General features: G+C 31.6%; 11 protein-coding genes, 1 long non-coding RNA gene and 2 pseudogenes across 16 annotated transcripts; 5 read left to right on the top strand and 9 right to left on the bottom strand.

Annotated features, from left to right (window-relative positions):
• Nucleotides 1-147: 147 nt before the first annotated feature.
• Nucleotides 148-5131, bottom strand: LOC148202090 (cyclic phosphodiesterase-like). 4 transcript variants are annotated; one of them, XM_088109960.1, is made up of 5 exons: nt 4989-5131; nt 4458-4577; nt 3654-3872; nt 717-1041; nt 148-636 (listed from the first exon to the last, which is right to left on the bottom strand). In XM_088109960.1, exons 3-5 carry the CDS (start codon nt 3765-3767, stop codon nt 431-433), a joined length of 645 nt encoding a protein of 214 aa, XP_087966086.1. In that variant the 5' UTR covers nt 3768-3872; nt 4458-4577; nt 4989-5131; the 3' UTR covers nt 148-430. The 4 variants fall into 4 exon arrangements, with proteins under 4 accessions (XP_087966086.1, XP_087966088.1, XP_087966087.1 ...); XM_088109962.1 differs by lacking the exon at nt 3654-3872 and having other exon boundaries at nt 717-1162; XM_088109961.1 differs by lacking the exon at nt 4458-4577 and having other exon boundaries at nt 4989-5113.
• Nucleotides 5132-10358: 5227 nt separating this feature from the next.
• LOC124835423 (protein NRT1/ PTR FAMILY 4.5-like) lies at nt 10359-13585 on the bottom strand. Its single transcript, XM_047310352.2, has 5 exons — nt 13453-13585; nt 12886-13103; nt 11779-12222; nt 11537-11664; nt 10359-11298 (listed from the first exon to the last, which is right to left on the bottom strand). Exons 1-5 carry the CDS (start codon nt 13556-13558, stop codon nt 10422-10424), a joined length of 1773 nt encoding a protein of 590 aa, XP_047166308.2. The 5' UTR covers nt 13559-13585; the 3' UTR covers nt 10359-10421.
• Nucleotides 13586-24100: 10515 nt separating this feature from the next.
• On the bottom strand, nt 24101-26074 carry LOC124835417 (protein NRT1/ PTR FAMILY 4.5-like). The gene is made up of 3 exons (XM_088108393.1): nt 25718-26074; nt 25072-25643; nt 24101-24968 (listed from the first exon to the last, which is right to left on the bottom strand). Exons 1-3 carry the CDS (start codon nt 26045-26047, stop codon nt 24101-24103), a joined length of 1770 nt encoding a protein of 589 aa, XP_087964519.1. The 5' UTR covers nt 26048-26074.
• A 3736-nt stretch (nt 26075-29810) lies between these two features.
• On the bottom strand, nt 29811-35637 carry LOC124835433 (MACPF domain-containing protein CAD1). The gene is made up of 6 exons (XM_047310363.2): nt 35149-35637; nt 33734-33972; nt 32937-33132; nt 32563-32746; nt 31147-31301; nt 29811-30645 (listed from the first exon to the last, which is right to left on the bottom strand). The coding sequence occupies exons 1-6, from the start codon at nt 35635-35637 to the stop codon at nt 30004-30006; spliced, it is 1905 nt and encodes a 634-aa protein (XP_047166319.1). The 3' UTR covers nt 29811-30003.
• Nucleotides 35638-38867: 3230 nt separating this feature from the next.
• LOC124835408 (dynamin-related protein 4C pseudogene) lies at nt 38868-40904 on the top strand (annotated as a pseudogene).
• Nucleotides 40905-51319: 10415 nt separating this feature from the next.
• On the top strand, nt 51320-53347 carry LOC148202089 (dynamin-related protein 4C pseudogene; annotated as a pseudogene).
• Nucleotides 53348-54171: 824 nt separating this feature from the next.
• LOC148202087 (putative LRR receptor-like serine/threonine-protein kinase RFK1) lies at nt 54172-67589 on the bottom strand. Of its 2 annotated transcripts, none has more exons than XM_088109274.1 (24): nt 67324-67589; nt 64906-65098; nt 64637-64708; nt 64413-64481; nt 64267-64338; nt 63854-63925; nt 63667-63738; nt 63518-63592; nt 63366-63437; nt 63196-63267; nt 63037-63108; nt 60984-61052; nt 60624-60689; nt 60133-60195; nt 59852-59896; nt 59732-59775; nt 58636-59027; nt 58370-58565; nt 57863-58012; nt 55977-56095; nt 55670-55880; nt 55146-55380; nt 54913-55063; nt 54172-54782 (listed from the first exon to the last, which is right to left on the bottom strand). In XM_088109274.1, the coding sequence occupies exons 1-24, from the start codon at nt 67415-67417 to the stop codon at nt 54453-54455; spliced, it is 3006 nt and encodes a 1001-aa protein (XP_087965400.1). In that variant the 5' UTR covers nt 67418-67589; the 3' UTR covers nt 54172-54452. The 2 variants fall into 2 exon arrangements, with proteins under 2 accessions (XP_087965400.1, XP_087965401.1); XM_088109275.1 differs by having other exon boundaries at nt 64906-65077.
• Nucleotides 65883-67316, bottom strand: LOC148202088 (uncharacterized). The gene is made up of 2 exons (XR_015784938.1): nt 66617-67316; nt 65883-66495 (listed from the first exon to the last, which is right to left on the bottom strand). It is a non-coding gene; the product is annotated as an uncharacterized LOC148202088 (long non-coding RNA).
• Nucleotides 67590-79244: 11655 nt separating the features above from the next.
• Nucleotides 79245-81555, top strand: LOC124827731 (ankyrin repeat-containing protein ITN1-like). Its single transcript, XM_047300879.2, has 3 exons — nt 79245-79781; nt 80120-80529; nt 80737-81555. Exons 1-3 carry the CDS (start codon nt 79286-79288, stop codon nt 81553-81555), a joined length of 1725 nt encoding a protein of 574 aa, XP_047156835.1. The 5' UTR covers nt 79245-79285.
• Nucleotides 81556-83005: 1450 nt separating this feature from the next.
• LOC148202086 (seipin-2-like) lies at nt 83006-85733 on the top strand. Its single transcript, XM_088108564.1, has 2 exons — nt 83006-84150; nt 85044-85733. The coding sequence occupies exons 1-2, from the start codon at nt 83071-83073 to the stop codon at nt 85503-85505; spliced, it is 1542 nt and encodes a 513-aa protein (XP_087964690.1). The 5' UTR covers nt 83006-83070; the 3' UTR covers nt 85506-85733.
• A 2110-nt stretch (nt 85734-87843) lies between these two features.
• Nucleotides 87844-90170, bottom strand: LOC148202085 (nodulin-26-like). The gene is made up of 5 exons (XM_088109277.1): nt 89908-90170; nt 89505-89729; nt 88939-89136; nt 88557-88618; nt 87844-88348 (listed from the first exon to the last, which is right to left on the bottom strand). Exons 1-5 carry the CDS (start codon nt 90016-90018, stop codon nt 88126-88128), a joined length of 819 nt encoding a protein of 272 aa, XP_087965403.1. The 5' UTR covers nt 90019-90170; the 3' UTR covers nt 87844-88125.
• A 10147-nt stretch (nt 90171-100317) lies between these two features.
• Nucleotides 100318-102410, bottom strand: LOC124827502 (nodulin-26-like). Its single transcript, XM_047300608.2, has 5 exons — nt 102275-102410; nt 101881-102105; nt 101558-101755; nt 100828-100889; nt 100318-100744 (listed from the first exon to the last, which is right to left on the bottom strand). Exons 1-5 carry the CDS (start codon nt 102389-102391, stop codon nt 100528-100530), a joined length of 819 nt encoding a protein of 272 aa, XP_047156564.2. The 5' UTR covers nt 102392-102410; the 3' UTR covers nt 100318-100527.
• Nucleotides 102411-127788: 25378 nt separating this feature from the next.
• LOC148202084 (heat stress transcription factor A-4c-like) lies at nt 127789-130018 on the top strand. Its single transcript, XM_088108182.1, has 2 exons — nt 127789-128756; nt 128883-130018. The coding sequence occupies exons 1-2, from the start codon at nt 128541-128543 to the stop codon at nt 129873-129875; spliced, it is 1209 nt and encodes a 402-aa protein (XP_087964308.1). The 5' UTR covers nt 127789-128540; the 3' UTR covers nt 129876-130018.
• Nucleotides 130019-138781: 8763 nt separating this feature from the next.
• LOC124821277 (uncharacterized) lies at nt 138782-140348 on the bottom strand. Its single transcript, XM_047293142.2, has one exon. It carries the CDS (start codon nt 140203-140205, stop codon nt 138982-138984), a length of 1224 nt encoding a protein of 407 aa, XP_047149098.1. The 5' UTR covers nt 140206-140348; the 3' UTR covers nt 138782-138981.
• Nucleotides 140349-144179: the final 3831 nt, after the last annotated feature.

Here is a 144179-nt window from a genome sequence, read left to right as displayed (position 1 = left end):
ATGTATATACTTGAGGAGACTTACACGAATGTCCCCAACAAAAGACTAGATTGAAATAGAACATGAAAGATTGTGTTCCAAACATTTTCTCATGTTACAACATAACTTAAAACTTAATGTAATAGTTATCAAGCTAGTTCAGAGGAATCATGTGAAAATACAATCTTTGAAGAAGGGTGAATAATGTTGCCACTACAAAACTTATACAGATTAATGGCTTCACAATCATGGGACAAAAACTAGACAGTAAACACATTTATAGTTTTATTATTTTACACTTGTGAATGGCTGAATACGATAAATATTTGAAGTATCAGTGCCTTCATTATTCTGCATTGAATATGGAAATTGCAAAGCAAGCAGCATAAGAACGAGGGAATAAAACGGAAATGAAGAAACAAGAAGAAGCACAGCCATTGAAGTTGAGAAGCTAATTTGGAGTGAGAGTGCATTCAGCAATTTTCTCCCAAGATTTGAGCGTTTTGTCTTCAGTGTCGGTTTTGTACAAGGCAACACGAGTTATCTCAAAGGTCAACCCAGCGAGTGCGTTATCAATGGCATTTACCCTCTCTTGAGCCTTTTGCTTCTCCTCATCGCTCAAATCTCCGTAGAGAAGACTCAAGTGCGGCATGTAAGCTGCAGAAACAGGAATCGAATCATCAACGTTTCAAACTAAGAAATTTCTTTCTCTTGTGGGAGAGTGAAAGGAAAGTTACGGGTGGAGCTGGCGTAGCCGAAGTGCGTGCAGTAGTGGGCGCTGGTTTCGAGGAGGTGAAGATCGGGGCGAAGGAGGAGATAGACGCACTGGTAGAAGAAGGTGCCGGTGGCGACGCGGTCGACGGTGACGTTGAAGGGCCTGAGGGCTTGGGAGGCTGATCGTAGCTTGGCGAGGGCGTCATCGGCGGTGAGTTTGATGGCTCCAACGAGGGTGATGTGGGGTTGGAAGTGGGGCCCGCCGAAGTCAGATCGGAGAGCGGTCATGACGTTGGCGCATCTGACGTCGACGTCTTCCGGTGGAATCGCCCACACTGAATACACGGCCTCGTTTGCCATAATCGAAATTAAATTGAATGAAATTGGGTGGAAATTGATTGGGATTTAGATTTAGGGTTGCTTGATTCAGATTTGCAAGTTGTGCTAAAAATTAGAAAACAGTTCCCAGCTTCCAAGGCAATGTATTAAAAAACAAAAGTCAATTTGTGTAGAAAAAAAAAATCATTTTTGAAAGAAAAAACATATAATATATAATTCCATTCCAAACATTTTGTCAGTATTTGTATCTGAATTAATAAACCAAACAAACCAAAGTATCTTCATTAACATATCAATAGATAACAGAGACATATTACGCTCAAGAACTACAAAAATTCCTTTGAGAGGGAATATAAACACTATAATTATGAGGTTATGGAGGGTCAAAGTTTTAATTCTTATACGAAGATATACGAAGATATGTTGTAAAGCTTGCTGCTCTTGTATGCAGAATGTAATATTTTGGGTCTGTTGATGTACCCTTATACATGTAAGAACTCAATGATGCTATTAGGTGCATCATTCGATAAGGGACAATGCAAATGGGAAATATTAGGATTGTTACTCGAATAATATTGAGTGTAGATTTACTGTGACAAAAATTTTGACAATCGCTTTTGAGAGTTTCATTTGTTTAGAAAGAGACTCATGAGTCTACCTGTAAAATATTTTCTGACATTCAAATCAATAAAAAGATTAAATTTTTTATAAATATGGTGAGTATGAGTATTTATTTAGTGAATATGTTTTGAAGAATATTAATTATATTTATAGAATCAACGTAAATAGTTGATCTATGTTTCTATTGAGATAATACTTAAATATATAATAATAGTGTAATAAATAATAAAGAAATGATAAATAATAACTATAATACAAAACTATCGATATAATATGTGATCATGTAAGATCTTTGGTCAGACTTAGATTGACTTGTGTAATTTGTAGATGGTTTGTCTATTTAACCGAGCACATGATATGGTTGGACCATTTAGTCGTGTTTGTAAAAGGATTGGTCATTCCTTCGAACTCGTAAAAGGTTTGGCCATTCGGTTGAGTTATGTAGGAGTATTGACCATTCGATCGACAAATCTTAAGTAGATTGGTCATTTCGTCAAGCTTTAAAGTAGATTGGCCATTCGACCAAGCTCTTAAGTACATTGGCCATTCGGTCGACCTCTTAAGTAGTTTGGTCATTCTGTCGAGCTCTTAAGTATATTGGTCATTTGAATGAGCTCTTAGACAGATTGGCCACTCGGATGAGCTCCTTGAGTGGCCATTCGACCAAGCTCACTAGGTATGAATGTTTATGAAGTGAATATTCATTGAAAAATATTAATTGTATTTATAGGATAAAGATGGATCGTAGGCCTATGTTCCTGTTGAGATAATACTTACTTAAAACATATAATAACAGTGTAGTAAATAATAACCATAATATCAAACTACCGATACATGGATATGACCCAAATAGACGTAGATTTGAGTTGTTCCATAATAAAGAGACTTAAAGAACATTATTGGATCGTACTCTTTAATATGTCTATTAGGTCGGATATGAACTATTAAAGTCTTTTTTTTTCTTCTAGAAGACATCTTTTCCATGAAACTAATCAAACTAGAAATTTCATATTTTCAATCTAAAATTATAATATTTTTTATTTATGGATCTTTGTGACTTATAACACTTAACTCTCATTGCGATACAATGTACATTTTTACTCACTTCAACTTCAAAACTCACACATCCACTCTCACACAACCAACGCAAAAGACTCAGGATAATTGAAAGGGAAATTATATCTTAACACCATCTTTTCTTACTTCTACTTTACAACCTCTTTTAATAAAAAAAAAATATTACGTTTTACTAATAAAAGTAATATTAACAAAATTTTAAGGTTGTTAAATGGAAGTATTAAATAGAGTGTTAAAATAATATGGTTTGAATAACATCCTACACTACTTATGTACTTGAAACAATAAAACTATTGATTGTGTGACAATTCTTTGAACGTGGGAGATCAACTTAAACAAGGCATATATCTAAGTCAATAACAAAAATAAAAAACAACATAGATATTGATTGACACTGTCTTCCTTGCAAGCCATTTCATATTGTTACATAAACCATCCACAATGACAGTCTAAGTTTGGTTCCATTTAACAATCATCAAACATGTATCAAAAGCACATGTTTTTTAGTCTATTTGGTTCATTTTCTCTATCAACACTTTCAGGAAAAGAATTATAAGAAGGAAAAATCAATGATTTTCACCATGTTAGTTTGCATAAACTAATCTAATTTCAACCTATAAAAAACTTGTTTTTTTCCTCTCCACAAGTGCATAAAGTAAAGTTTATTCAAACAAACCATTCATCAGACCTTGCAAACATAAGGAAAATCAATAGGCAAAGCCAACTCCAAACCAATTAACGTAATTCAAAATTGCAAGAGATACTAAAAACAAAGAAAAACAAGTTGAAAATGGTGCATCAAGAGATAGAAAACCAACGTAGGAATTTAAAAATATAATGGAAAAACCATGTTGGGCATGGAAGAAATCATAGAAATAAGTTACCCATGTTTATATATATGAGAGAAAAAGGAAGAAACTTACAAGGTCAACAACATTGGATTTAGGACCATAGTTAGCAATTAGGAGAAAATAGGAAGTAGTAACAGTGGCTACAATCATGAGCCTTTTCACCAGTTTCTCTGTTCTTGGATTCATTAGACTCAACACTAATGATCTTCACTTCAAATCAAACACTACAATTAGGTTCAAGCTTGAGATTTCCCAAAACCTATTTTTACTTTGTTCACTGTCAAACTTTCTCTGCAGAAAAAACATAATATTTTAATTCCTCCAAAATCAAATTTTACTTATAACCCCATGTTGTTATTAAAGAATCAAGTACATATCAATGTTGAATGATGTAATCAAAGTACTTCAATCAAGTTCTTATTCAAATACATCAGCAAAGGATATGACAGAATAATTGTTGCTATTCTTCCTAATAACACTCAAGCCTACTCATTATCTCAGTCATTATATGAGATCAAACAAAATTTCGAGGTAGATACATCTCTCCATGTGAAGCATGTTGGCGAATATTTTCTTTTCCTGTTCTAGCAGTGGAAAGATTTTGTTTTTTCCATCTTCAAGGTGAACATGGTGTATATTTTAAAGATGAAGACGACATGATGACATAATTTCTAAACCAAGCATTACATAATCCATGTTTACAGCTTGGATGGAGTGCAACAAAAAATTCCAAGAGGCTATAACTATAACATACAATTTGTTTCCCAATTTGTTTATGTCAAGAATGATAGATGTTGGATACCTAGAGAAAGAGGAAATACCATACGAAGAATTATTCACAGTATTCATTGAAGAAGAGTTTTTCGAAGATTTTACCGAAAAACTTTGTTGAGGCTGCAAATCACTACCGAGTGTAAGAGCTAAGCCCCTTTTTGTGAAATTCCAGTTTCAACCAAAATGCATTCATTCAGACGAATCACAAAATTCTCAACTCAACTGTAATTTCAATCCAGATTTAGTAACAAATCCAATGAAATCGTGTAACAAAAATAAATATATCTATTAAATATTTATTTTTTTCTTCTCATTACTTTAAGCAAGTATTCATCGTTATCAATACTCTTAAAAAATATATAAAGTATAAAAGAGGTCAAAATTCAAATCTGTGTAATAATGTTAAATAAAAACCAATACAATTATTTTTAATAAAATGACAGTAGTATAATAATAATAAATAATAATAAATAATAATAATAATAATAAATAAAAGATATTAATTAGTGAAAATTATGCTCAATCCAAACATTTTTCGAAAAATTGGAAAAAGTAGATTAATCGAAGCGATGTTAAGAAAAAATAAAAAGAACATTACGGAAAGAAAATTTAGAGAAGTGCATTGAGCGAAACCTGAAATCGCAATTTGCTAGATTTGCTGCCATTTTAAATGAGCAAGGAAGAGGCGCTTGCGGCTGCTGGAATCCCAAATTGTTTGTTTTGTTTTCTCCTTTTTGAAAGGAGAACAGAGGCTGTTACGTAGTTGGTCAAGTGAATGGTCATAAGATGATACACGTGTTCATATGTTTGAAAGTTATTATTTTCCCTTTTTGTACTCCCAACATAATTATTATATCCTATAATAATTTCTTTAATTTTATATTAATTACTACTCTTTATATACTTACATTACAATTAATTATTCTAAATATTGTTAACGAAATTTAATATAATATAATACAGATGTTAATATATAAAATAATTATTTCTAAAATTACTACAACATTAGTTATTCAGTTAAGTTATTCTAAATAATATTAAAATATTAATATAAAATTAATATTATTAATAATAACAATTTTTTAAATTTATTATTAATATCAACTAAATTATACTTAATGAAAATATTCCAAAAGAAAGAATATTTATATAAAAAAATATTAACTAATAGTTATAAATATATTTACTTTATACATAACTTATTTGTTTTATTTTTAAAATTATTTATTATATTTTATACCTTTCAGATTCAACTAAAACCTTATTTAATAAAATATATATTTTCTAATATCAAATTATTCCATAATCTTTTGTGTTTTTACTTTTGTTTTTTGCTATATATAATTTTATTAATCAAGTTGAGTCTAATTTAAGACAAATTAAATAAGATTAACATAACTTATGTTGAATTAAGTTAAGTTGAATCTATGTTGATCAAGTTTAGTCACATACATTCGAGGTCAAGTAGGATAGATACTAGACATGTTTGATGTAGTCTTAGATCAAGATGAATAGAATTGACTTAAGTCAAAGTCAAGAAAATTAATCAAGTTGACCATAAGTAAAATTAGGAAATAACGAATTGAATTATGTTGGTGTGAGAATCTAGGAAATTAGTTTTAGAGTAGTATGAAAGTTTAAGAAGGAATAAATAATTATGTTTAAAAAGTTATAAAAAGATTATAAAAACTTAAGTTTTCATTTCTTAAAACAACAACCATGTTTGAAACTCTTTCCCTATTTTCTCTCTATTTTCTCTTTAATTCCTTGATCACCTTTCATCCTTTTAAAGATTGGAAATCGTAGAAGTGTTCCTCTTGGTGAGTACTACAAAAGCTCCCCATCAATTTATTTGTTTGAGTAAGTCAATTTTTTTCTTCCTTTGAGCTTTAATTTGATTTGAGTGCATGCAACTTATCTTGGTTGCATGTAGTGTTTTTATGCCCAAATTGAGTTTATGTTGACCTATAAGTTGAGTGATATAATTCAATTGTCAAATTAATGTTTTTTGGTGTAGACAGAGGATGCTTTGAGTTATGGATTGTGTGGGAGCATACTAGAGCCATTATAGGAGGTCATCAAATAGTTGAGAAAAACTAATCATTTAAATTGATTTAAATTGAGAGTTTATAATCTAAATAACAATTAAATTGTTTGGGAATCTAATTGAATGTAACTTTGTGGTTTTTATTTTTATGCTCTATGTTGTTCTTGGTAAGGACATGCTTTAGTTTATGATGTATTGCATGATAATGAAACATTTGAGTTGTTAGCCTGTAAGAACCCTGAATAAAATTTATATGGTATGTTTTGAGAACATGTTAAGGCATAATTGTAATGGTATTGAGAGGGTTGGGGCTTTAGGCTAGAATTGAATATAAAAAGAGTTGTATAGAACAATTCTTGATAGAAGCTAATTTGCTTGTAAATTTAATGTTTTGTTGTTGAAAGATAAAAATGGTGGAATAATTATAGTGAAAGAATGTTGCTAAAGCATGACAATTCCTTACGACAAATATGTAAGTTTAATAAATAATGTCAGTAGTTGTGATATTTTATTTTGTACGGAGAAAGTTAAGAAATTTGAGAGGAAGAAAATTTGTTATGTATTGTGAAATTATCAAGTGTAGGTGAAATGGTTGGATTAGACTGGTTGAATTATGGTTAATATTGATAATGTTATGAAATTGGTATGAAAGTGGTGATTAAAGAGTTAACTTAGTAAACACTTTGATGAATGAGTGTGATTTATGCGATTGTGTGACTAAGTGATTTCTTGGGATAATGTTAGTGTTTCTGATGTACTAAGGTGATTTTATTTATGACCCTTATATTATATTAAAGTTAAAGCTTAAACATATTTGACTCATGAAAAATGTGTTTTATGACTTAGGAAAATTGTGATTGATGGTTAGATGGGGATGAAAATTATTTAAAATTAAATAAAAATGTCTTACATTGTACTAAAACCAGTTTTTGTTGCATCATCGTTGGCAGCGATTACCTAGCATCGGGTAGTAACTTTGTGTAACTTCTTCTAAAAAAAAGTAATTGATATTTTACTAAATAGTTTTTCTTTGCATGCCATAAAATTATATTTAGGATTATATTGGGTTATGTTATAATGTATGATTATTTATGAAAATTTCGTGTCATATAGTTGTCTAATTAGTTATTTTCAAGGGGAAAGCTAACCTAGGTTGACTTCAAGTGTATTGGAGGGGCCTTTGAGGGGTGAGACTATTGATAACATTATTTTGACCTATTTTGTGTGTATGTTTCAAATAGTAAAATCAACTTCTTTATAGTTTTTATCTTGTTTAATCCTCAAGTTTATCTTGTTTTGCATTGTTTTTGTATTTTAGTTGTTTTATATTTGTTTACCTCTAATACCTATTTTGGGTGTGTAAAATAAGTTAATAGGAAGCAATTCTAGTGGAGAAAAACAAGTTGAAACTCAAGGAAACATGATTGGATAAGAAAGAGTGATTTTTAGACAAATACCCACTCCAAAAAATTGCACCCAATGTTGTAAATGTGAAGAAAAAACTCACCTGTAGGGTTATATTACTATAAACCGCCCCTGGAGGAACAAAATATAACAATTGGGTGCCAGAAGGACTCTCTAGGCGAGCTAGCTCCTCGGTGGACAAAAATGCCAACTCAAACCTCTAGTATTCAAGTTGCTAGGCAAAAATATGACTTGCCCAACAAGTTACAAGTCAGAGAGCATCGATTTTTAGGCCTCACTAGGTGAGAATGAAGTTGTTGGGCGAGTTTGTCAGCCCTGATACGCGAAAGTGGGTATTTAATCATGTTTTTCAAGGGTTTTTGGAATTCTTTCTTCCCACACTTCATCCTTCTCCAAGAGCGACTCAGAGAGACCTTTAGACGCTATTTGGGGTGTTGGGAAGCTCTCCCTTCTTCTCCTTGAGCTTCAATCTTTATCAATTGTCATTTTTCTCCTTTTGGGTTGAAGAGGAAGATGGGTTAAGAATTGGAGATGGAAGTGCGAAGAGAAAGTGCGATTGAAGCATGGAGTAGAATCAAAGAACTTTGTGGAAGGGCATGCATCTCTCTTTGGTTTCAATTTCTTCCTTATCTCTTCAATTTGTAAACCTTAGGTTCTCCACCGTGCAGAGCTAACCCTATTTGTTGAGATTAGATGTAATAAACTGAATCTTATGTATTTTTTTTATGTTAATACATATGTTTTTTCATTTCAAAGTTAATATTTGATTTCTATGCTTAATGCTTCTTGTGACTTGATCATTCATGGCTTGAGGTGTTTGAAAATGCCTTTTGAACCTAGAATTGAAATTGAATACCTAATGAAGCTTGTATCTAGGGATAGAACATGATTTAGTAGTAATCTTAAATACTCTTGAACTTAATGCATAATTGCTTATGGAGGATTCCAAGAATTGGAACTTGATGAGTTCTCATAGGTTCAAAGTCACTAATAATAGGATTTGAGTAATCTTGTGAGTTGATTTAGACATGAATTTAGAATTGAGATGATTGTGTATGAATAATGGGTATGAAGTTGATGAAATCTAATCTTAACAATTGTAAATACTTTAAGTTAAATTTCTTGGTGCACACCTATTGTTTGATAAAAATACAAAAAGAGTTGCTTTATATTTTTATAATATTTATGGTCTAATTGAGTTGTGAATTGTGAGAGTTGTTATGTGTTATACAAGTTCTTGTGGAAAGAACGATATTTATTACTTGCTACGTGCGACTAATACACTTGTTGTTTTTTCCTAACAATTATCTTAACTCAACTAGTATCTCACTCGCATAGAGTCAAATATCTAGGTGGTGTGAGTCGAGGGAGGTTTCACATGATACACAATATGATATAAAAGAGAATCATACTTACGAAGCTAGTGGGGTTAATCCTAGCATGACTTGGTTGGAGACATTGGTCCTGAATGTTGGAATATCACTAAAGGATTTGAAAGCAAGCATGACAAATGTAGAATTTCACAAGTCCATTTAATACACTAATCTTTCCGAAACAACATCTAGATATATTCCTTTGTTTAAGTTATGTTATAAAAATGTGATTGAGGTTTTGGAGCATAATTGTGTGGACTAATGTTGGATTGTTGATTTTAATAAATATGAACAATTATAGGTTTTGGTTGGATTTTATAGAAATTGTTGAATGATTGAGTAATTAAGGAATGATTGATGGGATAAAAACGAAGACAATATACACGTATAACAAAATAAATTTCATACAAAATTTAATCATACAATTTTTAATTGAGCAAAATTTCTTGATCTTCCCGTTAGTATAGTTAGTATATGAAAGCTATTTGTTTAAATAACTTATTTATTACATATTTAAAATTTTCTCATACTTGTTTTTTTTTTCTTACTCTGTTTTTTTAAATGTGTTAGTTTACTATGGTGTTTTGTTGGTATGTTGTTTTAGATTTTTTTTCCTCCAATGTTCATATATTAAATACACGAGTATTAGAGATTTTTCAAACACCAATAAAATGAAACTTAATTTAAAAGGAGTTTAAAATTAACGCATGAGTTATAAATCAAATTAAGATTGAAACATCTTATGAGGTACAATGTATCTTTAATTGTGAACCGATAACTATTATAAGAGTGATGATATTTTGATATTATAAAAGAAAAAAAAAATACTCATTTCACAAATATATATATATATATATATATATATAATTTTGTTTTCGTTTTTAACATTAGTGTATTGAAAAACAAATTTAAATCAAATACTTCTCCTATTAAGTAAAGTTGAAAATTTATTAAACTTATTTTTTCCTTTTTTAATTTTATTATATTCAAAATTTCTCAAACAAAATATTAACTTAGATACTTCAATCATAATATCTTAACTTAAAATATTAAATCACAAAAACACCACTTTCATACCAAAATGAAATAGAAATATAAAATCCTACACTATGATTTTATCATTTTAAATTTAAAAATGAAAAACTATTGACCCCACAATTTAACTCATCTCAATAAGCCTTAACATTATTTCAAAGGTTAAACCAGAAGAACTGTTAGTATTCAGTCCTCTGAATTGCCACTGATAACTACAGGGTGTTGAGATCTGTACTTGTACCTCTTTGAAACGAACAAATAGACAGAGAAGTTGATGAAGCTGAGTATGGAAAGGAACAAAAAGAACAAGTTAAGATGGTTTCTGTTAATATTGTTCCCTGCTAACCAACCTCCACTTGCAGTAATATTCTTGGTGGCAGTGTTCACGATTTTCACCAACATGGAACTTATAAAATAGCCAATGGCCATAGAGCACCAGAGGAAGCAGGTCGATGTGGATTTAAGCCCTTTTGGTGCCTCTGAATAGAAAAACTCAAGTAGCCCCACGTAGGTAAACATGTCAGCTATGCCAAATACAAAATACTGAAAAGAAAGCCAGAATATGGTCAGTGGCAATGGCTGTTTTACTGGCAATGCATCAAGCATGTTGTTGTCTCTAGCAACTCCTTTTCTTTTCACCTCTATGATTGCTGCAATGGCCATGGAGATGGAGGAAAGGATTAGGCCAACTCCTATGCGCTGCAAGTGAGTAATGCCGGTGGGAATACCAGTGAGTTTACGTAGAAAAGGAACACAAATGCGATCATAGAAAGGGATTATAATGATCAAGAAGGCAACTGGGATGATTGGTAGGGATGCAGGTGGGATGTTAAAATGCTTGGTGATGCTTGTGTCCATGGTGGAGCCTTGTTGGACAGAGAAGGTTTGGAGTTGTGCTAAGCAAAGGGTCATTATGATTGAGCAGCAGAATATAGGGAGCATGCTCAGAATGATTTTGGCATTTTCCACTTGTGTCACTCTGCATAGTTTCCATGGGTTTGATGCCTCTTGTTTCTCATCTTGCACATCAGATTTTCTTTGAATAGCTGCTTTGTCCAAGAACCTATGCAGAAGAATATTAAAACTAAATGCAGTGGAATTGGAGTGATATATATATATATATATATATATATATATATATATATATATATATATATATATAGCTGGCAGAAGAAGCTTTTATTTTTATAAAAGATGAAATCTAAGGCCTTTTACTCTAACCATGTATCATGTTAGTGCTTTGGCTTTCATCAAGTAAAATATGCACATATCACTAATTTTAGTCACAAGTGAGATTAAACCTGAAAGTATCTGTATGAGGTTGATACTCTACTTCCACTGCAGCTTCTTTGTCCTGTTCAATCTCATACAATTCCATAGGATCTTCAGGAAGGGGAAGGTTTCTGTTGCGAATGGCTGCTATGTAGACCTGTAAAAAAATAGAAGCCAACAATTTAAAACAAACAGTTTGATCAATGCAACAATGATCAAAGTTTGAAGTACTTAGACAGAGATATCAAGAATTTGTGTAGTCTATCTAAACCTGTATGATCTGGATAATGCCGTTTTTGGTATTGGGAAGATGAATTCGGTAGAGTGGCAATCCAAAGGCAAAGATTATGGTGGCGAGAAGAATAGCAACAGTGGAGATTCCAAAACCCCAGTCCCAACCATTGTGGTCTTGAATATAGACATTAAACGTTAAGCTCACTGCTCCACCAATGCAAACTGCTAACAAGAGACTGTTGAAGAAGCTTGACATTTGCATTGCTTCTTTGGGGTCTCTCTCATCAAATTGATCTGCACCATGTGATGGCAGAGAAGCCTTCAAACCTGAACTGCCAAATGCCAACAGGTAGAGGCTAATCAAGAGGAATGCTTCTTGCTTCCCACTCAGCTTTTCACAATCTGCATTTTTCACATACACGTTGCAAATATCGGGCTTCAGGCTTCTTATGTGTGCCTCAACTGTAAGCAATGATAGTCCCTACATTATAATTCACAACATTACTCATCTGTTTAAGATTTTAATGAGCCAGAATAAAAGAGCTTTTGAGCTCATCCACAAAATTCATTTGGGAACTATACTTTTATATAAAAGGACAAAAATGAGAATTTATATACTCATAAGATAGTGGACGAAAAAATTTGAAGGTGGAAGAAGAATTTGCTGAACAATTAACGTGTATAGAAATAGTGAGTCACAAATTACAGTAAAATGAGCACCTGGAACAGCGAAATAAATATATAAAACTATTTGTAAACCAGAAGAATCGGTTATTCCACACTAAAATCAAGTTTACTATGCAATTCGATTCAATACGCAATTCCTTAGTTACGCTTCTTACTTAGCAGTGGCTACATATCTTTTCACACACTCAGGTTTTCATATTTATAGTACACTATTATTATCTTTCTTTTCGTTTCCAATCATTTCGTCTTTTACTTCTCGTATTTTTCTCTTTTCCTTTTATCTATCTCTTCCCACTCTACTCTTAGAGTCAAAGGGCCATTATTCCTTATCAAACCTTGTAATTTCAGTCATATTTGAAAAAAATGTGTTTTTTTAACATCCCAATTGTAATATATATATAATGAATGATTAATAAGTTGTACTACTATGCAAAGGAAAGGTAATTTTGGATCTTACCAATGACTCAAAAAATCCAGAAATAACAACGCATTTGTATCTGCCAATCCAAGTATCAGCAATAACAGCAACCACAATGGAGAGTATGTAACTAACACCCATGTAATTGGTCACCATGTTAGCTGCATCTGCTAGTTCATAATGCATAATTCCATTGAAGTACGACACAAAGTTCACTGCTAGTGATAGAGTTGCCATGTTCTCCATAGCAATTGCGGCTGCATCCAAACCCAAATACACTATGTACAATTAATTAATCTATTTAAGCATCAAACATATCACAGTATATATGTAATGAAAGTTACATGGTTAGTGATCATTCAATTAAGGATTTCTCTTTTTTCTGTTAGTTTTTTCTTAGTGGTATAAGTAACCATGGTATCACTTCAGCAATTATTAGCTCCCACGTTGCAGCTAACTAGACTTTGACTCCAAGAGAAAAAGTGAAGATGGAATTCATATTCCTTGCTCTTGGTTAATCCACAAACCTTAATTTGTATTGTTTCATTTTCATGTTACTCTTTTGGAAAATGTTCATGAACTCATACTGCACCAGTTCTAGCTTACCAAGTACGAGCAATGAAACTTTCATCCCTCCATGTTTGTGCTTCAAAGCTTTTCTTCCTTTCCAATCAACCTTTCCATCAACCACCTCTGCTTTCTCCTCCTGCATCCACTTCACATTCCCATCAACAACACGATTTTCCTGCATGCAAATGATGATCAGAATAAGTGGCATGCTATGCATATAACTAACAAAGGAAAATAAAAATGAAATACCATGGTTATGCAGAAAGGTTTTGAATATAGCCAATTCAAAAAGAAAGAGAAGTATGGTATAACACTATAAACCATTATCTTCCTTATATAAGCTTCATCCTTAGCGATTTACATGTATAAAAGATAACTATGCACTCACCAAATGAGCGATGGTGACTCATAATAGGGTCACCATCATATGTTGGCCGATGACCAGTTCTACGGAAGGAGAATGTGCACTGTTCTTGGTTGATAGCGAATTGAGTTACATGAAATTTGCCGACTCTCCCACTGTAAGATTCTAATAACAGCACCAACACAAGAAGCATAATGAAGAGTACAAAATTTTTCTTATTTAATTATCTACGTCACAAGGTATTTTATCATCTCAGGATATCAGCATTCGTCACAACATATGACTAAGTTCAAGTTTTTCTTCCACTTGTTTTAAGTTTTAGAAAAATATCTCAATTATTAGTATACATTTTTAAAATGCTAAAAGTCCCCAACATATACAGTTTATACTACACTTGTCTATGTAGCGATATTTTTCAAATGTTGCTAAAAGGACCTTTATTGTCGACGCGCAGATATTTTAAGTTAAAGTTCTTCTCGAGTTTTTTTTTTTTCTTTTTATAAGCAAAATATGTGATAAAATTAAAGTAGAACATTTGAAGTGTTCTAATCCTTTTACAGGTAAATACACGATATCATCTTACAATATACACTTTTTACATGCATAAACAAATACCATATAGTAACTTTGATACAATCACAAAAGATGTTTTCCAAAACAATCTATTTACATATTATTTCATCAATCATCTACTCACAAGAATTTTGTTATAATGATAGTGAAGGAATGCAGACATAGAATTCTTGCGTTAAGAAACATTGTAAGAAATAAACGTCCTTATGGTGTTTCTGCAATCTGTACTTAGTTGTCAGTCTTGTAGATGTGAATGGTTCGTTAACATCTTCTTATACTCTCAGCCTTTGCAAAAAAATAAAATCTCCTAAGTTCTACAGAGACTGTAACAACAACCCCTCCCCCAATAATTTGTACATATTTGTATGCCCAGAAACATTCCTTAGTTTGTTTCATGGACCAAAATTCACTTTCAACAAAAGGATTGAGCATTGATATAAATCACTAAATGAAAACTTAGTATAAAATCGATTTATAAGATAAAGTTTACATTTATTTATATACTATAAAATCATCTTATCTCTAATCGAATGGGTTGTGTTAGATATATATCCATTAGAGACGACCTTTTAATATATAGAATGGGATGTGTTAGATATCTATTCATTAGAGATAAAACGACTTTTTAATATATAATTAAGTGCAAATTTTATCTTATAAATTAGTTTTTGTAGAATTAACTTAAATTTAAAATTCATTATATAATATGAGGATGTCTTTAATCACACTTTGACACTTAATTTAACAAAATATATAACATACATAATAAATATAGTAATCAATGAAAAATGTGTATCTCGTAAATGATATCATATTTACAATATTATAATGAATCATGATCACTAAGACATCTTGTTTTATGTTAATATGATAATTATATTTAAAAAATTATTCCGTTATGATATCGTCCAACGGGAATGAACTCTTTCACCCTTAATATACACAAATTATACAAGGTTTATCCAAAATTTAATTACTTTTACAATTTTTCAATCATTTATAGAAATCGAAGATCAACTAAAAGTGAGTAATATAGACGCATCAAAAACAAAACAAAGATGAATAATCAATTTAAAAGAACTACACTTCAATTATAGAAAAATTTTGTATTTATCTAGCTGGGGTTTGGGGTTTTTCATCCCTTAACTGCAACAAATTAGTTACACATGAAAACGGAAAACCAAAAATAGAAAAATTGAACTAAGAAAAAGTTGCACTTTGACTTCTTGCACCAACCATTTGAAGGATTGCAAGTGAGACCTTCGAGAGTATTTCCCATAAAATGGTATTTTAAAAGTGGTAGTAGTTTAAAAATAGTGAAACTCACTTATTTTAATATTAAATGGTTTAATTATAAATAATTTTGTTATAAACGAATTTCATTATTTTAAAACGTATCATCTATCTAGAAACCACTTTTCTAGAGTTCTCTACCTTTTCTCTAAGAGTTCTAATTCCTGAGTTATCTCTTTGACGATCAGGAGGTACTTAATCAACCATGACAACGATGTCTATGTTTCTACCCGATCAATCTCTTTAATAGAGCAAGTAAGTTTCGACTCCTTTTTCTCTTTTCGTTCTTAATTGAGATCATGCTTAATGATCTATTGTCGCATGTGAGTTGTAATATCCTTTCCTAGTTTCCTATTGACCAAAGGTCATAAGGGCTCTCTCTGATATTTGTTCAACGTTTTGTATGTGTTTCTAGAGTTCCTTGAGCTCTAAGCAAGAGTTCGATGTTTATAGAGTTTCGTTACTTCAGTGTAAGGTAAGGGAAGCTAGACCAAGTTTAGTTGTGTTGGTATTATAAATTTAGTGTTTCTTTGAGTTATAGATGATTTTGATAAATAAGTATGTATGTTAATTTGTGATCTTGATAGTATGATGTGTGTATGATTGGAATGGTGTGAAATTGATGTTCTATGTTGTCATGATTGTGTATGATAATGTTGATTTGATATTTGAAAACTAAACTTAAGTGCTTGGAGTGAGAGCTGATCAAATTATTGAGTTTTAAGCCTAAAAGGGGAGGAAGGGGGACGGGGGGGGGGGGGGGGGGGGGGTCATATGTGAGTTTGAGAATTTGGGGCTAATGTGGGAAAAATTGTTATTGAGGTGTTGTCATGAGGTAAATTAAGAGTTGTTGGAGGTATAATGTGATTGAAATTTGATCTGTAATGAAAAGGTAGTGTATAGTTGAAGTTTATAGTGTTTTTAGTGTAAAAATGGGGTTTTGAGTAGTGAGATTTTGAAGTAAGGGGTTTAATCTGTTTTGGATAGTTTGAAACAGGTTATGAGACTAATTAGGACTTGGATAGAGGTTCAAACTAGTGAAAATCTGTCATGAAGGTGAGAATTGCATCTTAGGTTGGTTTTTAGTCCATTTTGGGGGTTTTGAGTTGTTGAGTTGGTTTGGCACATCTAATTCCTATCCAAATGACCAATGTAATACTCTACTTTCATCTATAAACATGTTTTCATATCAATATTAGTGTTAAAGATTCTAAATTGATCATTTGGATATATCCAAGATTCGCCAATACCACAAAAATCAAGTTGCTATAAAATACTGATAAGAATAATCGATTATCTCACTTGATAATCGATTATTCTAGTCATAGGGTCATATTTTCTTCAAAGCTCTCGACAATGATAATCGATTATTGTTGTTCAGAAATCACCTCTAAACCTGTTTGAAGAGTTTTCAGGATTCTATATGTCTGTTTTCGACGTTCTTTAGATCGTTTTGGGAGTTTTGGACCCTTCTGGAGTTGTTGGTGAGGGTTCCAAAGATGTTTTCCTTGCCTAAGTGTAAGTACCAAGTTTCTATAAAGAAAAATTGTGTTATTATGTGACTCATAATGACTTGTAATGGTGTTTCTAGTTATTTAATGTATGATCACTATTTTCATGTATTATTATGCAATGTAAAATTGAAGAGATGTATGTGGGCTCAAAGTGTTTCAAAGTTGTGAAAGTGAGTTCCAAGGTGGAATTCTTGGTGTAGTTTCAAGTATCTTTAGTCTGAATGCAGGGAGTTCAGTCTTGAGGGTTATCCTGCCACTCTAATGGTCATTCATTCTCACATATAGAAGATTGACACATGTGGTGAGAGTAGTAGGAGGTCTTAGTCTTGAGTGCTTCCAGTATGATCTAAGGCGTGGAACAAACTAACCTTGTGAGTGTGGTAGGGTAAAACACATTGGCAATGACTTTGTAAAGCAGTAGAAGTCACCACAAGTGCATAACCCGCCATAGCTTGACATTCGTTCTAAGTCCGGACATTTTAGTCAAAGTATAGTCATGCATAAAGTGTTTAGTTGGTTGGTGTGATATGTGTATCATGTGTATAATGTTTAAATGTTTATATATATATATATATATATATATATATATATATATATATATATATATCATTAATTGTTTGTATTCTAACTTACCCTTGTTTTTTTTTTATTGTTTATCTTTGTGTATGTTTCTCTTTTGTGATGCTTACAGAGGACATATCTCCAATTATCTCAGCATGGGAGTGAGGGAGAAGCATCAGTATAAATAGCTCTTGAAATTCTTTAAGTGTAGATATTTCTTCTATAAAAAAATCTCAAGTTCCTTTTATAAGTTATCATCTTTGTAGCTCTTATTTTAGTGGTTTTATACTACTAAATTTAGGATGTTACATCTATCACTCAAACTATTTGCATATAATTAGAAATGATATTTATATATAGCAATGCACGTTGTATTAGATTTAATAATATTACGTGTCATGGTTTTGTATCTTTTATGTTATTTTAGAAATAATTGGCAATCATATTGTATGACTGTCTGGTCAACTACGGATTTGACGATTAGCCTTTACTTGATTCATGCGAGCCATAATCAAGATTGGATAGTCATGGAAATGAATCGGTCGGTCATGAATAAGGAGAATTAATATTAATGTTGACTAACTTAGAAGTAAAGTGTGATTACTCACAATTGGTTGTAATTAGGCCGATGTTAATCAAAAGCCCACTAAAAAATCTATAAATATATGTTTGAGGTAAGAAAGTAGGAGATTTGCGTTTACTACACTATTAATATTTGAATTATCAATATTAAGCTGACTTTGGTATCGAAGTGCCTTCTATAGATACCCTCCGAGTGGAAGCACTAGTACTTGGACTTCAAGACAACTTTTGGACCCCAAACGACTCACCAGACTTTGGACCGTTGACCTCAACCTTACACCCAAAAACATTTTGGCACCCATCTTGAAGTCGAGTATTCAATGAACAAAACCCCTATGATGACTACCAGGAATATGATGAGCAACGTCGCGATAGAAGAGTTAAAGAACCAACTGAACCAGCTAGAGATTATGAGGAACATACAAAACCATATGGAGGAAATGCAAAGGAGTTATGATGACAAGTTAATATCCCTCGAGGCTGAGAATGCGGTCATGCGTCAAGAGCAAAGCACTCGACATTCAGTGTCCCATGCACCAACCCAACCTCACTAAGTCTGCCACAACTAAACCTAGAGAAGACTCATGCAAGACTGACCACGAGGACAACACGGGGCCTAGCAAGGAAAACCCATTCGTGCAAATAATCAACATGGATGACCTGCTGCCTTTTACACCAGCTATCATGGAGACTCTCATACCTCTGATCTCCCAATCTTCGAAAAGTATGACAGATAAACTAATCCTTGAGGAAGCATATGAGGATGTCCTATCTATATTTAGGAACCACACAAAAACGATTAGGACATATCATTAGAATCATTCATTAGTAGAGACACGTATAGAAGACTCAAACACATGCGAACCAAGATGATTTACAAGCTCAAAAAGAACATACAAACCAAGAAAATGGACAAAAAACCAACTTACTCTATTAAAAAAATTGATTGGACATAAATGAAAAAGTCGCCACAAGAATCACTCTAGTCGTCTCCGATCTTCAAACAAATGAACAAAAGGTGAAAAAACCTCTAAAAGAAGAAAGAAAGATCTAGAAGAATTTTTTTAAAAGAATATGTATTTTTAAATAATAAAACTGTATTATAAAAACATTATTTATATTTTAAACTTCTAATATTAAAATACTCAAGTCTCAACATTTTAAACACATTATTAATTTTAAAACACAATTTTTTACACTCTTACAAAGAAAAATACACTTTAAACACATTATTAATTCTAAAACACAATTTTTTTAAACTCTTACTAATAACAATACACATATGTATGTAATCTTCCTTTATTTACAAATAACAATACACATATGTATGTAATCTTCCTTTATTTACATAATTGATATAAATACATTGAATATTGTAAAAATATATAATTTTTAAATAATTTATTAAATATAATAAATTTTATTTAAAGTTAATAAAAAAATACTTACCACTGCTATAATTCATGTAACATATCAATACTAATAAAAATATAAAAAAACATCCATAGAAAAAATAAAAGCAGAAGATTAACCGCCCTTAAGACATATCTAGTTGAACATGTTATCTCCCAATTTATTTATATTTTCACAAAGTCCCAATTATATGTTGTCTCCCAATAATTAGTTACATTGCATCATAACTTCCTTTTGTTTTTTAAAATCATCCTTATGAGTTTACTTGAGTTATTAATTAAAACTAAGACAATAAATACTTAATATAATGATTAAAAATTGACCTTTCTAAAAATATTCACGTAAATTTAATAATTAACAAAGCATGTAAATATACTAGTTTAATTGTTCTATTTTTAATTATGTCACTATTTTATATACTAGTGAATTGGAACTCCCTCGCTAAAAGAAAAAAAAAAAGAAAGTGAATTTCACATCAAAGATTGTGAAATTTGTTAATCCCATGATGAAACTTATAAAGCTTTTTTTTTTTATTAAAATTTTTTGTAAAATTATTTATTTAAAGACTATTTAGCTATGTAATGATGAAGTAAACCTGTTGTGGTCCCATAAAAAGACATCTTATGACCTGGATCACACTTTAAATAACTTTCAATTCTTCACTCAAAATTTTTCCAAAATTCATTATTACGCACCAATCACAATGGAAACACTAAATATACCTAATGGATATGTATGAAATACACGTGTTAGATTTTTCTTTTCAATCTTTTATTAAAATATATTAAAAAATTAATATACTTCAAAATATTAAAATTAGTACATATAAAAAATATAATACTATAATAATGATATTATTTTAAATATAATTCATCTTTTTATAAATTAGTTTATAAGATGATTTTAATACTCGCTTATATATCATAGCTTATATATTATAAATTTTCCGTATCTCAATTCTAACAACTATCCAAACATTAAATCTCAATCATACTACTATATGAAAGTCATGAGATAGGGACTATTTTTTAAAACTATAAATCATATAAAAATCAAATTTAACAACAACAAAAATATAGTTAATTTTAATAGTTAGTGCTTCTGTTTAATTCGTTTGCCCCTTTCTTGTAATAAATCCTGGGCACTCTAACTGAGCAATAAATTAACATAAAAAGTGTATCATGAATATCATTACAAGAAAATAAGTTTTGTTGTTACATTTTAAATAAAATCTAAATAAAAGAGTAAATGGTCAAGTGTTCACATAAATATATATATTTTGATGATGACGATTAAAATTAGAATAATTTAAATTTGCTTTACTGATTATATTTTGTGGTGGGGTAGCAGATCCATTTGTTGGTTTTTTGGAGCCACTGTTGATGTCTCAATCTGATACAAATTCAACATAGCTAGCCGGCTAAGGTTGCTAAAGACCAGCGCACTATAATGAGTTGACTCTCAACACTTAATTGGATAAATTACCTTATTATATAGTGTAATTTTAATTTATTTTTCGGTCTTTTTATAATTAATAATAAATATTTTATTATATTAAAATTGCATGTATAAAACTCTTAACAATGCAACAATCTTTATTATTACAATAGCATGCTAAAATTTTAAATTAAGATGAACTAAAATTACAACAATATTAGAATTCAAGTTTACTATAAAAGAACGACATCTTTAATTTGAAATATTGCATCGAGATTTAGATTTAAAAATTTAAATCAAATCATTATAAAAATAATAAATACTATTTAAGAGATTAAAAAATTGAGAGTAAAACGCCTTTTGATTTTAAATTAAAATAACTAATTTATAAATCTTTTTGTTTTTAACAGCGACCATATTTTGTAGTTGTCCATTGCAAAGAAATACAATATCCTTCTATCAAACTTTCATGACTTTTACTATTTTTCATAAACTAATAAAAGCATAGACGCTATAAAATTTATATATATATACGTTTTATGATAACAAAAGAATAATAAATATAATTACAAATTTAATATAACTATTATGATAATAAAACACAATTACTAAAACATAAAAGGAGAAATTATAATAAAAAATATTTATAAAAATAATTTGCTGGTATATGAGTCCCTCATTATTTTCTTATTTATTCCAGTGCATACGGATTCTCATGTTGGATACAAATAAATATTGTGAAATATTTCCAACAAATTCTTTATATTTGGGAACACTTTATTCAAATTTACGCGTTCATCGATCGACATACTTAAAAAAATATCAATATTAATAAAAATAAAAATAATTAAGATTATTTCTAATTAATTTCTCTTTTATATTTCTATGCTAAAACTAAATTATAAGAAGAAATATTTATAGACTAAAGAATGATAAATAATATAATTAATTATGCTAAAAGTGTACATGTTCCTCATATATAGTATAATATAAAAGAGACTAAGTCGTTGAAGTCTAAATCTGAGTAAAATGTCTCCTATTAAATAGTGAACATCTTAAATAACATTGCAAAGACTTAACTTATAATTTAAGATTTTGAGTTGATATATAACGCAATGTTAAATATATTTTTATAAAAAAAATTCTTTTTTATTCAATTTTAGAATAAAAACTTTTTCATTTTATTAGAATATAGAATATGAAAATATAAAGAATACTTTTTTTTAATATTACGAAAGCGAATTAGCTAAATTAAAGCTATTAAATCTAATTTATCTAAAGAATATTGATAAAATGTGGAAGCACTCATCAATTTTCAATTCAATTAGTCTGTATAGCAGATTTTTCTCTCCCTATAAATGGAATTTTCTATCCAATTTATTCTTAATCCAATCTAATAAAAGACCTAGTCAGGAGACAGACACTACAATAGTTGTGTAGTGAAAGAACTCTCATTTCTAAAATTATTGAGTCCTTTTCACTCCTAGAATCTTTCCTTGAATCCGAGACGAAAATATTTACAACATTTTTTAGAACAAACAAAGCTATGATGCTTAAAATTTAGAATCAAACGCAAAAATTGAAATTAGTTTTTTTTTTGAAATTTTGGATCATTTAATCATCCATCTTTTTAACTATGTGAGTTTAATTTTTTAATCAAATTTTGTCAAGTTTATTTAAAATTTCAAACATGTTTTTGAGTTAAATTTGATTAAAATAACTAAATTTTACATATTTTTAAAATTGGAAGACTAAATTGAATCAAAGTTTGGATGTGAGACTAATTCCAATTTTAACTAAGTTACAATAGCTTGTTTTTTAATGGACCCAAAAAACTTTTTCTTTCATAATGTTTAACTATGACTAACATTATTCACATATTTTTAGTAGAGAAAAATTTAAATTTAGAATTTTCATTAGAGGCTTTTAGTATTGGGATGATCAAATGCAACATTGATGGAGTAGGCCTAGTTCTACAGCCTCTGTTGGGATCTTTTGTGGAACGGGTGAATTATAGGTTTCACTACTTTTATTGACAATGTGTGTGTCATTGAAGTTGAGCTTATTGGAACCACTTTTGCAATAAAACTTGTATTGGAAAAAGGGTGGCCATTCTATTTTGTTAACAGAAATCACAAAATTGTACCTTAGTACATAAGAAACAAATGGAGAAGGTGTTCTACAAATTAGATGCATAAACTTTAGGATTACTACCTTTAAAGAAGCATACAAGTGTACAAACAAACTTCTCAATATAGGTATTGATTCATATATCTTAATGAGTTCAGCGACTCAGAAGAGTCCTTGACATATCTATAAGATTAATATAAAAAATTCATTGAGTAATCAAATGTATAAAAAGTGAAAATTATATATAATAACAAAGATATACTGCCTAGCTGAAAAGAAAAAGAAATTAATCATATGCAATATTTGAAACCTAAATAATTAATAATATATAATATTTATAATAATTATTTATATTTTATTATAATATTGATAGTAAAAGAAACCAACTAACGTTTCTAAGGAGCATTCATACATTTTTTTTCATGCAAGTTAATTTTATTTATATATTATTTTGTGTCTTTTAATGAAAAAATACATCATTAACACATACTTTTTTAATGAAAACAAATACTTTTAACACACATTTTTCATATATAACTTTTTATACTTACACAATTTTGTTAAGTGATACCTTTCATCGTGATTGTTTTGTTTTTTTCCATTAATTTTTAGAACATCTCATAAAAGTAAAGATATATAGAAATGATATGACTGAGGTAAATTAAAAACTTCACTCGAATTTCTTGGAAACTAGGGCTCTAAATGAAGACAGTACAAGGAAGAGAAATGTGCAGCTCTATACATTTGACAAAAGAAAGAAAAGTAGAAGCCACAGTAATTTTCACTCTTACACATTAATCATATTTCAGTTAAACCTTTATCTGCCACCAGTAACTGCAGAGTGTTGAGGCCTGTACTTGTACCTCTTTGAAACGACCAAATAGACGAAGAAGTTGATCAAGCTCAATATGGAAAGTAACCAGTAGAATAAGTTAAGATGGTTTCTGTTAATATTGTTCCCTGCTAACCAGCCTCCACTTGCAGTAATATTCTTGGTTGCTCTATTCACGATTTTCACCAATATGGAGCTCAGAAAATAGCCAACGGCCATGGCGCACCACAGAAAGCATGTAGACGTGGATTTAAGGCTTTTTGGTGCCTCTGAATAGAAAAACTCAAGAAGTCCCACGTAGGTAAACATGTCAGCTATGCCAAATAAAAAATACTGAAAAGAAAGCCAGAATATGCTCAATGGCAATGGCTGCAGTACTGGAAATGCATCAAGCATGTTGTTGTCTCTCGCAACTCCTTTCCTCTTCACCTCTATGATTGCTGCCACTGCCATGGAGAGGGATGAGAGTATTAGGCCAACTCCTATGCGCTGCAAGTGCGTGATCCCAGTGGAGATACCAGTGAATCTGCTTAGAAAGGGCACACAGATGCGATCATAGAAAGGGACAAAAATGATTAAGAAGACAACTGGGAAGATTGGTATGGATGCAGGTGGGATGTGAAAATGCTTGGCGATCCTGGTGTTCATGGTGGAGCCCTGTTGAATAGAGAAGGTTTGGAGTTGTGCTAAGCAAAGGGTCATTATGATTGAGCAGCAGAATATAGGGAGCATGCTCAGAATGATTTTGGCATTTTCCACTTGTGTCACTCTGCATAGTTTCCATGGGTTTGGAGTCTTTTGATTCTCGGCTTCAACATCAGAATTCCTTTGGATGGCTGCTTTGTCCAAGAACCTGTGCAAAGGAAATTTCATGCGTTTAAAACTAGCTATATACAATATAGCAGCCAGAAGAAGCATCAAGTATTACTAATTTTAGACATGAAGTGGGATTGAACCTGTAAATATCTGTATGAGGTTGATACTCTATTTCTACTGCAGCTTCTTTGTCCTTATCAATCTCATATAGTTGGCTAGGATTTGCAGGAAAGGGAAGGTTTCTGTTGCGAATTGCAGCAACGTAGACCTGTAATATCTCCATGATTCCGTTTGTTATGCGTGCAACATGAATTCGGTATAGTGGTAACCCTAAGGCAAAGATTACGGTGCCGAAAACAATAGCAGCTGTGGAGATTCCGAAGCCCCAGACCCAGCCATTATTGTTTTCTATATAGACATTAAACGTTAAGCTGACTGCACCACCAATGCAGAGTCCTAAGAAGAGACAGTTGAAGAAGTTGGACATTTGCATTGCTTCTTTAGGGTCTCTCTCATCAAACTGATCAGCACCATGTGAGGGCAAGCAAGCTTTCACACCTGCACTGCCAAAGGCCAACAAGTAGAGCCCTATGAAGAGAAAAGCTTCCAGCTTCCCACTGACCTTTTCACAACCTCCACCTTTCACATACACGTTGCAAACCGGTGACTCTATGCTAGCCTTGTGTGCCTGTATTGTAAGCAATGCTAGTCCCTACAACAGAATTCACTTGATAAATATTACTACGTTGTGTTGAATCACTGAAAAAGAGTGTTGAGATAGTTTACCAAAGACTCGAAGAATCCAGAAATGACAACGGCTTTGTATCTGCCAATCCAAGTGTCAGCAAGAAGGGCCACCACAATGGAGAGCATGTAACTAACACCCATGTAATTGGTCACCATGTTAGCTGCATCTGCTAGTTCATAATGCATGTTTTGATTGAAGTATGATACCAAGTTCACTGCCAGTGACAGAGTTCCCATGTTCTCCATACCAAATGCTGCAACTATCAGCAATGAAACCTTCATCCCTCCATGTTTGTATTTCAAAGCTTTTCTTCCTTTCCAATCAACCTTTCCCTCAACCACCAGCTGATCTTCTCCCTCCCACTGCATCCTCTCTACATTCCCATCAGCAACTCGATTTTCCTGCTTGCAAATGAAGACATGAGATGAATATGCAAGGGGCATGCAAGAAACTAAAAATCGGTGCATGCATGTAGTAGTAAACAAAGCAAATATAGTACCATGATTCTGATGAAAATTTTTGAATAGCCAATTCAAAAGAAATGGAAGTAGTGTATACTAAAATGCAGCATGGAAAGACCATTCTCATCGCTTATATATATACATTCATGATCCAACTAATTAAGCAATGTATGAGTAAAAGATAATTATGTACACTCCAAATGCCTCATAATTAATAAGGTCACTGTCATTCATTTGATAATGACCAGTTCTGAAGAATGCACTGTTTTTGGTCGATTGCGAAATTGAGCTGCATGGAATTCGCCGTCTCGAGAACAGGAAGATTCGAAGGTAGTTTTCAATTGCCATCAGCAAGATGCAAAATGACGAGTACAAAATGGCTATCCTAAGAAAAAATATATATATTATTGGTGTGGAACCACCTCTTACAAATTCACTCAAAACTATTATGATCGTAGCAAAGTGAATCTCAACAATGAAATCAGAAAAAATTAAGAATAATACTACTGTTAATTGCTTTTACTTCTAAGCATGTTTAGTAGGATTTCAAACTATTATGATAAGTCTTTACATTTATTTTCAAAATAATAAATATGTTGAGAGATATATAAAAATTCTTAAAAGCATAATAAACATATTATTATTGTGTGAATCTAAATTAATGAGTGATATATTTAAGAACAATCACAGTATTAAGTGAAGATATATCACGGTTTTATCTTTAAAAAACATATCAATGAAAGAAAGAAAAATAGTTAAATCATCTTAGATTTCACCTTTTTAGAGACATTCGAATTATTGGATGTGATAAGAAAATATCCTAAAGGATATGTTGAAGATAGATACACATAAACTAAAGTATCTTTGCATCATAGATTTTTGCATCATAGATTTCAACAGTACAACTGTTTAGCTAATACTTTGAATCACTCAAGATGATGGATGCATGTCGCAAAGCAAGTCTCGGCAAGAAAAAGACTTGGAAACCATCCAAGAGTTTCCCAACGTTTGAGTGTTTCTATTTAACTCTTTTCCCACCTTTCTTGAACAACTCCAAGGCACTGTCTTAATAGTTGGCACACACTCAAGGTTAAAATATAGAACACTCAAACTTCTTCTTTTGGAGAGTGTTTATTAAAAAATAAACATTTGGCTGAAGACAAATTGTTTAGTAACACTGACTGAGCAATAAACACATTAACTTAGAAACCGAGTGTACCATGTTGTCAAAAGTTTGTTCTTGCATTTTACATAAAATGTAAAAGAGTGCCAACAGATATTGTACATATCATACTATATATAAAGTTCAATGATGGTGATGAAAATTAAATTCCAATAATTTCATTTGTTGATTATTTTTTGAGGTAGGGTATAGCAGAACCCCACTTGTTACTTGAAGCCATGGTGTTTGAAACAATTACAAATAGAATTAGCTAGCCAGCCGGCAAATTACTTGTATTACTCTCAAGATGAATAATTAGATATAATTACGGAACACATTTTTTTCATGATATAAGAAAAATAAGAAAATAAATAAATAAAAACATTTGTTTATAAGTTAAAAGGTTGTTTATGTATGAGTTAAAAACAAAAAGAATAAGAACTTATAATTTCTATAAGTTAACCAATTTTAATTTTATAGAAAATTTATTTATTCTTCTATCCTAGAAATTTTATGATTTTACTTTTAATTTTTATAGAAAATTACTCCCTGTAATTTTGAGTGTGTTTTTCTTTCATGTTATCAATGTAAAAAAGTATTACAAAAGTTAAAAACTTTATTGCAAGAAAATAATTTATAATTAAATGGGAGTATATTTAAATTATTCTTCTGTACCGACGGATGAAATATTACTATTTTCTTTAGCAGTGTATTATTACTCGTAAATTTAAATAAATTTATCGCTGAAAACAAATTAAGGAGAATAATAGATGGTTTTATCATTAATATATAGTTTTATATTAAATAAGATCAAATTAAAATTATATTTACTTCAAAATTAAAGTTATCTATAAGACCATTTTTAGTTTGGAATAGTGAATTAAGATTTAGAGCTTGAAATTTAAATAAAATCAAATCTAAAACCAAGTGATAATATTTAACAGAAAAAAAAATATTATAAATAGAAATAAAAATAAAAATTAACAAATAAAAAAGAAGTAAATTATTAAATGATAAATATAGTAACTCTTAAAACAGCTCTTTTTCAAGCATGAAAAACCTTAGAGATTATAACAAAGGAATAAATAAAACTTCAACTAATGATATAACCTTTCATCATTTCTTAATACTACCGAGTTTAAAAAAAAAAAAGTTTTCTGTATTTATATTTTATTTTCAGTATGTAAAAACATAACTATATTATTCATACGAAGGAATTATATATCAGCTTAGTCGAATTTATACACTTGACATTTGGTTAATCCTATAATTAATAAGCTATAATTTTTTTACTGATGATTAAGTTGATTATGAGATTGTATTAATTAAAATGAAGTTATGGAAACTTGATAATGGATGGGTAAAGCGCCATGTTATAGCATACTGCATATATATGATTAATTCAGAAAATAGCAATTTTGTATATTTGTGCATACTGCACATCATAGCTGTAATTGGATTCGAATGCATCTAATAATTGTAATTAGATAACTAAAACAAGGATGCGTAGCTAAAGAAAAACATGCGTTTATTTTGGATTGAATTAAAAAAAATGGAACTCAAATGATAATCAGAAAAAAATATATGTATAATTTTTTTATAAGAAGAAAGGGACAAAGAAATTCTAGCTATATAAGTTGCTTAAAAGTTCAAGTATCATTGTTCAAATAAAAAGTTGTTCAAAATGAATACCCAAAAGTTTGTAGGAGTGAAAAAGAAAAAGAAACTATAAAAGGCTAAATTCTATAGGCCTCACGAGTTTACCATTTTTTAATGGATCCACATTTCAGAAAAATAACAATTAGTATCACCTTTTAGATTTTTATCAAAAACTAAAATTTATAAATAAAAAATCTTCTTTTCACCTTATTCGTAATTCCATAATCAAAGAAAATAAAATTACCTAAACCTCTACAATTTATGTCAACAGAATTTGTTTGCAAATGTTTTAATTCTTCCAAATAAAGAATATAAATATCCTTTCTATCTTAAGTCTATAACATTTTAAATAACATATATGATAATAAAAATTGTATTTACTATATAAAATAAATATAATTTGGATTTGAAGTATTTTAGAGTGACGATGTTTTTAAATGAATAAAATAAAAGATGATAATTTAAAGTATTTCTGAAAAAAAAATATTTTGTAAATTTATTAATAAATATATTATTGATAGAATCAACTTGTGTTGTAGAAATAATTATCTTTGACATAATTTGGTAATAGTTTTATTAACCCATTTGATATTTTCATTGAAAACAATATCAAATAAAAAAAATTATATTTATGGTGGAATCGAATCGATCTCTCTTTCTAACCTTACCCTGATCTTCCATTGAACTTCCTCTTAGTTCACACCCAGAGAGACTTTTATCCAATCAAAATTCATAAGATTTTTCACTGATGCAAAGCTTTTTCCTTTTTCTTTCTTCATGTCTGCTAGTCAACAAAATAATCCAAATCCTCCGGCGGAAAAAGGTATATTATATAAGAAAATGTGAACATCAGTCAACAATATCACTATGTACAATAAATAAACAAAACTGAGTTCAAAGTATATCAACTAAGCTGCTGAGTGACAAATAAATCTACTTAAAAAGCAATTCAAAAGATTTTCTGTGCAAAAGAATGCTAGACTACAGTTTCTGCTGGAAAGGAGGGGAAAAATAACAAAACAATAAAAGAAGAAAAAACCAATCAGTAGTTAAGTAAAGAGTACTTTATCCTCAGTACAATTTTCCCTTTTTCCACTCCAAGCTTAGCCCCTGTGACTAACCAATGGCCAGGAATATCTTGAGGCCCCTTAAACATTTCTGTCGTGTCCACAATTTTTGCCAGTTTTCCTATGTGAGTTGAAGTATCCTCCTTTTTGTCATCGGAGCCTTTCTTTGTCAATGATGATGAAGAATCAGGCCTCTGTGCAGCAGAAGGAGTGGAGGGGTTATGATCCCAAACAGACCGTCTTATCGTACAACCTGGTACTTTGGAGAAGAGGAGCTTGAGGTGTAACACATTTTTGGCTCCAAAGTCCCACACACCAAGCTGAGCTCCAGTGACAATGTGAACACCAGAGAGGTCTCCAATACTAGTTTCAGTATACTCAATTGGTGCAGTACTTACATGGGAGAAATTCTTCCATTTGATCGGTTCAAACCAACGGCTGTCTTGTTCTTCTGGACCTTGCCACTTGGGAGCACCTATGGCCACGTGTGTGTCCCAGTGAGGTAGAAGATTTTTTGGGAGGGAGACAAAATGTTGCAGATGAATTGCAAGTCGATTTTGTTTGTTGCCTTCTAGACCAAGTCTCAGTCCAGTCACAGGCTTGCGTCCAACTGTTACCTGCATATCAAATCATATCATAAATATTTAGAACTGTTGAATTATTAAATGACATTAATTGTGGAAAACTATTGCTACTGATAAAGATAGCAATACTATCAGTAGATCGCAGGGGAATCTGAGCCATCTTGATATATAGCTTTAATTCTCTCCATTATGAATAGAAAGTCAGTTTTAAGACTTCCACGAATATTTTGCATAAGAAACTTGTGAATAAGCATCTTTCGGAAAATAACTTATTTTAGTACTTATACAAAAGGAACTTACTACATGAGAATTTATTCATATGCTTGTGACTGTGAAACTTAACTGAAATGCGCTTTCAAAAAAAAAAGTTATTTTGACAAGGTTCTCTACGAAGCTTCTTCAAATAAGTCAAATAGAACATATAGGAAGGTCATAACTTATAAGGCACTTTCGTAAGCTAAAATAAGCTCCACAGAAGCTCCTTCCACACGCCCTCTAATTTGGATGAGTTCAATCAAGCTTAGTTAAAATTACCTGATCTGAACTAACAAAAAGTTTTGGTCCCATCAAACTGAACTGGAGGGATGGACAGACAGGTTCCTTTCTTTGTAGATTACTCTGCTCAGGCGCCCAAACTCGAGCTATCTGGAAATCCAAGAAATACTGTAGATCTTCGATGGGTGGTTTGTCTGGTGGATATAGCAGACATGTGAATTATATACACTATATCAAACAGCCCAAAACATACAGCTATATTTTTTCAGTATTATTTGTCAAACTTGTCTTGAAATCATGTTAGACGTGAATGTCCTTAGATTTCAAGTCTATTTTTAGCCAGTCTGTGTATTTATAGCTAGTCTTGTGATTCACTGAATCGAAAAACAATTACTACAAAATTCTAACAATGCAGGTAGAAATCCTGTATACCACAATATAATATAGTAAAAATTATGTATGGAATTAATCTCCTTTGTGTTGAATATATACATAAGTCCTCTATTTATAATAGAAGAAATATAAGAAATATGGACTAAGTCCAAAATACAAATAAGAAATAATAACAAAATAAGTAAAGATAAATATAAAATAAAGATAATATATCTAACATGCAAGTCCAAGATAACAAATATAGGAAAATGACAATTTTCAAATTTCCACAAACATAATGGGGACTACATCATATACACAGGCAAGAGAGAAAGTCTTCAAAATGTTGTCTTCATGAAAGCTATATCCATCATCTTAATATTATTAAATCTCCACCGTGATCTGGTACTCACTTTAAGTAATGAATAGTTTAAAAAAGACTAATTTGAATGAATTTAATAAATATCCATCCCTGACAGGCCAACAGGGGGCAGCATATCTAAAATGTAAAAGTCATCAAATTATACACAAGTTGTTTCTTTTATAAATTTACTTATGTATTATTTTAAACTTTTCTGTTTTGGTTGAGGTTAAGAAATCTCTCCAATGAACAAAGTGGATCAAACTGAAGATAGCTTATCAAAAGTAGCAGAGGTTGAATGAAGAAAACATTGGGAGAGACCAATAAACCAATAAAAATACCTTGTTTAAATAGCTTTACTGAAATATTGGATTTTTATGCCCAAAGGCATTAATTGATTCTAATAACCTCACTTGGTGGCATAAGATTTAGTTATTATTTGGTGAGTTTTCTACAATATTTATTTTACTCATTGGACAATAAACTTTATTGGAAAAATATAGTTACTAATTGAGGCATTGATGTATATTTAGACAAACTAACATGCCCCTGAGAGTTTACCAATTTAAGGCATTTAAGTAAATCTAGATGTGTTTTGACAAAGTTTATGGATTTAACAGCTTGTATGTAAGTCACAGAGTGCATTACCTTTGAATAATTATTATAACCAACAAATAAAGTTAACACCATTCTTAATATTTAATATTTGGATTAGAACTTACATTCAAGATATAAATCAATGGCACGGGTCAAATGGTTAACCCCAGGTACTCCTTCAAGAAGAGAAACAATGGGAGTAAATGTCATGTTAATGATATCTGGTGCCAGTTTTACAGTCTCCACCCATTTAGAGTGATTTTGCTCAAGATCATTCCCGCCTCTCCTCCTAAAAATGACAGTAACATCCTGCAGCAAGAAATTAGTGCTTAAAAGGTAGCCAATGAGATAGAGAGTGCAGTAGTGAGAAAAAAAAAATTATGCAACCAATATGCCAGAACCTAATTTGCATAAAGAGAAATTGAACACCTAATTACAGGTAGAAAAATATTGTGTGCTTGGTGGGTAATAATGGGAAAAAGGCACTTCTTATACAAACCTTCTCCTTGTATTTTAAAGGACCAGGACCAGATATATTCTTTCCATCATGAAACCTATCATCTCCAATGTCCTTTACATAGTTCTCAATGTCTGAGGCAGACAAACTAGATGATTGGTGCTGCCTAACATATATGACATCCCTCCCGCCAATTGTTGCTGATGTAACAATATGGGTACCATAATTCTCAATAAAACTGAGACGAAAGGAAAGAAAATTTGTATTAGTACTTGTCCCTGCACATCAAATCTAACAAAAAAATATACAAGTCAAATTACAAAACTGGCTTGTACAAATATTTACTGTTATTGTACCACAACTAGGTAAATTTCTGTGTCCAGTACATAAAATATTGGGAGGCAGCGGCAAATGCATTTAACAGTTGAAATGGTAATCACAACTTCAGTAATGAATTAGTATTGATTTCCAAATAAAGGTTTAGGATTTAGGATTTAGAATTACTAAAGTAAGTTGGAAAGAAAATCTAATCAAAATAGGGCCTAAAAGGCCAGGACTGGAAAGAGCTAACCCAAGATAACAGCACTATTGTCCACTACCAATAACTATGTCAAAAAAACATTTTTCCTTCGCTTTAATGCAAGAAGTGAAACCTGACACAAGTGCATATTTGGTAGTATGCGTGTATGCATAAAATCTACTTAGAAAAATTCTCAGTATTCAAAAATACAGAACAAACATAATTTTAAATACCCAAAAATACCAAATCAAAACCATTTTCTATAATAAAGTACCAACTGAATAAAACTTATTTACAGCAAACAATAAAACATGATTACCTAGCCAAGGATGCTGGATCCCAAGAATGAGGAACAGAACGCCTAATTTCTTCATTCAAGACTAAAGTTGGATTGGTGAGTTTAACTTCAAACAGTCGAATGAAATACCCGACCATGGCAAGGGATTTCGTGGCTGGTGCATCGACAATGCAGGAGCCAGTAAAGTTGAACATTGAATTGAAGCTTCCTAGTGGAAATTTTTCTGCCAGGCCTGACTTCTCATTGAAACATTTTGCCATCTGGAAAACCAATTATCAAATACAGTAAAGAAAAAGATGGTCAGATTTTGTTGAAACATGGCACAAAGTTTATAATATGCAAGTATAACATAGTCTGTGAAAAGTACAGGCTCCTACACCAACTACATAGCTATAGTTCATCTATCTTATCTCGGATGAGATCTTTGACAAGTTACAAACAAAAGAAAATTGAAAAGAAGGAATTCCTTATATTTCATGTTTGAAGACAACTCAAATAAAGCAGATTGCACTTGTACAGTGATTCTTCCCATCCAAAATGTTTTACGACAGTCCAAACTACAGTTAACGACAGTCCAAACTTCATTTGATTTTGTAAGTGACCCACAATTTTTAGAAAAGCTAAATCTGCAATATGTTTTAAAGAAGCTGTCTTGAAACAGTTTCTACTAGTAGAGTACAAAAATCCCAATTCCCAACTTGTCAACTATACAATATGATTCCCATATTTTGGAATAATTTGCTACATCATTCTTCAGCTAATTGAGCATTTAAAAATGCATTCAATTTTTTTATCCACCAAAAAGAATTGTATTCTATCCTTTGAATAATCTTTAGAAGTATCTCAACAGCATCTAGAGCTGAGATGCTAGTTCCAAAATTTAGTGTCACTAAGAGGACCATATGGAAAAATTAGTGCCACTAAGAGGACCATAGTAGAAATATGACAAGGTTGTAAGATAAAATGTGGCGTGCTGATGATGGGAAAGCATACAACTGAATATAAAATGCATCCAAAGCTAGAACTAAATGGTCCATTTTTTTCAAGTAACGAAATAGGCCTTATCCTTTTAAAGTGCACGTTTTGGCCAACTCGCTGACAAGATTTTCATAACGTTACCCTAGATCACAAATTAATCCCTGGCACCACTTAATATAAGCAGTTTACATAACTACTGGCCCAAGATTTGCCAAAAAGAAAATACAATTCAGAAAATATTCACCATAATCTCTATCTCATGAAACTAGGAACGGTGTAACAGCACTGTCATTGCAAGTTTCCCCCATCTAACATACTCTCCCAAAAGCAAAAAATAAAATTAACAAAATAGCAAAGAAAAAAGGAGCTACATAGAGAGATGAAAGGGAAACCCTGCATTAACTACTACACCCCATCAAAATCTAGCAAACGCGACAACTTGCAAAAACACAAATCACCTCATGGAAGGTGCAGACAGGGATCTTCTCCATAGAACTCTGCCCCGGGAAGCAACAAATGTCAGAAGGGACATTTGGAAGAACTAGAGTACGAGAGAGAACAAGATCGGTGGCATGTTCCTCATCAAGATAGACAAGTCTGGAGCCAGGTGCCCCTTTGCAGTATAGAAGGCGGAAATCAGATGTGACATCAAAGCCACGCCCCAGTGCTTGGATTGAGTTGCAAAGGGTAGAAGTGAGAGAATCTGAGGGTGTTGGTGTTGGGTTTTCCATTGAAATGTGTGGGTGGGATGAACAGAAGAAAGAACAGGAAATGGGTTGTGTTGATTGGTTCTGAGTAACAGTTTTATGTGTCCAACAACAACATGGAACCTGAAGTTCTTGGCTTGTTGGGTAGAGTAGATTAAGATTAGATTGTGTTGCTTTTGTTCTGCCTGTTCTTCTCCTTTTCTTCAAAAGAGACGTGCGTTTGACTTTAATAACAATCATCTCTCAAAACGCGTCTTTTTTATTATGACCTCTTTCGGAGTTGACTGCAATTTTCTTAACTTTTGAATTTTTTGCCTGGCCCATCAACTATCAATTAAGTCACTCCAAATGCTTTTGCCACCGTCCACAATTGCTTCGTATACCTCCCCCATTACACCATAATAATAAAAATTCTTTTTTAACTTTTTGTACTTTCTAAAAATGTGTTGCTAAGAATGTAATAAAATATTTACAGGTTAAATATTTTGAAAACGTTATAAAAAATATTTTATGTTATATAAGTATTTAACTATTTTTATATGATAATTACTTTTCTTACAATATGTTTAAGTTACCGTAAACATGTAATAATTTTTTCTTTTAGATTAATATTCTTATATCAATTGTTAGATTGAGTATTTATCATTAAGTCAAGAACCAAATCATGATCAGGAAAGCTTGAAACACCCCGGCTTTCGCCACCAAATTAACATAGTCTCTGAAATCCTTCAAGGACGAACCAATGTTGAAGTAGGAAATATAGTTCCCTACCTTATGAGGAGCCTTATCATACCCTAGAATGTGCGGTAACAGGGAACACGACCTTGTCCATTCACTGACGACATCTATCTCTATGGCGGCCGCCACACCCTTCTCGATCGGAGTAGCCTTATTATTTATGTGCATGGGCTCTCCTCTGTCAACGGAGGATGACGACTTTGATAATCAACATACCATCGACCTCCCTTCCCAACGACTCCTCAGACAAACAAAGTTCTATGGTCAACGTTATTACCTTAAGAATTAAGAAGTGAATGAAACGCTCGGTCGCAAAGATGGGAAAATGACACCACTCTTTATTTATAGTTGAAAAAGTGGTTTTCACTAGTGATTCTCAATCGTTGAAACCAGCTATATCTGACAATCTACAACATATGACCTTTTGTTTCAAGAAAGCGCACAAGTCCTAAAGAACCATGTGTCCCACTTGCACTAGTTAAATTTTCTTGCAACCGCCACGATAATTGCCTACGCGACCAACTATTCCCGAATGAGCGACACAACGAAATCCATCTCACAACAACATGCATGGTCATATCTTCGTCAACAACAAACCCCTTTGTACCTCTTCAACAAAAGACGTACTCGGGCTTGGGGGCCCGTGCACATTATGACCATCCAATTAGTCACGGACCGAGCGGTCAACGTACCCCTTAATCTATCGAGAAACATTCGGTCTATCGGTCGATCGACCCACAAGAAAGATTAGTAATAAGAATAATCATGTTAACCCTAATCTTGGTCATTATTGAATTAAGCCATAATTAGGTCAACACTAATCATAATTAGGTCAACACTAATCAGAAACCTGTCCCAAAATCAGTAAACATAGGTTTGATGTTCAAGTAATTGATTACTTTACTACGCATTTATTACTAAAATACTCAAACAAACACTAACTTTACTATCAAAATGTTTTTCTATAGATAGTACCTAATTTGATCGAACGGTGAAGAGGTGACCTAAGTAGAGAATTTGGAGACTAGTTATGTAAGAAAACTTAATCTCAACCTCATAAACCGAAACACTAACTTAATAATATGAATATAATTTATACACAAACTTCACGTAATAGTAAACACCGATTTTTGTCATCTAAATTTCCATTTTACCATTATAATATATATAACATTTTAAAAACAAGTGACAAAGATATCTCTTTAAAAAAAATCTAATTCAATCCAAACATTTGCCTCTAACAAATGACTTCAAAAAACCAAAATAAAATCCAATTAAATCTTATTGAAATCATAACCTATCAATTCTAACATTGGTTGTGATAGAGTTGATGAACAAATTTTAAATGTTGCTTCTCCTTTTCCAATTTTCCAATTGTGTAATCTTTGAATTCTAAAATTAATAAAAACCAAATATTAATAATAAATACACCAACATTGCTACCTAATAAATTGAAAGAATAATAGACTAATTTCATACTTCTAAGAATCTACTTAATCATATAGGTAGAGTTTTATCTTGTGATAACATTAAAATTCTATGCACTCTTACTATTTTTACAGTGAACATCTTACAAATCTAATAATATTTTTAATACTAATTATTGTGAAACTCTTTTAAACTATCATCTACAATTAAGCTAATATATGAATACCTAACATTGAATTTTTTTTTAATACATCCTCAATTATGAATGTGGACACATTTCAAAGTTCTCAATATATACCTCAATATTCTTTTACCTCTTTTTTATATATTGTTTCTCATTTTTGTTAGATATGAGTGATAAAACTTATCATCCTTCCTTTAATATCTCCAATCATTATTTTCGAAATATCATTGGTGTTCAAGTAATTTAAGTTATGAAATTATATTAATAGTCAATAGTAAATGTTGAATATTACTCTAACAAAGTTAGACTTAAAAAATTCTTTAACCTAATTTTTTATTCATGTATAATTAAAAGCATTATCCATTTTCATTTATTATAAATCTTGTATGACTTTGTACACAAATTCTAAAATTTTCAGCCTAAACCACCCTGAATCATAAAATAATCTTTTTAACTGGACATTGTACTTTTAACTTATTGTAAGAAGGTTATCATTATTTTCATTCTTAAAAATAAAAAATTATTTGATTGAGGTAATTATGGATATTCAGAAATATAACTTTTATAATGTAATTAATTATTTTAGTTGTGACATGTGTCTTAGAATGACACCTAAATCATTTACCACAATTACACATTGCAATGAGATCAACAAATTCAAATTCAGGAAAATATGTAAAGGGTTAATATATAGAGGATATTTCTTCAATCAACCATCTTATAGGTTTAATGTATGATAGTTTTAGTTATTTTTTATTTATCATTTGTTCAATGGAAATATATTGCTTTTAATAACATCTCAGAAGACGTACAGTGTTAAGTAAATTAAAGTCCTTATAATGATTATTATTATCCAATTAAGAAACACAACTCTTCAAAATTAAAGAAAAAAAGTAACTTTTTATATTCCTTAATATTTAATTAGAGAATGCAATTAGCAGGAACCTTTTGATTACCTAAACTTAGAAGACCCAAGAGCCGATTCCTACGAAAAGCTAAATAAATTCAGACGTGCTTTTAAGATACCAAACTGTCCTTTCATGTCATTTTCCCCCAAGTTTCCTATTTATATGAACTTGAGCTTACGCTTTCCTCATCAATCGCAACCATAAGCTCACATATGGCTGGAGGAAGAAAGGCGATCACTAAGGCTGCTGCTTCTTCTCAACGTGGTAATAATGAGTCAGTTGCCTTAGTCCATGAAGAACGATCACTGGCTCTTGTTGTTGCACCAATTGTGTCTTCGTACAATGAGAGGATACGTCCAGTTCTGGATGCTATGGAAAATCTAAGGCGTCTTAACATTGCAAAGGAGGGAATTCAGCTTCCTTCCATTGTAGTTGTTGGTGATCAATCATCTGGGAAGTCCAGTGTTCTTGAATCCTTGGCTGGTATTAGCTTGCCACGTGGCCAAGGTATTTGTACTAGGGTACCCTTGATCATGAGGCTCCAAAACCACCCTCTCCCAAGTCCAGAGCTTGTGTTGGAGTACAATGGAAAAAACATCATGACCGATGAAGCAAACGTCTCTCATGCCATCAATGGTGCAACAGAAGAGCTTGCTGGCCATGGCAAAGGGATTTCAAATAACCCCTTGACTTTAGTGGTGAAGAAGAATGGTGTTCCGGATCTCACAATGGTTGATCTTCCTGGTATAACCCGGGTTCCTGTTCACGGGCAACCTGAGAATATTTATGACCAGATCAAGGACATTATCATGGAGTACATAAAGCCAGAAGAAAGTATCATCTTGAATGTTCTTTCTGCCAGTGTTGATTTCACTACTTGTGAGTCCATTAGGATGTCTCAGAGCGTTGACAAAACTGGGTTGAGAACATTGGCTGTGGTGACAAAGGCTGATAAGTCTCCAGAGGGATTGCTAGAGAAAGTGACTGCTGATGACGTCAACATCGGTTTGGGTTATGTTTGCGTCAGAAACAGAATCGGTGATGAGTCTTATGAGGAGGCTCGAATTCAAGAAGAGAGACTTTTCGATTCCCATAAATTGCTGTCAAAAATTGACAAGTCTATTGTTGGAATTCCGGTTTTGGCAAAGAAACTGGTTCAAGTCCAGGCCATGAGCATTTCAAAAACTCTGCCCGAGATCGTGAAAAAGATCAATGAGAAACTGGCAAATAATTTGTCGGAGTTGGAAAATTTGCCAGCAAACTTGACTTCGGTGGCTGATGCCATGACTGCATTTATACAAATTATTGGACTGACGAGGGAAACACTCATAAAAGTTCTCATTAGAGGAGAATTTGATGAATATCCTGAGGAATACAACATGCATTGCACTGCTAGATTGGTGGAGATGTTAGATTCTTACTCACGTGATCTTTATGGCTGTCCTGAAAGTGATACCACCATGCAATTTCTTAAGGACGAGATAAAGGTATTGGAAGAAGCAAAGTGGATTGGACTACCAAATTTTATGCCTCGCATTGCATTCCTCAGTATTCTGCAGAAGAAAGTCCGTGGTATTAGAAATATGCCTATAGGCTTTGTAGAAAATGTATGGAATTACCTCGAAAATGTATTGATTACCGTTATCACTCGTCATTGTGACAACTACTATCAGCTTTTGGTATCTGCAAAGCGTGCAGCCCAGGTTTTAATATCCAAGAAGAAGCAAAATTCCACGAATCATGTTAAAGAAGCAATTGAAATGGAAATGTACACGGATTACACGTGTAATCCTGAGTTTTCACAAGAATACAATAGGCTAATATCTCAGAAAGAAGCATTTGTGAAGGAAGTTTTGAGTGATAAACAGCCATTGCATGTGAATCTGAAAGGTGTGGGAAAAATTGATGCTGCTCATTTGAGAGAATACCCATCCTCTGTTCTTAATCAAGCATTTGACCTTAAAGTGAGGATGATTTCGTATTGGAAAATAGTTCAGAAAAGGCTGATTGATATCATAGCCTTGCATCTGATGCTAAGTATCCATCGTCTTGTTAACTGTGATTTGCAGACAGAAATTGTGCAAAATCTGTTATCACCAAGTGGTGGTGGGATTGAGAGGCTGCTGGAGGAGTCGCCTTCCATCGCTGGTAAGCGTGAAAAACTTAGCAGGAGTGTGAGAGTGCTCAGAGAGAGCAAGGAAACTGTCGGAAATATAATCGACAGGATTGGAAACTACGGTGATTTTTAATAGTGTCTTATGTTCCTTAGTTTTCAGTCCGAACCTTTAGCAGTTTTTTATTTGGTTTTGTTGAAGTATCTTGAGTTTTATAGTTTCTGTTTTTAGTAACATCAATGAAATAATGCTCTTGATTTTCAGTGTTTTTTGTGTCTAATCTTATACTTACATTATTACTAGTACATAATATTTATCCCAAAACTAAAAAATACTTACCGATTTTATGTTGAGAATTTTTCTTGACAATTATTGGTTTTACATGGAGCAAAATCTTTAAATTTTCTTACTATTAATACATCACCGCAAGTAATTCATTACTCATTCTCTCACCCTTTCTCCTCTTTTCTTTGTAACAACACTAAATAAATTTTATGTATCTCATTTTAGTTACTGATAATTTTTTCACAAACAGCAAGAGTAAGGCACTCGGTAGTAATTAAATTAAGTTTTGACTTACTTTCTTAGCCAGCCATTATTTCAGTTTTTTAGTTCCATGTCGATTTGGAGTTTAAGCAGTGAAGGATCCTAAAAAAGAAAAACATTGTGCGCGAGTAAAAATGCATGCAAGAACATCAAGCCAAATCCAAAATTAACACTTGCGTGAAAAACAAATTAGAGTTTACCAACGCTTACGATATTTCAAGAACCCCTCAATATTATGTAACTTGAAAATTACTTGAAATCATTTAATAATTGATAAAAATAGTGGAATGTAGATTAAGTTGTCCTTTAATTGTTTGAGAATTTTTTTAGGAAGTCCATGAATTAAAACAAAATTTAGTGAGGTCTAAGTAAGCAAAAGATTTCTTTGGATTAGAGACTAAGCTAAGAAGTCAATGAAAATAAAATTCATTACCAAAGACCCATTTTTTTATTTATTTAGAGACTTACCTGAAAACCTCTAAACAGTTGAAGGACTAAGCTAGTAATTTAATTATCTCCATGAGCAGGTAGAGTTTTAGAGGGTTCCTAAAATTTCTATGTCCTAAAATAGTGATCATTAAGGTTGGTTTCCCTAAAAGATTAAGCGTCTATGCTCTAAGGATATCTCATGTTGTTGCATTACTCTCAGCAACAAAGAAGTTAAGAACCAACACCAAATCATTTGCCAAATGTTTAGGGCGAGGTAAGTGTGAGAACTCCTGTTGAATTGTCTAACTGGCTTGAACTTAAACTGTGGTTTTCCCTTCTGATAGATATCCCTCATGGATTTAAACCTTATATCTTCACTAAAGTCACTTGACAATTTTCCTTTCAGATTCTTTAGGTGGATCTGGTGTTGATCTCAGCATTTTAACAGAACAATAATCACTGTCAAACTCCCAATAGGTGGCCCCCATCGTGCTAGTGATTTCCTTAAGAGCATCAACTGTAATTTTTTTGACAGTCACCATAACATAACAAATCAAAATGCATGGAAGAAAAGGAAACAACATCAATCAATGTTTGAACTAGGAGTTCAATAAAGCTAGACCTTAGGTATCTCCATATATATAATCAGGTGAACTGACACCAGAGATTCACTGTCTAACTGATACCAACTAGAAAAAGCGGCAAAGTCTTCAAATCAAAGAGGTTTACATGTTTGAACTGCACATAATGTCATTGACAATTGTACGCAAGAAATTATTGGTTTAAAAGTTTAATAGCAAAATCCAAGAAACTTTTAAAGAGAGAAGAGAGATATTCATACTCCAAAAGGTAAATCTTACTATAAATTCTTATAGAGAAAGTGATATCGTTTAGAATTGTCATGGTATCATATTCATATCAACTAGTTGGTTGCTGGAGCTGAAAAGGTAAATAGGAAAAAGGATATCTTTAACAAGAACAAGCAATCCCAGGATTAAAACCATCAAAACTGATTTATTGAATGAATTATTTCTGTGAAAAGTTTAGTTACTCATTATATCTTTGAACGTTAACTTTTTATTTATATCACCATTGCTTCTTACTCTATGTGTATGGATCTTTGAACTCCAAGTGTAAGTCTAAATTCTACATTACGATAAAATTAAATGTGCATTTAAAAAGATTCAAAAATTCATTACTTTAAAGTTTTGACTTAAAAGTGATGTTAATTTTTTATATATGTTGGACTCATATATGTTAATGTATTTGATTATGTCTTTATTAGATTATTATTTTCTACCTTTAATAGATTGTTGTTAAAATTTATTTGTATTTACTCTCTGTAAATAGGAAATATCCTGTAATCCTTTTTTTTATTGTATATATCTTGCAATCTCCAATATTAATGTAAAAATATTCTATGATGCCTCTTTAAGAAAGGAGCATTGCAGAATACAAACAAACAATTTTAAGGAAATAAATCTCTCATATACTCTTTCTTGTCTTGATAATTTGACATGGAATCAGAGTTTGGTCTCTGAACTGTGGTCTTTTCTTAGGTTCTACTGTTGTTTCTTGTGACTATCTTGGGGTTGGAGTAAACACTTCTTGTGGATGATCAAATATTTTGCCGTCATCTTCTTTTTGTCTTGATTCGAAAAGTTTCATGAGTTCGCTTCATCGTCTTCGTAAACACCACACAGGTTCGTGAGGTTGGTACTGTCTACTCGGTCGTCGTCTTCTTTTTGTATTGATCCAAAAGTTTTTTGAGTTTGTTGTGTTGTCTTCATACACAACACACAGGTTCGTGAGGTTGGTGTTGTCTACCCGACTGTCATCTTCTTTTTGTCTTGATCCAAAAGTTTCGTGAGTTCGTTGCATCGTCTTCATACGCAGCATGCAGGTTCGTGAGGTTGGTGTTGTCTACCCGACTAGCCGAACTCCTTCAAAGAAAATCGAGTTCCTAACCTGGATTGCCGAGCTCTCTTGTCTTGATATGTTTACAATATCTCATTTATACCGTCTCTCTCTAATGAATCCTCTATCGAAAAAGAAAGACAAACATCAAGGAGAATCAAATTTGTCTTGTTGATCAATTTAGACGGTTGTAATAAGAACACCAAGGTTTTGAGGTTGATGAACCCTATCACTTTATGTTAAAATCTCAAGTCACACACACTCCAATATTCTCCTAAAATTGAGTTTGATCTTTTTATTCAGTATTGATGGCTTTAATAGCCACGTAAATGCCAAAGATCGTTTATACAAAACGTAATAATAATTAGGAGAATAAAACTATTTATCTAGTCATATTCTATAAGTAGAATAACAACAGCTGCACCTAACAAATACAACAACTAGACAAATATATCAATAAAAAAGAAAATATAACTGACATTTAACCAAAATCGACACAACATTAAAATTCTCTCAAAATTTCAAAATAAGCCCCTTTCTTAATTTAATTTTATTTAACAAAACTCCCCCATAAACTTAAATTCTTTCTTTCTTTATTTCAATCAACTTATATTTCTGGATTAACAGCTTTAAATTCTTCATAGTTTATATTTTCTACTCCAACCAAGAGACATACTACATGTACTTCATCAGTGGTTATAACTATGTATGGAAATGCTTTGAAAACATAGTGTGGGTAGAACAATAAATTTCATGAAGTGTGATCTTAAGTGAGTGAGTGTAGTTGTTTTTGCTAAATAAAATTGTTCATCTTTTGTATGATTCAAAGGATGTGTTCATTCCTTATGGATTCAAAGAAGGTGTTTCTTTATCTCTTGTATGACTCAAGAAAGGTGTTTTCATCCTTTGTGAGACTAAAGGAGTTGTTGTTCCCTTATGGATTTCAATGGAGGTGTGTTTCATCTTTTGTGGCTTCAAGAGTTGTGTTTTCTTTCCTAAATTATTCTTACTCTTTTGATCTAAACCAGTATAAAATAACTTGTGCATTTTTTTCTATTCCCTACTCTCTTGATTTAACTATTGTTGTTATAAAGGATTTTTTTTATTGTAACTTTGATTTTGAAAGGGAAAATTTTAAAGTATAATTTTTATTAAGAAACCAAATCACCCTCCTTCTTGGTTTTGTCAATGTAAATATTTTGTAACAACAATCCTAATACGACTCAACTTAACTTAGGCTAGGACTAACTTAGTGCAACTCAAGTCTGGGTTAACTGGACTTGAGTTGAGCACATATCAATTTCATTCATCCTAGCCTAAGTTAATTTAACTTGAATCTTATTGGACATGTGTTAGCCAGGTTGGCTTTAAATTATAATTTAGTTTAACTTGTTTGTTTTTGGTTCAATTTTTTCTTCCTTATAAGGAGTGGTTCCTTTTTCCAGTAATATGACAAATTACTTTTGTACTTTTATTCATAAAAAAACTTTATCACATTTCTCACGTTTATGTGATGTAACATCTTGTCAAGATACTACTAAACCACTTGATTTTTTTTATTTGTAATTAAAAAACATTTATTTTGCACCATTAAAATTTTTTATAGTGAAGTACACAAGTGTCACTTCCCATCATTTTCCTCATAAGTTTCGTCGACAAAATTCACCTTCGGTACAACTTTGTTGAGTCTACCACTTCTTGTTGCTCTGCCACATACCACACTAGCAATCCTCAAGGTTAGCTCCTAAGGCCCCCTAGGGTCAACTCTCAAAAATTTGTCATCTTTTTGTTGATACCCATACATTTCTCAACCAAACAAAACCAAACACATGCATGTATTCCATTCAAAATCGTCATCATGATTTCAAACCATCCAAATAAAGTTAAAACTTAATAAAAGCACAAACAATGCCTAAAACACAAAATTCAAAAGAGCTAGAGTCATCCAACAACTTCTTGGCTGCAAAACCAACGGTAAGTACACATGTCGCAGCATAGCAAGTGATAAATATCATTCTGTCGCAAGAGAGTTGTGCAACACTTGACAACTCTAGCAATTCACAACTTAATTAGACAAAAAGATAACAAAAAAACAAGAAACTCATTCTTCTATTTTTTATCAAATAATTTGGTATGCAAGGAAATGTATCATAGAATATTTATAATTTGTTGAGACTAGAGTTCAAACACTTGATTCTCATGTATTGACAAATATCTCAATTTCATATTCATGTCAAAATAAACTCACAAGCATACTCAAATTCTATCCCTAGTAACTTTGAGCCTATGATAACTTATTATGTTTCAATCCCTTGAATCTTCAACAAACAACCATGCATTAAGTTGAAGATTCTAAAATTACTAATGAATCAAGCTTTATACATAGACACAAACATCCATTAAAAATTCAATTTAAAGTCTAGAGTCTAAAGATATTTCCCATCACCTCAAGAATCATAAATAAAGCATGGAAACAATCCACATATAGCATTAAGCATGGAAATTGAATACTAACATGAATTGGAAAAACATATATCATTAATAGTACAAAGTTACACAAGAGTTCCATGTTTTACAACTAATTTAACAAAAATGATTAGCCCTTTTATGGTGGAGAACTTAGGGTTCTACAAATTGAAGAGATAGAGAAGAAATTGAAACAAAAAAGAAGATGAAGGCCCTTCCCCAAGACACGTAGCACCTATTCCAAGCTTCAATCGTGTCTCTCCTTTGCATTTTCACCTTCAATCTACAACCCATCTTTTTCTTCAACCCTAAAAGGGGAAAACCACCATAAATGAAGAAGGAAACCTAAAGAGGGGAAAAAAAAATCCAACTTTTATATACCTTATATATTTTAACGGTCAAAACATGATTACACATAATATAACCTTATTGTTGTAATTTTGGAAACATAATTTAATCCTAATAAATATAATAACCACAGATAGCAAACTAATGAGCCAATACTTTCCCTTTTATTTGCGATATACCTTATAAATTTACCAAAAAGGCAATTGCCATATATTATATCATATACCTTATATGGTATAAAAATACCATAAACATTTTTATGTATAACAAGAACAAAACTTGTTCATATTTTCAGTTTTAAAATACTTTTTAGAAACTATATACTGCAATATTTTTAGTCTTAAAATAACATGGATAATCATTCATCTCTAAAAAAAAAATAACATGCACCTCTAATCATTACAAAACAATAAAATCAAATATTATATTGTCACACCATAGTTTAAATTATACGAGAATAATAATTAGAGTTAACTCTCCTTACCTCTATTTAAAGACCTAAATATAAATGATATACATTGGACTAGACAAGATTGAAACCCATCACCTTTATATGTATTTAGAACAAACACTATAATAAACTAAACTACGAAATCAATTGGTCATAAACCTGACTTAATAATATGAATATAATTATACACTTTAACCTCATTTCATGCTTATTAAAAATAATTCTAATAGGTGTACTTTTGATGGGGATTGAACTCATGATTTACAATGCCAACAAGCTCTAGCCAATTGGACTACCTCATCTTAACTTTTGTGCTTGTGTTATTCTATATGGTATCAAAAGAACATATTTATTCCGCTTGATTTATTTCCCTTTTTTTCTTTTTTTCTAATGGCCACTCCTTACACTGCCAACACCAACACCAACACCCAAAGACATTTCCTAAGATACTCTCTTCTTGCATCACTTTGATGGCCCTGGCCTCATTCTACTAGTGATGTGACTTGGAATCGTGTGTCATGCACGTGGCCATTTATGTCAAAAACAAAGTTGTCGTTAGTTGATGGGAGTGTTCCACTTCCCCTTCGACTGATCATTCTTTGCAGCTTGGTCGCACACCAACAACATCGTCATCTCTTAGTTGTATAATTGTTTCCAAGGATATCGTCACCAACATCCTGTTTGCCTCCACTGCTCACGAGATTTGGGAAGATCTGAAAACTAAGTTTTCCAAAAAGAATGGCCCTCGCAAAGCAATCTTGTTTGCCTCCACCGCCATGTTCTCTGTTTATTCAATCTCCACTCACAAATGCACAACCCCATCATAATCCATCCATTTACATAAGACTCACGAGGCACTCTCAAAGGCACATCCCACGCTCGAGCTCCATTTCAAAGTTAATTAAAAAAAAAATCCTTTGAGACTTGGTGAATAAGGCTAAAGGTGACTGTTACGTCTTGTTTATGTGCTTACTAAAATATTGAAAAATGATATATTGGGGATCTGAGGAAGAAGATTAACATTGTAGCTCTTAAGTACTTGATTTAAGGGTAAGTGTTGACATAGATGAATAATTAACGTCTTAAGTAGAATATGTAGTTAAAATTCTTACTATAGTCAGAAGCTACATGACAAAAATATCCGCAGCTAAAAGTATCTATACATAAAATTTGCGACAAATATTTAGTATCCGTAAATATTTATTACTGACGGATAATGGGTATTTTAATACCAACTTATAAACGGATGAGTATTATACTACTTGTAATTAATGTGAGTACCTGCTACTCGCAAAAGTTAAAATAAATATTTAATTTATGTTTTATTAAATTAAATTTCATTAAAATTAATTTATATTTTAACAAGTTAAATTTAATTAAAATTAAATTTTAATTTATATTATATTTTTCGTAATTTTATTTTAAAAAGAGTTAAATATATTTTTAGTCTCTTACTTATCAAACGATTTTAGATTTAGTCTCTCTTTCAACTTTGATATACTTTAATCTTTATCTTTAAAAAAACTATAAATTTTTGTCCACCAAAATTAACATCATTAAATTTAGTCTGAGGTGGCTATGTCCACGTGTATCACATCTTTTATTTTAGTTGGGTGCCACGTTTCTATTATTTTGTTTCCAACATTACATAAACCTTCTTCATCCATTCCTCACCGTTTCAAAACCCTAAAACATACCGATACCCATGACCGATACCAAGCGCTCTCTCTTCTCACTACGACCAACAACCATGACGACCTTGCCATTAATCACTAACCCAAAGGCCTTCATTTTAACGTCACCGGTCACAAGCAATCTAAAGGCATTCGCCTCGCAAACAACGACCCACTGGCAAGCAACCAAATCGAAACAAATGCCAGAGGCGAAAGAAAGAATCTCACATCACCAATCTATCTTCTGAAAGAGATGGAAGAATACGTTTAACAGCAACTGGTGTTCCACGCCAATGGGCTTTTAAAATCTCACCAAAAGACCCCTTCATGAAACATAAAGACATACACAAAAACAAATTAAACCATTGGAAAAAGAGGTCTTTGCTATTTTTGGCATATAGATCATATATTTTTACCTGAATGGTTTTCTGCTGCATATTGACCATCTCACGCAAGGCCACACATTCATTCTCAATTTTCACCTTTGCAAACGCTGGCATGGCCAGTTGACCATCCATTTTGAACTCATCATGCTTACGTTTAACAGATGGAATCCAAACCCCTGCAGATTGAGCCAACATGGAGCAACCACATCCACAATTGCAACATTTCTACAGATCCCTGGAAGATGGACCTACTTCCGAAGCCATAGATAAAAAATGCATAAAATCCCTTGAACCACTTACAATTACCAACAACGTTTCACCAAATTCAAAAGCAAATCACCTTACGAAAATACCCATCAACCAAAAGAAATTGGTATTTACTTCGAAATCCTCTCGGTCTTCGTCTCCCTCTCTTCAGTCACCTTCCCATCGGATCAACAAATAAAACAAAAAACTTGTAAAAAAAACATAGAGCCACCGAGATTGGAATCGTGAACAACTCGGTGATTCTGTTCAGAACTTGGTTTCAAGGTTAGTATTTTTCTCAGGTGATAAGGGTCTGCCTCACAGATATCACCGATCTCGGTGAGTGCGGTGAGGTCCTCACCGGCAATGGAGACAGAGTGAGAAATGTTGGTGTTAATTAGTCTGGTCAGTGTAAAGAGAGACAGTTTGCCACCCGAAGACGGAAGGAGAGAAACTCGGCATGAAGATGCAGGGAAGAATTAACACGTTTGAGAAAAAGAAAAAATGATGTGGCATAAGTTAGTCACCTAAGAAAAAAATTAAGACTTGTAAGGGAAAACTAAAAATTATAATTTCCTTAATTAAAGTGTATCAAAATTTGAAAGAGGGACAAAAACTAAAATTGCTTGAAAGTAAAAGGGCTAAAAACATATTTTTAAAAACTTATAAAATATTTTTTTAAATGGACGTCCGCACGAATAATAGAGAGATAATGAATAAGTTGCAGAACGAGTAGTGGATAAAGATTAGTGTCCGTTGTCATCCTAAAGAGTTAGCTTAAATTTCTATTAATAGTTAGTTGAGAATCAATATAAATGGCATGTAATCTTTCATAAAGCTCACTACTTTCATAATCAGATTTCTCTAATTTCAACATAGGAAAGGTAATTCTAACAATTACAAATTAATTATTACTTGATAAATCATTTAAAAAAAGAAAGAGTGGTTAATCAAAGATGCAAGATTAATATATATCATTCTTATATCGAAGGAATTAAAGATGTGTTATAAGTCATACAACAACAACTCAATATTTGATCATTATATAAAACCTACACTCCAATTCACCAACTCCACACAACAACAACTCAATATTTGATTGCTGTATAAAAGCTACACTCCAATTCACAAACTCCACACAATAGTAAGCACCGATTTTATCTTCTAGTTTTCCTTTTAACCATTATAATAGATATAACATTTTAAAAACAAAATATCGTTAAAAAAAATCTAATTCAATCCAAACATTTGCCTCTAACAAAATCTAGCAACTTATAATCATAATAATAACAAAATATTTAATAAAACTATTAATTAAAATATAAATTAAATTATCAAATAAAAAATTGATAAAATAGTTATACGATGGTAATATAAATTTCGAAGGATGTGAACAGTCACACCATATTTTTTCGACTATCTTACTTCCAAAACATTGAAAAGTGATTGCATATTCATCATTTTCCGTATTTAAATAAATTGTTTTTCTTCCCAACGACAGAAGTAAAAACTTTCTCCATAGAAACTTTACATTTTATAGGGAATGATTATTACAACTTTACAGCCTCCTCAGATAAATTAGAAGAGCACGAAAAGAGATTTTAATCAGTATGCTATAGAACATCTCTAATATAATTTCTTTCAACCTTTTGATTATATGAATTCAATACGAATTGCATAGTGATATGTAAATTAAAGATTTTTTTTATATAAACCAGTTCTTCAATTTTTTTAAGAAAATTCATATGTAAGATGTCAATAATATATTGTTTTGACGAGTAGTTCTTTTAAGAAGCTCCCTTTTCGCGTATAGATTTCACTATTTTCCATATATTTAATTAGAGCATGCATATTAGCAGGAAACTTTCGATTACCTAAACTTGGAAGACCCCAGTGACTGAACTTAACTCCGATCCCCAAGAAAAGCTAAATAAATTCAGACGTGGTTTTAAGATTCCAAACTCTCCTTTCATTACATTTCCCCCCAAGTTTCCTATTTATATGCGCTTGAGCTTAGGCTTTCCTCATTAGCCCATAAAACTATCACATTTCCCATATTTTGAAATCTCGAGTTTGTTGCACTAAAATATGGGTGGAGGAAAAAAGCGTAACGATAATGCTGCTGTTTTTTCTCAACGTGGTAATAATGAGTCAGTTGCCTTAGTCCATGTAGAACAACCAGATGCTCTTGCCATGGTTCCACCAATTGTGTCTTCGTACAATGAGAGGATACGTCCAGTTCTGGATGCTATGGAAAATCTAAGGCGTCTTAACATTGCAAAGGAGGGAATTCAGCTTCCTTCCATTGTAGTTGTTGGTGATCAATCATCTGGGAAGTCCAGTGTTCTTGAATCCTTGGCTGGTATTAGCTTGCCACGTGGCCAAGGTATTTGTACTAGGGTACCCTTGATCATGAGGCTCCAAAACCACCCTCTCCCAAGTCCAGAGCTTGTGTTGGAGTACAATGGCAAAAGCATCATGACCGATGAAGCAAACGTCTCTCATGCCATCAATTGTGCGACAGATGAGCTTGCTGGCCATGGCAAAGGGATTTCAAATAACCCCTTGACTTTAGTGGTGAAGAAGAATGGTGTTCCGGATCTCACAATGGTTGATCTTCCTGGTATAACCCGGGTTCCTGTTCACGGGCAACCTGAGAATGTTTATGATCAGATCAAGGACATTATCATGGAGTACATAAATCCAGAAGAAAGTATCATCTTGAATGTTCTTTCTGCCAGTGTTGATTTCACTACCTGTGAGTCCATTAGGATGTCTCAGAGTGTTGACAAAACTGGGTTGAGAACATTGGCTGTGGTGACAAAGGCTGATAAGTCTCCAGAGGGATTGCTAGAGAAAGTGACTGCTGACGACGTCAACATTGGTTTGGGTTATGTTTGTGTCAGAAACAGAATCGGTGATGAGTCTTATGAGGAGGCTCGAATTCAAGAAGCGATGCTTTTTGATTCTCATAAATTGCTCTCGAAAATCAGTAAGTCTATTGTTGGAATTCCAGTTTTGGCTCAGAAACTGGTTCAAGTCCAAGCCATGAGCATTTCAAAAACTCTTCCTGAGATCGTGAGAAAGATCAATGAGAAACTCGCAAATAATTTGTCAGAGTTAGAAAATTTGCCAGCAAACTTGACTTCGGTGGCTGACGCCATGACTGCATTTATGCAAATTGTTGGACTGACGAGGGAAACACTCATAAAAATTCTTCTCAGAGGAGAATTTGATGAGTATCCTGAGGAAAAAAACATGCATTGCACTGCTAGATTGGTGGAGATGTTAGATTCTTACTCGCATGATCTTTACGGTGATGAGACCATGCAATTTCTTATGGACGAGATACAGGTGTTAGAAGAAGCAAAGTGGATTGGACTTCCGAATTTTATGCCTCGCATTGCGTTTCTCACTATTCTGCAGAAGAAAGTCCGTGGTATTAGAAATATGCCTATAGGCTTTGTTGAAAATGTGTGGGACTATCTGGAGGATGTGTTGATTACCGTTATCACTCGTCATTGTCATAACTACTATCAGCTTTTGGTATCAGCAAAGCGTGCTGCCCAAGTTCTAATATCCAAGAAGAAGCAAAATTCAAGTAATCATGTTAAAGAAGCAATTGAAATGGAAATGTACACGGATTACACGTGTAATTCTGAGTTTTCACAAGAATACAATAGGCTAATGTCTAAGCAAGAAGCATTTGTGAATGAAGTTCTGGGTCAGCAACAGCCATTGCATGTGAATCTGGAAGGTGTGGGAAGAATTGATGTTGCTCATCTGAGACAATACCCACTTTCTGTTCTTAATCAAGCATTCGACCTTAAAGTGAGGATGATTTCATACTGGAAAATAGTTCAGAAAAGGCTAATAGATACAATAGCGTTGCATCTGATGCTAAGTATCCATCGTCTTGTTAACTGTGATTTGCAGAAAGAGATTGTGAAAGATCTGTTATCACCAAGTGGTGGTGGGATTGAGAGGCTGTTGGAGGAGTCGCCTTCCATCGCTGGTAAGCGGGAAAGGCTGTCTAGAAGTGTGAGAGTGCTCAGAGAGAGCAAGGAAACCGTTGGAAATATAATAGACAGCATCGGAAACTACGCTGATTTTTAAAAGTGTTTTATGTTGGTTAGCTTTCAGTCCGAAGCTTTAATAGTCTAAGTTGTTTTTTATTTCCTTTTGTTGAACTATGCATATTATAAAACTCAATAATACATGAGTTTATAATTTATGTTTTATTAAAATCAATGAACGTATGCTGTTTATTTTCCAGTGTTTTGTGTCTTATCTTATACTTACGCATGTCATTACTTATTCATAATATTTATCCTAAAATTAAAATACTTACAGATTTTACAGATTTTATGTTGAGAATCTTCTATTATTGGTTTTACATGGAGTAAAATCTTTAATATTTTTTTACTATTAATATACACTAAATAAATATTGCTGAATCTCGTCGTGGATACGGATCACTTTTTCACAAACAGCAAGAGAAAGCACTCAGTACTAACTAAATTAAGGTTTTACTAACTTTTTCTTAACCAGCCATTATTTCAATTTTAGTACCATGTCGATTTAGAATTTAAGCAGTGAGGGACACTAAAAAAGAAAAGCAGAGTGCGCAAGTAAAAATGCATGCAAGAACATCAAGCCAAATCCCAGAAGTAACACTTGCATGAAAAACAAATTAGAGTTTACCAATCACGCTTACTATATTTCATGAACCCCTCATTATTATGTCATTTGAAATCAAATGTTTAGAAACATTCAATAATTTCTCGAAATGAAATAGGGAAAAAGAAAAATAAAAATAGTAGAATGTAGGTTAGATTGTCCTTAAATTATTTGCGAACTTCTTAATTAAAACAAAATTTAGTGAGGTCTAAGTAAGCAAAATATTTCTTTCTTTGGATTAATTTATAAAAATTTAAGCATCAAAGAAAATAAAATTCATTACCAATGATCCACTTATTTATTTATTTAGAGACTTACCTGAAAACTTCTAAACAGTTGAAGGACTAAGCTAGTAATTTAAATATCTCCATGAACAGTTAGAGTTTTAGAGGGGTCCTAAAATTACTGTCCTAAAATAGTGATCATTAAGGTTGGTTTCCCTAAAAGATTAAGCGTCTATGCTCTAAGGATATCTCATGTTGTTGCATTACTCTCAGCAACAAAGAAGTTAAGAACCAACACCAAATCATTTGCCAAATGTTTAGGGCGAGGTAAGTGTGAGAACTCCTGTTGAATTGTCTAACAGGCTTGAACTTAAACTGTGGTTTTCCCTTTGCTGATAGATATCCCTCATGGGTTTAAACCTTATATCTTCACTAAAGTCACTTGACTGTGGGATTTTATCTGGAATGCTTGCTCTTCCTTCGAGCATGTTTACAACCTCAGACATTGTAGGCCTAAGTGAAGGTGATACATCCGTGCACAGAAGAGCAACTTTCATCAAAATTATTGCTTCTGTTGGTTTTATCTCTGATCCCAACCTTTCATCCACCAGTTCTATTAACCTTTCAGTACGCTGTAGATGACATGCCTGCAATGAAAATTCTATTACCTCTCTTTTACGTGATGAAAGTACAGATATTTGCATTAGGTAACTACCAAAGAAAGGGATTCATAATAATGCAAAAAATAGATAAGGGATTGAAGCAAAAGTAGATTACCTTGTCTAAAAGGCAAACACGATTATCACTAGGCATGTACTTGTTATTGCTCTTCCCACTAACAACTTCCAAGACCACAACCCCATAACTGTAAACATCAGCCTTGTAAGACAAGCGACCCCATAATGCATATTCGGGTGCCATGTACCCTCTGCAAAACAAAGTCAGCAGAGTCCAATTCATGATCAAGAAAACTTTTTTTGAGTCTTATTATCAAAGGAGAGATAACTGACATTGTTCCAGCTATTCGGGTAGTGATATGGGTCTTCTCTTCATCATCAAGCCTAGCCAACCCAAAGTCAGATATTTTGGGGTTTAAATTCCCATCCAGTAACACATTAGTAGCCTTGATGTCTCGATGAACAATCTTGAGTCTTGATTCTTCGTGAAGAAATGCAAGACCTTTTGCTATGCCAATACAGATCCTAAGCCTTGTTGGCCAATCAAGATTAAGTTGATCTTTTGAGCCTATGCAAAATCAAGTTAAAGTTTAACAATATGAATCATAATAACTTAATTAGTTTCTCTAAACAAAAAGAGGAAGAAAAACAATTAGAAATAACATTCACTCCGTATTTTGTATCCACAAAAAGGGAAAAGGATAAATTTCCATGACGACAAACTTCCTCAAGTTAATCAGATCTCATAGAGATTTCTCATAGTGACCACTTGGGATCTTATCCCACAGAACATTTAATAAATGATAAGGCAGAAGACGAAAAGAGACATTAGTTCACACTTCTGGGTAGAAACTCACTGAACAAAGCTTGAGCCAGGCTATTATTTTCCATGTACTCATACACCAACATTAATTGATTCCCTTCAATGCAACATCCATGAAGTTTCACAAGATTAGGGTGTTGCAAACAAGATACCAAGCCTATCTCATTTAAAAATTCACGATTCCCCTGTCGTGACTTTGATGAGAGTTGTTTGACTGCTACCAGTGTACCATCAGATAATTGACCCTGCAATCCAATAGTTAATTGGAATTTTAAATGCTAGGCATGACCATAAATTTTTACTCTTAGAAGAAAGTTGGGAGTTCACTTCAAATCTAATACCTTGTATACAGGACCAAATCCACCTTCTCCAATCTTGTTAACTGGACTGAAATCCTCTGTGGCCTCTCTAATTTGTTCTAATGTAAATGTCCCCATTTTTGAATCTTGTCTTTCAGTACCTGTTGGATAAGTCAACCGTAAAATACATGTTCCAGAGAAACAACATATCTGAATTTATTTGAGGCAAGTACAAATGTTTCTAATGTACCAATATACATAGCAATGCTTGTCACCATAAATACTATAAGTGAATGCATACAGATTATCAAAAGAAACCCAGCAAACTTTTTGCTATACATAGGTCAGAAACTCAGGTTCAGCATACCATTCAATTTGATTACGACATTGATTATTGCAATTTGCAAAGGAAGTTCAAATTAATGAACACAAATTCATGATGTTGTATTAATTATATTTCCTAATTTAAGGATGCCTTAATGAGATGACAATGACAAGAATTCTGTGTTTTCTTTTCATTCCTATTTTCCACCTTTGAGTCTGTTTCTGTATTTCTGGTAAAGAAACCGACTTCTTTATATGTTCCATTGACTAAGCCATAAATTCAAATAACCCACCTGAACAAAATGTTCCTAATACATAATTTTTTCTTACTGTGTATCTCCATATTAAATAAATTATGCACAACTGGAATTCTTTTGAGATGTCTTCATATAATAAAATTAACTTGGAATTAAACACAATTAAACATAGCATCAGTAATAATTTAAAATATTTGAAATCCTTATTTCAGCTGCTACTGAGAAGGTTCGCTTTGTCCAATGAGACGAGTTGCAGCTGCAAAGGTCTTAAGTGTCAATTTTAGGTAGTATTTTTTCTTAGGATTTCATGATTTGTTTTTCATGAATAGTTCTGTTATCGGTTAAATATTAATGGACCTTTTGGTCTTGTGTTGTAGGAAAACCACTAAAAGAGGAGTGTGGCAGCGGCTAAGGTATAAAAACACTTGGAAAGAACCCTCAACTAAGAAGGAACAGCATAAACTGTTCCTACGGTTTAAGGGCAAGGATTCAAAGGGGATTTTCCTTGTGCATCTCTTCTCTAGGTTGGTACAGTAGCTAGAGCTTTAAAAATCCCTTCAATTCTAGTATTTTCCCTTTTCATGATGGATTGCTGAACTCTTTGGAGAAAGAGTTTAATGAATACATTTCGGATTGTGAAGTAATTATCTTCTTGATTATAGTTTAGGCTTTCTCTTAATGTTTGCTTCTATATTTGCTCTAAATACTTTGGTATGAATTGGCTACTCATACTCTGTTTTGATGAACCTTCTTGATGTTGGAAAGTGTAACAATCACGCTTTCTGATTTATTGGAGGTCATTCTTTGGCTGTGCATTTTGCATTTCATGTTCTCTAAAGCCACATGCTCGTATATTTTTCTTTAAGGAATTTATATTTGTAAGTTTAGAAGAACTTACAAGCCAAGAATTGGATGAGTCCATATTCTCTACTGATTTTGTTGGTACTGCTGAATCTTCAAAATACACTGGTGTTGGTATGTTAAATTTTTGTTTAATATATTTAAAACGTCAAAATCAGTGTCAATTAGTGTATTTCAAACCCGCAACAGAGGAACAACACCAAAAACTCAATAGAGAATCCAAATGGTAAGTAGAGGTGTTGTAAAGAGGGCAAGTTGTAAAAATTTCAGGCAAGTTCTGTGTTTGACCCTCCTAATGAGGTCTATCGTAATGAACACTTTTTACAATCCTACATAACCACATCTTGTAGCACCCTCCTATTAGTTAACTCGCAATTTCCTAGATGCTAAGTCAAGTGATTGACTTTTCATGATGTTTGAACTTGAAAATCATGAAGAAAGCTAAGCAAACTAATTCCAGAATGGTATGGACATGATATTACTTACCTTTTACAGCCCTAATCATTCCTTTGAAGCAGCCATTCCACCAAAAGATTCCAACAATGATGATAACAAGGCACAGAGCGGTGACACCAAACCCAACTCCAACAATTATCATACGCCTTGCACTTTTTTGTTCTGAACAAGGTTTGGAATCTGGAAATGACAAAAAGAATCATGAGATCTAATTATCTCATAAAAGAGAATGGCCGTAGCATAATTAACTTTGAACCACAACTTAAAAGATTAAGCCTTGTTTTTGTCGCAGAATAAAGGCAGAGAAACTAAGCTTAGCCATGCCGTTATTAATAATTGACTTAGAGAAGCATGTTTACTTTCGAAGTCCCATGCAATAATACATTGTAAAAATTTCCAGCATGATTCTAGAGTTCCAGTAGTTTAACATAGTGTAAAATGACCTGCAGTTGAGATGCTATCTTGTAATCAAATGTATTACAAAAAGTCACTCCACATGAAATTACCATACTGGAGTTGAATCATTATACAACTCACGAGAAACAATGGAGAGTGCTGATATGAGGGGACCATAAGCTCCACCACCAGGAACCCTTGTTGTCCCCTTTCCAGCCCAATAGAATCGAATCTCCAGAATATTCTCTGTTACACTGACATTATATGGGAAAGTAAGTGGTTTTTGAGAACCATGAATTTCATCTTCAATATTAAAATCCTTCCTAACTAATTTTTCCTGCAACAGAGAGATCTTGTCAAATTCTGATTGGCCAGCAAAATCTTAGTTTCAATATTTTGATCAATACCTGAATATAGATATCAAATAAGCGCTTCCCAAGACTACTGTATGTCTTATCGTTTGTAAATTGTATTTCTGCGAAGTGGAGTTTTACAGTATATTTCCCATTTTCCAAGCAATAGAGAAAATAAGTAAGCGAAAGTGGAGCAACACGTGCCGTTTGATATAGTTCAGGCAAATTTGAAGATGTCAAAGCCCTAATAAAATGAGCATTTAGGTAATTGCCATCATCCATGAAGTCCCCAGTGCTGCTAAATCCCCAGTGACTTTTATAATTAATATAATATTTAGCAGCTTCACTACCTAACACATCTCCATCTCCTACATAGAGAACATTTTCATCATTTTCCATCACATTTATATCCTTTCCACCACAGTTAACACGAAAACAATGTGAATCTGCAATAAGTGAAAATTCAAGTCAGAAAAAAATTATCACATAACAGTTGTGCTCAATCATAATTCAACTTTTGGATGGTCATACTCTACTATTTCTTTTTTGGCTGTTCAAATCTCAAATCAGTTGAAAGTTTTGATATGATAATAACAGTCAACACATAATATAGTATATATCATTAAAGTATAAAGCTATAACGCTTTTAGGTAAGTTGGGCTTTTCAAGCACGGATTTAAGTTGTCAAAGTTGATTCAGTGATACACTTATCCAATTCTGTATTTCCTACTGATCACATTCAGCAATATTCTTTGTCAAAATAACTATCTAGGAATTAAAAACGTATAAATCAAGTTAAAAGTAAATGAGATTAAGCAATTGACTTAAAAAGAGAAAAAAATTAAAATCAAAAGAACAAAAAGAAAAGAAAAATGATAAACACAGGCATACAAGTATCAGTATCTACCCTTATAGCCTTCTATGTGAGTTCATTTAATATGTTAAGTGAATACATGCATGCATATACACTGAAGTAGGTGTGCAAGGATGCTCTATAACTTTCTAGGCCAAAATAATCAAACCTCAAATGGATCATTCATTTTTGAAGAATAGGGAACGGATGTGAAAATGCAAATGAAAATGCCATGCAAATTCTCTCGGACATGATCAAGTAGAAAAAGGGACCAAATATAGAATAATATGTACTCACATGCAGGACAATTGGAGATCTCTAAACAGGGAAGAATCTGCTGTCTGTCAATAATCATGAACAACAACAGTGATACAAAATACTTCAATCAAATTATTAACAGAAAGGATAGGTTCTTACAATTTGGTCCCGTAGAAGCTCCGGAACAAGTTTAAGTTTAAATTTCTGCCCAAGTCAAACAAGATGAAACAATAACTAGTTTTTCAATTACATCAAACATGAAGATGTATATAAGAATAAAACAACAAAAGCACGCACTCTAACACTACTGTGCCACTGCACTCACACACATACACTATCTTAATTTCCCGAAACTAGCAAAGAGTAAGAAGTGCAAGAATTAAGGTGTATAAACAGCAAACTCAAATGAATAATTATTGCAAAAGACTTTGGATTCTAACAGGTTATCTCTACAAGCAGGTTCATCTGGTCCTTGCCACGTAAAATTGTTGTAAGAAAGATCACTGCAAACGAAACAAATATCAGAATAAAAAATTATCAATTGGCAAATTTTTTCACTATACCACCATAAACAAAATCATATTCTTCAATTAGTGCAGAATCCGTCCAAGATGCTATTTTAGGAGAGTGGAACCAGAATACTTATAGTAGATTCATAGCTAGAAAACTGTAGATACATAGAGGAATAAAGAAATATTTGTAAACAAGAATAGTTTGTAATCAAATCAAAATAATGTTCTCACAATAGAGTGAAACAAATATAGGAGTTTCTACACAGTGGAGCAGAAAGATATAGAGTCAGTGTGCTTAAAATCTAAATTGCTTTTGTCCCACGGATTGCAAGAACAACTGCTCATATTACACTTGCATTGGAGTTAAAAAGGATACTTTGCAATATTGGAGTTAAATGAGAAAGAACTAAGAAACATACACGCTGCTTCCATCCGCCAAGACTGACTTGGGAATATTACCACTTAGCATGTTGTGAGTTAGGAAGCTGGAAAAGAAAAAAGAAAAACAACAGAAATGGGTTTACTAACTCCAAGGCAATAAAAAGGGAACATGTTTTATTGTATGTCTCGTTATATGGTTCTTTCTAAACACAAACTCGGCTTGAGGAAAAATATCAAATAATACCTACTTCGTTCCACACATGATGATATTCTCGCCATAGATTTGTTTTTGAGACAAATTTCATTTCCTTTGTGATAGTTGAGAGGTATAAGGTAAATTACTTATTCTACTTTTAGTTCAAAGCACCATGTCTTAAAATTTCCAGAAGCTCACTTACAGAAATCTCAGATACCCTGCATGTCGAGCATCTGGTATTTTCCCAACCAACTTATTGAAACTCACGTCCCTAAAAAAGTTGAACAAATAGTACAAAATCCATGGTTAAAAGTTTGGATTCTGAGATAGGGTTATGTGAATGTACCAGCAAATTGTTTTCTTATGAATTATCATGATTATGCAATCAAGAATCTGTATCATGTACTTTGTTCATTGAAGCAAATTTTTTATTTATAAAAAATATGTATTGTAGCATTCTAGAAATAAGTAATAAATGCAATTTAAAATGAGAAAAGTGAAAAAAACAAGATTAGGTTAATAATAATAATAACAAAAAATAACAGCAATAAAAAAGCAGTAACAACAAATGGAGCTGGTAACTTATTGGTGGTGCAATTTGTCTCCACCATGGCATATAATGATAAAATTAGCATAGGAATTGCTCCATGAAATGCAATATACATGCAGAGTTTCCATTAGAAGTACTACTATATATTGAATCAAGGGTAGATAAATTAGAGAAGATGACTGGTTTCATTTGTATCATATAACTGATCAAATGAAAAACATCAGATGATTTAATTTTACTATAGTTTTTCCATTACAATTAAAAGTTCATGGTCTCCTTTTTACTTTTCTTGGGTTAATCTATTCTATTGCCCTAATTCCTAAGTACTTAGCAGAATGACTTTCTTCAATTGAAAAGACCTTATATCCAAGGCAACGTTTCTTAATTTCACCTAGATTTCTATTATCATTGACTAAAATGAAACTTGATACACTCTTAGGGTAAATGTGCATAGTTTTACCCTGCAAGATGTTACGGCGATTCTTGGATTTGAAACAGCACCTCCAAGTCACAAGGAAAAAACTTTATCATTGGGTCAAGGTTCACCCTCTTAACCTTCATAGACTCAAGCACTTAAATAGTTTCATTGTACACATTCATTTGCAGATACAGGTGTAAAATATGCATGAAAAACATAAAAGAGAAATAACATTGTTATTGCATTATATTTATTTCCGTGCTAAATTTTTAATTAGTTATCTTAATTTTGTACAATAAGTCCAAAATAATTTTCTTCTAGGAATAAAATCTTGGTGGGGGTGAAAACTTTGCTTTATAGATGTAATATCATAGCTTTGGTTCAATTTATTAAGAGTGTTGAATTACAAGAATGAATACGCGTGACTTCTGCATTGTATGTTCTCTCTTTAGCATAAGCTTTCTATCTAGGAGTACTTGACAGAGGACTTTAGAGCTTAGTCATGACGGCTAGATACTTGTGTACCAATTTTATGCCCTTAGGACTACAAAAATTTAAGAAAGCCCTGGTTGCAAGGTTAGGAGGGAGAAGTGATGAACTCATTTTTGAAAGATTTGAAGCAATTTAACATTGACTGTGGATGTCTATATACAAGCTTTCAAGTTCTCATCTTCTTAGGTAAAGAAATCATCGTAGGACCAATACTAGGGGTTATTTCATAGGAGGATTTCAAGCAAGTATTAAACCGAAACTACATATAAATTTCAATCTGCCTCCATATTTCGGTAGTTATGGGTGGCAGCAGTTTCAGCTGTGATGAGGTCATTGAAGAGAAACAGAGGAGGAATGATAAGTGAGGCCACTAAAACATATGTAACAATGTATTATCAGTAGTAACAGTCATGTTAGCAGTTTAGAGCAGAAAGTAGGAACAATTTCATGTTATTAAGTATGTGGGTAATAGGAGGATGGGGGCATAACAGTGTTGTTCTATGTAATTTGGACAGAAAACTCATCTATACAGGAGTCAAAGGCATTGGGATAGCAAGTTCTGTTGTATTCTGTGTATTGTGTGTGATTTAATATAGTTGTTTTTCAATCTATCCATTGGTGTTGTATTCGACATTTTTGTGTATGTGAGTTTGCCTCTGTTGGTATCTATACATGTATAAGGAAATGATAATATTTGTATTTAAGGAAAAAGAAATATTGTACTTGTATTTGCTTCAATGATAGAAGAATTGAAAAGCAAACTTTGACAAAAAAATATCCAAAATTTCTACTTACAACATCTCCAATTTCTCCATACTCCACAAGTAGTTAGGAAGAACTCCAATAATATGGCAGTTTCTCAAAATCCTACATTAGGAAGCCTGAATTACTTTACATTAAACAGTAGCAGAACAAATATTCCAAATAGTTTTTTACAAAAAAAAGTAAACATACAGTATTTTCATTCGTGTCATGTTGATTAAATTGGGAAAATTCTGACTTGGACCATTTATGTCACTAATCCTCCTGTATCAAATTTACCCCCATGAGCTAAATATAGATGTAACAAGAAAACCAGGTGCAAACATTGAACTAATAAAAAAATTAGTAGACATTTTACTTACAATTGATATAAATTACTCAAAAGAGATATATTTGATGGGATAGGTCCCTCCAGTCCACTTGCAAGCATGTCTCTTCAATGATGTACATTATAATGATAGTAAATGTGATGTATTGTTAAAACAAGAAAAAAGCAAGTGAATTGCAATCTCACAATCTTTGAAGTGATTTCCAATTCTGTATGAAGAAGCTAGGTATTTCTCCGCTAAAATTGTTGTCACTTATCCTGCTGCAGTGCACCATGAAATGACATTTTTCAGGGGAAAGTATTTACTTTCTAAGTAACAGTTAATCGGAACTTACAATTCTGTCATATTCTGCAACTTAGCAAGTGTCACCGGTAACTTCCCAGAAAAATTATTGGACGATAAAACCCTGCAAAGATAACATTGCATGTAAAAACAATCAGATACAGAGTGTAATCTTTCAAATTTATTCTGACAGTAATATAATGGAATCTTGGAAAATAAATACAAATCCATTGCCTTACAATAGTTCCAGCTTAAATAGACTTCCAAGTTCGTGGGGAACAACACCGGAAAATTGGTTTGCTTCAAGGTTCCTTTTTGAGGTCAGAGAAAAAGAAGTGAAAAAAGGAGAAAATTTAGAGATGTCCAATGAGAAAATAAGATCAAAAGCACTACCCCGTTAATGATAAAGTAATCATTCACTAATAAATTTATGTAAAGTTTGCTGATTAGAGTTACCGTAATTTTCGATGAGTTGGCCGTGTAATTTTTTACAATAAAAATTAAATTCACCATTAATATCCTTTAAGAATAGTGACTAGTAATCTGGTAAATAATCACATCACATGACTAGAATAACTAATGACACAAAAAAATGAGCCAGAAATTTAGTTTCAGAGAATAACTAGATGAGCAAGTTTATTTATAAACTTACAGGTATGTTAGAGTGGTAATTCTTCCCAACTCTATAGGAATTTCCCCTGACAAATGATTAGCAAATACAGAGCTGCACAACATACTGTATTTAATACTGAAGGCCAGTAACTAGATGAATATTTCAATTAATAGAGAAGAACTTACATTGAAGTTAAATTTGTCGAACCCCATTCCTTTGGAATCGTACCACTTAGGTAGTTGAAAGCAAAATCACTACAACGAAAGCAAATTTCATTTTAATTTGCAACATGACAAGTTAAAGTTCCACCAAAATGGTAAGAAAACTAAGTTGAGACCAAAAAACGAGACCTAAGTTTTAACTTAAAAACTGCATACGGAAGTACTTTTAAGATGTTACAAGTTCTTACACTTTGCTGAGGTAAGGAAGCTTAACCAATTGAGGTGGAAGCATGCCAGGAAGGTTGACCTTCTTGAAAAGGCTAAAACATGGAAAGTTATTTTAAACAACAATTAGGAGCAAAGAAATTTCCAAATTCAGAGTCCAGAATGATTTTTTTCTGATAGATGCTACTATAAGGAAACTATAGATTAAAGTATAAACAACTATCTGTGTCAAAAAATATAGCAAAGCATAAATTACTTCAAAACATTCAGGATAAGGTAAAGAGAATTTTACATCTCTACTACGTGACAGGTGTTGTTTTCAATAGAGCAATCACAAACAATTTTCCTTTCAGATTCTTTAGGTGGATCTGGTGTTGATCTCAGCATTTTAACAGAACAAGAATCACTGTCAAACTCCCAATAGGTGGCCCCCATCGTGCTAGTGATTTCCTTAAGAGCATCAACTGTAATTTTTTTGACAGTCACTATAACATAACAAATCAAAATGCATGGAAGAAAAGGAAACAACATCAATCAATGTTTGAACTAGGAGTTCAATAAAGCTAGACCTTAGGTATCTCCATATATATAATCAGGTGAACTGACACCAGAGATTCACTGTCTAACTGATACCAACTAGAAAAAGCGGCAAAGTCTTCAAATCAAAGAGGTTTACATGTTTGAACTGCACATAATGTCATTGACAATTGTACGCAAGAAATTATTGGTTTAAAAGTTTAATAGCAAAATCTAAGAAACTTTTAAAGAGAGAAGAGAGATATTCATACTCCAAAAGGTAAATCTTACTATAAATTCTTATAGAGAAAGTGATATCGTTTAGAATTGTCATGGTATCATATTCATATCAACTAGTTGGTTGCTGGAGCTGAAAAGGTAAATAGGAAAAAGGATATCTTTAACAAGAACAAGCAATCCCAGGATTAAAACCATCAAAACTGATTTATTGAATGAATTATTTCTGTGAAAAGTTTAGTTACTCATTATATCTTTGAACGTTAACTTTTTATTTATATCACCATTGCTTCTTACTCTGTGTGTGTATGCATGTTTGAACTCCAAGTGTAAATCTAAATTCTATATTAGGTAAAGATGAGAAAATTGAACTATATAAAAAAGAAGATTCATAGATTCATTACTTTAAAGTTTTGACTTGAGAATGATGTTAATTTTTTATGTAAGTTGGACTTATCTGTTCATGTATTTGATTATGGTTTTATTAGATTATTATTTTCTACCTTTAATATAGTGCTGTTAGACTTTATTCATATTTACTCTGTAAATATCTTTATTGCATATCTCTTACATTCTCCAATATTAATGTAAAAATATTCTATGTTGCCTGTTTAAGATAAGAGCGCTGCAGAATAAAAACAAACAATTCTAAGAAAATAAATCTCTCGTACGCTCTCTCTTATCTTGATATTTTGACATGGAATCAGAGCTTGGTCTCTGACGTGGTCTTTTCTTGGGTTTTAGTGTTATTTCTTGTGGATATCTTGGGATTGGAGTAAACACTTCTTGTGGATGATCAAATCTTCCGCCGTCATCTTCTTTTTGTCTTGATTCGAAAAGTTTCGTGAGTTCGTTGCACCGTCTTCAAGCGCAGCACACAGGTTCGTGAGGTTGGTGTTGTCTACCTGACTGGCCGAGCTCCTTCAAAGAAAACCGAGTTCCTACCAGGCTGGCCGAGCTCTCTTATCTTGATATTTTTACAATATCTCATTTATATTGTCACTTTCTAATGAATCCTCTATCGAAAGAGAAAGAAAAACATCAAGAAGATTCAGGTTTGTCTTGATGATCAATTTAGACGGTTGTTGTAATAAAAACACCAAGGTTTTGAGGTTGATGAACCCTATCACTTTAGAGATCCAAGATTTAGGAATACGGTTGCATAAACATAAAATAACAAAATATTCATTTAATTCAAAGGAATCAGAGTCTTAACCAAGTACAAGATAGAAACTATTCAAAACTCTTACCAAGTTGTTATTGAACTCAAGGAGCAAGTTCCATTTAACCCAGACTTGGTGTGCTTTAATGGTGGATACGAATTTCAAGTTCTCACCTTTAGGAATTCTCTAATTTTAAAGTAATGAAATTGTCCTCATCCAATTTTAGAATTTTAATCTTTCTTCAAATTTCTTGCTCCAAGAACATATTTTACCATAAAATATTTTTACTTCTCTGTAAAATGAATTACACTATTAAACTCTGGTATTAAAAACACACCATCACATACTTCTCTTAATGAGATTGATAGAAAAAGAAATACATTACAAAGCTGAGGAAAACTTGTCTTACTAACGGAGTAGTAACAAGACAGGGTTCCTTTATTTTCCTTTTTATTCATTTCTTTCTTTTTATTAAGATGAACAGGACGAAATTACAGAGAAGAGACTGTTCCTACTGTCAAATTAATTTTCAATTGGAACAAGTTCTGACATTTAACAGCAAAATGACACCTTTACCAATACGGGTCATACTTGTACTTTCAAAACTACAGAAGAAGTAGCAGAGATCAATTAAGATGCATGATGCAAACTTTTGCATAACATTTTCTTGGTTCAAGATGGCAGAGACAAGACAAGATGCCGTAATACTAGAATATGCGAGAGTGGTCATTTTCAGACAAATGGTTAAACAGGTAAAATAAGCTGCAAACTAAGAATGAAATACTGATTCTTACCCTCCTCTTGGGGAACTTTGCATTCTGCATATTCTAGCCATCTGAAACAACTCAGAGTATAGAGTAAGAAAGCAAACAGTATCCTAGGTAGCATCCTTAGGCACTTCGTACACAGAACGTGTCTTTGACCTGCAAAACCAATTAGTTGTCTTGTTGTGTCGATAACTTAAATTTGCATCTGAAAATGAACCGAGCAAATGGGCAGCTAGAAACATGAGGTTCATAAGAATGGAGGTTGGAAAAGAAATACTCTCTACAGGAATAAACAGTGAGAGAATACGCACGTGAAGGGTGCTTTGTTTTTTCTTAAACAGTGAGAGAACACGCACCTCCTCCATGTTGATAAGGTGATAAGATAAAGTTTGAATGCCACTTTTTGTTGAATGACACCTGAATGTCTGATCTTTAACACTATGAATAATAAAATACTTTGTAATCTATCATTTTTCTGCCGAAAGTCAGGTTTGCTAATTGTTCTTGTAGGAGGTTTAATACATATGTCTCTACAAGAATATATTATCCGTTTTGGATTAAGTTTTTATAAATTTATTTTTAGTATTATTTTAAAAAATCTTATATAAACTCGTATTTATCTGTTATTTTATCAGATTTTATAATCAATTTTATCCCATTTAAATTTATATTTTATGTTCAACGAGTAAGAAATATTAAAGAAATTAATGGATGAACAAAGAAATATCTGCTGTATTATTGTTCAGAAAAGACCACTTTAACACACGAAAGCTGCTTTTCGAATACAGCCACTCAGGCCTTGACGCCATGTTGCTGTCGCACTGCAATCAAAAAATTACCAACACATGCCATAGCAAATCGTGCTCTACCAAGAAAAACCAATATAAATTTTAATATAAATAAGTTAATTACTTTAGCATATTTGATTATACTATCTCAAAAATATCATTCAGCTAATCCACTTCTTATTTTTAATATTTTTTATTTATTGTATAATTTGTAATTAACGTGTTTAAAAAAAAGCAATTTTAAATATGATTAATGAAATAAAATTGTAATATCTTTCTTTTAACTTTACGGAATAAAAATTAATTTTTGGCTGCTAGAAAGAATTTATCTGGTCTTGGTTTAAATATCAATAAGCAATTGAGCCCATGTATGTCACAGCGTCACATAAATGTTATAAACGTGTATATGATTCCAAACATCCACGTTCAAGAATAAGGGTGTGTTTAGTTGGAGGTAATTGGGGGAGAGTGATTGGGGGAGAGTGATTGAGTGGATTTGAGGGGATTTGAGGGTGATTTTTTTGTGTGTTTATTTGAGTGGATTTGAAGGTAATTGAGAGTGAATTTTGGGTTGAAGTTTGTGAGAATTAGTGTAGGATTTGATTGATGTGACGATTTTAAAAAATTAGTTTAATTGGTAGAAATTGAAGATTACCAAAATGTCCCTAGGTATTAAAGTAATATAAAATTATATTTGTTAATGTTATATTTAATTGTAAAAATGTTTATTAAAAGTTAAAAATTTGGAATAATTATTAAAAATAATTTAAAAAATATAATTAAATTATACTTGATTGAAATGAATTTTTTTTAAAATATAGTACTTGTTTGTGATATAATTTAGTTTTAAGAAGTATAAATTTAATTGTTATGGAAGTAAAATTTATTCATTTTGTAGACCATGGCTGTAGCTTCAGGAATCTTCACTGTTCTTCTGGCATGCAGGCACTCGTGAATACACAGTATTATGGTGGTTTGATATTTTATTATTGTATGAGAATAATAACAAATCACAAAAGGGCAGATTAGGCAAATCACCCTTCTTCCTTGCAAATCATCGCAGTTAAGAGAGTGATGCTACAGTACGTGAATCTCGCTGTTACCTCCGATTCATCGCTCACAATACTACGCAAGTGAACACAAAATTTTTTTAATCCATCGCTCTCTTTCTCTCCTTAACAGTGTATCACCTCAAAGTGAACACAGTCTAAATTCTATTTCTGCAACTGTACTTACTTTTTGTCTTTTAATAATCTATTATTAAATGTCGCTATAGAGAATATTATATATATATATATATATATATTAAAAAATTATTTCATCTGATTTTCTTACTAATATTTCATTTTTAATCGTATTAATCTTACTAAAATCGTATTAATGAATTTTAAAATAGCACTCTATTATTTTATTATAAAAAGCTTATTTATAAATTATGTTAATCGATTTCATTTCAAAAAAATTATAATTTTTTAGAAATTTTTAATTTTTTTTTCTTTTATCTAATTCTTTGAGTTAGTCTCTCATATATTTTACGATTAAATATTATCAGTGAATTTATGATAAAGAGATCTACACTTCTATCAATTAGAATCTAAAACTGAGTAAGTTAACTCTTTTCTCTATTTTTTAGTTAGTTTAACATTTTTAAATACACGTGATTTTAATATTTCATGTATGTGATTCAAAATAGCTAAAAGTGAATCTTTGTTTAGGTTTGATCATTAGATTTGTGATTTGATGTCTGTGAAAGAACTAGAGCTCTAAGAGCAACTTTGAGTCAAGGATTTTTCTATACCAAGTAAGGCAAGCTAGATTAAGTTTAAATAGTACTACTAAATGATTTGATAAACTAATTGTGACGTTGTGATTGGTATAGTGAAATTTAACTATTTGGTATAGTGAAATTTAACTATTTGATTTTATGCTTGTATATATATGTGTTGATCTAATATATTTAATTGGGTATCTAGTTGCTTGAAGTGGTATGTTATAATCTTTGAGTTAGAAATGAGCAGAGATTGGCCTCACTTAGGTATATTGGATAGAAAATTTGGTATGTTAGCTTAGAAAAAAAAATATCAAATTGAATTGCTTATGTTGTGTTGATTGCTTGTTGGCAGGAATTTCTATGTGAGATATTAAATTGATCAAAGTGATGTTTCCTGAGCTAAAATATATTCATATTGCATTCAAATGAAACATAAATAACTCAAGAAGTGTCAAATTGACCAATCGATCTCTCACATAGAAACTCAACTTTTTTGGTGCAATGTCGGACACCCCTATAGTGCCACTGGGCAGCAACCAAATAGGGCCTTACTATCTCAATTATGTTGGGCATAACTTTAGTATTACGAGGCAAAATATTGACAATAAGCTCATTATTTTGTTAGCGTTTGGTGCCACCTAGTGAACGTTGGATGTAATTGGAATGTGTTGGGCACTAAAAGGGTGTTAAGAGCCACCTTGGTTGCATTGGGCATAAATCTTCCAAGGGCACCTTGTTTGGTTGTGCTGAGTGGAATTCTAGGGGCAATAGGAAGAAATTTTTGGATTCTTAGTGTAAGATCCTTGAAAATATTTGTAAGTTAGATACTAGATAAAAAAAAAATTAAAAAAAAAATAAAAAAAAAAATAGTGAATAGTAAATTGTGAATAGTAAAAAGTGAATAGTAAAAAAAAAATATATTTTTGGAAAGGATAAGTGTTACACGTAGCTTTGAGATCAGAATTCACCAATTTGCAAATAAAAAATTATTTTTGTAATAGTAAAATGAATAAAAAAATGAATAGTACAAATGAATAGTAAAAATGAATAGTAAAAATGAATAGTAAAATTTTTACTATAAATAGCCAAGGGGGGGAGGCTGAAAATTTACACCAAAGAACTTAGAAAAATGTTGAGAGAAGAGAGTTGGAAGAATTTCTAATTGCAAAGGGGATATTCTGGAAGTTTTCAGAGAGCGAGGAGATTAAGTCTGTAATAGAGGTAAGGGAAGCCACTCTTATACTTTGCTTTTCTCTAATCCTAAATCTTGAATATGTATTATTTTGTTGCTGTATGGTCTTGAATTTTGAATGAGAACATTTATTTGTTTCTTTTGTATTTTTGGAAGGACGAGAAGTTGTCTAACCGGCTCTGCCAGATTCAACTTCTTGTTTCCCCAAAGCTTTGGTTGTTTCTTATATCTTTATATGGTATTTTTGGAAGGACGAGAAGTTGTCTAACCGGCTCTGCCAGATTCAACTTCTTGTTTCCCCAAAACTTTGGTTGTTTCTTATATCTTTATATTGTATTTTTGGAAGGACGAGAAGTTGTCTAACCGGCTCTGCCAGATTCAACTTCTTGTTTCCCCAAAGCTTTTGTTGTTTTTTTTATATCTTTATATTGTATTTTTGGAAGGATGTGAAGTTGTCTAACCGGCTCTGCCAGATTCAACTTCTTGTTTCCCCAGAAATTTTATTGTTTTATCTATTCTTTTTATTGCATCTTTGTGGAAGGATGAGAAGTTGTCTAACCGGCTCTGCCAGATTCAACTTCTTGTTTCCCCTGAATTTTTATATTAATATTATTTTGATGGTAAGGGCAACTAATTATTTTTGTATGAATTTATAAATATACGAATGTTGAACTGGTGTTCTCTTGCGAAACTGTTTTATGACTTTTATTATATTGGGTGTTATAACTGAAACTGTTAAATTGTACATGTTGTGATGTGATGAATTTATTGAATGAGTTTGTTGGCTGAAATTGATCTTGTTGGAAGGTCTGGAGTAAGGGTTCTGTAATAGCTTGTATATGAGTATTAAATAGATATACAGATACTGTTTGAGGTTGTTGTGAGAGGAAGTAAAAATATTAAAATTAGGCATTTTAGATTTAGAGCATAAGACAACAAGGTAGATAAATTAAATAAATAAATTGATTAATTATTGAGGGCCTCCCTTTGTTGGTAGGATAGAGGAACCTTAAAAACCTGAGTTGGCACATCCCTGATCATAGAGCAGCCCTGGCCTGGTCCAGTCAGTTGTGACTAGTCATATGTGCTGGCGTCGAAGGTGAGTTTGATGCGTTTAGACATCTGGGTCCTCTCCGGTGACCAATTGGGGTAAAGAAAAATCTCTACTAGGATGAAAATAAAATAAAACAAGTTGATTGTAGATGCATAATATTATCATGGTAAAAATTTCATATATATTTTATTTATCATTACATTGAGCCCAGACTTTAATATGTAGTTCCTACGATATGTTGATATATTTTGGTTGATCCATGATCTTTGTTTGGTGAAAATATGTTGAGTTATACTCGTTATGGGCAAAATGAGTTTATAATATGAAGCATGATATATGGCAATATGTTTAATTTATTGATACCAAAACGGGTTATTATGAATTCATGATTAAAGAATGAACATGATTGAGTTAGGTGGATAAGAGGGTATGAATTGTTGGTTTTATGAAATGTTGGAGTGGATATGAGAAATCATTACTTATGAAATGATGTTTACTACCGGGAGTAGTATGTTCGAGTTATACCATGAGAGTTTGGTATGAGCAAAGTAACACCTGAGGTTTATGAAAGCAGGCAGAAAGTGGTCTGACCATACGGCTTTGACATAAACATATGATTAGTAAGTTATATAGAAGCAGGCAGAGAGGGGTCTGACCATAAGGCTTCAGAAAGTAAGACATAGTATATAAGTGAGGCTTAAGGAAGCAGGCAGAGAGCGGTCTGACCATAAGGCTTCATGAGTAAGCATGATACACTTGTAAGATTTATGGAAATGGGAAAGATGATTTTGATAATGATGAATTAATGACATCGGAATAATGATATTTTATCAATTGCAGAAATACATGATTATAATATTTTTATTACAAGTTTAATGATTTTATGATATGGTTGGCTTACCCTTATTTGTTTGTACTATGATCATATAACTCATGTTATATGTGATTAGATAATGTTGTGTAAAACTTATAAGTTGAAATTTCAATGGTGAAGACTATATTGTTTAAAGTTTGTAAGTTTGGTATTGTACTTTGGAGTAATTGAAATAAAGTTTGATTGTTTATATGAGATATCAAATTAATTTAGTCTCTACTATCAGTAATACCCTTTAAAATATTAGGGTGTTACACTTAGTTTTGGTTAATCTTTTAATTTCCTTATATTACTTGTATATATGTGAATGACTTATTGGGATGTATGTTAGAAAGTGGGCTTTTAAGCCTAACTCAACCCCACAAAATTGGCTTGTAAGGTGAGGTTTTCACTCCACTTATATATTATAATTTGACCTTATCTCTAGTTGATGTGGGACTTCCAACACACCCCCTTCACACCGAGGTATAAACATCTTGAGTGTGATAGTATAAATGGGTGGTCCGATAGTGGCCCGACAACGAGTGAAAATATAAATGCCCAAGAAACAAGATATATCTTTAGGATATGCTCCAACCATGGCTCTGATACCATATTAGAAAGTGGTTTTAAGCCTAACTTTACCCCACAAAACCGGCTTGTAAGGTGAGATTTGCACCTCACTTATATATTATAAATTTGTTTTATCTCTAGTCGATGTGGAACTTCCAATATTTCTTGTTTCTTGGGCATTTCTATTTCACCCGCTGTCGGGCTGTTATCGGACCATCCAATTTCTACTATCACGCACGAGATGTCTATACTTCGGTGTGAATGGGGGTGTTGGAAGTCCCACATCAACTAGAGATAAGGCCAATTTATAATATATATATATATATATATATATATATATATATATATATATATATATATATATATATATATATATATATATATATAAGTGAGGTGCAAACCTCACCTTAAAAGCCAGTTTTGTGGGGTTGAGTTAGGCTTAAAAACCACTTTCTAATAATGTATTTGAAAGTATATGAATGCTTGTTTTAAGAGTGTAGGAATTCATAAGGAATGAATCTTATTATGTGGTGACGCCATTAGATGTATTGAATTGAGATTCTAGAAGGGAACTGATCTCCTTACTTTACTAGTATGAAACTCACATAGAGAAAAATAGTTATCTATGAGAGTTGAAAATGGTATTTACATCTAGGTACATAGGAGGCAGACCCATACATAGTCGATGAAGGGATTTACCTTATCATATTTGCGAGATGAGGAACAAGTTTCATCTTTTCTTTGAGTATAATGATAACTCATGTGTATTAGAAAGGATCGAATGATAATAGGTGCATGGTCCCTTAGTCTATGCAATACACTAAACTTTCATAAATAGTCTTATGACTTATGTCAACTTGAGTCATGAGGGTTGACCCATGAGAGCTATGTGTGTGTGACGTGTTGAGCATTTGATTTCTGATGCCTAAGTTAGGTGTGATATGGTGTGGATGTTGTGATTTATATTTCTATAGAAAGTAGTATATTCTTAATTTAATCTAGCTTACAATATGTATTCTGGTTGTGGTAATAATAGTAAATTTAACCAAAGTACATTCTCAAATAAATTTTATTATGTTTAATCTTGTATATTCTTTTACCACCTTTATCAAGTAGAAAACTAATTACTCAAAGTATATTCTTGATTAATTCTTGTTAAAGTTTTCATCTTTAATCAAAGTACATTCTCGATTATGGATGAAAACGCATTTCATCACATGAAAGTTTCTAAATTTAATCAAAGTGCATTCTTAATTAAAACTAAAATCCCTTTTAACTCATATTATACATATACATGTAGATTAACATTGTGCTAAATTTTTACTATGTAAAAATAATTATTTTTACTTGATTTGGAGACAAAAGACATCAACCATAAAAATAAGCAACCACACTAATCAAAATAACAAACAAATTTATTTCATCTAACATCAAAATTCAGTTAAGAAATGATAGCAACTGCAAAGGTTTAAAACTCCATGAAACGCAATAATAACATAAAAATAGAAGAGAATAAAAGGAGGGATGTGAAAGGATAGGGAGAGGACGAAATTAGGTCCCCAAAGGGTTACTAAGCTCCTTTTCTTTAAGTAGAAATTAGGTTGGGCCTTTTCTGTTGTTGTAATTTTCTTTTTTGATAATGTAATATCCTCCAATTATTTTCTAAATAATCTAATATATTTAAGATATATTTGATTATTGTTGAGATCTAAAACGATTTAAGAAAATCTTGTCAAAATAAAAAAGATTTGACAAATATTATTTTTGTATTTACTAATATAGTTAAATATGATAATTATTTAAAAATATTAAATAAAATATCTAAAAATATATTTTCCCTAAATTATCTTTTATCATAAAAATTTATCAATTATCAAAACCTTTTTATGTGGAAAAAGGTAGAGAAAATCGCAATGTTCAATTTTTGTTGCTCGTTCCCTCTTCTTGACTTTGCCAAATTCAGTTTGGTTTAGACAAATTTATTCACTTTTTAATGCATGTCTGGTTTTCTTCATCCGATTCTTGGCTTGACCTTTTGTGATTTTGATTTTTTGTTATTCTTGACTTTATCTTTAAGATGTCATGAAGCTTCAATCTATTTATTTTCACACCTTCATAAGCTTAAATTAGTTGCAACTATATTAAAACACCTCAAAATATCTAAATAATATTTATGCAACTAAAAATTTATTTTTAACATGTTTTTGTATCTCATGCTCAATAAACCATATTATAACTATGTTTATGAGATATAAATAGATTAATGAAGCATAAGTATGACAATATCTAAAATTTTAAATACTACGATGATGAGAATGTGTATGTACATACTTGTCCTGTCATTGTCACCACAACTATCTTCGTTTCAAATTATTAAAAGACTCTTAGTTTTATTTTAAAATTTATGCTATTATAATTCTTCATTATTATTGGGCAATAAAGAGAAAATAAAATGTGTTCCTTTAACACCTAATTCTTTATAGTGTTTTGTTTTTTTTTTGGCTTTATTTTTTGTAAAATAAATTATTTAATATATATTTATGTGAGTACGGGTACAAGTACGAGTATACTCGTTACATTATGAAGTTATTGATGAGACATAAATTTTATACCTACTAAGTAATGGGGACATGGACAAGTATGAATTTCAATTCAAGGACGAGAGTGAGTGCAATTAAATTTGTACTTATCCCACCCTCTTGGCATCCCTACTTAACATTTATTTGTTTTAGCTCAAGGTTAAACTCAAAAACCATGAGCAACAACATCCTAATGGAAATGTGTTTCACCACTAAAGAGAATACATCATTATAATCAACATCTTGTTTCTAAGTGACCGCTAGCCATCAATCTTACCTTTATTGTCTAAAAATCCATTTACAACTAACCATTTTAGAACCCACAAATCCATGATGATTACATTTTTACTCAAATTATTTAGAACATATCATCTTAACTTTCTTAGAGTGCATTTGAGACTAAAGTCATTGTTTTAACTTATACTTATCTAATTCGTATTATCTAAGCTTCAGTGATAGTAAAAATCAACTTTTAGGCCTTGGTAGATTTTAGATGAGCTTAACCAGATGAGTCTCACCACAAGGTCTAATATGTTGAATTTCATTAGATGATTTGATGAATCATACATGGGCTAAGTGACTCTAAGAGTAAATTCACACATGCTTACTGAACGTTTTGATATGTGTTTTTGTGCAACTGTAAAATAAAGTTAATTTGCATATTGTCTAGCTAGACTAGTGTAATTAGATGGTTTGATTTGCTGAATTTTGATAGACAACCTCTGAATGGACCAACATTATATTTAATTTAATTTGCTAATTTGAATTGAACTATTTTATTGAAAAAGTGTGCATCCAATCTAATAGTGGAAAGAAGCTGTTATTCTCAAATAGTGATATGTTGCTTGATTTATTTCTTTAAAGAAAATAAGCAGATATAACATTTTATGCCAACAACCAATGTAATTCTTTACAAAAAGGTGTTTATTTACACAAAGTATTTATAATAAACTCTCCACAAAGACATATGACAAACATTTTCAGATTAAGACAAGTGTAAAACATATAGATGATCTACACACTAGTATTAAGCAATCCTTCATTAGATTGTTGGATCGAGTTCTTAAAAGCATAGATGCAATTATAACTTGGCTCCCCTAGCCTCCCTTATAGGATAATTGACGCTTCTTGCAACGATCTTTCCCTTAGTGGTTGACCCACTAGTAATCAAACACTTTGACGATGACTTGATCACCTTACCTATGTCATAGGATAATTGTGCAATAGTTAAGAATCTCTCCCTAAACAATTGTTCTATTGAGAATTTAACTCGTAATCATGTTTTAATACCAATTTTTAGATCAAACACTTATCACTAGACCAAAATATATATTTTATAGTCAATGTAAAACCTTTTTTACTTAAGAGTGTAGAGCATCATAATTCTATTGTGACTTGACTCACCTAACCTCCATTACAAAATAATTCATAAAATGTACAATATAAATGAATGTACAAAATGAATTTTCATCATACAAATCCACGATACTATCTTCCCTAAATAAGAGGATTAAACAATATTTACTTTATAAGTTATCATACCATTTTTCACCACACAATCATAAAGAGTAATTAACTTTATGCTAAGACAATTTTGTTCAGATTTTGAACATACTCTTACCAAATCAATCTCAATATTAAAATTTTTATGATTAATTTGACAAGTATTAAAATGCTTATCATTAAATATTGATAATGAAATTTTATTGATTGATAATGTAAATTTTTATTTATACGTATTATTTTAAAATGTAATATTATAAACTTAATTAAATTTTATAAATTGATGTGTGAGATGAAGTATTTATATATAATTTGAATATATCTCGAATTGATATTTATGAAGTTTGCATTACACTTTTCATACATTAAGTCTACATAAAAGAGGTTTGTAAGACACAAATGTTGTAAATATATAATGCCCCTATGTGATATATTAAGTTCATAACAATCCTACGAAAGAAAACTATCAATTATCACTAGTGCAAAAACAACGTATAACGTCCCGTTGAACGTCTAATCACGGAATAGCCAACATTAAAAATGACCGGTGACATTTTTGTAAATAAATGTAATTGTAGAACGTCGAAGCCTTTTAATTCGACGTTGCCAAAGAGTCATCCTTTTAAATTCTTTTTTCTTTTTTCTTTTTTCTTTTAAAGAACAAATAATATGTGGAAGTGTAAGTGTTTCGATATTATTTATCAGAAGCCAAAAAGTAACCCTTTTTAATTCTTTTTTTTTTCTTTTAAACCACATATAATACGTCCAATTTTTTGACGTATTATTTATCAGCCAAAACCCTCTTTTAATTTGAGCAGGAGATTGAAAATTCATTCACTTTATATTAACGCGCGAGACCGTCTTCTCTTCTCAAACTTTTCTCGAACGAAGTTTGACGACTATCACATTTAATCTTTCTTTCATTTGATACAAATGCATGTTATAATTAACTACTTTATGTATAATTCTCGTTTGTTTTGACCGTTGTTTTCTTGTTCTTATCCTTCATAGGCGCATTCTGTTGGTGGAAAGACTTTATTCCGACGAACCCACCTTTTGATGGTTAGTTTTCGTTTTTGTTTTCGTTTTGAAAAACTTATTTGTTGAAATTGTTTGTTGTTGTTTTTTTGTTGAACTTTTTTGTTGTTGTTATTTGGTTGAACTTGTTTATTGTTTTTGTTTGATTGAATTTGTTTATTGTTTGCTATCGTTATTTGTTGTTGATATTATACTACACGTTCATAATTCATCTGAAATGTGGTGTTTTTCTGCTTTTTCAGGTCTCATATAGTTGTAAAAAATGATTACAATTAAATAAAAATAAATAAAAAAAATTGTTTAAGGTTGAATATTAACAAAATTTGATATTAATTTCGACGATATTTTTATACTAGTGTAGTAGAGTAATATATCTTGTTTAACACTATTCTTACACAAAATAATATTTTTGTTAGAGTCTAGTTTAGTTTTTTCCACGTCTAACACGAGTGCAATTCTTAGGGAAAAGAGAAGAGCATGCTTTCTCCCTGCGTTGAGATCACATGCATTGCGTCGCTTTGCTTATAGTACGGATCTAAAGGTTAAGTTTCTTGTGTCGCCACTGACTCATGATGAAAGGAACACATGATTGTGAATGACATAGCTCCTTCGATTCATTTCATCACTGTTTATTATTCATGGATAGAACGAAGGTTGAAGATAATGTTAATCAACACGAACCCAACACTCCGAAGAAAGCCACTTTGGTCCTCTCATCTTCCGGGAACGCTCTTCTGGTTTCCAACTCCAGCAAGTCCCTTTCGTCCTCCAAGCCCGTCGCTGGCCAGAAGAGGTACGTCAGGCAGGTGACGGGGCGCCACAACGACACCGAGCTCCACCTGGCGGCACGGCGAGGCGACTCGGCGGCCGTGAGGGAGATTATAGACGTGATCGATGCCCAGATGGTAAGGACTCAGAGCAGCTGCGATTTCGATGCGGAGGTTGCGGCCATAAGGTCTGCCATTGTGAATGATGTGAATGAATTGGGAGAGACGGCGTTGTTCATTGCCGCTGATAAAGGACACCTTGATGTGGTCCGAGATATTCTGTTATATTCTTCTAACGAAGGGATTTCGTCGAAGAATGATCTAGGGTTTGATGCCTTTCACATTGCTGCTAGCCGTGGTCACTTATGTATGTAATTAACAACCTCAACCTAATCAAATATTCACCTCTATTGTTAATTTTCTATCTTCTTCCCTGCCTCTGAAAAAAGTAATATTTTTACCATGTGACCAGAAATAACTAACAGCTAGAAGAGTATGCTCTTTTAGGACAAAACATGACTGCAAATTTTAGGTTGGAATTTGTGTTTTTACCTTGAAATTTGTGTAACAAATGTTTTTAGTTGGTGCTAATCTTTGTTGATGATTAGGACTAAAAACACTGAGAAAATACAATTTTTTTCTCATTAGGTAGGCTATATCTACCAAACCTTCAATAGCTAATGAGAACTAATTCCATTTTTGCAGCTATTGTTAAGCTGCTACTAGAATATGATCCGGGGCTTATGAAGACAGTTACCCGATCAAATGCAACCCCTCTTATATCTGCAGCCACTGGGGGGCATACGAGTGTTGTTGAACTTTTGCTGTCACGTGACCCTAATCAAATAGAATTATCGAGATCAAACGGAAAGAATGCACTTCATTTGTCTGCCCGCCAGGGACATGTTGATGTTGTAAATTTGTTGCTCGCGAAGGATAAACAACTTGCTAGAAGAACTGATAAGAAAGGCCAAACTGCACTGCACATGGCTGTGAAGGGTGTGAGTTGTGAAGCAGTGAAGAGCATTCTTCGAGCTGATGCAGCAATTGTCATGCTGCCAGATAAGTTTGGCAATACTGCATTGCACATAGCCACAAGGAAAAAGAGGGTAGAGGTTTGTACAATGCCTGAATAACTCGACAAGATATTGTTATTATTCTTAAAACATGTTTGAATATAACTTTATATATCAGTTGAAAATATTATTTACGTTCATGATATGTTTATTAATTATGATCTTTGATTATGTGATGATGTAAAAATTGTTAGAATGATAATGCAGAGAGAATAAACTCCTATGATATGTCATAGTTTAACGCAGATAGTGAATGAGCTATTGCTTCTTCCAGACACGAACGTGAATGCCTTAACAAGGGACCACAAAACAGCTCTTGATATTGCTCAATCCCTTCCACCATCAGAAGAAATATTAGACATAAGAGGTTCCCTAGTTCTTAACGGGGCACTCAATGCGAACAATCTGAACCAGCCAAGGGATGAGCCCATCAGGAACACCGTGACGCAAATTAGAAATGACGTTCGCTCACAGCTCAAACAAACTCGCAAAACCAACATGAACGTTAACGGAATCGCCATGGAGCTACGGAAGTTGCAAAGAGCAGGTATCAACAATGCCACCAACACAGTAACGGTGGTTGCAGTTCTCTTTGCGGCGCTTGCATTTGCTGCCATTTTCAGTGTTCCCGGTGGAGATTTTGATACTGGGGCGGCAGTGATGGAAGGCACAATACCTTTTGAAGTCTTCTTTTTGTGCAATTCCGTTGCGCTTTTCACGTCACTGGCTGTTGTGGTAGTTCAGATCACCCTTGTGAGAGGGAGAACAAAGTCTGAGATGAGGGTCGTGAAGGTGATCAATAAGATGATGTGGCTAGCATCTATATGCACCACTGTTGCATTCATATCAGCGTCTTATATAGTACTTGGTAGGCATCACAAGTGGGCTGCAATACTTGTCACTGTTGTTGGGGGAGTTACAATGGTTGGTGTTCTTGGTGCTATGACGTACTATGTGCTCAAGAGTAAACGTTATCAAATAGGCAGGAAGAAGAACACATTCATGAGTAGATCAAACTCCGGCTCAGAAACTGAAGTAGAAGCAGCACAAATTTATGCCATTTGAAGAGAAGGTTCATGTTCTTCTATATATGCTTTACTCTCTTAATTCTTAACTTAGTCCATTTTAAGAATTTCAAAGCAGTTCTTCTGGAGAATTCTAATAGGGCTAGATTAGAAAAACGATTGTAGATCAGAAAATAAACATGTAATGCTTTTTGTTGGCAAATCTATTCCATTCCATTACCTTACTGTCTTCAATAAGGTTCTAATATATTCACCACTACTTTCTCTTGTTTTTATTAAATAGTTATTAAACATGAATATTATAATGAAAAGCAATAATAATTTTAAATAATGTCAACAAATAAATATAAACTTTCATATTAATTAAATAGCTAAATATTATTTTAAAAAATAACATTATTTCAAAAATTTGTTGGCTGAAATGAAGGTTCAGTCTCTTCATTTTGAAACAAATTACCATTTTCTATCCATTTCTTTAGTTCTTTTTATATATAAAGTACACTTTTCAATACTATAAATTGATTTTGAAAACCTCAAATAAAACAAGTACATATTAGATTAATTATATTTCTTATCCAATTTATCTGCCTTTTAATCTTTGGCAAATTTTCACAAGACACTCATTGTTTTCATCCATAACAATTGACTGTCCCAAACGAACTATCTATGTTATTGATCATTCTCGTGTCATGAAATGAAAAGATTAATAAATATACATTTCCTTGCTATAAAATATAAAGGATTTTATTTTACATAAAGGCTAAAAAAAATAAGAATGTGTTTGATTTGTGTGACTCTCATATGAACTTATTTTCATATCAATATATTTGAAAAATGAATGTTACAAAAATTTGTTGGTAACAAAAATTATGAATGAACTTACTTACGATATGGAAAATATTAATATTTAAAGTGCATCCGTGATATGGAATAGTAACTATATTTATATATCCTGAAAACTTACTAAGGTCTTAAACATTTTAATATTTTTTCAAATATAAAAAAATAACGTTATACATCCTATAACATTATAAAAATATGGAAAACAAACAATCATCATAAAAGAGAGAAAAATATTAAAGTTAGTAATTCATTCACCTAAATTATTGAAATATAAAGCGTCATTCAATGAAAATGCAAAATAGAATATCAAAAAGTAAATTACAAAAAAAATGTTAATCATCATGAAAATACTGTATTTTATTTTCATATTGAATATTAATAAGTATATGCTGCTTTCTCCTGAGAACGTGTGAGTTGTGTTATAAATTAACTACTCAAACATGAGAAATCAAAAGAGATTTAAAGTGTAAGTACACTTCTTTTTATTTTTAGAGGAAATGTTTATAAGTTTATCCTAGAAAAATTGGTGGCAAAAAACGTGTAATTTTTTTTTTAAAAAGAAAACCACTAGCTTTTTGTGTTTGTTTTGCAATATAATATTTTTGTTGTTTTCTTAGAAATATGCTTTCCTTTTTCAGAGAGCAAATTCTGAATTTGGTGGCTTCAAAATGACCCAGCCTCTCAAGTTCAATATTCCATCATTTCATCTTCAATGGACTCATCGTTTCAAGGCCCAAACAACCAAAACGACGACGTTTTCCTCGACGCTCTACCGCACTGCCCCTTCAACCATTGCCCCGCTACCGCTGATACTTCGCCGGAATCTTCCGCTGAGGCTTCCATTCTTTCCGACCTCAACCCACTCTCCCCAACTCCGGCGACCACAGTCCGCCGTCGTTCGACCCGACGTCATTCTCCGGCTAGGGAGCCCAAGAAGACCTGTTCCGACGACAGTTCGTCCACCGTTCCCGGAGAAAACCTTCGGAGCGATCGAAACCTCGAAACTCCGAAAGAAAACGAGGATTCCCCCGAGAGATGCGATTCGAATCAAAAGAAACTTCGTTCCTCTCCATCTCCAAGCGTTGCCAGCGAAGAGGGGAATGAGGAATCGACGTTAACCACCGCCGAGAATGACGACAGAACCACCGATTTCGCGGACTCGGCCGTGGTATTCGGTAATTCCCCTATTAACTTGCTCGATTATATAACTGGGTTGGTTATTAGAGCAATTGTGTTTCAAATCAATGCTTTTTTTGTGTTAGTGAAATGCCCAGTGTGGCTTACGGTACACGCTTTCATGTTTTTTATGGACCCTTTTGGAGCAATTAGAAAGGGGAAAGGATTGTTGGTGGATATTTTGGGTAGAGTGTTGTGTGGTGTTTGTGGGTGCATTGGTTCTTCAGCTCAGGACTGGTTAAAAGAGCACAAGTCTTTGTGGAATGTTGCATTTAGGTGTGGATGGGGATTGTTGTGGTCGGTCTATGTTTGTTGCATTTTGTTTGCTCTTTTCGTTTGTTCTCTAGTGGTGAGTGGGTTTTTCGTGAAGAGTTTGGTTGAGAAGCCTTTTCAGATGAGTCAGGGTTTTAACTTTGATTACACCAAGCAGAGTCCTTTTGCTTTGGTGCCTGTGATGTCTTGTGATAATGTTAGGAGCGGGCATGATTCTGGAACGAACGTTGCTGTTGTAAGTCGGATGGGTAGAAGGGTTATACCTGCTAATCAGAAGGTGCAGGTCGCTGTTTCATTAGTGGTGCCAGAGTCAGAATACAACACAAACCTTGGCATCTTTCAGGTACTTATCACTTATCTGATTCATTTTAATTAATCCAGAGAATTACATGAACTTCTTGCATGATGTTTTACTTGTTCTAGTATAAACGTGTAGTGTTAGTATGGGGATCTTTGATGGTTGTGGTTATAGTGTTTATACTTTTGAAGATAGTTCTGTAGCATTTGAGTGGCAATTGGGTGCTTGCTTTAATTCTAGATTATTTATTTATTTATTTATTTATTTATTTTTGGCTTTATACGAGTATATGGATTGGAGTTTGGACAGAATAAATTATTCCAACCGGGTGCTAGTGCTTTATGAATTAGTTTCTTTGAACAAGTTCAATAGCTTGTACTGTGGCTGTGTAGATCGGTGCTGCTCTTGGTCATCAAAAGATTTTTCAGCCATTCAACTTGCTTGGTAGGAGTTGAACTGGCTTAGAGAGTCCAATCCCTGGTGCCCTCATTGTTAAATTTTAATGGGTGACAACAGGGTAGAGAATTATCAGCACAATCCTCTTCTGCGATATATGCCAAGTGTGGTATTCACGTGAATGTCATGTACTTGTGTTAGAGATGACGACACTTCACTGCCCTTTACATAAAAGCTAATACTTATAACTCAAGTGATTCTTTTTGTCTTTCTACGTACTATATTTCCTATCATTGTGGTGTTTATGCTGTAAAATAGCAGTTACTTGCATTAATTAGGCAAAGAAGGAATCAGTTTTCTTTGATTGCGTGATCATGATTTCTTTAATAATTTCGTTTTGTTTAACATTGCCATTTCCTTTTTCTTGTATTGTTCTGGTTAAAAATCTGAACTGTGATGGTGATTGATGATAATTGCAGTTCATTCATACTTCATAGGTTCCAGTTGCTTACGAATTCTTCTTTGAATTGTCTATTTTGTAGATCAAGGTAGACTTCTTGTCCTTTGATGGCAAAACAATTTGGACTGCGACCCAACCTTGCATGTTAAAATTCATAAGCGAGCCTATCCGGCTAATGATGACATTCCTCAAGATTGTACCACTTGTCACTGGTTTTATATCAGAAACCCAGACACTGAATGTCAAGCTGAGAGGTTTCGTTGAAGGAAATGTACCTACTTCATGCTTAAAAGTAACACTAGAGCACCGAGCAGAATATCCACCTGGTGCTGGCATTCCTCAAATATATGATTCATCAGTTATTATTGAATCAGAACTTCCCTTAATCAAGAGAATCTTATGGCGTTGGAAGATGGGCATATTTGTATGGATCGCAATGATGGCTTTCATGATGGAGTTACTATTTGTTTTGGTGTGTTGCTTGCCTATAATTATTCCAAGAACCAGGCAAGGTAGTGGTTCTGCTCCTGTTACTGGTAATTAAAGTAATCTTCAGGCATCAAGTTGTGGAAACTAGTTTCTTCCAAAGGCATCGTGACCACAACAGAAGATTTTTCTTTTTCTCCAATAATATTACCTAGCTTTTCATGACATGTATATCTTGTTTAGTGAGGCATCCTAACTTCAATTCTTTTGTCCTAACCTGTACATGTTTACTTGTAATGTTACTTTGCCATATCTTTGTCCATATGAATTTTACCCATTGTCATTATCTTTTTATAGCTTATCAAGAATACTTAACTTTATTTGAAAAGAAAATCAGACAAAATGTATAGCAAAACTGAAAATAATATTTGATCATAGAATAATTGTTGGTTGTCAGATATTAAACTAAGTTAACCGTTTCTCCAATCAAAGAATATGCTTTTTTGTGGTTTGTGTGAAATGGGTACAAAAGCAGGGATAGTTTTTCAACTATGTATTGGTTCGTTTTGCCCTTGTCTCCAATTCGTTAAAAACAGGTTAGAAGAGTGGATTGCATAGTTAACTCATGGGTTATAAAAATCATGCTTCATCCTTTTTAGGGTGCACTGACTTGACCCTTAAAAATGAGAAAAAGGGAATTTTTTTTTTATTTTTATAACTAACAAAAATTAAAAAATTTAGTTAATGGATCTAAAGTATATTAATAATTTAATTTAATGTTAGATGAATTAGTGTTAGATGAATTAATTTATAAAATAAGTTAACAGTGATAATGAATAAATGTTATGCCTTTTAACACTAAAATACATAATAAAAACTTTAAGCTTAAACATTAATAATACTTATTAAATGTTTTGAAATTTTTAACAATTTTATAATAAAAATCTTTAAGATAAAAAATAATAATAAATTTATCTGTGAGAAAAAAAAATTATACAATAAAAGTATTTTTCGTATAAGTTGTAACATCTTATATTAGTGTAAAGAAACTATTAATATATAAATGAACATTTATGATATCAAGTGACGTAAGGACACGTATACAAAGTCCTTAAAATCTCCCAAAATGTAAGATGTAAAGTATCCAAATCCAAAACATACATGAAAGTTTTTCAAAAGATAAGATATAAAAGAGTTGGGAGGATATTAAGTATTTATATATAAATATATCTCAAAAAGACTTCAACTTCTTCTCTTGGAGCACCCAACACCAGAACCTGTGATGTTCTTTGACTTGGAACGCATCTAGCAGAAGGAGGAACCTAGTGGTTTTTAATGACATGTAGTGTAATAACATATATCAAATTCTATAAATATGTACTGAGTTAGATTTATTATTATAGATAAAACCCAAATTAACACATTGGTTATCATTAACACATCAAGCTATATTATTATAGACAAAACTCAAATTGACTACTAATAAAATTTTAGTTAAATATATTTTTTATCTTTTAACTTTTTATGAAAGCTAAAATTAGTCTATTTTTAAAATTTTGGATCAATTTAGTCATTCATTTTTAGAAATGCATTTTTAGAAATGCATGAATTTAATTTTTTTATCTAAATTTTAAAAAAATTATTTGATGTTTCAGACATGTTTTTTATTTAACTAAATTTTATTCAAATTCCATCATGAAGTGCAATTGAAACATCAAATAAACCTAACACAATTTGGCTGAAAGGACTAAATCCACAAATTTATAAACTTGAAAGATCAAATTAGATGAAAGTTTCAAAGAGAAACTAATTCCAATTTTCACTGTAAGTCAAAGAATAAAAAACATATTTAATCTATAAAATTTCACTATAATATAGTAAAAAATATTAAAGAAAAAAAATTAAGTAACTGGTCCTAGTTTCATATTTAATTTTACTGTTGATAAAGAAAGCATTAGTTTAGCATAATATTCATACGTGTAAAGAAAAATGATAGTCTTAATATATAAATTTTAATTTTGTCAATTTTATTTAAATTCTATGAATGGTTAAAACAATTTAAAATGTTGTTGATTTGTAGTAATTTTTATGTGTTTTTAAAAAGAAAAAGAAACTGTAATTATGTTTAGAAAACTTTTAACTCTTGTATTGTAATAAGACTGGATTTTTTTTATTGTGCTAAAAATAAAATATATCAATACTTTTGGTACTAAATTGATTTTTTATCATTTACTATATTCAAATTTGAAAACAAAATTCAAATAATGGTAATTTTATCATTTTGTAATATATATTGTCTTGAAATTGGTTTAGAAAATATTTATATATACATATTTTATTATATTTATAAAAAAATAATATATTATTAAATAAGGTTCATAGTATATAACTAGATAAACATATATCATAGGAATCCCAAGCAAGTCATAAAATCTAGCAACAGAGAGTTCATAAAATGAAAAACAAAAGGCAAACTTTTAATTTCTTTATATGAGTTTTACAACAACATAGACGTAAACCCATTAAGATTGATCTAGTAAGAAAGTTCAGTATATTCATAATAATAACCTAAACTTGATGAATTGTTACATTACATTGACACTGTAAAACGAAGAACAGAGAAAAAGGTATACAAGTATCTCCTCCCTTTACATGGTTCTGATACATGATCTTGAAGATAATTAAAATTGGTGAGAACTAAATCTGCAAAAGTTACTCCTTTAAACCACACCTGAAAATCATCTAGAGCCACCACTATGCCCTTTTCCTTTGAGGAAAGAGGCACTTTGGGTGATCTCACGCAGTGGCTTATCTGTGTAACGAATACTGTTATAAACCCATGCACCAACCACAGCCCCAGATGTTGGAGACACTAAATATATCCATATTCCTTTGAATTCGTTGTGCACTAATGCAGGGCCTAAGCTTCTTGCTGGGTTCATTGATGCTCCTGTGATTGGTCTGTCACATAACAAAATCATCAAATCATGTTATCAGTAATTACATAATAACATCATTTTCATTATGATATCACGCTAATGCACGAGATCATACTTTGACCTTTACTTTGCTTCCGAAAGGTGTAACATATTTGGCTGAATAAAGCATTTTTTTTAATGTGTGTGCATAGTAATATTCAATTAGCTTTGGATAAGATATGCAATAATACCCTGCAAACAACACATTCAACAGCACAGTGGCCCCAACGGCAATCCCAGCCAACTCACCGATCTGCAAGATTGGAAACAAATAAAATGAATAAATAAAGGCCACCGTGTCACACGGTCCAAGAGAGACAAATATTCAAATCTGGATTCTTGTTTAGTATAAGACGTATCTTATGATGCAAACTTGTAGCTTCTTCCAAATGATTCAAAACGCAACAAATATATTCAGACAACAAGTCCATTTTTTAATGGAGGTGATTAGCCAACCGTAATTGACTGCAAACTTGTTAATAAAAATGTTTTTGTTGCTGTTATCGAGAGCTAACTATAATGTATAACCAAACAAGAAGCAAAACAAAAATTAAGGAGGGAATAAAACTTCACCGCTCTGTTATCGGTGGCCACCCCAGATATGACAAACATAAGGAAAAACGTGATAATGAATTCAACCGCAAAAGCTTGGGCGTGAGTCCCAGATGGAAGTGTTCCTGAAAACTGGTTCTCATTGCCACTGAATATTAGTCTGAGAGTCCCACTTGCAAGTGTGGATCCAACAACCTGTGCTACTACATAAACTGGTACCTACAATGTTCAATCAAACATAAGTATAACCATGCCAATCATTTTAAGACGAATCGAGACAAGTAATTAACGCGTTTTTGTTTATCAATTATATATAAACTGGTGAAGGCAAATATGTATTTTAAGGTGAGATGTTATGTTTATACAACACATAGTTTTCTCAATAATTCCGTATGACACATCAACAATTTTTCTTTTACTTGTCGTCTTATCTCTCTTTTAAAATTTAAGTTGCATTGAAATATTGTATAAAATAACCAAATTTCTCTTACAATACAATTTCCAATGATACTATCGTTTGACCTATATTTTCCCACCTACTTTAACTAATCGTGAATGAAGAAGAGAAAATAATGTGTTTGGTTCACCTGCTTCCAGGGAAACCTTTTGGTTGAGGCAAAGGCAATGGTGACAGCAGGATTGAAATGGGCACCAGAGATGTGGCCAACCGAGTAAACCAGCACCATCACGACTAGTCCCCAAACAATTGATATCCCAGGAAGTGTTACCACGTTGTCGTTGTTCTTGTTTACAACCACTGCAGCACACCCTGCGAATATCAAGAAATACGTGCCCACCACCTCAGCCACCAACTGTATCCATCAAAGAAACAAACACCATGTTGGCATTTCCAATCTCAATGCTTTTAGTTCAACATGGTCAATAGATTAAGATTATGTTGATTAAAAGATATGCAGTGTATACAAAATAAAAAAACTAATTTTATCCTCTTTCTGCGGATTCAGGCAACGAAAAGAAATTAGGACACACCTTTTGCAAGAAAGAAACATTGAGACAGGAGCGTGAGTCTTCAGTTGTTCTAGAGACATCCTTGTTTACATCTAATACCACCTCGTGGTTTGTTGTTGAATCCTCGTCCATTGCAGAAAGAAAAATGAGGAAACACCAGATAATGAAATGCTTCGTACAGTGAATATGAAGATAGGAGAAAATGGAATGTGATCTCTATTTATTTATCAGATGACGCGGCTATGGTGATGAACATGATGCATAGTAATACTATTTATCTGAAAGAGCTTACCCAATAAATAGTAATACTATTTGTTTCCTTTTCTTCTTTGTTTTTGACTTATTTTGTTTCCTTTTCTTTTTGTTCTTTCTTTCTTAGTCAAAATAAAAAATTGATGCGTAATTAAGAATTATAAATGAATTTAACTAAAACGCATCCTCTTAATTAATGTTAAATTAGGTCTACCATTTTCTCACCTAAGAAACCAAATTATTAGAATTTTACATTAAACAAATGAGGAAATAAAGAATTAAATAAATCACAAATATTTTTAAGCCTGATATTGGAACAATTTTCTATATTGATCGCGGCTATATTTTTAATATGTGAACGCGAAGATTTCGAAGATTGATGTCTACCAAATTATTTAAGCACAGTAGATTCAATTATTTGATTAAAAGAATTAAAAATGGGCTAGAAGATTCAACTATTTACGCGGAGTATATATGTCAAAGTTTCACTCGGCTTCTTCTCATTGGCAAATTCAATATTTATTTTTTCACTAGTGACACTGTAAAACGAAGTAGAAAACCAATTAGAATAAATTGTTCTTCTCTAAAAGTAATTAATTTGTACTTATAACCTATAGGTAGCGTTAGACAGAAACAATTATTAAGTCTAATCTGTTTAATTATATTAAAACTTAACTTTTATTTTAGATAAATTTTAAATAAGTAAAGATTTCAATATCTTTGCAAATATATTTTTTTAGCTTTTTATTATTTAAAGAGAACAATTTTATTACTACCGTTTGCCGTCTCAGATTATATAGTAAAGAGGACCAACGGTAGATAAAGACTTCACGAGACCAATTTAATTTGAGTGTGTCAAAGTAAATTATTCTTGACCACATTTTGTTTGTGTTGTGTTGAAGACAAAATGTTCTTGGTATAGAATTTGATTTTTGAAGTTTGGGTGGATGTTTCGGAATTTTCGAAATGATAGACAGAAGTTGTGTTAGCAAAAGATAAAGTTAAAAGATAAAGGTATATGTAATTTTTTTATGATCATCATTACATATGATCACGTTTCTTCTTTTATAACGTTGAATTGTTTCCTACAATGATCTTAAGAGAGGAACAATCTTCTGCACAAATTAACTTATTGGGTTTAGGATATACTTGATTATATAAAACTAAGTCAAGGTTTTTAAAAGAAATTCTTAAAATAATTGATTATGATAAAAAATAATCTTTATCACAATTCAAGTAAAGTTTTAAAAAAATACTATTTTTGATAATAACCAATCAACTTGTGCAAACTTGTTTTTTTATATATTTTGAATATAATTAGTTGTTGTGATTTGTCTTCAATCTTATCAATATTAATAACGTTTTTAGACAAATTAGGTCATAATACATTTAAGTTATTGAGTATCAAACTCAATTATTTGTTATCTACTAGGTGTAGAGTACCAAACTCAAACACTATTTATCTGTCACCTATTGAGTATTGAGTGTCAAACTCAAATACTACTTATTTTTCATTTATCGGGTTTCAAGTATCAAAGTCAAGTACTGCTTACTTATTGTCTATCAGGTGTCAATTATTAGAATTAGATATTGTCTACCAAAACTAAGTACTACCTTTTAAGATTATGTGTTGTTTACGAGAGTTATGTGTCGTCCATTAGGGTTAATGATGAACTACCCAACCCCAAACTAGTTAGTTTGAATGACTTTACCCAACCACAAGTCAGTTTATTTGAATGACTTTACCCAGCCATAACCCGACCTGTTTGAATGTCTCTATCCGGCCACAAGTTGACCTGTCTGAATGCTTTTATCTGGCCACAAGCCAGTCAATTTTTGCTTTTACTTGGTCACAACCTGGCATTTATAGGAACAACTAATTATTTCTACTCGACCACAAATCTGCCTATGTGACTATTTCTACCCTACCACATGTTAGCCCGCCCTACTACCTTTCAAATTACCAATGCTAATAACTTATTATTTTCTAACTTAGCATAATCTAGATCAAACAATTGGCTCATTAGGTGAATTGGCCACCTATATAGGTTCACCTAGGCCTATATAGGTCCACCTAGACCTATACAGGTAAACCCACAAACATCATAATTACCCTATAAATAGTACAACAATTGTGGTAAATAATTTACGTTCATATTTACATCATTAACTATTATCTTATGCACCCAACTAACTTAGGTATTAGAGTATCTTTTGCGGGCACACCCTTCTTAGTCTTGAAGAAATGCGAACTTAGAACATATCATTTAAAGAGTAAGGAGTCTTTGTAATAAGGAGTTTGAAGAGTCTACACAGGGTGTGCTGGTGGACTCTGTAAAAACAATGGCACCCATCTTGGGATCGATAATGGAATATTTTGTCCCTTAAGCCCTCCACTTGGGATGATCAATCATTCCCCATTAGAACTCCACTAGGGGCTTATGTTCCTACTGTCGCAACCGGAATCGCGACGGGACGACGATCCAAAAAGAAACGGGTTTCGAAAAGAGATTTGGAGTCGCCACCATAGTTTATTCTGGAAAACTACGGAAAAACCATAAAATGATAAAGCATGATCTGCGAAAATGAGATTCTTGGTTCGGGAGTCGGTTACGCGTAGGGAAGGTATTAGCACCCTACAACGTCTGCCCTAAGGCAGTACCTTTAACTAAATACGCGAATATGATGTGGTTTTCAATATGTTTAACTATCCCCTAAAATAAAACTCTAAATAAACAAAATATATTTTTTAGTTTTTTGGGCCCGACAAGGATTGACCTTGCTCCTACGTATTCTCATTCAGAATGAGAAATCAGGGTTACGTAGTTCTTTTGGAGATTGGAAAGCTTGTTTGAGAAATTGTTTAGAAAATTTGTTTGGAAAATGATTACGGATAAATTTGGATTTTTGGGGAAGTGAACCTGACAAGGTCTAGCCTTGCTCCTACGTATCTCCACTTTTGATGGAGAATCAAGGATCACGTAGTTCTGGCTAGAAATTGTCTGTTGCTTCGAAATTGTTGATGTTTTTAGTTTTTGAAAATTTTATATTTTTTGATATTTTTATAAAATAAACGGAAAAGGTATTTAGCACAAGGACGATGCGTGCGATCACACGTGTGCTTAACCCTTTAAAATATTTTTTGTAATTTTATTTAAGAAAGAAGAAAAGGTTTTTAGCACAAGGACGACGGGAGCGGTCACACGTGTGCTTAACCTTCAAAACGTATTTTTTTGTAATTTGATTTAAGAAAGAAGAAAAGATCGCTAGCACAAGGACGACGCGAGCGGTCACACGTGTGCTTAACCTTTAAAATATTTTTTGTAATTTTATTTAAGAAAGAAGAAAAGGTTTTTAGCACAAGGACGACGCGAGAGGTCACACGTGTGCTTAACCTTCAAAACGTATTTTTTGTAATTTTATTTAAGAAAGAAGAAAAGATCGCTAGCACAAGGACGACGCGAGCGGTCACACGTGTGCCTTAACCTTTAAACGTAGTTTTGTAATTTTTATAAGGAAGAAGAAAAGGTTTTTAGCACAAGGACGACGCGAGCGGTCACACGTGTGCTTAAACCCTTAAAATATTTTTTGTAATTTTTTATAAGGAAGAAGAAAAGGTTTTTTAGCACAAGGACGACGCGAGCGGTCACACGTGTGCTTAAACCCTTAAAATATTTTTTGTAATTTTTTTATAAGAAAGAAGAAAAGGTTTTTAGCACAAGGACGGCGCGAGCGGTCACACGTGTGCTTAAACCCTTAAAATATTTTTATTATTTTTTTTTATAAAAAAAATGCATTTAAAAAGTAGATAAATATTTAAAATGGGAATAAAAGAGAGAGAAAAAAGAAATAATAATAATAATAAAAAATAAAAATAAAAATAAGAAATAAAAAGGAAAAAATAAAAATAAAAATAAAAATAAAAATACAAATAAGAGTAAATATAAAACTAAAATAAAAGATAAGTAAATAATTAATGAAAATAAAGTAAAAAGTAAAAGGATAAAATAAAATTAAAGTAAAATGAAAATAAGAGTGTGGAGGTGCTAAATAAGAAACAGGGGTGCTTAAACAAAACAAACTGGACCAAAGCCCAAACGGGGAGGGGTGCGAAAATGAGGATAATGGGGTGTGGGGAAGAAATTTATTCTTTTTTATTTATTTTTTTTATTTTTAGGAACAGAATGGGACTAGCCCAGACCAAGGAATGGATAGAGGGTGCGCGGGTGAGAAACGGGGGGTGCGCAGGGAAGAAATTCGTTTTATAGTTTTTGGTTTATTATAGGGAGTTGGGTCGAAAAAGAAAGCAGGCCCAAGGCCCTTCCATTCTTCAGCTCAGGGGTTTCTCCCATTCTTCTCATCACACCATTTCACCGCCACTGAGACCAAGGGTCTCTTTCTCTCTGAGCAGGAGAAGCCAAAGGCACTCACCTCCGCCGATCAACGACCACCTTCCAACCTCCGTCCAAACGGCCACAGTGGGGGGCCCTCTACCCGGACCGAAACATTGCCGGCAACGCCAAGCGCCACCAGGACCGCCGCTGGCCACGCCTCGGATTCCCTTTCTCTTCTTACCCTTCTACGCGCGCGAGAGGAGAATGCACTCGCCTTCCGCTTTGCATCCTCGCCGTCGCTGCCACCGGTGACCGTCTCCGCGCCACTGCTTTTGCGAACCAGCCACTGCGCCACTGCTTGCTCGAGCCAGCCGTCACGCCATCACCTCTTAGGGTCCCGTTGTTTAGTTATCAGAGGATACAACAATAGAGGCTTGCCAAGACAATGTCTGGGGGTTTAGGGTTTTTATTCTGTTGTTACGGTGTGCTTATGGTTTGTTATGATTTAACCTTGTTAATGGTTGGAGATGAACAGAAGCGTTGGAGGCTATGGAGGATTGGAGGGCTCGCCTTGCTCGCTGACTTCAAAGCAGAGAGACAGAAGAGGTATTTTCACAGTTTCACTATAGAGAGGGTGCATTAAAGTGTGTGAGAGTGATAATTGATTCCTTGTTTTTCTCTCAGGTAATGGGATACAAGGCCGTGTTTATGATACTGGAGTTGGGGATGATTTTGTTTTTATCTTGCAGATTAATGGAATCAGGATTGTATGAGGGATTTTCTGATTCTCTTTGAGCTTAGGCGAGTGAGAGTTGTAGTAGGGGATGGGTGATGATTGAAGATTGGATGATGGAGAATGGGTTCACACAACAATCATGCACAACATGGCAAGTAACGTGCACAACAACAAGTAAAAGCGAGAGATCAAATGCAACAAAACTCACTAAAACATGATGGTAGATTTGCGAGACAATGTTTACCTCTTGAAGCTTGGCTTGGTTTGCTCCTTGTTATCCTCGTGCCTCAGATGGATTCTTCTTCCTTCTGGCTGACCATGTTCTGTCTTTGCATTCAAATTTTTTCCTTTTCCTCGTTGACGGTGATATCTGGAGGATTTTGTTTTTTGCGGTTAATGGTGTAGGTTGAGGGAATAGTGGATTCGTGAATGAAAATCTGTCTCCCTATGTGATGTTGGTGCCTCCCCCCTTTCTTGACTCTCCAAAGCTGGATCCTCATGAAGCTAGTTCCCCCTCCCAAAAATCCTTCCCTCTATCATCAGGGGCGTATCCTTTTTTTAATTTTCTGTTTGTCTTTTTTCTCTTTTTATGTTTTAGTTGGGTCAATTGCTCAAAGCAAATCAGAGATCCTTCCCCTTATGTATGTATGATTGTAACTTTGCGTATGGACATTTGGGTTGCAGACTGTGAACATCATAATGCAGGAAAGCTTAACTTATGCAGGAAAGCTTAACTTGTGCTTCTGTAGCCCGAGAATAGGGAAAAGAAAAGTCTGCCATTCCTAAAAGGACTTAGTTGACCATTATATTTTTCTCTTTTCTTTCCTTTTTTTTTTCTTAGATTTTTGTTTCTTAACGTTTAACTAAAAACATTTATATAAAATAAAACTTAAACAGTAAAAAGAAACTAACATAACAAAGGATAAAACGAAATAACTCTAAATAATAAAATGTAAAATAAAATAAAAATAAAATTAAAATTAAAATTAAATAAAATGAAATAAAACAAAACAAAATTAAATAAAATTAGAATTAAGAATAATAATACAAAATAAAATAAAATGATGAAAATACATACAATAAAATAAAAAGTACAAGACATATTACTTAGTCACCCGGACGAAATTGGGTGTTGACACCTACCATACTATATAGTCCTATATTGCTTAAGATTCAACGTCAAGCATAATTCAAATACTCCTTCCACCCTTCGAGACGCCATTTAAGGGCAAAACCATTGATAGATGGGGCCCAAGCCCAATTATCTTAGTTTAGCATTTCTTTTATTTTTATAAAATAGGTGTAAAATGTGTTAGGCATATGGTAGGTAGGTAGGACTTTTAGTCCTATATATAGACATGCCAACACATCTTGTGATTCACTTTTGAAAATAATGAATTGATTTTTCTGTAGAGTAAACTCCAGAAATCAGTTCCACCTTGAAAGTCAAGGCTAGGAATCCCAAAGGGTTTCCTCTAATCACCTTCCATTTCACATTTTCCATTTCCTTCAAATCCCATCAGATTCTCTTTCCTCCACCTAATCACCTCTCCACCAATCCGTTTGTGGCACATCCCGCATCAACCACATGCTCTCCCGAATTTGCGTCATCCTCGCACTACGTCTGCATTTCGTTCCACTGCCTTCACGAGACATCCTCATTCTCGCAACACTATATCTCAAGAGGCTAAAACCCTATTTTCGACCTCTGCTAGGGTTCTTCATTACTCACCCAGTTTTTCCCCATTTTGGTCGTTTGAACCACTGATTATCTTCATCCCTACCGGTTAAATTTCTCCCTCCACTGATTTCCCCGATGCGTTACTTCCTTCTCCCTGTTCCACCGATTCTTCGAATCAATCTAAGGTTTTCATCGTTTGTTATCAGTTTTCCTCCAATTAACCTATTTTACTCATTGGATCTTCTTTTCCATCGTTTATCTTGTCTCCTACCACCAAATCTTCAAACTCTACCAAATAGAACTTTGAACCTAGGGTTCTTAGTGTGTTCCTCTTCCATTGTGCTATCTTGTTGATGAATGAACGTGTCGCTCCTGATACAAGTTGTTCTTTCGCTGCCTCATCTGCTTCTTTGTTTCATTTTCGCTGCGATCTTCTTCAGAGGAAGCTTCGAGGAGGTATAAATCGTGTTTGTGACGCTACAATCAACTTCTTCCTCGGACCTCCGTCTATCAACCATGACAGAGTTCTATACTCCAAAGTAAAATATACCTTGGATATACTGTGATTGACTTTAATGATGTCACTCAACGGACTCAGGATCAGAACAATGGTGCCCACCATAAGATCAAGGTATAAACTGTGAAGTACATGATGCTTAGGAGAAGTAAGATGACAAGCACAATAGAAGTTGGAAATCCCTCTCGTGAGATGATCGTGCTAATGGCAGTGCAAAAGGACTTTCTCGATGGTTCTCGACCTTGTTCGATCTCTCTAGCTTTCGATTGTGTTTGGCCTCTCTAGCTTTCAACTTTGTTCAACCTTGTTTGGCTTTCAACTTTGTTAGGCCTTGACAATCTTAGCCTTGTTCAGTCTCAACTGCTCTTCACTTTGTTCGGCCTCGACGATATTAAGGTCCTGTTCTTTTGAGTGGATTTGAGGGAGTGGATTTGAGGGGATTTGAGAGGATTTGAAGATAAATTTTTTTGTCGTTTATTTGAGTGAATTTGAAGGTAAATGAGAGTGAATTTAGAAATAAAATTTGTGAGAATTAGTATAGAATTGTATTGACGTGACAAATTAAAAAAATTTATTTCCAAATTCACTCTCATTTTCCTCCAAATTCACTCAAATAAATGACAAAAAAATTTATCTTCAAATCCCCTCAAATCCACTCAAAAGAACAAGACCTAAGCCTTGTTCGCCTTGATGGTAATAAACATGGGTTAATGATATATATGTTAAAAGATAATTTTTAATTAAAAAATATTAGTACAACATTTATACAAATATTTGGTCTTAATTTAGAGAAAGATAATATTGCTCCATTTTGAAAAAAAAATTGAAACTAAATTAAATAAAAAAGACACGGACTAAATTAAAATCATGATAATAACACTTGACACTGATATTAACATTGGTACTGGCATGTAACATTGTCTTGTCAAATGACACTAAGAGTGTCACATATCACACCAAAAGCCTCATACACAATAACAAACAATATTTACAAAAAATTAAAAAATTAAAAAATCATAGATTAACATGTGACATGTGGTTAATGTCGTTAGTAACAAACTTAATTAAGACATTTTTTCAAAAATTACAATGCAATTAAAACTTTTTAAAAAATAAAAATCAATTTGAAACTTTCAAACCAAAATAGAGATCAAAAGAGTAATTAATTCACACACTAATTTATTATCACGGTTGATAATACTTGATTAATTTATGCCACACATTAATTTAGTTGTTTAATTTATGGTTGTTAATAATATTTTATTGATTTAGGTCAACTAGATGTTGAACTCTTTATTTCTAGTTGTTAATTATGATTAATTAATTTATGTCAAGGATTAGTTGTTAATCTTTTTTGTTTAATTTATAATTTAAAAGGTAATTGGATGAAACTTAAGCATTGAAACACTTCACAACAAACGAAATTACCAGCGCAAATGTTTGCTTAAATTTTCTTTTGTTGATATTGTCACTTAATGGAAACATTTCATTTAAATATATGTGACGCTTACTAGTAAAATTTTGTCAGAAATAGTATACACATAACATAACATAACGAATGGGTTAATGTTCATCCGTAATCTTGCTGGAATTTTTTGTGGTAATTTTCGATAAATAAATGTATATTCATAATTACTAACCATGATTTCTTTTTGAAATATTGTTGAAAATTTTTAATGAAAAATATTTGTTTGTAAGTTTTACTTTACAAACAAATTTTTTTTAGTCTAAATTCTATCATAAAAAATATTACTACAAGAAATTTATATTTAGGACAAAAAATAAATTTGTTGATAAAAAAAAATTATAGTTAGATTTTAAAATTTTAATTATGAATAAAGATATTCATCAACAATACTTAGTAAAATATGTCGATAAATTAAAATTTTAAATATTAATGAAAATATTTGTCGTATTTGAAATAAAATTCTTTAACCATTTATAATAAATTTTGTCAATAAAAAGCTTCAAATTTTCTATTTTAGGTTTGATAATTTCGTAGTAAATTTGTTAGAAATTGAATTTATTTAAAATATACCAATAAGTTATCTATTAATAAAATTGATTGAAAAGTATTTTCCTGACAAACTTTTTATCATCAAGAATACGTTTATTAATGGATTTTTGTGATTACTGAACAAATTTTTAACATCGAAAATTACAATTTTATAGTCTGTTATTTATGAAATTTGGACCATTACGAATGTATTATTTTCTTGTAATAAAGATTATTAAATATCAACAATTATTTTTATCAAATAACAATCTTTTTATGGAAAGAGTAATATTCACATAAAAAACTTATAATTATTAATTATTTATCTCTTATGTAAACTATTATCGAGCTAAAAATTATGTCATTCTTTTATACTAGCACAATTCATTCAAGTAAGGTCATATATGAAAGTAATTTTAATCAATAAAAAACATTGGTCATTGACAATGAATTTTGTTAAGTAACAGGCATTTTCTGGATTGAGCATTTACTACTAAATTAAAAATATATATAATTATGATTAATAGTTAATAGAAATTTTTTTTCTATCTTAGGAAGATAATAGTTTAAGTTACATGATTCAATTATGACTATAGTCCACTTATTTTCTTGCAACAAATACAAATTTACAGTTCAACGAACAGTGTTTATAGGTTACATTTTCTCTGTGTTTTACTTGAAAATGAACTAACAACTAACGTTCAATTAGAAAAATTTAACAAAATTATCCAAGTATAGTTATTATAATTTTCTTAGCATTTCCGCTAATTAATGATCTCATGAAATTATTTTTATATTCATAAGGTAAAATTTTAACTTTGTGCCATTCCTCACCGTCCGCAATTAATAGCATTGAAGAGACCTACAATAATGACTCTTTATTCTGTAACTTTTTTGGCAAAACTCTGTTCTACTATTAATAACTATGAATTCTTAGATCAAACGCAAGATCTTTTGGGACAAGGAAATAAAACAAAACAGTGTAGTTTGTTTGAGTGGTTTACGCAAATCTTTTGTACTTATTTGGAATATTACTTCAACAAGGACAAATTACATGCAGGAAGTTATTGACTCATGGCAGAATTAGAGGTGATGAAAAGATTAGAACATCTGCATTTGGTTAAACTATTTGGTGCCAGCAGTACGTCCTTTGAGAAAAGAGGCACTCTTGGTGATCTCACGCAGTGGCTTATCTGTGTACCTAATGATATTGTAGACCCATGCTCCAGCCACAGCTCCAAGAATTGGTGCCAAAATGAATATCCATATTCCTCTGTATTCTGAGTGCACAAAAGCAGGTCCAAGGCTTCTCACAGGGTTCATTGATGCTCCTGTCACTGGCCTGTCAAATATCAAACACTTTCATCACTTACTATTGCAACAACAATATTTTCCATTTTATTAGGCTTTGGATTCGTTAACTACCCTCCAATGATCACGTTCAGCAGTATTGTAGACCCAATTGCAATCCCAGCCAACTCACCAATCTGCATAATTTTAAATTCAAGTCATCGTAACCAAAGCATCAAATAAATGATCTTCATAAGAACATTTCGTGCATGAGCCGACTTAGATGGTATATTTTCTCTTTTGATTCCACTGTTTAGAATGTAAGAATGATCTGATCTTCTTCTTTTTTACATTACTTTACTACTAAAAAAATAGTTTAATTTTTTATGAGGAAACATCATCATGAAATGTCAACCATTAACCTCAGTGTTGCCATGCCTCTCTCCATTTCTTCCTGACATTATAGCGAAAAATGGATTGGGTTGGTCACTTTTTGACTAAAAAACGAACGAGCCAATGAAGTATTCAATTTTCACCACCCAAAACATTAACCTAACTTTTTTTAATTAAAAAACCACTCATATTGGATTAATATTGTAAAAAGACCGTGAATTAATATTGTCTCTAGAACGAATTAATGTTTTGTGCTACAAACATGTTGTTAACATTCTTTAGTACTGTTTGTGAGGGAAAGTCTCAGGTTCAAAACATTCAGGCTCATGAAAATATCTTGAATCTTGGGCAAAAGTTAATGATCTTGCTTAGTTACTATGGTTGAAAAGTAATATTGTGTGTAAAAGAAGGTTTTCAAATCTGATTAGAAAGCATGTATCAAGCATAAATAGCAGGGTGAGAGAGATGTTACCGCTCTGTTATCAGTGGCAACCCCTGATATGACAAACATAAGGAGAAATGTGATTATGAATTCAAACACAAAAGCTTGCAGATCAGTTCCACTTGGAAGTGTTCCTGAAAACTGGTCATGCTTTCCCATAAACAACAGCTTCAGAGTTCCACTTGCAAGTGTGCCTCCTAGCAGTTGAGCTGCAACATAAGCTGGTACCTGTATAATAACAAGTTAGGAGTTTACTTTCAGAGTTTTTTGAAGACAAACAAAGAAGAAAAATAGTACAATTTCCAAATAAACCACCAAGTTTATAGTCTAGAAAATGGTTGTGGCTGCGTCACCTGCGTCAAGGGAAACCTTTTGGTGGAAGCAAAGGCAATGGTGACAGCAGGGTTGAAATGGGCACCAGAGATGTGACCAACAGAGTAAACCAGCACTGTCACAACCAGCCCCCAAACAATTGCTATCCCAGGAAGTGTTACCACGTTGTTGTTGTTCTTGTTCACCACAACCGAACCACATCCTGCGAATATCAAGAAATATGTGCCCACCACCTCGGCTATCAACTGCATGTGTCCATCAACAAACAAAAGTTACCAAACCATGATACTGTCATGTCCAATCTCAGTTCTTCTTGTTCAATATTTCACAACAAAATATAGATTATACATCTTGCAAATTGTAATAACAGCATTATAATTCTTTGTTGGGTACAAAAGCAAGACTAGGAGGCACCTTCTGCAAGAAAGGAACAGAGACAAAGGAGTCGGAGCGTTCCACTGTTTTTGGGGTGTCCTTGGTTACATTGACAACTACCTCGTGTGTTTCAGATCCTCCTGAATAATCAGCCATCGGAGACAGTGAGCAAGGAAACTACTCGGGAACAGAATTAGACACTATCATGTACATAACTAACAACTCCAATTTATAGGCAACCAAAATGTTGTTTGCCGCCGAGAGACGGAATAATTTATATTATCAAACAACTAAAAATGATCATTCCCTTTTAGGTATCTAATTAGACGTGCTTGTAAAAGTGTTTTATATTATTAATGAAAACTTATTTTTTTTTAGTATAAGTTCTTCTTTTTTGGTAATACGAACTCTTATAATTTTTTTCATTTTCATGTTAGCTATTGTGGAATAAGTATAAAATGGCTTGACCCGATTGAAATGGAAAGGAATTACCCTGAGAATTATCGCAAACCAAATTCATATACGCTGAAAATGAGTTTAATTTAAATGCACTGATAGAGTAAAGTAATCAAATCACATGTTATTAGCAAACTTATTATAGATTTTTATCGAATAATGGATGAAAATAATACACTTTTTTAAATATGTTAAATTAAATATATTTATTTGTATGTAAGAAGATGTGGTAAGAAGTTGCGGCAGTAACCAAAAAGGAATTTAGTGTGTGCAGATATTCCAAATGAAAAGGAAAAAAAAAAACGTATAGAGAAAGAGGACAAAAAGTACCTACCTTGGACTTATCTCAGGAGAGAGAAGACAAGTGAAAGCCTTTAGATCCTATGCACGGTTTCTATGACCTTGTAATGTAAGAATACAACATAACTGTGTTAAGTCAAGAAAAAAAAATATTTATCAGTGTAAATAGTGTTTATTTATTTTATTTGAATAATTATAAATCTTTATCTGTATAATGAGGTTGTAAGTTCAAATTCATATGGTACAAAAAGTTATATAATATTTTTATTGATAGGTTTCTTATTAATATTTATTGATTTCTTTTTTTCTATTTTCTAATAATATGATTTTTTCCCTATAAATATGAAACGAGGAGATAAGTATAACACAAGTAAGAATCGTCTCCATCAATGATCAAAGATAGATATTGCATGAACGATATGATATTTTAATATTATTTATTAATATAAAGCATCCCTTGTTTTTTATAATAATGTTAAATGTGAATTGAAATCATCAAAGATTAATTTAATCATTCTTAGCTTAGTTAAGATTACAAAATGAATTATGAATATATTTTCTTAAGGTTAAAATCAATTGATGTATAAGTTTAAAAAAAAAACACGGTTTTATAAGAGATTTTTGTCCACCTCTTGGTAAATGTAAAGATGAGTATAGATTGAGACCTACTTACTATGCAAAACTAAAAGTCATAATATTTCTCACTTAAAATTAGAGGTGTACAAAATTTAGTTATTTAAACAGCTGAATTAAACTTATCCAAACCAAGCTAAAATGGTTTAGAATTAAATTACTTTTCAATAATCAGTTTTAAAGTAAATTGATTTTTAAAATATTGTTTGTATTATACGTAATTATCCAATATTGTGTCTTCACATTATTGTTGAAAAAGTAGTTATTTTTAAAATAATTAGCAAAGACTGGAACTTTAGAAATATTGTTTTTTAAATCTAAACAGTTAATTAAATAAGGAATAAATATTGAAAAGTAGTGGGTAGAATGAAGCATGTAATTTATTCGTAAATGAAAGTATTTGTTATTCCTTCTTAATTTGATGGGTGGTTGAGAATAGAAATTGCAGGAAAAATGGGTGTTTGATATTAAATGAATGTAGCAAAAATGGCTTATAGAGCATGGGAAGTGGTTAGTTAATTTGCCTCTGAAAATGCATTTAAGGCTGAACCAACTAACTCCACAATTTTTTATTCCTTTTTCTGCTTTTGGATGCAACGGAGGGAGTGGACGCACTTAAATAAGACGGAAAGGCTATTTACGCTTTTCGCTTTTCGTTTTTTGGTTGAGTTTTTTAACACGAGGTTTAATATTTCTTTTATCTCTATTTTTTTTTAATTTTAGTTTTGCTTCTAATGAAATATTAATAATCAGGAGGATATTTATAATTATAATATATGGTACCAAAAAACTATTTTCTTACTCACTTATATTAAAAATTTAATTTATAATGGTAAAGATATTTTAAATTTAAATGTTGTAAAACTACTAATGTCATTAATACTCTCTTTTTTATTATTTGTTTATACGATTTCTCCCTTTTTATTAGAGTTATTTTAGTTTTAAAATAGCAATGAAATGGATGTTATAAATCTTGTAAAACCAATATACTCATTGCTGCATTAATATAATTCTATTTCGATTTTGAAAAAAAAAATTATTTGTTCCATTCTTGATATATTCTCAACTTTTTTTTATCTTTAACAGTAAATCGATGTCCGATGAATGATTTTATGCTTATATTTGATATAAAAATATGTCTGCATTCTATGTAAGAAATATACATCATTAATATTAAATTATTTAAACGAAAAGTAACTATTATTCACAGTTTACATTGATTATAATGATAATTAATGAAAAAAAAGCACATTTTTAATTTTTGTTTTGTTTTGAGAGTACATTTAGCTTATAGAGTAAAAACTTCCAACCTTGAGTAAAATATAATTTTAAATTTTGAAACAGTCATAAAAAAATATCAATAAACAATAAAGTTACATTTTACAAAACTTTTAAACAATTTAAGTAGCTTAATATCATTCTAAATAAAAGTTCTTAATAAAAAATAACTTAAATATAAAGCATGTTTATCTATTTCTAATTTACAAAAATTTGGTTCAACTATGATATTATCAATTAATGTTATAAACAATGATTTTTTTTCTTAAATACATGCAACATAAAATAAATAATATAAAAGTATATATTATTTATTAAAATAATAGCATGATCTTATCCAATTTCCATGTTTGCCCTCTCATTCTTAAAAATATTCCCCAATTAATTATATTTCTTTGATTTCATATGTACCGTATAATCCACATACAATTTCATACTCTATTTTCTTTGTAATTCAATTTCAAAAGTCTAAATTGCTGAAAATGTTGTTTTTCTATATTATGATATGCATGGTATATCTCTAACTATCTGTGAACATATTTCACAAAATACAATATTACCTTACCGCTAAATGATAAGTGGCTTATAAACCCCTTGTTCCACGTATGACATCTTTTTATTCAAGGTTTAACCGATTCGGATGTTTTTATTTGTGCATATTTGCATCAATTAGGTCCTTGTATTTTGAAAGTGTTTAATGTGATTCCTATTTATGTAAAATTGAGTCAATAATGCTCTTGCCGTTAATTGTTGTGGACGACGTTAAATTTTTTGCGTTGTGGCATGTTGAGGTAGCGTTTACTAACCATGTGGCACAATAACAACTCATTACGTGGAGTTATTTTATTTTAAGTTTAAAATAAATTATATTTAATAAATATAGTCCTCGTAAATGAAGAGATTTCAAAGCTCATAAATGTCTTAACCATTCTAAATCCAACCATAAACAAATTCTCTATATTTTTGTTTCCACAATCAATCAACTCCACAATCTCATAGATAGAGAAGAAGATAACCTAAAAATGGTTTAATAGTCCTCTTCCGTCGACGCCCTCGCCCTCTTCCCTCTCCCTCTTTCCCCGCACCGCCGCCCCACACACTACCTCCCACCTCTCCTCCACCTCTAGAATCGCCTTCCTCTTCCTCACCCTCTCCCCTCTTTGGGAAACCTTCTTCTCACTCTCCCACACCCACCTCTTCAACATCTACATCCACACCTACCCCCCAATCCAACCGCCTAGTGCACCTCCCATGCCTTACAGTCTTACAGTGTTTTTTGCTTATGGCTTTGGCTTCTGGGTTTATGAACTTTTAGTGTGTTTTTATTGATGAGAAAGAAGTGGAAAAAAGGAGCCAATTTTTCTTCTGTGATAATTTATCTCTCACTGGTGAATTGGTTGATTTATCTTTGCACTGGATTATTCAATTCCTTTAGTGGTTTTGGCTTCTGGACATCACTGTTGTGGTCACCAATTCTTCACGCACGCCACATGTTTGTAAATTTGTCTTAATGGTACTATCCTCTCTCTACTACCACCCTATTCCTTACACTGTAATAACCCAACGCCACACAACACCTTTCTCATTCTCTTTCTCTATCTCTTCCACCTTCAGATTCTCCTCCACTCTCTCATCATCCTCTTCCGCCACTCACCACCTTCTCCCCCTCGACTTCTCCCCCTCCCAACTCCTCGACCTCCTCCACCGCCAACATCGTGCAATGTTTCTATGTTGGTTTTGAGTCAACTCAGAAGACTCTGCTTCAGGTGTTGCCCACAATGCTTCACCGCTAACAATTTGCCAATTTCACCGAAAAATCACCGATAAATGACGCCAAAATCGTAAAACCAAACTTCATCCACAACTAATTTCTCACTATAACCCTATTTTCTCCCAATTTTGAACCAAAACGAATCCACGAAAAACCCTATTTTCCCCAATTTTCTTACACACTTAAAATCTGACCCCAAAATATCAAACTTAATCCTAATACGTTTTAATTTCATTTACAGAAATAAATATAACATTTTGTTTTTATTAAATTTACCATATTTTAAAGTTTTTAAAAATTTAAAATCAAATAAATCCACGTAATGAGTTGTTACTATGCCACATGGTTAGTAAACGTTACCTTAGCATGCCACAACGCAAAAAATTTAACGTGGTCCACAGAAATTAACGACAAGGGAATTATTGATTCAATTTTACATAAATAAGGACCAAATTGAACACTTTCAAAATACGAGGACCTAATTGACGCAAATTTGCACAAATAGGGACTTTCGAATCAATTAAACCTTTATTCAAATAACTCTCTCCTCTACTTCATGCACTTATAGTTGTTAGAATTATATCTTTCTGACTCTCCAAATGTTGTTTCCTTAATATTTGAATTAGCATAAAACCTTGGAAAACTATCTAGAAAAAAAAAAGAAAAAAAACACCAATTCTCTTGTTTTCTCAAAAAATAATGTTATTATGTGTTCTTATTTTTCAAACTATGTGTTGGTAATCCAAATATGAGTATAAGTTTCACATTAGATAAAAATGAGAAAATTAACATTGTATAAGAATGAAAACTCATAAACTCATTGTCTTAAGAATTTTTTGTTGAAAGTAGTGTCAATCTGTTATGTAGGTTGAACTCAAATCTCATTAATGTTGAGTCTCTTTAGTGGTCATCTCTCGAAAGACCCATAATTTGTACCAATGGTTTATCTTGGTGACTAGTTTATATGAATATAGTAAAAGGTATTCATGGTTGGTAACCCTTATGTTTGAGTGAAAGTATATTGATGTTGAAACAACTAACCTTTGAGGGGGAGATGATTAGGAATCGAGTGTGAATCTAGTCCCATATTGAGTAAAGATGAGAAAGTTGACTCACTGGAAAGACTCATCATATGTGTGTGTGTGTATAAGGTTAACTATGTTTTTGATCCCTCAAGTATCAAATGTTTTTGGTTTTAGTTCCTCTTTCAAACTTTGATTAATTTTCATCACTCTCCTTAATGAAACTCGCAGATTTAGTCCTCGAACACCAACAACGTTAATTTTTGTACGACTTGGCTAACGGTGTGCCACATGTGATAAGATACATAAACTTTTTTGATGTTTTTTCTGAAATTGAAAGTTACCTTTTTTTTTTTAATTGAAGCTTATATCAGGGTTCTTTACTTCAACTAAAATTCATATCACTTGAGTTGTAGGATAAAAGTTGTGCTTGGTATGTAGTTCGTGAAATACGAAATTGGCATTTAACCTATGATTTGGTTGACTGTCATATTACCCACATTTATAAATTTATTCACCAATACTTGTGCAATCCATTGTACACTTGCACTTGTGTTTCCAAAAACCCTTCTACATTTGTGATGCCCAACAAGAGTCTTCACCTTAAACGTATGGTTGTGTCCTACCTTGCTAGCCATAACTAAAAAATCACATTTCTTTTTACACATAGCCCTAACTCTAATCATTCTTGACAAATTGACCTTTGTTTCCCTTTAAAACATTATGCTCCATTAACTCATTTTTAGAATCTTTCAATGAACAAAACTTCATCCCCAATTTAAATATGAAGGTTTTCTTCATATCATTCGCTCTATACTTTGGAAACTTCTCCCTATTCAAACTCACACCGTTATCACTATCTACATCCAAAGACAAATCATTAGTATTGTGTTCTTCATTTATGTCATGATCTCCAACTTTTTCATTAATGATAAATGACCCTTCTCCAACTTGCTTCTTCTCCTCACTGTTTCTTTTTCATTCTACTCCACCTATCCAATACAGGATTAATATTTCTACGATCATGTACCACCCTCTCATTATCCATCCCAAACCCATCGTTATTATTTGTCATTCTTTATTCTTCAATGTCATATCCTTTATCTTCAGTTAACGCTTTTCTCCTCAACCACATTAGCCTCTTCCTCAGCCATGTTAACCTCTTCCTCAACCACATTTGACTCTTCCTCAATCATATTGACATCTTCCTCAACCTCACTAACTTCTCCTCCATGGCCTTTACATGTCCTACCTCTACCTCTTCACCCATGTTTTCGTCTACCGCACCAACAACTATAAAGTTAATTACTTGAGCTTCATTAGTAACATGTTCGACATATATTTCAACCTCTTCGTAATTGGCCTTTGTGTAATTAGCCAAGTATAATGCTTCTTTGTCATCACTCAGTATTCTAAGACTGTTCAGTAGTCTTTGTTTGGACCCCTTCCACCATAGTTTAAAATTTCCATGATATTTGAAATCCCTAACAATTTCCACTAATTCAAAGTAGGACCACCGATCATGATCAATTTCTTTAATTAGGTGTATCTCTCCCCTAACATACTGTAGTTGTTGTTGTTTAAGAACTTGTCCATGTGATGCAAAGAGACTTCGAAAACCATTTCCAAACCTACATTGTAACATCAACACTTTAGCTCAAATAACAAATACCCTAAACGCAAAAGAAAACAAAAAACTAACTTGCTTACACATTTCTTCAAATGACGATTGCGTTGAAGATGTCTTTAACAACAAGCACAACAATTTGATTGAAGTAAAGAACCTTAATCATGATTTCGTTAATTCAATTAAAGTAAAGAACTGTAAAGATTGAAGTAAAGAACCCTAATCACGATTTTGTTAATTTCGATTGAAGAAAAGAACCCCTAAAGAACCCTAATCTGAACTTCGATTAAAGAAAAACTAACTTTCAATTTCCGAAAAACATCCAAAAATTGTACACATGTCATTGCACTTGGCACACTATTAGCCAAGTCATACAAAAGTTAACGTTGCGGTGTTTGAGGACTAAATCTGCAAGTTTCATTAAGGAGAAGATGAAAAGGAAGTAAAGTTTGGAAGAGGAACTAAAACCAAAAGTGGATGCATTGAGAAACCAAAAACATATTTAACTATATATATATATATATATATATATATATACTCAATACATGCTTTTATAGATGACTGTAATATATTAGTTATATGATTGTTTATTGTGTTTGTTGATTATCACATCTATAATATTTTATTTAATAGTTTTACACTATTAAATGAGATGTTACATCTTAGAAATTTACTATTCAAATTGACCATCCGAATTTACCAACTTCTCATGAATTTATATAAAATTGAGTTTGATAACCTTGTTTAACACGTTAAAAAAACTTTAATGTAATTTGGTTGAAAAAACTACATTAATTCATTTTTAAGTTAAGAGTCAAATTGTATCAAAATTTTTAGAAATTTTAATTTCAACGTTAAAATTAAGAAACTAAAACCATATTTAAAAGTTAAATTTAGTCATACAAGAACTTTTACTTGAGTGTTTTTCTTATTTCTCTATAAGAAAACAAAAAATGAAGCTAACCATATATTCTATTGAAAATTAGCAAACAAGATGTGTTTTACAATGAAATAGACCAAATTCGAAATATGAAGGTTCTCGTTTTTTGAAATAAAATATTAAAACAGTGTAAAACAAATACAAAGTTGGTTTTTGTCAGTTTTATTATAACTGGAATCTTTTTAGCAGGTGGATGTTGTTATGGCGGAGCAGCAGAAATATTCGGATAAAAAAATCTTTGTCGGCTTAAACTTGGCCTATTAATTCAATCTTAGGCCATCTTAAGATTGAGAAAAGCAAGGACACCTTTTAATTATATTTAACTGGCGATTAAATTTAGATGTCATTTTCATATTAGGGTATCATCATCTGTATATTTATTTTCATACTCAACCACAATATTCCCAGTCCATGTTTGGAAATTACGAGAATTGAGACCCTTCAAGATTTTTGTTTTTAGTATTTCAGACATTGTTACAACATTAAAACTGGTATAGTGATGATGATACATGTTTATATATTGTAAAAGTGTACTCTGTTTGCAGCAATTTACAATTATACTTTTTAAACCATTATTTTAAGGGTTAAATATGTTTTTAGTCCCTAAACTATTGGCTGTTTCTGGTTTTCGTCCCTCTTTCAAAGTAAGGTATAATTTGGTCCTCATTCTTTTCGAAAACGTTCGTTTTAGTCCTCGAAAACTAAACACTGTTTAAAAATTTAGTCCTCATTTAGCAACAAATGAGGACTAAAACCAAAATTCCAAGGACTAAAACGAACCTTTCGAAAAGAATGAGAACCAAATTGTACCTTATTTTGAAAGAGGGACGAAAACCAGAAACGACTAATAGTTTAGAGACTAAAAACATATTTAGCCCTTGTTTTAAATATTAATTCAACAAAATATAGCTTTTAAGTCGACTTTTGGAAAATTTTAATACATATTCTATGTCCAAAACTACCATCCTTTTCAGTTTTTGTTTAAATATTACTATAAAAAGTTTTAATATTATTTAGAGTACGTTTTGGATATGGAAAGCACAGAAAAAAATTTAACGAAAGTCGAAAAAACAAGAAAGTAAATTATTAGAAAACGCACAAAATAAACATTTTAATTGTGTTAAACTTTCCTAAAAAAATGAAGAAAATTGAAAAAAATAATACATAATGTTGTTATTCGAAAAGTTAAAGAATAAGAATTAAATTATATATATATATATATATATATATATATATATATATATATATTATTAGATATATTACATTATTAAATATCTTACTTTTATTTTTTATTTTTAGTTACTATATTATTATTTTTATTTATATTTTGAGTTTAATTTATATATTTTTTATTATAAATATAGTATTTTATATTTATATTTAACTAAAAAGAATTAATCACATATACAGTTTTCTTTTTCTATATATTGAACACATTTTAATTATATATCTATACACATTCCATTAGTTGAGTCTCAATGACTCTTCATTTCTTATTTCATATGAAATTTTTTTACCAATTCTCACCACATGATTCATTTGTCCATTAGACTCAATGTATCATTAAATATGAAAATCTCATGAAAAATGCTTTATCTTAATACATATATAACACATCAACAAGTAGTATGTTCCTCGTTACAACCTACGTATGTAATCATAGTAATACTAGGAACATTAGTGTGTTTATTACTTACAAACATAACAATAAATTCAATCTTAGTATGAATAATATGTTCACCAATCACTATTTGTCATAACAACATATGTACAATAAATAAAAGTATTAATGTTAAAATATAACAACTAGTCACATTTAGTTTATATTTAATAGTTGAATCATAAAACCAACATAAAAATGTCATTTGAGTTATAATTATATTGTTTAACACACAAATTACTTAGTTTAAGCAACAACAATATTATTTACCACTTTAAAATCGTCTTACACTTGAATGATATATCAAAATTTGAGCAATACTCCATGGGATGAGAGAGAATCAATATCTTCCTCTCTTAAGTAATAATTATCAATGTTTGAGTACTCAATTTTTAGTGGATAGAATCAACATTGACTCGACATTGCTCAAGTAACATACCATCATTTGAGTGACTACAATTGATCCCTCTAAAGTGATTGAAATCTTTTAGAAAAGAAAGTTGATATAAGATTTTTCACTCAACTCTCAAGACAAATTTTGAATAACCTATACGAAGTAGTTGAATGGTCACATGAGTGATAATACTAGGTACATGCAATAAATACTTCCACTTTGAGTGTCACTCAGTGGCAACCCATAATTCAACCATTATATAGAGAACAAACAAACTCATTACATCACACAGGATGAAAAAATAAAGCCAATATTTCTTAACTCTTCTAACATGTATCTAACACTTAATTGAACTACTAGAATTAGTTGATATACAATCTCCATCCAAATATGATTATATTGAACCTAATTCATGATTAATGATTCACAATCAACACAGCTTATAAGAAAAGTAATGCCTTATATCTCAAGCCGCGGGGGGTGTTAAATTGGATTAGCCCTTTTAAAATAATCTTTTCAAAATCTGTATGAGTTCTTTGACTTTTTTGAAATCAATAAACAAAAAGTGATGAATCAACAATAAGAGAGAAAGGGTAGAGAAAGATCAACACAAACAATCTATACTAGTTCGACTAATCCCAAGCCTACATCCAATCCTCCTTCAACAACTCTAGTTGAAGGGATTCCACTATAATTTATTGAGTTCACAGAAATATAGAGATATCTCTCTCAATGCACTCCTCTCCACACTCAAAATCAATATAACAATACAAGAGATGCATAACCTCACTCTCTTACACAACCGAGAACAATCACAGCCCGCACCCTTGGCAAACCCGCACAGGTACACAATCACAAATTATTTATGATGAATCTGATCTCCAAGTCAAACTCCTTTAGTGTAGATCAAATCAAAACAACTTAAGCACACTTTCTTGAAAGAATCTTGATGGGTAATAAACCAACGAAGCCTTGATTCTCCAAGATCACTTCTTGAATGCTCCTGTAATCAAAACTTAATGAAAATGTTAGTATCTAAAAGTGATAGCAAATTCTAAATACAAATATAGATTTAGACAAGCATGTTTCGAAATGTTCATTAATTATAAGAACAATTAATCAACATTTGAGTGATCCACAAATGCCTTATAATAATGAACTTCAATTAACACATAAATCCATTATTCATATAACATCCATATTACGAGCAATTGAAATAAAATCATTAATAATTTGAAACCAAATAACTTCTAAAATTTTGGCTACTTTGGTGATTAACAAAATTTGTCATGCTTGATTTCAAATAAATAAATACATTTAATTGTTATTAATTATTGAGACTTTGACAAGTGTACCAAATTGTTTCAAGTAATAAATCAGTAAGACCGGATATCGTTTCTCAAGAGACTCGTGTCACCAAACAATCGTATAATTTCGAACTAACTTAGACTAAAGAATGATTCCATAATTTGGGTTTTTCATGCAATTAAAGTAAAGATGAAACATAAATGGTAAAAATGATCTTTGATGACTCAAACACTTGGAAATGAATAAGATTAGAAATTGTATGAATTGGTATCGTTGGGGGTATGATTTCGCCTACTTCACTCTTATGCATGTAAAATTTCACCTTCTTCATTAACTTACAATGCCAATCCTCTAATTTACTCAAACTCATTCCCTTGGTAGAAAGAGTCTAAACTTCCTTATTAATCTCCAATTCCTTGGAAAACCTAACAAGTTAATCTGCTTTAAGAATTGAGATCTAAGACAAACAAAAGTTTAAGTTCTATCCCTAGATACAATTTCCTTTGGGTAATTTGTTTCAGTTCTAGGTTCACACAATATTTCCCAACATCAAGCAAACCCTAAAATCATGCCATGGATAGCAATACACAACAAGCATTAAGAGAAGGAACAAAATACTAGCAATCCAAAATACTAGCAATCAATGAAAGAAGCATCCAATATATTCAAATCAGTAGCAATTACATGTGAGTTTAGTGGTTACATCAACCCCCCAACAACAATGAAACTAGTTCTCCGTGAATAGAGAGCTTGAGCTTACAAAAATGATGGAAATGGAAGAACGAAGAAGACCCAAGGAAGAAGATGGATTGTTCTCATAGCTCCTAGCTCGCCTCCAAGAGCCCAAAAGATGTCGAAGCCCTTCCATTTTAGGTTAAATAAACCCGCAAAAGTCGTGCTTCAGTGTAGGTTAATCAGAAAAATGGTTCTCCAGCACCCATATGTAGGGGGCACCTGGTCGTGTTTCAGCCATGGTGTAGTGCCACTCAAACGCTCATGGAAAAAGGGCGCTCGAGCTAACTTCAGCAGAATTCTGGCCTTTCATTTTTGTTGTTTTTCTTGCTTTCCTTGGTTCCAACACCTTCATTTGATGCAGAGACTTCTTCCAACTAATTTAAGCATGTAAATGAAGGGGTTAATGATCAATTTATCTAATTAAAGCTTAAGATGCAACTACTTAACAAACTAAAAGAAAACTAAGATTTACAAGACAAAAACTAAAGAAGAGTTGATAGTTTCTTTTAATTCATTACTGAAATCATATTATAATCATTAATCATAGCATTCTCATTAATTTTAATTTAATAATAACAAAACATACACATTATTGTAAATTAAAAAACACATCATTCATAATAAAACATTAATTCTATTGGTGACATAAACACAACATTACTTGATCAGTAAGAAATCCAATAATAATACATTACTTAATCTTTGTTCTTCAACCTCCATTTCCTAATCTATCTTTAGTCTTTTCTTTTCTCCTCACGTTTTCTAGATGACTTACTATGAAAAACTTTATGACAAGAGACAAAAATTTAAGTCCTTTCTATAAACCAATCTTCATCAACTCAATTTTTATTTTTATCTTTATTTTAATTTTATTATAACTTCTCGTAATAATCAATAAGTTATTATATTTTATTAAATTACATTTAAGTTTATCATAGTATTTTAAATGAGTCAATGATTCTACCAAAAGTAAGAAAGATGGAGAGTTTTGAAAATGGTAAAATAAGAAGATTCGATTATAGTCAAAAGAAAGATATCGTATTGACAACATGAGCATGATTATACTCATAATATTAGAGCCATTTATTTAATTAAATTTGTCGCAGAATAAGATTTATAAACACATCCCCAATATATTGGGTGAATGTCGCATATATGAAATATTTAAAAATAATAAAAGAAGACACTTAAGTTCGTGCAAAGATTCAGTTCACATGATGCACTGAAAAGAATAAATTGGGTTCACATTAACCGTAAGCATTACCATTAAGCTGATCTCACATTTCTGTCATGGCAACGTACTTGCCATTTCTAATTCCATTTATCCACTTCAGAAACCCATTATTACTTTACCAATTTAGCTAATAAATTTTCATTTACTAATTAACTTAGTAGCTTATAATATTTTTAAAGTTAATTTATGTAATATTTTAACTTATGATAAATTCCTAACTTGTCTTTTCTCATTTAACCCCTTAAATTTGAATGTTGATCATTGTTTCATCCATTAATTATCATGGATAATCTCTTTACAAACTAGGTAACTAGAAATTCAAAATGTCAACAAGTTAGTTTAAGTTTGAATGTATATCACTTTTGTCATGCAGTTCGTCAATACATTTGATTTAATAATATTTTTAACAGTGTTAAAGTTAATGAATAGAAAAATGTTATAGTAAAAAATAAAGCATGGTTTATGCTCATTTTTTCCACCTGGTTGATGAAAAGCATTGACTCAACAGGGATTAATTGAATGCGCATGCAAAATTTTTCCAACCTCCCACTCCTACATGGAACATGTAACATGGTCAACACTAGCTTTATTTGACTTTGTCTAAACCACTTTTATGTTATATTCACTTTCTTTGCATCTTTTTCCTTGTTTGCCAAACTGTTCATTTTGCTTTTAGATTATGGACACTGATTAACAAGCATATAATATATTAAGTTAAATATTTTAATGATCAAAGGTTGAAAATGATAATACAATTAAACATAAACCCCTTACATAAAACATTTACATTATTTTCTATTTAAAATCTCAAAACAATAAACTTATAAATTTTTAATTAGAAATTTAATTAAGTTTTAAGTTTCTAATAATTTTGAAAACTATCAATTCACTTCCTATCAAATTTTTGAAATTTAATGAATCCTCAAAAATGTAAAACTTTTCAATTGTATGTCTAGTTAGATTTTCATGTTAACAATATGATCCGACAAATATATTGCTTTGTCATCCTATTTAATGTTAAAATAGTAATTGCCAATATTTTTCATTCAAGAGAGAATGAATTGGTTTTTCAATAATTTGAATCTTTAAAACTAATTTCAAAACATATTTAATTAATTAACATATATGATAGAATGCTTAACTTTTAAAATCTTTACAATTATCAAAATACTAAAAGAAAAAAAATAAAAGAAAGATCAAGAAACGCCTATCTTTTATTTTTTTCATATAAAACATTTTTTTAATCTATGAAACCTATCATATTACTTAGTAACTTTCATATCAAATTTCTTTATTTCTCACAATTTTTTTCTTAATCCAACTTTCTTCCTAAAAATTCATTCTTGAAGACTTTTTCTTTCTGTATCTCTATAGTCTTTTGCTGCACAATCATAATTTTTAAAATGATTAATTTATTTTTGCTAGAAGTAATTTTTGGATTACCTATTTGGAAAATATTATGGAATAAACTTTTCAAAATTTTAAGAATATGATTTGTGGAACAGGAAGAATAAAACTTAAAAGAAATTTTGAAATAAGTTTTTCAAAACACATTAAATGCATCTTGGAACAAACTTTCTAGAATATATACATATATATATATATATATATATATATATACATATATATATATACATATATATATATACACATATATATATACACATATATATATATATATACATATATATATATATATATATATATATATATATATATATATATATAATCTTTTAAAAGGAGTTTTCCATAACAAGCTTTTTAGAAAACATGAAATGTGTTCAAAAGTGAGTTTTTCAAAATGATTTTTTTTTTCGTAAAGTGTTCTCTCTCTAATCTTTTTCCTCAGGGACGACGGGTATTGTAAATTGTAAAATGAGAAAAGGTATTATAATATTTTTCTATTAATATTGTAGTAAGTTAGTAATAATGGGGTACAGAAAGGAAATGCCCTTAATCAAACCCAAATAAATAAGTCTATTGTTTCTACAGCCTCCTAATTACTAATTGAACCCCATATTATTAGAAAATACGTTCGCTGTTGAAAAGTCCTTTCCAAAATATATTTCATGTGTTTCAGAAAACTCTTTTAGAATGTATTTTATGTGGGATATTCAAGATGGAAAGATATTATATTGTTCCAGAAAGGTTGTTCTGGAAATCTTATTTCAGAAATATTTTTTTCGAAATACAGTTTATGTGTTTTGGAAATTTTATTTCAAAAATTCCAGAAATATTGTTTTGAAAAAATTTCAGAACATGTAATCCTGAAGTTACTTTTACTAAAGATAAACTATCATTCTGAAATATTGGGGGAGTGCATGAGAAATTATGGGGAGCAGGAAGTAAAAGTTAATAAATTCTTTACTGATTATATATTTAATTTAACCAACATTTTCATAAAAATACAAGCAAAAAGAGAAAGACTTATCACCAACGATTATTATTTCATTTATTTGCTCTTTGAAACTTACAAGCAACTTCTTGGTCATATCAGCAACGATTATTATTTTTTGTATTAGCAAAATTGTCACGGCAAGTCTAAGATTATTAGATTCAAAGTCAACTCTGTGTTAAGACATACCAATAGCTATCATAACTCAACTTATAAGTTGACTAATGAATTTAAACTTTTAAATAGACCAGGAAATATAAAATCTCAAAATATTTTACTAAAACTTTTACACAATGATGATTAATGATTAATTATTATTTTTTTTATTTTTATTATAATAGGTTAACTGCTGTATTGCCCTATTATTCCCTTCCCTGAATATCAGTCAGTAATTCTCAGGAGAACATTTCTGCAGATTGTTGGATGAAGATCAAGAACAAGAAACATTGTGAATTGGAATATAGACCAAATGTAGAAGTGAAAACTGAAAATGTCAGAGAGTTCTGATAATGTAACTTTGATTTCCATCGTGAACCTTGATAGGACAAGATAACTAAAAGCGTATCAAACTGTTCTGAAATTAAAAATCTGGCCTTTTCTTCAAGGCCATCTATGCATTATATCTTGAGGTAATTTTGCTCACTGTTATAGTATTCCTATTAAATTTTGCTTTGTAAGATTTAAAATAGAAGTGGTGCTCATAAGATCAAAATTGACAATTCACTAAGATACACATTCTCATCTAAATCATTAGTGTTTCTGGAATTCCTACTTTCAATTCTACAAACCATCATCAAAATTTGCAACAGAGGAGATACATTAGTCCAAAACAAAACGTTCAGTTAACATAAAAAGATAAACACAATTTTCTTTCCAGGACCAAGAGTTCAACAATATCAGGAAGTTTGATTTGAAAACAGGTTTTCTAATGAAATCGGGTATTTCTTCTATTAATAATGAAAATGGGCAATGCAATCTTCCTGGAGCTAAAATAATGTATGGAAGCTTTTACATTGTTAGCCACCACACACACACAAAGGCTTGGAAAAGAACTGGGAATTACTATTCAGCCGTTAGAATGAAGCTTTTGCATCAGATAAAGCAAAAGGATAAAATGTGGTCATTTTCTCTCTATCTTCATCCAAATCCAACCATGTGTCAAGTTTGAAGAAAAGCACAGACTGAATATACAACAACACGGCAACAAAAACCAAATAGACACCTCCATCTCCACACTTTATCAAGTCATACATAAAACAAGACAAAAAAACAAAACAATAGTTCCTGAAATTTGTTAGGTAGGCAGCACACAGATCCAAGAGAGAATAGATCTGATATCATCTGATCTCAGAGATGGCACAAGAGAAAACCTGGTGAGGCAACCGCACTGCCTCAGATTTAGAGAAGCACATGTCATCAAGGTCTTCACTGGTACACCACCTGCACTTTGAGTTCTCTGAGCACTCTGACTTCACCACCAGCTCTCCACAACCGGGGATCACCTTATGCCTGCTGCTGAGTCTCCGTGTAGACCAATCCTCCCCCAACCCACAAAAGGGGTGGCAGAAAAGGAGCAAGAGGACAAGGAACACTGCCTTGGACTTCAACACCATGGAATAAATGATTCAAACCTAAAAAACAGATTTTTTTTCTTCACCTTTCAAAATGGTTAATGCTAAGCCGCATCACTTTCTTTCCCACAACACAACAGAACCAGAGCTGATATTGAAGAGTGGACCTTCGGTGCAGGGAAAGGATGCTATTGGAAAGACGATCTTTGTTTGAATGATTGAAACTGGGGCTGGCTGCACCTCACTGTGCTGTGTCAGGTCATGTGGGTGGGGTTTTAGATTTTAAATATTAAAACTTTGAGGAGTTTGGTCTTGGTTTGAGTTACTTTACTGTTCTTAAAATTCTGTGATACATTAACAATATTATTATATTCTCAGAAAAAAGATAATATCTTTATAGTAGTCAAATTTATTTAGAACATGTTCTGTATTGTAAATCATGTCTGAAACTATAAATTTAAGTATGCATTAGAGTGTTTAGTATGTACATTCACTTCAAATATTAGTTAACCCGTCTCATCAAGGTCTAATGATTAATAAATAATTGAATGAGATGGTTTCTTGGTTTCAACGACATCGTTTTCTTGATCTCCTATGTAATAACAACAGTTATAAAGTACAGAAACCTTAACCTGAAAACTTGTGGCCAGGGTGGAAAGTTGAAGGTTCCTTGTTTGACACGAAGGCGCCTAAACAGACCCTTTTCGTTTTTGACTATGAAAGTTCCGTTCTTCTGTCATCAATTTGAATTTTCTCTGCAAGTTACAGTGTGTGTATAGTTTAGACGTTCAAAAGGTTAGACAGAGCGAGGTCCACTCAAGCTTTAACATGAATTATGAATTCATGTTTAAGTTTGGTTGACTTAAAATAAAACATGTACTTAGACTCCTACTTCGATTGTGTCTTAAAAGTTGTGACAACAACAAATCAAGCATACATACCCTTGGCTGTTTGGAATGGTGAGTTTTCTGTCTTTGGCTGATAATTTATGCAAACACAGCACAGCTTAAAATTTGAATGGCAGAATTTGGTGCTTGTTTTAATGGAGGTTAATTAACGATTCTGATTTTAAGGAACAAGTTGAAGAAGTAGCATAAATTTAGCCAAAAGGGTTTCTTTTCTAATACACCTGATCATCTGTTTCTGTTTGGTAAACAGTTTTTTTTTTCTATGACTTTAAATATCATGACATTTCTTTCATTGATTTGTGGTGCTTCAAAAGGAGCATTATGATTCTTTTTATCTGGTATTGAAGGACACAGTATGAATTCATCCAGCAGAAGAAACATTAAAAAAAGAATAAAGACGAAAAGGATTGGTTAGGCTTTGTATTCGGATTCTCCACTGTTGAAAATACTGAGAGTATGGATACCAGTTTCAGTTGGACACTCCAACCTTTGTTGGAAGGTGATATGCAGATTGGACCAAAGTTTTCAGTCAAATGACGGCTATTTTTCTTGATGATGATATGAGATGGAATCGATGCCTTAGAGAAGGAAAGGAATTAGTGATGTAGTATATTCTGGAATTCTCCAATCCAATGCAGAATGCACGGCATCATTAAAAGATAGAAAAGATGCTTAAAATAGTTGTAGGCCATGAGTAGTTTCCTAAAATGATTAAAGGCCATTACTATTTTCATATTGCAAGTATGCAATCATGGAAGTTTATGCATAGAAATCGAATCCTAAAGAAAGTTTGAGCAGAAATAATGAACAGGATAAGTTTATCCCCTCTGATATCAGACATGTTCTGTCCAGAAAACCTGTAGTGACAATGTATGTGAGCAAGAAAAGCGTCTAAAAGGATCTTTTTACTTTGTTGGTGATGATTCTGAGTTTTGTTAAAGCTTATTTTTGCAATGATTACTGAGTCAATAGGTTTGACTAGAAAGAACTGGAGTTGTGACTTGTTGGCTTAATGGTAAAGAAAAAAAAAATACTTTTATACACAAATATTTTACGTTCATTTCATACTCATTTTTCTTATTTTTTATTTTCATTTTTATTGAAAAAATACAAAAAAAAAATATTATTTTATGACTATTTTATTTTTATACTGTATATTATATGAAAAATGTGTCAACTTATTATTACTCAATGATAAATTCTCCGTATATGAAAAGAACCGTTAAATTTGGTGACACTACTGTCCATGGCATAACATAATCTTTTTCCATATTTCTCCGTATATGAGAGTTTTATAAGCCCCCTTCTTCATATTTCTCGAACTCACTCCCCCACAAATACAAATAGGGATGGTTCCTACAAATTCATTTACGTCAAGGGTGGAAAAAAAAAATCTCGTCCGCGAATATATTTGAATAAAATTCGCGACAAATAATTAGTACTTACGATTACATAGAGTTATAATTTATTTATAAATAGATTGAGTATGGTATTATATTATTCGACTAACGAAGTTATTTGTAAAAGATAAAAATAAAAATTTAATTTATATTTTATTTAATTAAATGTTTATTAAAATAAAATTAATTTATATTTTTATATTAAATTTAATTAAAATTAAATTTGAGTTTATATTTTATTTCATTTATATTAAATATTATATATTTTTATGTAATTTTATTTAAATTTTATTTTTAAAATGTATAAAATATATATGTTTTAATATTTATAGATATCCGCGGCTATCACAAGTTTTAAAATATTTGTAGATTTTTCTGATATAGATATCCATATGAGTTGTGGATAGATTTTTCATTTTTGGGTCAGGTTGCAGGTAAACTATTCGTACCCGACCCGATCCATTATCATCTCTAGTCAACTTTACTCATGCGGATACAAAGAAAAGGTTAATCTAATGTCAAAATTATTTTTAAAACTACAAGCATTTTTTTTATAAAACATTTGTTGAGAAAATAAAAATAAATTATTTCTTCAAAATATTATTTATTAATTTTCAATAATGTTTATAAAAGAATTAAAAGAAAAAGTTAAATAAATAAGTTTTTTAAAAAAGAACAAATATACTGAATATAAGAGTAAATATTGAATATATGAGAAAATATTTGTCTCACATTTTATTCTTTTTCGTTTTTGGAAAGATAGTCAATTTAGTCTAGCATATTGATATGATTCATTTTTAGTACAATAAAAATAATTAATATTTTAAAACAACACTTTAATATTTTATAATTTAACTTTGTTAATGATTAATAATATAATTGAATACATGTTTCATTTTACCAATCGTCACTTGTAAACTAAAAAGTAATGTTAATATGTAATTAAACTTAAAGAAACTACTACAAATCTTAAATTTACAAAAAGAAAAAGAAAAAAAAGTTATATGAACAAATGATTGTCTATTAATTTGCTATAATTTTGATTGATTCATTTGTTAAAATTATTCATATGATTAATTTTATGAGGTTTAGATATGTTATTATAAAGTTGATCTTTGTCTTATAATAATTATTATTATTTGATTGTTTTTCTAACATTTAATGTTGTTTTATTAATTTTATAGTTAGATATATGAAAAATGATTATTAATAATATTTTATATACTAGTTCTAAACATGTCAAACCTTGTCAAATTTGAATTTGTGGTCCTTTGACATTACAGGAACAAATTACTTATCTTAGATATTAGATGTTGAAATATATTTAGATGCAATAGGTTTTTATGGTGCCATTAAAGAAAATAATAAAGCATGTGAACAACTAATTTGCTCATGAAATAACAATATCGTGAAAAAAGATTTCACAAATATTATGAATTAGTTTCATGTCTTCTTATGGCTAAACAAAACAATGAGTTTTTGATGAAAAATCATGAGATCAGTCCACTTGGTTCTACTCTGTTTCCATAAGTGAATACAACAACATATAATTCATATATTCGTGATCATGGTCATGTTAATGATCATGGTCACGAACATGGTTATAAAGGAAATTTTAAAGGAATATTATATCATCATAAGTGGAACAATAATGTGAAAAAAGAAAAAGAAAAGGTGAAAATAATGGTAAATAAGATGAAAAATATAGTTTATCGTTGTGGTAGTAAAGGTCATTCGAGTTGTACTTGTTGTACACCAAAGCATCTAATTAATGAATTTATTTCTTTTGATTATTGATTTAAGTCATTCTTTTTCTATGTCTTTCATCTCTCAATCATATTAAAAGCAATGATTTTTGCATAAAGTGTTTGAATCTACATGCATATTAATCATATGAGTTCAAGGGTTTCTAGGTTTGATTGAGAATTTACTTTGATTGAATTTAGAAACTTTCATATGATTAAACATGTTCTTATTAATAATTGAGAATGTACTTTGATTGGTGGTAAGAATTTCAACAATAATTAATTGAGAATTTACTTTGATTAATTAGCTTTTAATTTGGTTAGGAGATTTAAGAATAGACATAATTAAACACAATAAGATTTGATTGAGAATGTATTATGGTTGAATTCATTGTGAATAATCTAGAAAGATCTTCCATTTGATTGAGAATCTACTTTGAATGATTGTGAGATCGCCCTCAAGTTAATTAAGAATGTACTTTAATTAATTTAAAACTCAAGCAATAATCAATTGAACAATTATCTGTAATGAATCTATCTTGTAAAGTAGTGGAATTAACCTATTTCATCATAATTGCTTCTAAGTTTTATACTTGTTCTTCATTTAAACTCGAACATTCTTCAAACATAATTCCATTAGCATAGTTTCTCACTTTTATTCTTGAGCATTGCATAACATTCATGAGAGTCAAATATTGAAAAACAATTTCGTATTCATTGGGAGATGACTTAGGGTTACTTTAACCCCATCCATTTTCTTGAATACTACTTGACAATACTGAAGTTGCCACGAAAAGTAGTATTAATTTGATAACACCAACTATAGCGTATCAGTAGCACAACAATTTCATGGCAATCTATGAAACAAATTATAACAACAACATCATTAAATCATGCAAAAATTTTAGCATTACATAAAGTAAGTCGTGAATGTGTTTAGTTAAAGTCTATAATTCAACATGTGGACAAACTTGTGGTCTATCATCGAGAAAAATGGAATCAACAACCATATATGAAGATAATAAGGCATTGCTCAATTGAAAGGGTGATATAGATCCAAAAGATTCGTTCATGTGAAAATCTAATAGAACTATTTATAAAGTCTTTGCCAAGAAGGAGAACTTGTGAGCAATTAGTTCACAAGATTGGACTTTGTCATCTTGATGTGAGTTTACATGAGGGAGAGAAATAAAATATGTGATGAACAAAATTGTATTGAAGAATAAAGATTAATGTACTCATTTTCCTTACCCAAAACATTTTTCATAGTAAGGTTTCAATAAGACACTCTCTAATCAATGGACATCCAAGGAAAAGTTTTATGAATAAATGGTTATCCATTGGTTCTTTTAAGTTCTTTTTCAAGTTTTTTTGTCCACTTTAATGTTATGTCATGTGACGCAGTATGACATGACAGTGTCAATATCACATATTAATATTAGTGTCATATATCAGTGTTAGTGTCATATATCAGTATCGACACCAAGTATCACTATCTCATATTTAATTCAATTCCTATATTTACTTTTTGATTTAGTTCAGTCCCAACTTTTTTTAAATTAAGCAATCTTATCCCTCTCTAACATGAGACTAAAATTATTATTTTTTATAAATGATATATTGATATTTTTATTAATTTAAAAAAAAAAACTAAAACAGTTTTTTTCTAGATCTTTATACCCACATTTTTCTTAATCACCCATATAAAATTGAAATTAAAGAATATAATTATAAATGATTTAAAATATAAAAGATTGTAGTTAATGTATTATTTATTAATTTCTTGTAATAAATACATTTAAATTGGTTTTAGATATATAAAATTTATCTTAATTAATAAAAATATCCGAAAATATGATTTATAAATATTATGATATTTATTAAATAAATTTAATTTTCATTTAAAAAATAGTAAGCATTTTGAACTACTATATTATTAATCTATATTTTTATAAAATTAAAAGTAATTTATTTAAATAGAATCTAATAATATCGTTAAAGTTGGTTTGAAAATGATTATGGAAATATTTAATAAAAAACTCAATTTTAATAAAATTATTAGTATAACATTGATATAAAAAATAAATTTAATCACAATTTAGAGAAAAACAACATTATTTCATTAAAAAATTGAGAGTGAATTTAATTAAAAACTAATTACAAGGATTAAATTAAACACAAGATAATGATACTTATTGTTAACACTGTCATCTAATACTAACACTAACATATGACATTGATAGTAATACATAACATCAACAGTAACACATGATATATATAATGTCACCTCAAACTACCTGAACTATGTGACGCGACACAAACTTGACATGATAAAAGAAATTACAAACTTACACATATCTTTAATATCATATTTACAAATTTAACAAAAATATAAATTGAATCAATTTTTCATAAAATGAAACTTAATTTAAAAATAAATAAATAAAAGAACCATGAAAAAATAATATAAGACAGAGGACTAATTTAACATTTTTATTATAGGTTAAATTCCTTTTGTTGTCTCTATTTTTGTGAGGTTTTTCCAGTTTGATTCCCGTTTTATTAGAATTCCCAATTTAGTCCTAAAAAATGCTAATTTGAGTCAATTGGGCCCCTGCCATTAAATTGGCATAACAGAGTTAAGTTTTTGATGAGCTGAGACGTTGACGTGGCCAGTTTTTGCCACATCACTCCTGCCATGTCAGCGTCATCTTCCCCAACAATAGAAACCCTAATTTCCCTCAAGAGTGAAACCCTAGCCGCCAGAGCAAACCCTAGTGTCGCCGCCGTAAAGTCGTTGCGAAGCTTTCAGTCTCGTCGTCACCACATTGTTGCGTCGCAATCGCGAAGCCACCGTGAGAATGCCAGTAGCGCCTTCGCTGCATCGCCACCATCAACGTCACCTTCTTCACGCATCCACCATCTCGTCGCTCCTCAATGTTGCCGTTGCGCAATGCAGAAACCCATCATCCGCCACCACCTTCAACAACCAGAGATAACCCAGATTCATGGCCGTGATTCGCGCCATCCCCGGACCGCCACATCGCCTCCATCTCCTTCCACCAGTGTTTCTTCTTTGAAACAATTTCACCACCGTGAAACCATCTACCACCGCGAGTAAGAAAATCAATAAGCCAAGAAATCCAAAATCGCACAATCTCCATCGTCGTCGTTCAAACACCACCAAGCCAGCAAACGTTCAAGCAGCCACCGTTAGTGTTCTTGCACCACCACGATCCAAGAACCTACAAACAATCAATCCTCTTGTGAACCAGATGCCAAGAACCCTAATCGCAATCCCCTCTACGATGTTCCACCTCCACCTCGAGTTCTCCCCTCATCCAGAAACGCACCCCGCAACGAACAACCACCCCTCCACTACGACACAGAAGCACTCCAGTGCCGCTTTCACCAAATCGCACAGCCACCCTAAGACTTGAGTTCCTCTTCCATCGCGAGATTCCTCCACACACAGTGCTCCAATGTTGCTATCACCAAATCGCGCAACCACCCTATATCCCATTTCGAAATCCCTATTAGGGTTTGAGAAAGATGACGCTGACGTGGCAGGAGTGATGTGGCAAAAACTGGCCACGTCAACATCCCAGCTCATAAAAAACTTAACCCGTTTAAGCCAATTTAATGGTAGGAGCCAAATTGACTCAAATTAACATTTTTTAGAACTAAATTGGAAATTCTAATAAGGATCGAACCGAAAAAAAAACTCACAAAATAACTAAATGGGTTTAACCTTTATTATATTAAAGTAAATATATTTTTTTCAAACTTTCTCTATAAATTTCTCAAATTACTTGAACTAATTACACACAATTTTCAAAAATTATCTTAAATCAATGCAATAATAATGAATTATTCGTATTAAATAAAACGTCAGTTAAACTTAAATTTGCTTTAATGAAGTATTAAATATAAATATTTATTGAACTAAACGTTTAGCATTAATTAAATAGTAGCATTCAATGTATCTGTAATTTTATTTTTCCATTTTAATAATGTCTCACTTATATATAAACTCGTTACTATAGGAAAAGTTAACATCATTCATTCTAATTCTCATAGTATATTACTACAAATCAAGATAAGATCTTAGTATTTCAATTTGTTTTTCTGAATTCAAGTATAATATTATCAGATATTATTCCTAGTTCTTGTTTTATTACATCTCCACTTGCATTGTTCACTTTTATTTTCGTTGTTAATCCTTTGGTACCCTTCCTTTCTCAAATCAAACACGCGTTGACCCTCATTCAACCCCAAAAACAAAACTGGAAGTTGAAGAAAGGATCCGAGCAATTAGAAATTTGGAATCACCCAGAAACAGAAGGAGCCCTTCTTTTTCTTCTCTGCGATTTCTCTGCTCTCTCTCCCTCCCCGTCTTCAGGTGCAAAGCTCCAATAGCGTAATTGCCATTTTTCTTTTATATAATTTAATTACTGTTGCTTTACGTGCAAGCTTCTTCAATTTTCCCATCCAGGGAAAGAAGAATACTACTTTAACATATTTGGGGAAATTCAACCCACGATTCTTCTGTAAAATTTGTCCGAGAATAAACGTTGTTTGTCTGGGTATTTGGGGTTAGCAGAGGAGAGAAAGTTGAAAACTTTTTCTGCCTCGTGGTTTTGTTGATATAATGGGTCATGGGTTGTTCTCCTTTGGCAAATGGGGTTTTGCAATAATTGGCTATTATTAATTTTGCTGAAAGTGGGAATTTTATGTTATTGGATTTTGTCTGGGTCAGATTTGGGAAGAAAAAAAAGGTTATTTTTTGGTGGGAGGTTCTATGGAATGCCCCATTGGGGATTAAGGGTTGACTTCTTTTGAAAGTTTGGAGTTTGATTTTGTGTTTGGGTTTTGAATCTGGGAGGCTGAGATTTGTGAGTGGGGTTGATTGAAGTTTGGTTTGAGTGATGGATGAGGCACTGGGTAGTTCATGTTCCCTGCCCCCTTTCCTGGCGAAGACTTATGAGATGGTTGATGATCCTTCCACGAATTCAATTGTTTCGTGGAGTGCCTCTAGTAAAAGTTTCGTTGTGTGGAATCCTCCAGAATTTGCTAGGGATTTGCTGCCTAGATTCTTTAAGCACAACAATTTCTCAAGTTTCATCAGGCAGCTCAACACATATGTAAGCAAATTTGATCTTGCCATCTTGGAATTGTTGATGTGAATACTAATTGTCTTTGTGTTGTATGTATTGCTCTGTTCTGCTTTTGGTTGCTTACACTGAATTGTTGCCTCTTTATTTGAGCAGGGATTTAGAAAAATTGACCCGGAACAATGGGAATTTGCCAATGATGATTTTGTAAGAGGGCAACCTCATCTTATGAAGAACATTCATAGACGGAAGCCGGTTCATAGCCATTCTTTGCAGAATCTCCAAGCACAGGGCCCATTAGGGGAATCAGAAAGGCAGAGTTTTACTAATGAAATAGAGAAGCTTAAACATGATAAAGAGCGACTTCTAGCCGAATTGCAGAAATTTCAGCATGAGTGGCAGACATATGAGATACAAGTACATTGCTCAAACGATAGGTTGGAAAAGTTAGAACAAAAGCAACACAAGATGGTTTCTTCGGTTTCTCACGTATTGCAGAAACCTGTGATTGCTGTAAATATCTTGCCTCTGACAGAAACTATGGATAGAAAACGAAGGTTACCGAGAAGTGGCCACTACTATGAAGAAGCTAGTATTGAAGATGCTATTGAAACTTCTCAAATGTTACCAAGAGAAAACGCAGATAATACCACTGTCTTGACATTAAATGTGGATCGATTGGATCAGCTTGAATCATCCGTGGCATTTTGGGAGGCTATTGCACATGATATTGGAGACAACTTCGCCCAAATTCAGTCAAACATGGATGTTGATGAATCTAGAAGTTGTGCTGATAGTCCATCCATATCTTGTGCCCAATTAGATGTTGAAATTCGGCCCAAATCATCTGGAATTGATATGAACTCTGAGCCAACTGTAGCTGCTGTCCCAGAGCCAGTTGCATCAAAAGATCAACCTGCCGGAATCACTGTCGCAGCGACTGGAGTTAATGATGTATTCTGGGAACAGTTCTTGACAGAGGATCCTGGTGCATCAGAAACACAGGAAGTGCAGTCAGAAAGAAAGGATTCTGATGGCAGAAAGAATGAAGGAAAACCCAATGACCTTAGCAAATTTTGGTGGAATATACGGAGTGCAAATAATCATTCAGAACCGATGGGGCATGTTGGTCAGGCAGAGAAAACTTAGTGGCAATAGATTATTCTTCTTGCTTGTACTTCTGTAAAATCACATGTAATAAATATAGGTTTGCATGGTTTTTTTATTTTGTCTACAATAAATACGTGTTCCTTATTTTGAATAGGATGCATCCTCCATTGATTCGTTTCTGATCACGGTTTCTTCTAGATCTATTATACCTGTTCTGAACTGTGGTTGGTTCATGCTTTTAAATTGTCGATCATGTCACGCATCTTCAGTACTGCATTGTACTGCTGCTACAACGGCTATCATGACTGCAAGCATAACCTTAATTTAGAACCTTGGTAGTATAGTTATCACTAATCTACCTTTGTTCTTTCTTCCTTTTGATCCCTTACAACGTTACTCGTACCATATGGCAGAAGCTTCCTACTGATACCCTCTGCTGCCATTCAATGGTTGTGAGCTTGCGTACATTTTTGTGAATGGAAACCATCGTGCAATTGCACGGTGGTTCTGATGCAGTTGTGGACATCAGTTATACTGTAGCTGCATCCAGTGATGCAGTCCACAATTTGATTTCAAGAGCACTGATTTTTGTTTCTTTTCTTTTTTTTCGATCGGCACCAAGAACACAGTATTTTAGAGAAAGTCTTGCTTCTCTGGAATGGAAAAGACTTTGTTTTCATGAATTTATTCATATCATAGTACTGCATTTAGAGAGATTACTGGAAATGGAAACTAGGATTTCTCATTTGAGAACGGGAAATGTGGTGGAGTACTTCGGCCTCAATTTTCTTCACAGAATAATTTTCACAATTGTCAATTTCACTATACTATTATCGTAGACAAATGGTGAGGCTGACACGAGGAGGAAAAGGTTCACAGAAGAAATTCATGATGGAAGGGTAAAGTTACATTACTGTCCAATCATTAAACTGCTGAATTGAAAATTACATTGGATTGAACTGAACCTACGATTCAAAATTGACCTGGGTTTTGAACTGATGCTGGAAGGCTAATAGGTAATGATTGCTGACTTGTAGTTTTCAAAGACTTGGAGCCGAAAGAACTTAGAAACATTTAGGATTTGTTTGGTTTTGCAAAATTTTCTTTGTTTCTATTTCTTGTTTTCAAAAATAATTACAGAAATGTTTCCTTGTCATAAGTTTGTTTGTTGTTTTCAAAGAACTCTATAGAAACGGTGGTGAAAACAACTGTGTTCACCATTTCTTATACAAATCTGATAGTGAAAATAACGTGAAAACAATGTAGTATTGTGGTAATATTTACAAGAACAAGAAATCAAACCAAATATTTAACAAATCAAACAGGATTATAAGTTGTCACTCATTCTGTGACATATTGTTGAATAGCAAAAGGATTTACAGAAGAAAAAAAGAGCTGTTATAAGTTGCGTATACCATTTTGTTGAAGTTCATTTAGAGTTATATTCTATGTGTTAGGCCACATCATGTTTAATATAATGCTGAAGAAAAGAATAGAAAGTGGATGCATACTGCATTGCATTTTGGTGCCATGCCAAGAAAGCAAGTTTGATAAATTATCAAAATTTCGGTGCTATGCCAGTTATTTATCCATATTTATTTATGAATAAGAGAAGTATCCTAGATAGTAAAAATTTGATTAGGTGATAAAAAACAAAGGTTGTAATTTATCTATATTTATGGTGTCTTGTTTCAATTTCTATTTAATGTTTTTCTAGTGAAATTAATTGACATTATTCATTCCCTTAAAATACTACTAAAGAAAAGTATGAGAAACTTGATTAATAAGATCCGGTAAGAAACTTGTCACTAATTCTAATAGAACTTTAAGTTAATTAATATTGTATATTTAGCGTGGAATGTCAAATTTTATATGTTGAATGACAAATTTTAGTTTTTTAAATAATTAAAAACTGAAAACATCCACTAAAGTTATCGTGTGGAAAAAAGCGAGTCAATCCGTTTTCAAAATTATCTTTGTCATTAACTTTTTTCTATCAAATTTACCGTATGTCATTTTTACATGTCATTTATTCAAAATTACCAAACTAATGATATTAACATTATAAAAATATGATGTTATTATAGATTAAAATAATATGTTTGCAAGGATTACAATTAAAAAAACATAATTATTAGAACTAAAACAAAAATATGTATACTTGTACAAAGTTAAAATATGAATGGCTTGATGTGCGGTGAGTATGATCACTATTTGAAACTAAAATAAAATTTTAATATAAATGAGATTTTAATATTTAATTTTAATATAATGTTATTAGATAGCGTGGATAAATTTCTCTTACTCCATTATTTATCTTATATATAAATAAACGATATGAAAAACTACAATTTTCTTAACAATAAAAAATATTTATCTTCGACTCTGTTTTTGAAAAAATAATGAAAATAGTAAATTTAACGAATAGGTTAGGAGGGTTAAGACCACCTCTACCCATTAAAATATCTGTTCTATTTGCTATTAAGGTGACCATAGTTAAACATGAAAAATGTTTCGAAGATAAAAATAAAACAAACTTAAATGTATAAAAACTTTATTAGATTAAGTTAGATTTAAATTTTTTTTTAATAAAATATAATAATTTATTACATTTGTACATCATTTCTGAGTTAAATGAGGGAAATTAGTCCAAATAAATTCTTCCAAATGTCTCTTGATCTCTTAATTGTAGCTCATGTTATTTAAACCAAGTATGGTTTCAGATTAATTTTGATGCATTAAATTTTTATAATTTTTTGTGTGATTATTTGAATTAAAAGTAAAATGGAGGATGAAGAATACTAATACCAGAAATGGATAATAAGATAAAGAATATATCTATATATATATATATATATATATATATATATATATATATATATACACGAAATAATGATTTCAATTTATAAAAATTAAATAAGATTTTTTTATTAAGAATTTTTTCACCTACTTTGTATTTAGATGTGCAATTCATATTACTCTTATAATGCATTAAATAATGTTTAGAATTATGTAAGGTTGTTTTTGTTTAATTTACCTTGGATAATTTTTAAGTGTATCTTATCTCCTATACAATGTAGACTATATTAATGAAAATTATAAAGTCTTGGAAATTTTTTAATTAAATAAGATTTTTTTTAAAACAGAAAAATCAACCCAGAAATCCTTTATTACAAGAAAAACAATATAGTATTTGATTTTCTGTTATGAAAGAAACTACGACAACAATGTCATTTTGTTTTAAAAAGCATAAAACAAATATATTAAAGGTTACGTTAGTCATCCACCTTCAATTAGTAGTAATATAGTGAAAATGATAACGTATTAATATATTTTCTACACATAATGGACTTCTGAATCTGAGTTGATTTCAAAGATATTTTCCTTTTAATTTTTAAATAAATTAAATTGATCATTCTTTTATTTTTTTTTAAATTATTGTCAGCTAGCGTAACTTGATTGTTAGGGTTTGGGAAGCGAAGAAAGGAAAAAATATATGATAAAATTTTTATATTTTTTAAAAATATATTTTCTCGATCGTTTTTGTTATCAAAACTAAATATTATTCTTTAAAAAAATCTGTAAAACTCAACAAAATAGAGTATCACTTACCTCTGTTTCATGCCAAATTTGGTAAACATGAATAATTTCTTTCTTGGTATCTCCCTTTTCTTATATATTGATTTTCTTGTACAGGATTTGTATTAAAGTAAAATGAAGTTGAGAATTGTGTTGTCACGTCATGAATTAAATGCATACATTAAATGTTATGACAATACATTTTGCGGCTTTGTGTAGTTCAATCTATAATTTATATTGCTTTTTAATAATACTATGTAACTCTTGGTTTGATTGGACTGCTTCAAGACTGCTTAATTTTATGCTCCTCTTGTTAGACTTCTGGGATTTTCCTTCTATCATAAAATCCAATCATATTCTTCTTCTCCACAAAAAAGAATGATTCTTTTTCTTATTATAGTGAAAACGATACATCAATATTTTTTTTACATTCATGGGACTATTTACTCAATTCTTTCTTAATGGCTTAATAAATCATTTAACTTGGAAGGTATTAGAATTTGAAGAAGGTAATTTAGTGTAATGATTAATTGTACCTAATTCCATGCATTGATTTCTTATTAAAGTGTATACAAGACATAGTCGGTTATGTGCCTCTTTAATAACAAATTAATACATGTAATTATATACCATGTTTTATGTGAAATAAATGAAGTGAATAAATAAAAACTTATAAATTTATTTTTAAAAATAAATTATTAAATTTTGTAATACTAATTAACATTTTACTTTAATTTAATTGAAACAAAGTTAAGTTTAATTAAAAGTTAATTTTATATTAATGATTTTTTATTGTAAAGTAAATGAAAAAAAATAAATTAAAGTTGTATAAAATTATAAAGTTATATTAAAAATTGAATGATTCTTTAAATCCATGCAACTTCATGGAATGCTATTAAAACAAATTTAAATATTAGTTTTAATATTACAAAATAATTCATTTATATTTACTTATTTTAAATTTTAATTCATTCCTATTTTTATTAAAAGTAAATAATGGTATGTTTGTAATTTATATATTATTTAAATATTTTAATTTTGTTATAACATCAATTAAATTTATATATATTTATTACTTATTTGATTTTTTTTAATTCAAACTACTTTACTTTTCACTAAATTTTTAATTATTATTTTTTCTTTCCACCCAACCCACAATTCAAAAAGGATTTTAATTTAGTAGAATAATATAAGTAATGACTTAAGTTTAAATTATAATTTTTAGAAGGAGTAAAATGACAAAATAAGTATTGTAGCTCATTTGTTTGGAGTACTTGGGTAATATATGGAAGATATTAAAGTCAACTCCTATTATTAGTGTTTTTGTTTTAGACAATTTCTAAAATTTAAATTGAATGATTAATGAATTTGGATTTTTTTTGGCATGGTGAAGCTTTAGGGTAGAATATAATTTTTCTGAGTGAGATTTGAGAGTTGATAGGGTAAGTTGTTTGTTATTGTTCCTTTTTTTGTTTGTGTTTGTGTTAGTATCATAAGAACAACTAAACTTTCTTGTTTCTTTTATTGTTTATGCTTGTGTTGATGTTGTAAAGAGAGTTAATATTGTTTATTTTTGTGTGTATGTAGTCATAATTAGCTATAGTGTATGTTTAACCATGTATGTGATGGTTTGTTTTATATGATAAATGTAATTTTTAGTGCATGATTTAATTTAGGAGATTATATCAAGTTTTGGATAACAAAGTATGATGGAATATGTTTAAAACTATAAGATATGCATTTTTTAGTGTCTCTAGTATATGCACTTTTGTTGGACGTAATTTTGGACTGTTGAGTGCTACCGTGACAATGAAGACATTGTCACAAAATCACTAGGCACTATAGAATGAGTGTCCAGGGCGAGTATTGCATATGAAAGGCATTGGGTGCCACTTTGTTTTTTGTTCCAAATTCTCCGTAAAATTGTGATTCTCACTTTGTTAATCATTGAATTTTACTAAAATTTTGACAAATGGTTTGAAATGTTACTCTTCACTTTGATTGTTAGGATCGACAATTAAATGCTTGTCAATTTAGAAAATAGGCATATCTAGCTGTTATATTTTAGATTTCTCTTTGTTGGTTCTTCAAATTTAAGATCAGAGGTATTAACAAATTGTGAGACACTTATTTGTGCTTTTGGTTTAACTTTGGAATAAAAGAGTGTTTAATGGTAATTTATGATTGTTGTAATTCAAATGGTTGTGGTTGTTATAATTCAAATGGTTGTGATTTGTGGAAATTGAATGTAAGCGTTATGATGATTTTAGAGATTTTTATGGAAAATTTAAGATTTGAGTCAAAGTATATGAGGTATAAACTTACGATTTTTTAGTGGGATTAATAAGTTGAACATATTCCATTTTAACATGAAGATATTTTGAATGATATTGGACTATTTTGATGATGGATTGTTGAGTTCTCATTGTAAGACATAATATGATTAAACTATGTCAATTTTATTCAGTCTATAAATATATATTGCTTAAGAAATTGATTATTATTTTGAGTAGGAATCAATTAATATTATGTTGTTTGAATATATGGTGATATATGAAATCATGATAATTGGTGTAGGATTGGATTGCCTCGATAAAGTTTAAAGGGTGATTGATTAGGTTTTTCTTATGTGGTGAAATTGATTCTTTGAGGTTAAATGAAAGAGAGTTAAGCTTATGTTAAGTTAAGTAGAGTTGAATCAATTGCGAAACTTGATGAGTGGTTATGTAGTAAGAATTGAATGGAATAAATTTAGAGTTTAATCCTATGATATTTGAAATTTGGAATTGTTAAAGGATATAAGGTAATGATAAATATTGAAAGGAAGAACACTGAGAGAAAGTAAGTGGAGAGGGTAAAGGGTTATGTTATGGAGTATTTTCACGTTGTTGTATTAATACAACTAAGCTTAGTTTAGGTGTGTTGGATGTCACTTGAACAATGTTTTATGTTATGTATTTTTTTATAAGTTGAAATTGTGGAGTAGATGTTATTTAGTATGATTGTGATGACATAATTATGAATTTTTAGACAAAAATTATCCTGAAGTATTGTACATAATTATGAATTTTTAAATCTTACCTTTGGGTTATTTGAACAAATAAATAAAAATTTCAGTTTTCGTGTGTAGTATAAAAGAAATCAAAATAATGTTTCTTAAAATTTATGAATTTTACTAAGTAACATCCTAGCTAGGTGTTACAGTCCTAAAATATAAAACAATCCAAAACTGTTTTAAATTAAAATAAATTGTGTTTTAACCTATAGATTTTGAGAACAAATAAATACTCCTTTTCTTACTTTAAAAATAAATTTATTGATGATGGTGAAAGTTTTACACGATATCGCTTAGTCCAATAATATCGGGATGACTACCATTCAACCGTTTTTGTAAAAAAAAAATCTATCTTTTTTATTTTTAAATGAATTGATAAAGATGTAATAGTGTATCAATTTAAGGTTGGGCTGCTAAAATCTAAGAATAAACAACTTCATTTACTTCAAAAGACAATGGACATAAAATAGATTTACCATTATAGTATTTGATTATTTCATTAACAAAGTTAATTATTTCAGTATTATCTGAGTTGGAGGGAAAGAAAAGGTTATGTATTTAATATTCTTTTCAACAATCCAAATAATTGAACTCAGTATCTTTCGATTCCATTCTTTTTTCTGAATAAGTTTTTTGCCTTTATCCCTACAAAATTTCTCTGTTTTGTGATTTCCGAGTATCCATATTCACGAAGCCAAACTTTAGAAGAGAAACCTTTACTGCTATAATAAATTTATTATCACATTAAAATCCATTGAATTCTGCATCTAGCAACTTCTGCTTACGTTGAGTTATGAATATGAACATGCATCTATATAGAATGATCGATGCCAAAATCATAAATGAAAACATTAATTTGATCATGCAAAGCCTACCTGCAGCATGATTAAAGTAGAATCACCAATTTATGAGAGCCTAGCAAGTAGGTTAACTTTATTATTTATAGGTATCCCAAGTAACCACCCAGTTGACTTTAAGAGTTGCTGAGTTCCAAGTGTAATTGGGACTTACTGTTATGTTATGACCTAATTAGGCATTGTGTAGATGTGGCTTAAATGCCTCACTTCAAACACATTAGGTGATGGATACAGGTTTTAGGTACGGTACTCAAATTATGTATTTGGAGTCTCTATAATTTCCCCATATTCTAGATGTAGATTGTAATAATAATAATAATAATAATAATACACATGCATAGTATTTGCAGTGTAGCTAAGTTGTATCATTTATTCATCCCTTATGGTAGATCATCAGAAATGGTACCTTTGAGATAAAGATCACTCCATTTGATGGCCTCACCTAATGCTCCCAACAGGCTAGCTGCCACTTAAGAAAGCTTTATTGCCAAAACTAACATTGTGAAGATAATTTCATCACTGCTCAAACATTTTCAAGTGTGTCTGGTGTCTCCAAAGGGAGACAAGCTAATTCATTTAAGTAGGTTGGTTTAGACTACATATCACAGTGAAATAGGGAGAGGAAGAAGATATTTTTACAGGGTCCTAATCAACCATGTGATGGTAGATCAAACCATCTAGATATGCTGTCTGTAGGACATACAATGAGTGAAACATGGTCATGATTATGCTTATTTGCAAATTGCAAAAACTGATGATATCTAGATATGTGAAGTGATAGTTTTTTCTTAAAGAAGTCCTACTTCACCTTGAGGATATTCAGCTCATTAACTTGTAAGCATAACAATTTAATGTACTGTATTAGAGTTTAATGTTTAACTAAGCTATAAACTTATAAACCCTACTAATACTTATGCAATATATAGTCAAGGATGTAAACAATCACTGAGCATAATAGAACATTAGCATTTATGACATTCCTGTGATAGTTTATTTGCATATTGCCGCGTTTTTCAAAACTAAATAATTAAAAGGTGCAGCTAAAGCTAAAGGTATGTGATGGTGTCTAATACTGATCACGAGGAGTGAAGAACAGTCTCCTTTCTCTTTCTTTCATTTCCCATAAACATTTAACCACAGTTCTTCTACCGGCATGGGCAATGTCTTATGGGTATTATACTGGTGAGAGGTAGGATCATGCTGATGTGCATAGCAGCAATGTCTTTTGTGTTTATATGTGCATTCTCTATTTTTGGAAATCTCTACCATTTGGATATTTGGATTCCTTGTTTCCTCTAAAAGTTTCGCCTCTCATCTGTGCTTCAGACTGCTTGCTAACCTACCTTAAAAACAGTGCTGCATGATGAACATGTTGCTACAAGCTTACAAGCATCCTAACTTCAACAATATAATCATGATTTGACTGTAAAAATCTTGGGATTATTTAGATTTACATGCACAAAGAACTCCTACTGATAGTATTTAATATAACATTATTATTAATATAAAGAATGCTGAGATCTTGATGCAACTTCTCCTGAATTTTATACAGAAGATGAGAATATAGAAATTCAAGTAAACTTAGAGCATAACTAGGACAAGGGTAACTATTCACAATTCTGCCAATCTTTCCTACAGGCTAAACATTTTGTTGTTAATCACAACAACAGCATTGCTTGTGTGATTGAATACCCGAACTGGCTCGGCTCATGCACAACCATACTTGTTTGAACACTTGGATGATGAGATCATGGTACTCATTAGAATTCAAAGTCAGATAACATGCTAGCAGATCTTGCATTTCTTCTGGCTGGCTGATCTGTTTCTCTGTGATCATCTCAATCATTGAATCTCTGAAATCCTTCTGTGGATCCAAAGAACATTTCACCACCGCAAAGCTATCTAACCCTTCTGTTTCCTCCACAATTTCCTCTTCTTTTTTCATCTTCAGTTTTGCTTTCTTCTTCTCTTCTATTGCCTTTATTTTTCGGACTTCAACTTTGGAACCCATTCTTGGAGAATGTACTCTAACCTTGGAGTTGTGCTTTGGTTTCCTCCTCTGGTTTTCTCTGCTCACATGAAGCGATTGCATTTGTTGGTTACTCTTTGCTTTCAATTTCAACTCCTCAGTTTGTTTCAAATTATGCAACTCAGAATCCAATTGGGGACTACTTACTCGGGCTTCTCTTAGATACCCAAGGCCAGAACTCTTTGAATCGACAAACAAATGCTTCCTTGGTGTGCAAATTGTTCTGGGTGACTCATATTGCTGCACATCATTTTCTAAGAACGGACTTGATGCAAACTGAGATTCCTCTTCTGCCTTTTCCAATTTCAAGAGCTGCTCTTGCAAAACTCTTTGTGCTTTCCTCTCATATCGCCTCCTCAAGGATTCGAGTTCTTTTACACTCCTTGCAGCTTCATTCAGCAATGTTGTTTCTTCTCTCAGTTCAGTGTCCTTCTGCTTCAACTTCTGAGTGACTTCTCTTCTACCTTGTCTTTTAGCATTATTCAATCCACCGGGGAAACTCGAGGATGGAATGACATGTTCAGCATCCAATTTGTACTTTACCGGCTTCAGAATATCATCACTTTTTCTATGCTCATTACCCTCTTCACCAAATGAGAGTCTCCAGAAAGCCTCATCATCCCCTCCATAAAACCTGCCTCTATTATTCCCACAAGCATAATGGGGCGAGGTATCTGATGGAGTTGAATTCTGCTTTGCATTTTGCTTCAGTGCGGCAGGTTTTGGGTCTGAGTTTATTCTCATATGCTTGAACTTGGAAAGCCATGAAAAAGGAGACACATGAGATGCAAAAGAAGGCCTAGAAGAGGAAGAAGGAGAAGGAGAAGGTTTTTTTCCACCCCACTTCATAATTTGGTCTACTGTTGCGTTTGGAAGTCTAGATTTGGTGAAGATTTAGTAAGTAGTGTTGAGTCGAGAGAAGATAAAGAGCAGAAGTGAAGTGCATAATGGGTTGGAGTGTGTGAGAGACTTCTAGCAGTTAGTGGGACGGTTAGGCTGTTAAATAGGAACGTGGGTTTCTTACTGGTTTTTTCTGCTATGTTTTCAAAAGAGATACCCGCCCCAATTCCTGTGACCACTTTTCCCACTTTTCCTGCTTTTTGGTTTGTACTCAAAAAAAGATTTGTGCCAAGGGGGGACCTCTTTCTTAGGCCCACAAGCTATTAGTAACAAATAGCCAAATTCTTAATGAGAAATTAGGTTGCGAATATCAGAAAATGGTTATGAAAATCGTACATCGTAATATTGAGGTAGTACTTTGTGTAACTTTGCAGTAACAATAAGATTTAGAATTTGAATGTTGCAGTGTATTTGAATGAACATTAACTTTGTTTTCGATATGTAGAAGGCTTTGTAAAAGGTATAAGACTAAAGAATAAAACAGTTTCTTTTTGGATTGTGATGGAGTGAGAGTGTTTGCTCTTTCTAATGGTATGGCAAAATCCTTGTCTCATCTTTTGCTTTGGTGGCTTTATTTATTTGCAGTTTTCTCAACTTTTTGTTATAGGTCAAAGAGTCTGAGAGCAGCAGCACAGTGGCACAGTGGCACTAATGTTAGGAGCATACACAACTTATTACTAGGATTAAGCTCAATGTTTGGCGGTTGGGGTGCTCCAAATTTAGTCCTGTCTGTCTAGGCGTGTAAATTCATCTTTCACCCGCCACCAAATAGTACAAATATTATTTATGTACTCTGTACAAATTCATCTTTGCTACCTGTATTTCTTTTTATATTTTTCTATCTGTACTTTATACATTTCTTAGTTTACTATTAAACAGTTCATATATCAAAACTACATAAATACCTTGTTAATCCAAAGGATGTGGACCTCTTAAAAGACCAAGGAGAACAGTGATCCTTCTGAATGTTTCAACGTCAAGAAGATTAAGTTATGAGAAATATTTTAAAATTTAGGAAAAAATATGGTGTGATTATGGAAGAGAAACTTGACACAATACCTACCATTTTAGCAAATGGCCCTTTCTCATGGTAGGTATTATATCATGAGATTCTGCTTGTCTCCTCCAAATTATGCAGTAAATGTTAAGTTCCAACCCAAAAAATGACATTTTTAAGATCAACAGGGGACCTTCATTTCCAAGCAAGGTATAAGACCAAAAAAAGCTATTGGGTTATTTATGAAATTCTAAATTGGTTGTGTTGTAGTTTTGTCAACAAAAAGAGGTCATCAAATTGCTTCTATAGTTTCCCATTTTGATAGATCATAATCTTTTGCAAGTTATTTCATTTTCATACTCTTCCCAAATAAATCCTTCAACTCATACCACCCCATTCTTCTTATCCACTCTCACCTCATCTAGCCATTTCTTATTTACAGGAAATGAAACAGAATCTTTACATTATTTCCATATTAATGTATGAAATGACATGTTTGCATTTAATATAGCAATATATATATAATACCGTTTCTTTCTGTATCATGTTACCGCAGCACCTCCAACTACATCTTTGTCCTCTATGACGTCTGCACTCTGAGAGAAAGAAGAAGATAGAGAGAATAAAACAGTGGGAATCTGCTTTTTTATTTTTTTTTTCAATGCTTATCATATATTCTAGAAAGCTTGTGTCTGAAATTTTATTCTGGAAAATTCTTATTAAAATATATTTCATATGTTATGAAAAGTTTGTTTTGTAGTCCTGTTATGAAAATTTTGTTCCAAAATCATATTCTAAAAATTCCAGTAAACTTATTCTAGAAATTTTCCAAATTAGATAATCATGAAGTCACCTTTATAAAGTAATTTTACAAATTTTCGGTGCAGTTTGAAATTATAGAGGTGCAAGAAGAAAAATCCTTGCTCATTTTTTCTTTTTGCTGATGGGCTACACTTACCTGTGGCGCCACGCCCTTATTTATGGCTTTTCTTCTTGCACTCCATCTTTTTCTTCCAACACTATCTGTGATTAAGGAAGAAATTGGGATAGAATCTGGAACGTTTCCCCATAGAAATCTTCATCATTCATTAATGTTTGATGTTACTTTAATTTAAATATTGTTTGTTCAACATTGAAGGGTAGTAATGGTGCTGGACTTTGAACTCAAGTTTCAACATCGTTTGGTTAAATATAGGAATGAAATTACATTTTCGGTGGCCAATTAAGAAAATTCTTAAAAACTATTCCAAAATCATCTAGACACTTGGAAAGATAATAACAACAGAAGTTGGTCAAATAATAGTTAGTATTGCATTCAATTCCTGAAATTCAACACCATTCACTTCAAAATAATACTATTTTACTATTGAAAATTTCCATAAATTGAAAGATCATTCAAATCGAGTCATGACAAATACATTTTTTAGTGCAACTAACGAATTCATTATTGCCAGTTGTTCCATGATATGTTACTTTATTGTCGCCGTGGGTATTTTATTATTGTTGTTAAGGATAATGTTTGAAAAGTTTTAAACTGTAAAAGTTTAAGGATGCTTTAATTTCCATGTTGGTATATGTAAACAACGTCTGTATGTAAACTAAACTCGATTAAATTTGACTTTGTTTATTTGTAATTTCTCTCTTTCACGTTTATTACCGACCTATATATAATGCTGAGTGGTGCAGATTATACAACGTTTTAGATTCAAACTCCATAATTATTTTCATACTTTGGTCATGTTTGATAAACTAATTGGAAAGTTAGCTCAAAGATCAAAAGTTAGCTGAAAATTTTAAAATAAACTGATATTTGAAAGTTGGAAGGTGTTAAGTTAAACTATTAAGTAATCAAACATAAAATTATTTCTTAAAATAGCTCAATCTGTAAAATGCTAAATATAGCGTTTTTTTTTTTACATTTTAAATTCCATTTTTTGTCGTTTGAAATGCACCTTAGGATGTTTAACTTTTATTTTCAAAGTTCTTTTTAACTCTTACAAATTTTATTTGTAGATGCATTTTGAAATTATTATTTTTTGTTTTAATTATTATATTTTTCACATTATACATTATATTATCAATCTTATATTATATAGTGTATATTTAAGTAGGAGTAATGTTTTGTAATATTAATTAGTGTATTGGTTAAAAGTAAATAGTTAGACATAAAAACTATTAAAGAAGAGAAAAACAAAAACAAATCCCTCTTTAGAATTTTTTAAGTAGAATATTGATTAATAAAATAAATATTATAATAATATGATAGGTGAAATAAATAGTATGATATTAAAAATAAAAAAAGTTAATTTTTAAAATTTAAATAATAGTTTGTGTTTTCAATAATAAATTTATGTTAGTTCTAACATTTAAAAATAAATTTAAATTTATTTTATATTTTTAGAAAAATATCAAATTCTTATAATGTATTTTTCCTCAACATTTATATTATTATTATACATACATAAATAAATTATTAAATATAAAAATTAAACAACACCAAAATATTTATAATTAAGTAATTTCTAAAAAAATAAAAAGGTGATATTGACAATTATTAACGTTTAGACAAATTTACGATTGATTGTCACACAACAAATGATAAATATTGTTCTTCCTCTAGAAACTTGCATAATATTTAACAAATTTTGCAATTCACAACTTATAACAATCCAACATTTCTAAATATAAAATCTTATTTTTTTGTAATGATTTTACTTTTATAATATGTTCTATATTAAAAATTTCGAATGAATATATATATATATATTTTCTATATTAAAAAATTTCAATTCACGTTGTTAGCAAACAGATTTTTTCATGCTCTCTGGTGTTCTCGTAGGTGCCATTTTCAATGGATAAACACGACCGTAGAGTCACTAATGATTTTAAGTCGTAGCAAACTCTTCTGTGACAGTCTATTAATTAA

The sequence above is a fragment of the Vigna umbellata genome, chromosome 3 (genome assembly GCF_029865625.1).
Source record: "Vigna umbellata cultivar VRB3 chromosome 3, Vumbellata_1.0, whole genome shotgun sequence".
NCBI lineage: Eukaryota > Viridiplantae > Streptophyta > Magnoliopsida > Fabales > Fabaceae > Vigna > Vigna umbellata.
The sequence above is the reverse complement of the archived record's forward strand: the minus strand, read 5'-3'. Positions and strand labels throughout refer to the sequence as shown.

Bases quoted from the DNA above. Each gene is read 5' to 3' on its own strand.
- LOC148202090 (XM_088109960.1), bottom strand. From the start codon at position 3,767: ATGAATCCAAGAACAGAGAAACTGGTGAAAAGGCTCATGATTGTAGCC. The intron at 1,042-3,653 runs GTAAGTTTCTTC...ATGGCAAACGAG, and splicing joins AATCCAATGTTGTTGACCTT to GCCGTGTATTCAGTGTGGGC. The intron at 637-716 runs GTAACTTTCCTT...CTGTTTCTGCAG, and splicing joins CGGCTACGCCAGCTCCACCC to CTTACATGCCGCACTTGAGT.
- LOC124835423 (XM_047310352.2), bottom strand. From the start codon at position 13,558: ATGCAGGAGGAGAAAGCAGAGGTGGTTGATGGAAAGGTTGATTGGAAA. The intron at 12,223-12,885 runs GTAAGATCCAAA...ATTATAATGTAG, and splicing joins CTGGATTTTTTGAGTCATTG to GGACTATCATTGCTTACAGT. The intron at 11,299-11,536 runs GTTTAATCTCAC...TCTTCTGCATAG, and splicing joins CCTCATACAGATACTTTCAG to GTTCTTGGACAAAGCAGCTA.
- LOC124835417 (XM_088108393.1), bottom strand. From the start codon at position 26,047: ATGCAGTGGGAGGGAGAAGATCAGCTGGTGGTTGAGGGAAAGGTTGAT. The intron at 25,644-25,717 runs GTAAACTATCTC...ATTCTGTTGTAG, and splicing joins CTGGATTCTTCGAGTCTTTG to GGACTAGCATTGCTTACAAT. The intron at 24,969-25,071 runs GTTCAATCCCAC...TCCTTTGCACAG, and splicing joins CCTCATACAGATATTTACAG to GTTCTTGGACAAAGCAGCCA.
- LOC124835433 (XM_047310363.2), bottom strand. From the start codon at position 35,637: ATGATTGTTATTAAAGTCAAACGCACGTCTCTTTTGAAGAAAAGGAGA. The intron at 33,973-35,148 runs GTGATTTGTGTT...TTGGTTTTCCAG, and splicing joins CTGTCTGCACCTTCCATGAG to ATGGCAAAATGTTTCAATGA. The intron at 32,747-32,936 runs GTTTGTATAAGA...TTCTTGCTGCAG, and splicing joins CTTTAAAATACAAGGAGAAG to GATGTTACTGTCATTTTTAG.
- LOC148202087 (XM_088109274.1), bottom strand. From the start codon at position 67,417: ATGCTACCTAGGATACTGTTTGCTTTCTTACTCTATACTCTGAGTTGT. The intron at 61,053-63,036 runs GTAAGTAGAAAT...CAACTTTTTTAG, and splicing joins ATGGAGAAATTGGAGATGTT to GGACGTGAGTTTCAATAAGT. The intron at 59,897-60,132 runs GTTAGAATCCAA...TGACTTGGGCAG, and splicing joins CCTGCTTGTAGAGATAACCT to AAATTTAAACTTAAACTTGT.
- LOC124827731 (XM_047300879.2), top strand. From the start codon at position 79,286: ATGGATAGAACGAAGGTTGAAGATAATGTTAATCAACACGAACCCAAC. The intron at 79,782-80,119 runs GTATGTAATTAA...CCATTTTTGCAG, and splicing joins TGCTAGCCGTGGTCACTTAT to CTATTGTTAAGCTGCTACTA. The intron at 80,530-80,736 runs GTTTGTACAATG...AGTTTAACGCAG, and splicing joins CAAGGAAAAAGAGGGTAGAG to ATAGTGAATGAGCTATTGCT.
- LOC148202086 (XM_088108564.1), top strand. From the start codon at position 83,071: ATGGACTCATCGTTTCAAGGCCCAAACAACCAAAACGACGACGTTTTC. The intron at 84,151-85,043 runs GTACTTATCACT...TCTATTTTGTAG, and splicing joins CAAACCTTGGCATCTTTCAG to ATCAAGGTAGACTTCTTGTC.
- LOC148202085 (XM_088109277.1), bottom strand. From the start codon at position 90,018: ATGGACGAGGATTCAACAACAAACCACGAGGTGGTATTAGATGTAAAC. The intron at 89,730-89,907 runs GTGTGTCCTAAT...TGATGGATACAG, and splicing joins ATGTTTCTTTCTTGCAAAAG to TTGGTGGCTGAGGTGGTGGG. The intron at 88,349-88,556 runs GTATTATTGCAT...GTTATGTGACAG, and splicing joins TTGAATGTGTTGTTTGCAGG to ACCAATCACAGGAGCATCAA.
- LOC124827502 (XM_047300608.2), bottom strand. From the start codon at position 102,391: ATGGCTGATTATTCAGGAGGATCTGAAACACACGAGGTAGTTGTCAAT. The intron at 101,756-101,880 runs GTGACGCAGCCA...GTTATTATACAG, and splicing joins AAAGGTTTCCCTTGACGCAG to GTACCAGCTTATGTTGCAGC. The intron at 100,745-100,827 runs GTAGTTAACGAA...GATATTTGACAG, and splicing joins CTGAACGTGATCATTGGAGG to GCCAGTGACAGGAGCATCAA.
- LOC148202084 (XM_088108182.1), top strand. From the start codon at position 128,541: ATGGATGAGGCACTGGGTAGTTCATGTTCCCTGCCCCCTTTCCTGGCG. The intron at 128,757-128,882 runs GTAAGCAAATTT...TTATTTGAGCAG, and splicing joins TCAGGCAGCTCAACACATAT to GGATTTAGAAAAATTGACCC.
- LOC124821277 (XM_047293142.2), bottom strand. From the start codon at position 140,205: ATGAAGTGGGGTGGAAAAAAACCTTCTCCTTCTCCTTCTTCCTCTTCT.